The sequence below is a fragment of the Cetorhinus maximus genome, chromosome 17 (assembly GCF_964194155.1).
Source record: "Cetorhinus maximus chromosome 17, sCetMax3.hap1.1, whole genome shotgun sequence".
NCBI classification, from domain to species: Eukaryota; Metazoa; Chordata; class Chondrichthyes; order Lamniformes; family Cetorhinidae; genus Cetorhinus; species Cetorhinus maximus.
Window position 1 is genome coordinate 105,235,693 of NC_135895.1, and position 144,179 is coordinate 105,379,871.

Genomic DNA, 144,179 nt, shown 5'->3' on the forward strand with positions numbered 1-144,179 from the left:
GGAAGAGGTATTTACAGGAAAAGGAAATTTTGTTGCAACCAATCGAGGCGGCTGAATAGAAAGGAAGCTAGCTCACTCCTCCTCAGCCAGTTGTAACAAAGTTTTGGAGTCTTTTTTTTCTCCGTGGCAATACCTCAACCAGAGTCAACTTCAGGGCCCTTTTCTCCTGTAGTACAAATTGTTGTGATAGTTCAAAACTTGGCATACTTGTGTTTGTCCTGATAAGTGCAAAATGAAAAGCTTCAGCAAGGTCTCTCTCTTTTCAGCAATATTCAAGTTCTGTACTATAAAGGCCTAGGATATATCTATATGCAAACCCTACTGAATAATATGTAGCTGAGCTAATTCCACTCTTTTCTAAATAGCAACGTGTTTTCTATTTATGTATTATATATTATGAGAAATATTACGCCAGAAAGCAAATGTCTAACAATTTGACATTACGTTTTTAATTTTTTTATTAATTCACAATTAGATCACAAAATGCATTGCAGTGCCCAAGATCAATTTTATTTAATGGTTTCATTAAATTAAAATGATTGTAAACATAAGATAAAAGAACTAAGAAACCAAAAATGTAAATCTCTTTAATGGACTTGCCAGACTTGTCAACCAGTCCAAACAACCTTCATGCACCCAGAATCCAAGCATTGCCCAAAACTCTGACTCTATCATTAGCAAATGCAACAATGGATTTCTCTTTTATTAGCTAAATGGGAAAGCTTCCCCACATGATGTGAGGCACAGGTACCCTTGGTCTCATCTCAAGGTACTCTGGTTCCTATTTATTAAGGCAAGTACAATGCCAGAACCATGTTTTGACATTCTCGTTTCTCACTGTAATTTTTGCACTAAGACTTTAAACTTCTGTAAGAAAATCCAAATCATCCTCATGACTTTTGGTTCAAATTAGAATGCCTGAGATTTGGAAACCACCAGGTGTTTTCAAAAAAATATATACAAAAATGATATTTTACAAGATCTTTACCATTTATCAAACATAAATGGCAGTAAGACATACAAAATTAGTCACGATCACATAGGGTCACTTAAAGAAATGTCAACTCAAAATACCTTTTTAGACAAATTGACCTTTGAAATATTCCAAAATTGAAATTAATTGAAATTGGAATAACCTCACTCAACTCTCAACTTTGACCCATTGAGTCACAATAATCCTTAACGCTCAATGCAATTTGGTTCCAGATTTATTTAACTGTGATGCCTTAAATCTGTGATTGTTATCCCCCCATCTCTGCTGGTTGGTGTATTCTATTGTAGCCATTGCATCTGACCAGAGCTTCCCAATTTAAAAAAGATGCAGGTGCATCTGCAAAAGTTATAAACAAATGGGAAACACAATAGTGTCAAATCAGCACATGCACTTTTTAAATTCTGCTTTATGCTGGTCTCAAATCTTTATCCTATTGCACTTGAGGTAGAGAATCTAAAAATAGACACAAACATAGAAAAGTAAATTCTGATGAACTTGAATTTCAAATATAATTTTGCTTGACATTTCTAACTCAGTTTTTTATAAAGGGTGAACAGATTAAAATGTCCACGTTTTCCTCTCAGCAAAGCCACATGGTATAGTAACAGCACTGTATTTCATGTGGGAAAAATACAGCCCAGAGGAACCAGCCTCAACAACCGAATGCAAGGATGCCACCACTTAAAGCAACCATGTTTAAGGTGTCTACTTTAAAACCTGTAGGAATGTGAATTGGGAAAGAGAATTGGTGGTGGGAGTTGGCGGGGGTGGGGGTTGAATCCAAAACATGCCAAGATAGAAGAAAGGGTCCAATATATTGATGGGTTTAATGAAAGAGAAACCTTAATGAGTTACGCACCAGCCAGTAAGCACAGCAATTACTGCCCGATATAAAACAGATCACTTAGGATAACTGGCAATTTTGAAATTCATATTAATGCAAATGGATAATGATCACTTTTCTGGCTGATATAATTGACTGATGAGCTTAAATGTGGGTGTTTACTTTGTGAAGACAGTACCAAAAACTGAGGAGGAACAGAAAGGCCATCACATGGACTCCTCATCCTGGCACCACACTCAACGCTGGTTCACAGCGATAGTGAAAACAAGTAAATGTAATTGAATATACTCGAAATATTACCATGCTTTCATAAAGAAAACTCTTCTTGTTGGAACCTGAACTATTTCTGTCCTCTTGTAAAGAACAGCAGAAACAGCCATGAGCATGCATTACTCAAGGCACAGTCTGCCAAGTCCCCCTACATAAAACACTTCACTTGCTCTCATATTCTACACTGCAACCCATCGTAATATAGTTCTTCTAAAAATAAATTGCTTCAGTAAATATGTATTTGCTTCTAATATGTGATCACCTTCTCAAGGAGGGCAATAGATGCTGGCCTAGCCAGTGATGCCTACATCCCATAAAAGAATAAATTTTTTAAAATTACTAAAAGAAGTCAATGAATAAGCAGAGCCATCCCTTCGGGGAGTGATGCATTGCACTTTTTATCTCTGTTCAATCATAGCACGTGGGTATCAATGGCAAGGTCAGCACTTATTATCCATCCCTAGTTGCCCTTGAGAAGGTGGTGGTGAGCCACCTTCTTGAACTGCTGCAGTCCATGTGGTGTAGGTACACCCACAGTGCTGTTAGGGAGGGAGTTCCTGGATTTTGACCCAGAAACATTGAAGGAACGGGGGTATGTTTCCAAGTCAGGATGGTGTGTGACTTGGAAGGGAACTTGCAGGTGGTGGTGTTCCCATGTATTTGATGTCTTTGTCCTTCTAGGTGGTGGAGATTGAGAGTTTGGAAGGTGCTATTGAAGAACTCTTGGCGGGTTGATGTAGATGCCATCTTGTAGATGGCACATCTTGCAGACATGGTACTCCGGTAGTGGGTGGAGTGCAGATCAACTAGGCTGGGTGGTGTCAAGCTTCTTGAGTGTTGCTGGAGCTGCACTCATCCAGGCAAGTGGAAAGTATTCCTGACTTGTGCCTTGTAGATGGTGGACAGGCTTTGGAGAGTCAGGGGTGAGTTACAACTGCAGAATTCCCAGCCTCTAACCTGCTCTTATAGCCACAGTATTTGTGGTTAGTCCTGTTAAGTTCCTAGTCAGTGGTAACTTCTAGGATATTGATGGTGGTGGATTCAGTGATGGAAATACTGTTGGAGGTTGTGGTTAGGCTCTCTCTTGTTGGAGATGGTCAATGCCTGGAATTTGTGTGACACAAAAGTAACTTGCCACTTCTGTCAGCCCCAGTCTGAACGCTGTTCACCTCTTGCTGCATGTTCAATCTTGAACGCTCTCAAAAGAAGTAATAGGACCTTTCAGAAACTATATGCAATGAAAATCTAAACAAGGAAAGCGCACATATGGACTTCCTTCAAGATTTACAAAGTATTTGAATTTTTGTTCTGAAAATGAAGTCTTACCTGCGATGAAAATTCTCTTTGGTAAACAACGTTCAACTTGTGTAATACATTTTGGCCATGCTTTTTTTCCTGCCCACTCCATAGACTTTGTTGATCCTTGAGCTGACACTCCCAAATAACTACACTTTTGTCACAGATAAGAGTCAGAGAGAAATATATTTAAGCATAATGTCAGAGAACATTATTGTCCTGACAGAACAGACACATCATAATAAAATATAACATGTTTATCAGCAAAAAGAAAAACATGATGACATAATTAAATCTCTGTTACTGGCCAAGCAATTTTTTTTATATATCTCAGGAGACACATTACAAAACAAAACTATGGTTTTTGGCATGACTACTGCACAAACTTAGTAAAAGCCTTCTCTGTAATGCAGATTATGCTTTCTTTTCCTTCCAACGAATTTTTCCTGTCCAATCAGTAACAAATTTGGGAATATTTCCCTCTATGCACTTAGTTCCCTTGCTTTATATGCATGCTGACTTTGTTCACTAATGTTAGCGAACAAAAGATAGATCCCAAACATCCTCTTTCTCTACTGATTTACGTCAGCACTCCAGTGTTCGACCATGATGCATCATTGCTTAATTGCCCTGTTGCCCATAACAGCCACTTCATTGCTGTGTCCAATCCTTTCCTTCAATTGAAACTTTCACCTGCCAAACAACTTCTGCTTTGATCAAATAGATGGCCTGGATTGTTTAAGGATGTAACAGTTCACCTACTACATCAGCAAATGCAAATGTCCAACAGGGAACTGAAGAGGATGCAGTGGAGACATGATGCTTATGCACTGACAATGCAAAAGTACTCTTAAACATGACAGCACAGATAATTCGAACATCATATTCTATATTTCTGAGACATTAAAAGAGTTTACTTATTGTCCCACAGTACACATCCTCTCAACTTGAGAGGTGTCTGGTCCATATAAAAAGTTACACAGAGCCTCCTTTTTATCCAGGGTTAGGTTATAACCTTATGTCATTCCACGGTTGAAAGACAGGTTCATGAGTGACAACCTCAGTGGCAGGGCCAGCAAATGATCTTCAAGACAAAACTGAAGAAAATAGAAACGCAAGCAGTGATGGCATCACTTTACTGCTAAGTAAGAAATGCCATCAGCTCAGGTTACAAATCAGAAGGGATTTTTGGCACTTGGCAATCTCATGTGGATCAGCTGATACATTAAACAGCCAATAGCAATCCACATAGCACTTTTGTCGGTTGTCAAAGATGTACATCTTTGTATCACTGGCAGCAGAGAAGGCCAAGGATGTAGAGAACAGCCCACAGTACATGCTGTATTATCTGTGTACAACTCACTAAATAAACACAAAAACAACAAACAGGTGCTATGGAACCAGACAAAGAGCAATAGCAGGTGGACATTTTTCATGAAAGCATAATCAGGCCTCTGGTTCAGAATTCGGATTGTGTGATGACCTTTGACCTGGAAGCAGTAGAGTAAGGAAAATTCATAATTTCTTTAAAATGTCTGTGAATGTGTAATTGATTTTTAAAAATGTTTAAAAAAGGACTTATAAGAGTTTGCATCAATTGTAAAGGGGTCAGTTGTAATTTTCTTGAATAATAAGAAATACTAGCCCATGTGACCTGGCGACCCTTAATCTGGAAGTGCCAACTTAACATAGAAAGCCTTGTAGCTAGCAGACATAAAGGAGAGCAGGGGGAGAACAGAGAAGGTGCTTTTACAAGGAGCTGTATGTGTAATACAGTTAAAAAGGACAGGAAGCTGAAGACAGGGTTAGGGAAAGAGATTTTGAATTGGACGATTCTATGGCTATGCTACAGTTTTGCCTGAGCTGACCAGACTTTTTAACGAGATTGATTAAAGGAGACAGATAGAGGAGTCTCTGGAGAATCTGTGCCATCAAGACTGCCGTGAACCTAGTTAAGGAGGTTCCACAAGAGTATGCCGCTTGTGTACTGGGTGTTTCCAGGAGACTTGGATGGAGTGGAGCTATGCAGGTGACTCGAGGACCAAATCCATCGAGTGAAAAAAGTGACAGTTCTGGAGGCCAAGTTGGAAAGACTAAGATTGCACATGGTGCCACATTTGTGTGGGGAATGATACAGTGTGTATAATCGCGAGAGATAGAATAGCAGATACAACAAAGACTGTGTCGTTTATAGTTTATACCGACCATTGTTTGTACCGACCATTGTTTGTACCAACCATAAGTTGCCTGTTAATTCACGTTTCATTTATGTGGATTCTGATTTATGTCAAAGTGAAAGCCACAAAAAGTGGAATTGTGTTGGTAATCACGTAGTAAATTTTGTATAAATACATTTAAGGGGAAGCTAGACAGGCATATGAGGGAGAAGGGAATAGAGGGTTATGATGGTAGATTTAGATGAGGAAGGATGTTGGAAGTTCAAGTCCAGCATAAACACCAGAGTGGACTGGTTAGGCCAAATGCTTTGTTTCTGTGTCCCAGGTAATCCTGTGCATCAATGGTAGACTGATACCTCTGCATCACCTACTTCCAAAGAAGCATTTTGTGCCCCCTGGTCAAATCATCCACTGACACTCACTATAGAGGCTCACACAACACCATCTGAAACCTCTCCATCTTTTTGAAACTAACGGCATGGCTCAGCTTACACCAGGTAACATGCTTGGTGTTCTCATTGTGGCTACATGAATTTTGCGTGAGTACTTTCTTTGAAGCATTCATTGAAAACATCCCTGCATAATTACAATGTGTGCCAATAGGATATTATGTGGTCATCACTTGCAAAATAATTTTGAACACGCATGTGAATACAACAAATGCAGATCTGTCTTTCCTCGAAGGAAAACTCAGGCAGCGGCTGTAGACATTTAGATCATGCAAGCAATCTGAATTAATAAACATCAGGCTTAATATTAATAAAAAACAGGCTGTGGGCTGGAACAGGTTGCAGCAAGTGCAATATGATAAAATATAGCAAAGACTGGAGGTCTGGAAAATAGGTTTGTTTCTGATAGATTGGTAACAACAGGAACAGTACAAAGCTGACAAGCGGATATCAGCTAGCATCAAAAGGAAAAATCTTCTCCTATTTCTGTTATGATATTCCATTTAATTGATGGACAAGAATGTAAACAAAGATATTACTGAACAGAAGTAGATTTACTGAACAGATTATATGAGTTGCTTGACATGAATCCACTTTACTTAATTCCTGTTGAGGTCCAAGGTCTGCTAAGTTTATATTACAACCAAGATGGTTCGTGACCACCGTGACTTTGCACAGTTCAAAGTCACATTTCAGAGCAATTGTGGCTTCAAGCTTACACTGAGCCACGAATTTCAAAATTTAAACTCCCTGGTCTAAAAAAAGGAATTTTTAGCTCCCTTTTAACATTTAGAATGCACTTGTTCAGTTTATGTTATTTTATGCCAGTTGAACAGGATTCATTCCACAATATATACTTCAATGGGAGGTGGAGTAGGAATGGGTCCACTTGCATGCAATTCCTTATTTTTTGACTCACCATCTTTCATGAATGTTTCCCTAACACAATGAGTGGTGCAGTAATGAGCGTCAGACTGCACCCAGAGGCAGCTGCCGCACTGCAATCAGCAATATGATTTCAAATAGTCGTTTGGCAGTACAGAACTTGAGTATTACTGCAAAAAGAGACATGTCTAAGTTTTTTGTCTTGTGCTCATCAGGACACTTACAAGAATACCAATAAAAGGCAGAAAACAACAATTTATACTGTATGTGAAGAGAGTGCTGATTGGTTGGCAAGGGGTATTGCCACGGAGAATGCACCATTGATGGTGACTGACAGTTAACTGCCAAGTATTGTTTGAAATTTAAACCAGGCAACTTGACCCTGATTAGTTAAGGCATTGTCCTAAAGAATGCGTCAGCAAATGGCTGTCTCTTTTTTGTTTAGCTGAAACAGATGCAATGTATGTACATATTCCTCCTGTTGTTTTTCCCCTTCTATTGGTATTCTTGCGAGTGTCCTGAGGAGTGCAAGAAAAAAAGCTTAGACATGTCTCTTTTTTCAACATGATTCCAGCCAGGATGAGAGAGAAATGTGAGGTGGGTGGCTGGGAAGCAGGGGTCGGCAGGGGGGGTGAAGAGGCATGGTAGGGAAGGGGTGAGAAGCAGACTGCTATAACTGATATTAATGCCAACCTTGACAAGCTGTTGGAGGCCACCACCTTTTGAACCATACCCAACATGAATCAAGGCATTTAGGAGAAATGGGGAGAAAAGTGAAGAAGGCTGAGGGAGCAGGGTCTTTGCCAAGATGGAAGATCCTCCTTGTACTTTTTGTAATTATGTGTTAATGAGGAATCTCAGCATAAATATTCCTTTCAAAAGCAGAAGGAGGAAGCTCTTGAATCCCAGAGTGTGGGAGAGTAGAATTAACAGCAGGTGCTGTCGTGAACTCAATGTCCTTCAGTAATCAGGGCACTGCAGCCACATCGATTAATAAAACCTCTGCTCACAACGAGGTCAGTAGCATCACTGAACCAGACACTCAATAATTTTTTAAAGTATTTGTTCATGGGATATGCACTTCGCTGGCTAGGCCAGCATTTATTGCCCACCCCCAATTACCCTTGAGATGGCATCGGTGGGCTGTCTTCTTGAACCACTGCAGTCTACATGATGTAGGTACACCCACAATGCTGTTAGGGAGGGAGAGAGTACCAGGATTTTGACCCAATGACAGTGAAGGAATGGCGATATGTTTCCAAGTCAGGATGGTGAGTGGCTTGGAGGTTGTGGTGTTCCCATGTGTCTGCTGCCCTTGTCCTTCTAGATGGTAGTGATCCTGGGTTTGGAAGGTCCTGAGAAGTGCTATATAAATACAGTGGCTTGGAGGGGAACTTCCAGCGGGTGGTGTTCCCATGTATCTGCTGCCCTCGTCCTTCTTGATGGTAGTGGTCCTGGGTTTGGAAGGTGCTGTCTAAGCAGCCTTGATGAGTTCCAGCAGTGCATCTTGTAGATGGTACACACTACTGCCACTGTGCATTGGTGGTGGGGATAGTGAATGTTTGTGGATGTGGTGCCAATAAAGCGGGCTACTTTGTCCTGGAAGGTGTCAAGCTTCTTGAGTGTTGTGGGAGCTGCACTCATCCAGGCAAGTGGAGAGTATTCCATCACACTCCTGACTTGTGCCTTGTAGATGGTGGACAGGCTTTGGGGAGTCAGGAGGTAAGTTACTCACCACAGGATTCCTAGCCTCTGACCTGCTCTTGTAGCCATAGTATTTATATGGCTCGTCCAGTTCAGTTTCTGGTCAATGGTAATCTCCAGGATGTTGATAGTGGGGGATTCAGTGATGTTAATGCCATTGAATGTCAAGGAGTGATGGTTAGATTCTCTCTTGTTAGAGATGATCATTGCCTGGCACTTGTGTAGTGTGAAAGTGTTCCCTGCCACTTGTCATCCGAAGCCTGGATATTGTCCAGATCTTGCTGCATTTGGACATGGAATGCTTCAGTATCTGAGGGGTCACAAATGGTGCTGAACATTGTGCAATAGCAAATATCCCCACTTCTGATCTTATATGATGGAAGGAAAGTCTTTTGTGAAGCAGCTGAAGATGGTTGGGCCTAGGACACTATCCTGAGGAATCCCTGTAGTGATGCCCTGGAGCTGAGATGACTGACCTCCAACAACCACAACCATCTTTCTTTGTCTTAGGTATGACTCCAACCAGCGGAGAGTTTTCCCCCTGATTCCCATTGACCCCAGCTTTGCTAGGGCTCCTTGATGCCACGCTCGGTCAAATGTGGCGTTGATGTCAAGAGCAATCACTCTCACCTCACCTCTTTAATTTAGCCCTTTCATGCATGTCTGGATCAAGGCTGTAATGAGTTCAGGAGCTGAGTGGTCCTAGTGGAACCCAAACTGAGCATCAGAGAGCAGGTTATTGCTGAGTAACTGCTGCTTGATACTGCTGTTGATGGCCCCTTCCATCACTTTACTGATGATCGAGAGTAGACTGATGGGGCAGTAATTGGCTGTGTTCAATTTGTCCTGCTTTTTGTGTACAGGACATACCTGGGCAATTTTCCACACTGTCGGGTAGGTGCCAGTGTTGTAGCTGTACTGGAACAGCTTGGCTAGGTGTGCGGCAAGTTCTGGAACACAAGTCTTCAGTACTATGCTCTGAAGAAGGGTCATACAGACTCAAAACGTTAACTCTGTTCCTCTCTCCACAGATACTGCTACACCTGTTGAGTTTTTCCAGCATTTCCTGTTTTTGTCTTCAGTACTACTGCCGGAATGTTGTCAGGGCCCATAGCTTTTGCAGTATCCAGTGCCTTCAGCTGTTTCTTGATATCACATGGAGTGAACTGAATTGGCTGAAGACTGGCATCTGTGATGCTGGGGACCACAGAAGGGGGCCAAATTGGATCATTCACTTGGCACTTCTGGCTGAAGATTGTTGCAAATGTTTCAGCCTTAACTTCTGTATTGATGTGCTGGGCTCCTCCATCATTGAGGATGGGGATATTTGTGGAGCCTCCTCCGCCAGTGAGTTGTTTAATTGTCCACCATTCACAACTGGATGTGGCAGGACTGCAGAGCTTAGATGTGATCTGTTGGTTGTGGAATCGCTCAGCTCTGTCTATCACCTGCTGCTTATGCTGTTTGGCACGCATGTAGTCCTGTGTTGTAGCTTCACCAGGTTGACACCTCATTTTTAGGTGTGGCTGGTGCTGTTTCTGGCATGCCCTCCTGCACTCTTCATTGAACCAATGTGGCTTGGTGATAATGGTAGAGTTGGGAATATGCCAGGCCATGAGGTTACAGATTGTGTTCGAGTACAATTCTGCTGCTGCTGATGGCCCACAGCGCCTCATGGATGCCCAATCTTGAGTTGCTAGATCTGTTTGAAATCTATTCCATTTAGCACGGTGGTTGTGCCACACAACACGATGAGGGGAACCTCAATGTGAAGGCGGGACGTCGTTTCCACAAGGACTGTGCGGTGGTCACTCCTACCGAGACTGTCATGGACAGATGCATCTGCAGCAGGCAGATTGGTGAGGACAAGGTCAAGTATGTTTTTCCCTCTTGTTGGTCCCCTCATCACCTGCTGCAGGCCTAGTCTAGCAGCAATGTCCTTTAGGACTCAGCCAGCTTGGTCTGTATTTGTGTTATGGAGTCACTCTTGGTGTTGGACATTGTAGCCCCCCAACCCAGAGTACATTCTGTGCCCTTGCCACCCTCAGTACTTCCTCCAATTATTTAAACAAACATAGTCAACAGATATAATGAGAGAATAATAAAGCAATGCTAAAATTCATCATTATCTGGAAAGTTTTGTTTTTAAACTGAACATTATTCATGGTAGAATTTCCTAACTAAAAATAGCAGTGCTCCTGGACCAGATTTACATTTTCCAAATGAAACGCACAGTAAATATGGGAATGAGGCAGAAAATATGCCACTAAATGTGAATTGAGGTATACGGACGAGGCACTTTACAGCTTGGATCCTTGACCTGTGCTCAGTTAGCTCAACTAAACCACCATACTTATAAAGGCATTATCTCAGAGTCAGGGAGAGTGGGGGAAAAAGGTCAGCATCCATCGCTAGTTAATGATTTCAGTTGGAAATTATGAATGTGTGTGCACGTTATAGGGAAAATATATGGGAAAGAAAACAGCTAATTGAGTTTTCTGTAGAGTTTGAACTCCTGATCATTGACGTTTTCAGGTGAAAATACACAATAATCACAGATGGAGGTCATGCGGCTGCTTAATACTAGGCCAAGGTACAAAGACACCAACTGGTTCAAAAATAAACGTTTTAGTGTAATTATAGATCAACACACATTCATTGCCCCCACCCCCCCGCCCCGCAATATACTTAGGGGAATACAGGTAAGAGTGTGAGCTGATCACAATCTGACACCACTAGCACTAGAAGCACTGGGATTAAGAGATCAGTTTTTGAATATAACATAGCAAGCAAAATGTCTGGAAGGTCTAACTTTTCCCATTTACATACTAACAGCAATGTTCCTGAGAACATAAAGAATGCAAACATTAATTATCTAGCGTCGATTATTCAGGGATTAGCAGATCCAAACTTGGATTGAATAGAACATTCAGAAACAAATCATTTCCTAGTCCAAAAGTACACAATCTCTCTGATAAAACTGGAGACTATATCTTGATGTCTTCCTGTAGTACATGATGGTATAATGGGGGCTAACTTCCTGGATACTCAGGTAATCTTTTATGCAGCAATTTGCTGTGTCTGCATCCCAAGAAGTTCCAAGCAGTCTTTTGCAAGGTGGGCTTTAAAGTGGTGAGAGTCATACAGTATTGTATGTTCAATTGGTTGCCCAGGTAACAGCTAAATGTCAGCTTGGCCCAGTGATAGCACCCTAAACCTGGAAGACAAAAGTTGTTGATTGAAGCCCCATTTGAGAAATGGGAGCACTTAATCCATGGTGACACTTCAGTGCAAGCCTGAGGGAGTGCTGCACTGTCAAAAAGGAAAAAAAGACATGTATTTATAAAGTGTCTTTCGAAACCTCAGGAAGACTCAAATGGCTTTACAGCCAACAAAATGCTTTTGAAATGTTGTCATAATATAGGTAATTTGGGACCTGATTTATGCACAGCAAGGTCCCACATACAACAATAACAAAATGACCCCCTGATACTCTGTTTTAGCGAAGTTGGTTGAGGGATAAATATTGATCAGGATACTAGGGGGGAGCTCCCCAGCTTTTCTTCAAATAGTGCCATGGGATATTGCACACTCACTTAAGAGAGGGAAGATGGGGTCCTTGGTTTAATGCCTCATCTAAAGGACAGCACCTCTGACTCCCTCAGTACCACACTGGATTACCTGCTCAAGACTCTGGAGTGGAACTTGAACCCATGAGTTGCTGACTCAGGTGTGAGCGTATTACTGATCAAGCCAAGACTCACTGGCTTTGCTGTTGAAATGCCACCTGTCGGATCAGGTGTTAAATCTAGACTCTGCCTTCCCTTTCGGGTGGAGGGAAAAGTTCACCTGGTAATCCTGGAAGAGCAGGAGAGTTCTCCAAATGTGCTGGCCAATAATTACCTCTCAATCAACATCACCAAAAACAGAGTTAACATTTCGAGTCCGTATGACCCTTCTTCAGAGCTATAGTCAAACGGACTCAAAACGTTAACTCTGTCTTTCTCTCCACAGACGCTGTCAGACCTACTGAGTTTTTCCAGCATTTTTTGTCTTTATTTCAGATTTCCAATATCCACAGTATTTTGCTTTTATCACCAAAGACAGATTGTTTGGTCACTTACCTCATTATTGTTTGTACAACCTTGCTGTATGCAAATAAGGTATGCTGCCTTTTCTACATAACATTGACCACATTTCAAAAGGACATTATGGTTTATGAAGTGCTTTGAGAAGTCCCGAGGTTGCTTTTATAGATGCAAGTCTTTCTTCCTCCTTTAATAGCTACACTTCATTCAAATTAATGGAAGTTCAGTCACAACTTTAAGACTGTCAGCTCAGTAAGAGTGACACTCAGCTAGAAAATCCAAATCAATAAGTTCCTAAACTCATTTATTTTACATGTAAACACTGTTCAAACATAACCTCAATGTTGAATGGGCAAGAGCTGTCACCATAATAGATCAATACTAGTTAGTTGCACCTGTACTGCAAACAGTTTTAAACAATTCTTGGAAACTAGGCTAGATTTACATCAGACTATGAATCGTTATGCCTTAGGGTGTTTCCTGCATTAAAAGGCGCTATACAAATGCAAGGTCTTGCTTTTGGTTGAAATGTGGGTTATGTGCGTGACACATGTAGGAGTTCCAACAAAGCAACTCACATGTCCACTCAGATGTTCTATTCTTGTAAAAAAAACAACATCCACAGCAAAGAACAAATGAAGCTTTGTACAGTGAAACCAAATAGAGTGGGATCGTTTGCTATAAATCTGACCCACAAAACAGACAAACTGTCCTCTAGATCGGTGAGGTGTTCCTCATTTTGAACCATACATAAACATTAAAAAAAAAGCGTTGACTGGGCTTCTAGTTTCTAAAATGCAGTGGCCCAATTCAGAACTGATATCCTAAAGTGAATTTCAGGCTTGCTGGGTGTATAGTTTGTCCTGTCGGTTAACGCTAAGATCTTACTTCGCTTCACACTGACAATTCTCCGAAGGGATGGCTTCACAGCCCATTCATCATTCTCAACTCGAGGGTCGTACAGCAGTTACTGAAGGCTGACCATAAATTGCACAATTCCAGTCATGACCCCACTTCTCTGGGGTGTGTTAACAGTCTGGCTGTCATCAGGAAAGTAAATGAATGCGGCCAAAATATCTCTGGCTAACAACTGGGCTCCACTTTTACCCTCACGTGTACTGTCTGCAGTTACAAAGCTCGGCCGCTTCAGATCTCAATTCTTTCTGCCACAAGCAACCACAAGTTGACTGTAAACCTTAAACAACTATAGTGCACAGTGAATAAATGCAAGGAGCCAGATTGCAGCCCATTCGGTGTCAATCACTGATTGAAAACCTCACTCACTCACCCTGATCCTCCTCATTGCAGCAACGATCTCCACTCTGCTGTTTGGTCTGGGTACATCCAATGTCCCGATGTACTGTTTTAACAAAACAAAAAGGGAGGGGGTGGGGGGTGGGAATAAATGAGGAAAATCTTTATAAAGAATTAAGAGCTCCTTCGACACCAAGTCACAAAGCGGCTGCTTCGAGTGAAGTGCTGACAAAGTTACAAACCTTCGCCTCGAAGCTGATCCCATGCTGGAAAGCCTCCTCGTTGTGCAAAGGAATCCGCAAGTCGTGTCCGTCATCCACTAAGTTGTATTTGGTTTTACTTGGCATGTTGGTTTAACAATTGTAACCAGAAAACAGACCGGGCAAAAGCAGAGAGCCCCGAGCTAGCCTTGTTACCTGGGGAGTCTTACATTAAAACCCTGGTACAACTTTATATATAATCTATATATATATCTATATATATGATGCACTGTATATTACAGATAAACTAACTAGGGACACTTTAGTGACTGTTCTTGGGGCGGTTGCAGCCAGTCCCAATGCCACACTATGTACTGAAAACAGGCTGGGAATCGCTGAGCTGCTTCAGATGCTGAGGCTTTGCTGTGGATCGCTCTCCACACACAGACACAGACACACAGACACAGAGAGAGAGGGAGCCCTGCCCTGCCCTGCCCGGCCCTGCCCGGCGCTGCGGTGCTCGCTGTGAGTGAGCGGCTGCCTGTGCTGCCCTTGGCCGGCAGCTAGCTCTCAGCTGCCGGGGCTGCTCCAGCCTCTGCTCGCCTTTTCCTCTCCCTCCAGCAGCGCCATATCGACACTTCCCAATCAGCCGACACACAAAAAAAAGCCCAAACTCCCTCCCATTGGCCGGCGCCGGGAATTCCGCCCGATTTTTATTGGCGTAAAGTTACATCACTGCGCTCCGTGTGGTTGGAGAACTCAACAAGCTTCCTGGACTACCCCCCGGGGAGAGGAGAGGAGAGGAGGGGAGAGAGCAGCAATAACACCGGGAGAGGAATCCGAATCTGCCGGCGCTGAAACTCCAATCCCAGTGTCTGGAATGAATGTGTCCGATTGTAGCAATAACCCGGCTGTTTGTTCGAGAGGGCGGTGTGTGTACATTACAGTGTCACCCCTGTGCACCCAACTCACATGTTACTGTACAGAGCCATCCCATTAAAACAAACTACCCACTCTTAATTGTCTTATATACATTCCTCCCAAACACCTTGCAAATAGCCTCAAGGCTCTACTAAACCGAGTAAATAGCGCCTTTCTGATATTGAGGATGGTATAATATTGTGAAAATCTAATTGGGCTCCAGTGATTGCTGGTGGCCATACAGCAGGGAGATGTCCCGATGAACGTGCTGGGATACTATCAGGGAGACGGCAGTGGTAGGATGAGATGTCGCTCAACATTGCCCCTGCTGGTTGCTGAGAGACGGGAGCATTTGTGTTTGGGGCCAGTCACAACCGACCCTCGCCATCAGAGGACATTGCATGCAGGAAATTCAATTTTCCTGGTTGCCAGGGAAACCTCTTCCTGCTGACCCTCGTGCACTGTTTATATATCTACATTTTTAAAGCATTTTTTCCAATAGCTTAAAGGCTAACTGGACCATGTAGTGTGAGTTCACCCATGCAGAAAAGGACCTAGGTTTGAAGCCTACGCTAAGTTAAGTGACCTGAGTCAGGTCAGTAATCGCCCTTGGCATACCCAGAGGCAGGAGACACTTCTGATTGGTGTCTAGTGACATCTGCTTGAAAGGGTAACTGAGTTGAGAAGCAACATCACACTAAAAAACACAGATTATCTGGTCATTTTTCTCATTGCTATTTGTGGAATGATGCTGTGCAGAAATTGACTGGGCACTTTACAGCAATGACTACACTTCAAAAGTATTTAATTAGCTGTAAAGGGCTGCAGGATGTCCTGGGGTTGTGAAAGGCACTATTAATAAATTAATACAAAAAGGAACAAAATCCAATGAAAACTGTGCTTAACCTTACAGATAGTGCGCCAACCTTAAATGTACACATAAATTATCGGAGGTATACACAAGTTACCTAGTTGGCATGTTGCAATAATAATCTGCTTTGTAAATCATTTGCAAATTCACAATAACTTTCTGGCTAGCTACATCAAAAAGATGAATCTAATTTAAGAAGGCAAGAATCTGAAACTAGATAGCATCTTTCACAACATTGTGACTGTGATGTCTGTCACTTTAAGATCAGTTCAACTGAGTAGGTGTCACGTGATCTGTTCAACCAATGTGTGGCTAGCGCAGGGGAATAAATTCTAGGGAGGGGTTCCTTCGGAAAAGATGGCTGTCTGAGGGGCTGGCTTTTACAAGCAGCCACGGAAGCTCTCGTGTAAATAAAGTTAATTTTGTTTGACTAAGAGTCTCCCAGAGTGTGTTTCTACAGTGACATCCCAAAGGGATCCATAAGCAATGATTTGCAGCTGAGGTGTAGTCACTATTGTTACATAGACAAACATGTCAGCAATGGCACGGCAAGAAGCTACAAATAGCAAAAGATAGAGATGACTAGTTTGTTTTTAACGATGCTTGGTTGAGCACCGAATGTGAGCCAAGACGCTGGAAGATCTCATGCCCTTTGTTTAAACAGTGCTACAGTATCTTTCTACTGTCCTTGTTTAACACCTATTTCCAAAGGAAGCACTGTCTTGGACCCACATTCAAGAGTGTTGCCTCTGAGCAAGTTGACACAATTTGGTCGAACTTATCAGAAAATGGACTGGAAACCCAAGTTGTAATTCAATTTTCCATGTACGCTGGTATATACCAAATGGCCCACAAGGCTCAGTTGGAACGTGAAATCTGATTTGTAATAGAATTGTTTTCATTAAATGGTAAACTAATGAAACTGGTGATTAATTACATTTAAATAAGTAACACAGAAACAGTAAAATGAATGTAACTATTTAAAATTGTCTCTAAATAAAATTTCACAGATCTGCATAGTCTCAAACCTGGAAAATATTGTCCAGACTTAATGGACCATTGCTTACTTGCATTTGTAGGGGAAAATCATGCACACATTAATTGGAAATTGAGTCAGGCACAACTCTGAATGGCACCCGAGAATGCATTCATATTTCCTCATTATACAATGGTTGCTAAACATTAAAATGGAATGCTCAAGTTAAATAACCAATGGGTTATTTTAAAATTATATCAATCGACTGATAGCTTATTAAAATTATAATTACATTTGACATAACTGCCTGGATTTTTCCTGTGCACTGTAAGAGTTTGCCCACCAGATTCCAGCTAGCCCTTGGTTGTGAATAATTGGTCTACGTTGGTCAGTATTCCACACAGGTGTATGATCGTAGGCATATACAGGTTCAATACTAAGGTTTCTGTTCTTTCCATGCACCCATATGCAAATGGAACGTTCCACTTAGGTTGTTATGGGCTGCACCCCTCCTCACAGTATCTGTTTAATTCATTGCTCACATTATCTGGTTAATCCACCAGTCAAACAGTTTAAATGAAAAGAAGAAAGAAACATATTTATGTACAGCCTTCAGGATTTTAAGGGATGTCTGGGTGATTTGAATTTTTAAAGAATGCTAATATTTAAATATTTTATATCATGGACCTCTAGGGCAGAATATTCACCTTGGTGAAGCTGTGCAAATGTATCTTCAAGCTCCCTGCTGAAATAAATAAAGTCTATGGGTAGGATTTTACATCCCATGGGTGGGCGTGCGCCTGATGTAAAATCACGCCCGATGACGTCAGACGAGCGTCCCGGCATCATCGTACACTCGCGCGATATTTCAGTTGGTGGACGCGTGCCTGAGTCGGCAGCGTGTCCACCGACAATTAAGAGGTCTATTAATCAAATAATTGAAAGCCATTTTTTGCTGCTCGCCCAACCTTACGGTTAGCGGGCGGGTGAGTCGGCCAGGCAGCATCTGGATTTTTTATGAAACCTCATCCATGGGCGGGATGAGATTTCCAGCAGTTATTGAAAAAAAAATTTATACATCATTTTGAATATGTCTCTGTTCATGTGACTGAGTCACATGCGGGGACATGTTTCTCTCATTTTGAAAATCTTTATTTTTGTATCCACAATTCTTCAGCTCCCTGAGGCAGCTCTGTGCCCTCAGGGACTTTTCAATGCGTTCTCCCCTGCGCATGCACAGACTTCCACGCTAATCCTCCTCCCGCCCCCACCCCAGCAGTGCTGAGCTCCTCAGCACTCCCTTCATGCTGGCTGGCTGTTAATTGGCCAGCCAGTGTGAAATTGCAGTCGGGAGCCAATTGCAGGCGGTGGACCATTTCCCGGCCGCTCCCGGTCTGCCTGCTGTGCCCACCCAACAACCGGAAAATCCTGCCCTATGCTGCAGTGCAGGAAAAGATGAAGCTAACCTTGGCACAATGTGACAGGTCGTGTGGACGGGAGAAGACTATTTGAGTTTCTTTACAAAAACCTTTAACTCACATTCAGAAATATATGAGTTGTTGTGAATAATACTGACAGCAAACTGTCAAAGGCATCATGTTCACATGCGGCTGTCACTACTTTTCTCTCAGTGCCTTAAGATATCTTTCTCAGCAGCAGCACGATTCGATGATTCTGACTTCAACAGGGTCACTCGGACATAGGATAGGCTGTACTTTTATGTGGCACAGGTCTTCATCTTTTGATAAATAGATTCAAATCAAAGCCCCAGTGTGCATCAAACAGCCCTCCTTTCTTTAATTATTTATAATAATATGTTCCTGTAGCAGCTTGCCTAATAGCTTCACAAAATAAATTACTTTAGAGTCACAGCCACTGTTTGGCGTCAGTTATAGCTCAGAAGGTGGTATCTTTGCCTCTTATTCAGAAGGTTATGGGTTCAAGCCCCCACTCTAGAGACTTGGGTACATAATCCCGGCTGACAGTCCAGTGTAGCACTTGTTATTCTAAAGCCCCGCCTGCCCTTTCAGTTGGATGTAAAAGATGTAGTAAGTTTTGAAGAAGAGCCGAGAAGTTCTCCCCAATCTCCTGCCCAATGTTTATTCCTCAATCAAATCACAAAAGCAGTTTATCTGGACATTTATCCCCTGGCTGTTTGTGTGATCTGAATGTGTGCAAATTGGCTGCTGCCTATATTACAACGATGACAACATTTCAAAAATTAAAGCGATGATTGAAAAGCGCCTTGTGATACACTGAGACTGTGAAAGGTACTAGTTAAATGTAAGTTAAGGCAAATAAGGCAGTCATTGCGCACCAGCAGCGTTGCAAGAATAGCAATGGCACGATTGATCAGTTAATCTACTCTTTTGGGTGGTATGGGGTGAGGAAGTATTGTTGTCTCAGATGCTGAGGACGATGTGGAAGGAGAAGGTCTTGAACAGGCACAGAATTGATAATAGCAAAAAACTGCAGATGCTGGAAATCCAAAACAAAAACAAAAATATCTGGAAAAACTCAGCAAGTCTGGCAGCATCTGTGGAGAGGAACACAGTTAACGTTTCGAGTCCGAATGACCCTTTAACAGAACTAAGTAAAAATGAGAGGTGAAATATAAGCTGGTTTAAGGGGGGGTGGGGGTTGAAGGGTCATTCAGACTCGAAACGTTAACTGTGTTCCTCTCCGCAGATGCTGCCAGACTTGCTGAGTTTTTCCAGGTATTTTTGTTTTTGTACAGGATTGATAATGTCCACCTGAAATCATGGAATAGGCAGACCATTCAGCTTCTCATTGTGAAGGGTGGTAACCTTAAAATGTGACATTTTTTAAATACCAAAGTGACTCAGCAACTTTGATTATGCACTTAAATTCTCATGTTTAGGTCAAACCCACAACTTTCTGACCCAGAATCAAGAATGCTGTTTAAGTTAAATCGTAAAGGAAAAATACCAGATAAACATCGATTGCTGTTTTCTCTTTATAAATTGTTCTGTCTTTGAGAACAATGTTTTCATTGCACAGATGTTTCACTGAGGTGACAACTAACAAAGATGATTTATGTCTTAACAGTTTTAAATGTGGCTGACAGCTGTGCGATTTTTCCTGTTTGTGTATTATCAAAAAAATCTGAGGGAAAAGGATTGCTATGGAAAAAATGAAATCACATCTGAAAGTGCAGAATATACTAGCTATTTCAGTCATTTGAAAACGCCACATATAATGAATGATACAATCAGTTGTGAATTGTGTTCTCTCACATCAGTTTAACCAATCTCCAGCTAGTTATTTTTGATTATATTTTAAAGTTACTTCTGAGGTCAGCAAATCATATTTAACATGTGCAGCCATTTAAAAGAAATATATTTTTAACTACAATGATTAACTGTCACTCCTCATAAATGACATTTGGAACATGCAGACTTTATAATGAACCATAAATGACAGCATGCATTAGAACTTAAATGCTACTGTACGTGATTTGAACTTTACACAATGTGCCAAGGAAGAGCAAATTGTGTACAAATCCCAACATAAATTAGCATTTACCTGGGTGGCATGTTGTACAGAACGCAGCTACCTGAGAATGTGTTACATAGATTAGAATAGCATATAATGCATTATTGCAGAGAGGAAAGCAAGAAGCTTCAGTGATCTATCAATGACATCAAGATGTTTTAGTTGCTGGATTTGCACTCCAGCAACTATCATGCTTCTTAACAACCTGAACCAGTAGATTGCCCATGGTGCTGTTTGCTGGTGGTTATTTCTCAGATACTTCCTGTGGCAAATTGGTACAAACAGACAAATCATGGTAGTTGTAGCCTCTTCAGAATCTTGAAATCAATCACAAGGCAACTAGAGCTGTCTAAAAACAAGAAATGCTGAGAAGGTCTGGCAGCATCTGTGGGGAGAGAAACAAGAGTTTAATGTTTCAGATATGTGACCTTTCATTAGAGCTCCTCCTTTTCAACTTGCATGGGCACAAAGGGCCAAATAGCCTCCTTCTGTGCCATAAATCTTTCTATGTTTCTATGTTAATGTCTGTAGTTGGATGGACACATGCTAAACTTGTGTAACCCACAGATTTTCCATGCTATTACTCACTAAGCCAGTTGCAATGCTCTTTATAAGGACTGGTGTGTGAATAAATTGCTGTAACAATGCGGCTGTGACCCTTTACGGATGGATACACCATTTAATTTCTGTTAATTAAACTCTGGGTGAGATCAAAGTTTAATTGTTGACAAAATTAATACCTAGGCTTTCTCTCCTTTTATTATTAAGTCCGTCATGCTCTGGATCTTCTCTCTCCTGCCTCATTTTAAATATCTTCCCTGGATTTTTCATAATCCACACGGCTGACTTTTCTGTATCATTTTCTTTTGTGCTCTGAAATCTGCAGTTTGATTCTTGAAGTGTGATGGAGATGTGAAACAGACAGGGAATGCATGCATGGTTTTTATTTTAAGGCATGCCCCTGTAGTACTGTGTTAGCTGTCACTCAGTTGGTTGCACTCAGGCCCCTGAGGTAGAAAGCTATTGGTTCAAGTCACACTCCAGGGTCTGGGTTTCATGTTTGGCATGCACACCAAGTGGACAGGCCCAGAAGCGGACATATAATCTGCTCCCAGGCGAGATCACATTTCCAAAGCGATTTCACGCTAGGTGGCCAATTAAGAGCCGCCCAGTGTGAAACATGTCTGCTCAATGGTTGGAAGTACCTGTGGGCGCAGGTACCCAATGGTGACCCGGCGGGGGATTTAAAAGCAGCAGAGGCAGCTCCCTGAAGGCTGCCAGCGGACGCTTTTCGTTTGACAAAACATTGTTTTTGAGCTGCAGTGGCATCTGCACCTGCTGAGCCTGCCAAGCTAGAGGACAAGTCCTGAGAGCACTTGATCACTCCCTCCCACACCCCCACCATCAACCCCAGTTCTCGGATGAGTGCCTGGGAATCCCTATGGAGGAAATCAGTGCCAGGCGGGGCATCCTCAACCCCAGGGATGGCAAGAGGAGGCCACCGCACCTGACCAAGAAAGCATGGGCAGAGGGGGCAGCCCAGATCAGCGGCCATCAAGTTGTGAAGCACGCATGGGTGCAGTGCCACAAAAGATTCAACGATCTGCTGCGCTTGGCAAGGGTGAGTACGGAGTTGGCATGGATCTGTGTGGGAAAGATGGCTGGGCCATCCCCGCATGGTGCTCAGGAGTGTAAGAGTCTGAGTGCCAACTGTCAATGACATCGACACCGGTCAAGGCGGTGAGTTCTGGCTGCTTGGCCTGATTGCTTTGTGGGTTGAGGGCCACGACTCGGACATGCCCTGTAAGGTGTTCCTCAGCTGGGGTTGGCCAGGCTGCAGTGGTGCTGCAGGCAGAGAGTAGAATAATCAATGCTCCTCTGTCCTTTCAGGAGAAGAGGAGCCATAACCACACCGAGAGGTCAAAGACCCCCCCCTAACCTGTTCAAATTGACAAGGAATGAGATGGGTGCGTTAGAGATGGACTGCGATGCCCAGCTCATTCCACTGGTCGTGGAGAGGCAGGGGTCTCTGACAAAGGTAAGAGTGCAGTGCACAGATGCGAGAGTGTTGGAGTGTGTAAACATTGTTGTGTTGTCCCATCTGTAATGGAAATCTCAAACCTGGAGCCCCCATTGATCATTGAAAGACGATGGCACCATGATGCAGATCCCCATTGTCTCACCAGGGTGCCTGGCATGCACAGTGACAGTGTGATGACTAATACTAATGACATGTCATTTTTCTCCCCTAGAATCACCATCCAGCCAATGGGCACAAGGCCCCAATGATGCCAGAGGACCAGTGGCCGTCAGATGCACCAGCATCCACCTGCCCTCTGCACCAAGCACCAGCGCTGATACCAGCACCTCGGTGGGCATTAGATCATCAGCTACAATGCTGGTGCACAGCAGTGAGGGCACTTCACACTCACTTGAGAGCAAGCGGAGGCAAAGAGTGCCCAGGGTGCCGGCAGCCAGAGGACTGCCAGGGACAAAGATGATGCTGAGTCAAAGGCAGATGATGAGCCTCTGGAGTCGTCCATTAGGTGGCAGATGCTGGATGTCCAGCGGGATGTGTGGGGAGATCTGGCGGAGATTCCTGAGGGTTTGCGTGCCATGGTGTCTCTCATGGAGGAGTCCGTGCGGAGCGTGAGCACTGCATTGACCCTCATCGCCAAGCGTGCTCCCTCCTCCATTGAGAGAGTGGTAACTCTGATGGACAGGCAGCTCCAGGAACAGAATCAGTGGTTCCTGGGGTTGTGCTCGGACCTGCTAGCCCTTGCTCAGGCAATGACCTCAGAAGGTCTGTGCCAGTGTGGGAGGTGAATGAGGCACCTAGTATCCCAGCTAGATTCCTGTCGGTCAATGGCGAGCAGGAAGGTCCAGACCGATCTGACTATGGTGCACGAACCACTTGTCATCTCTGCGGGCTCCTCTCAGGGTGCTCTGGATGACAGCAGCAGCTCCTTCACCCCTCTGCCAGTGACTGTGGCATCTGCTGAGGCCGTGATGACTGAGGAGTGCCCAGTCATGGCACTGGACTGTCCCTCCCAGGAGGAGTCAGCACAGGCTCCACTGGCCAGAGGATGACTGCCAAGGTCATCAAGGCCAACAGGATAGCACAGCCAGTAGGCTGTCCCCAATGCTGCTGCCAGTGAGGGGTGGGGTGGTGTCACCAAAACTCTGTTACTCGGTATCACTCACAAACGTAAGTTTAAGGCACCATAAGCACAAGAGGGACTGTTCATGGGTGATCTTCTGTTCATGGGTGATCTTCTGTTCTGCCATGTTTTGTTAATTTGTTTAACAATTAACACCTTATATTGTTATGTTCATTTTCTGTGAGTGCCAACATGATATAAATTTTGCTTTTGTGTTAATGGCCTGAGTATGCTTCACTTGTTTTGTAGGTACAGGGCACGCCAGTACCTCATGCTGGACATGAGTGGCTCAAAACTTTATTGCACAGGCACTGAGTAGACTTTGGGTTCAAAGGAATGGGTCATTTCAAACATTGGGTAAGGAGGTGGCATCCCTGGCATGAGGTAGAAGCAGATCTTTGGCAGCCTAGCTGAAGAAGCGTTGAATCAAGGCATCCCTGGTGTCCCTGCCTCCCTGAAGGTTCCAGAGGTCTTCCTCCACGCCCTCACCATGTTCTTCCCTGGGCTCCTCTTCTGATTCACCACTGAACTCATCACCTGTGGCCTCAAGATCCTCTTCCTCCAGTGGGACCCCCCTTGCCAGTGGCAGATTGTGGAGAGCGCAGCATGCAAGGATTATCAGAGACACACTCTCTGGAGGGTATTGTAATGCTCCCCCTGAACGGTTCAGGCATCTGAATCTCATCTTCAGCAAACCTATGGTTCTCTCTATCACCACCCTTGTGGAGGTATGACTCCTATTACCTCTGCTCTGCTTCTGTTCTTGGGTGCCAGAGAGGCATCATAAATGACTTTTTCAACGATAGCACTTGTCACCCAGGAGCCATCCATCCAGTTGAGCTGGAGTCATGAGCAGCCTGTGAGTGTCTAGGGATGTAACTGTCATGGGAGCTGCCTGGGTACCTTGCACAGACTTGCAGAATCTGCATCTTGTGGTCATAAACTATCTGACATTCATGGAGTGGAAGCCCTTCCTGTTGACGAAGGCACCTGGCTCACCCACTGGCGCCTCGATGGCCACATGTGTGCAGTCGATGACACCCTGGATGTGGGAGAACCTAGCAATCACAGCGGGGCCTCTGGTTCACTCAGCCTGGCTGGCCTCGTCCGTATGGTGAAGAATAAAGGTCATTACCCACCTAAACAGAGCTTCTGTTACCAGCTTAATGCAACTGTGGACAGCTGATTGGGAGACTCCACACCGATCCCCCACTGACCCCTGGAAAGAGCTGAAGGCGTAGAAGTTGAGGACCACTGTGACCTTCACAGCCACTGGCATGGGGTGTCCATCCACACAGTCGGAGCTGATCTCAGGCCCAATCTTCTGACAGATGGAGGTCACAGTCTCCCTGGAGAGATGGAGCCTCCTTCGGCATTGCACCTCAGACATATTGAGGTAGCTGCATCACCGCCTTTAAACCCTGGCAGCAGGATAGCAGTGTCTTCTGCCTTGGACTACCTGCAGCCCCTGTGTCTGCACCTCTCCTCCCACAGGTCACTCCCTTGGACACTGCCTACAGACACCCGGCCTCCTCTCCCTTCTGCCTCTCTCTTCCTCCCCAGAGGAGGTGTCACTAGTGGAGACCACAATCCCCATCACCAGAGAAAATGAAGGCTGTCCGGTGATCGGAAGGGTCCACATGGTATAAATCCCCCAGGGGCCTTGGAGACACTAATGAATCCTGAAATGAAGGCTAGCAATGCAAGGACTGAAGCTCAAAACAGAAATGAAGGTGTCAAGTTTCACTAAGCAACCAGTGGCAAACTATGTCCTAAACTCCTCACTATTCACAGCGGCAATGCTCCAGAGCCTTTTTATCCCGCCCTTAGATGACAATTCGTTAAAAACGGGCTGCCTGCCTGCCAGTTTTGCCAGTGCGATGAGCGCGAAATCGCATGGGCAACATGAAATCGAGTCCAATTGGCTTTTTAATGGCCTTAATAGGCTCTTTAATTGCTGATGGGCACGGTTCTGACTCCTGTGTGCACCTGCCAACCTCAATATTGCTCACATGTGCGATGACGTTGGGACACACGCCCGATGTCATCTCGTGTAATTTCATATGCTTTCAGGTTGGGTACACGCCTACCGTGGAATGTAAATTTCAGGCCCAGGACCTGAACACAAAAATCAAAGTTGCCATTCCAGTTGGAGAAGCCATCTTTTGGATGAGACACCATAATTACAATATGACACGTTTAGACTGACAGCTTCAGTTATAAACATGAATATAAGAGCTGAACTCCAGAGGTGAGGTGAGAGTGACTGCCCTTGACGTCAAGGCAGCATTTGACCAAGTGTGACATCAATGGGCCCTAGTAAAACTGGAGTCAATGGGAATCAGGAGGAAAACTCTCCGCTGGTTGGAGTCATATCTAGCACAAAGGAAGATGGTCATGGTTGTTGGAGGTCAATCATCTCAGTCCCAGGTCATTGCTGCAGGAGTTCCTGAGGGTAGTGTCCCAGGCCCAACCATCTTCAGCTGCTTTATCAATGACCACCCTTCCATCATAAGGTCAGAAGTGGGGATGTTCGTTAACTATTGCACAATGTTCAGCACCATTCGCAACTCCTCAGCTACTAAAGCAGTTATGTTCAAATGCAGCTAGGCCTGGACAATGTTCAGGCTTGGACTGGTATGTGATAAGTAACATTTGTGCCACACAAGCGTCAGGCAATGACCATCTCCAACAAGACAGAATCTAACAATCCACATTCAATGGCTTGGCTATCACTGTATCTGCCACTATCAATATCCTGGGGGTTACTATTGACCAGAAACTGAACTGGACTTGCCATATAAATACTGTGGCTACAAGAGCAGGTCAGAGGCTGAGAATTCTGCAGAGGGTAACTCACCTCCTGACTCCCCAAAGCCTGTCCACCATCTACAAAGCACAAGTCAAGAGTGTGATAGAATAATCTCCACTTTCCTGGATGAGTGCAACTCCAACAACACTCAAGAAGCTTGACACCATCCAGGACAAAACAGCCCGCTTGATTGGCACCATATCCACCACCTTCAAAATCCACTCCCTCCACCACCAATGCACAGTGGCAGCAGTGTGTACCATCTACAAGTTGCACTGCAGCAACTCACCAAGGTTCCTTTGACAGCACCTTCCAAGCCCATGACTCCTGCCTCCTAGAAAGACAAGGGCAGCAGATACATGGGAACACCACCACCTGCAAGTGCAAGTACCCCTCCAAGTCACACACCATCCTGGCTTGGAAATATCGCTGTTCCTTCACTGTCGCTGGGTCAAAATCCTTGAATTCCCTCCCTAACAGCACTGTGCGAGTACCTACACCATAGGGACTGCAGTGGTTCAAGAAGGCAGCTCACCACCACCTTCTCAAGGGCAACTAGGGATGGGCAATAAATGCTGGCCTAGCCAGTGACTCCCACCTCCCATGAAAAAAAGTTAACTGCAGGCTCTGTTTGCTGTGAATGTAAATGATCCCAGGGCGTTATTTTGAAGAAGAGCAAATTAGTTCTCCCCAGTGTCCTGGCCAATATTTATCTCTCAATCAACACCACACAAACAGATTAGCTGGTCATTATCACATTGCTGTTTGCGAGACCTTGCTGGGTGCAAATCAGCTGTTACATTACAACAGTGATTACACTCCAAAATCCTTCATTAGCAATAAAGTGCTTTGGGACATCCTGTGCATGTGAAAGGCACTATATATAATCACAAGTCTCTCCTCTTTCAGTGTACATGGGATATTAGGATCAATGTACTTATCAGGTGAAGTGGGGTTAGAAAGTTGAGCACACTTAAACCATGATGTGCTGATCTAATTCAATATTTATTTTAAACTTACACAGTATATTCATTCAGTTTTAATATATTCCTATTATAAATTCCTGTGTCCACATTTAGTGTGGAAACTGTCTAAACTTGTTACACTGTAATTATGGTGTCTTGGGCTCTGGTTCCTAATTTAGTTATGAAAATGAGGAACATTACATACAAGGCAATCAACTGAAATAATTTGCATACAATCAAATCAAAGGAGAAGAAATTGTGTAGGATTTTTAATTACAACTGAATGTGACAGATTGTGCGAGAGAGAGAATGTGAGATATGCATGCTAGATGTACTGTTTTTATCTATAGCCGTTACATTTCATCAAATTTGCCGTGGGTAGACAGTGGTATTGCGCTACTGCAGCACAATAAAGTTGGGATTTATTGTAGAGCACCTTTTGACAGGTAGTTTACTTTGCCCCAGTGTCCACTATTTGTGTGATAGACGTGTTAGTGACCGTCCGTGGGGAGCTCCCTCATCAAGGCCAATCCTGTCTGGCTGCAGCTGATGTCCACATACATGCACTTCTAATAAGCACTGGATACCAACCAGGAACCCTGGCTAATTTTCCCTTGCTTAACCTAAGGCATTAAGATTGGTTACAGCAACCTGACTATTATATTGACTAAGATGCTGGAAGGGCCTTGACAGGGTAGACACTAAGAAGTTGTTTCCCCTGGCTGGGGAATCTATAACACGGGGGCACAGTCTCAGGATAAGGAGTCTGTCATTTAGGACTGAGATGAGGAGAAATTTCTTCACTCAGAGGGTTGTGAATCTTTGGAATTCTCTATCCCAGAGGTTTGTGGATGCTCCATTGTTGAATATATTCAAGGATCTCAGAGAATCAAGGGATATGGGGATTGGGCAGGAAAGCGGAGTTGTGGTATATCAGTCATAATCGTATTGAATGGTGTTATCGAAATGAGTGGCTGAATGATCTGCGCTTTCTCCTATTTCTTATGTTCTTATGTTATATTCCTCACAGCTACCGTCACAGCCTGGAGAGTCACTGTGAGGCACTTCTCAAATTCTCGCTCAATAAGCCTATCTGTAAGAATTCTTTCTGATAACCTAAACAGGGCACAGATGTTCCAACAAGTCTTCGAACCAATAGAAACATCTTTCTTGAACAACAGTGCCCCCTTGTGCCTATTATCCTAACTACAAATTGTATCAATATGCTCATTTATATGACTACAAGTCAGCCTCCTGCGTTTATTCAATCAAAAGTACTCACAATTGAAGATTTAATTGTTTTCTATTAGATCATAATATGTGAAAATAAAATAAAACCTGGCGACACCTGAAGCTGATATAATATCACAGAATGGCCACAGCACAGAAGGAGGTAATTCAGCCCATCATGTTTGTGCTGGCTGTCAGCAAGAGCAATTCAGCTTGTTCCACCTCCCTGCCCTTTCCTGACAGCCATGCAATTTTTGTTTTCTTCAGGTGCTTATCCAATTGTTTTTTGAAAGCCATGATTGAATATACTGTCACCATAATCTCAGGAGGTGTATTCCAGATCCCAACCACTTGCTGTGCAATAATGTTTCTCCCCCCTATCTCTTTCCCCTCTCTGCATTTTGCACTATTACGATCCCAGTCTATATTAGGATAGTTCAAATCCCCTATTATTAATACTCAATAGCTTTTTGCCCCTCTCTGTAATTTCCTCGCAAATTTTGTTGCTCTAAATCTTTCCCACTAGTTGGTGACCTGTAGAATATTGTAATGATTTTCCTTTCCAATCCCCCTTTTGTCCAATAATTTATATAGGTTTTTCTTTTCCCACCTAAGTCCATTATTTTTAAATGTATTTCCATCCATTATTTTATCTCTACCTTTTAGCCTATTTCGATCCCTTCCCCCCACCCCACCCCCACTAGGGCTATCTGTACCTTGCTCGTCCTGCTTTCTACCCTTAATTAGCACATTCCTTAGATAATATCACCACCTTCAACACCTCTTTGTCCTTTTGTCTATGACATCTTTTGGTTATCTCCACCTATCACTGGCCCTCTATCCAGCTCTACCTGTCCCCCTTAAACCAGCTTATATTTCACCTCTCTTCTATTTTTCCTTAGTTCTGTTAAGTCATACGGACTCGAAACGTTAACTGTGTTCCTCTCCGCAGATGCTGTCAGACCTGCTGAGTTTTTCCAGGTATTTTTATTTTTGGTTTGTGATGATTCCTCTATTGAGACTTTGATTTTTGCAACACTGGAAATTTTTCAGATAGTACCTCTGTCGTGTTTAATGGGTTACAAGCTTTCCTGTTAGTTTATTTGTTGATATCTGAAACTATTTTAATGGCATTCCAGACTAAACATGGTGAATTGACCCAGGAAATCACTCATCAAGTTGGAGTCTGACCCCAAGACTATTTGCCAGTTAAAGCCACGACAAGCTAAAATGCTATATTCCATTCAAAATAATGTTCCTTCAATGATGTGTTCCTAGCCATGTGAATGCCCAAGCTTCATCATGACTCTTCACCACATTGACAAAGAAGTTGGAAGTCATGCCATGCTATTTGATTACCTACATCCATTGTGTCTTTTTGTGCTGTCTTTTGTGACAATATTGTACAGGAGTTGGAAAATCTGGGGCCTTAAATGTCAAATGTGCAGGTGGTCTCAGCATGTGCCCTGGTATATAACCACCCTTGAAACTGGTCTTAAATATACTAACGTGATCCAGAATTTCTACAACATAGATCACATTGCAAAGGTTGATCTTTGAGTCTAATAAGCTGCAAGGAGCAAGCGTAGACCTTCAAAAGGACATAGACAAGTTGGTGGAGTGGGCAGATAGGTGGCAGATGAAGTTCAATGTAGAGAAGTATGAGGTAATTAATTTTGTTAGGAAGACCATATAGAGGCAATATATAAGGGGGTACAACTCTAAAGGGCGTGCAGAAGCAGAGGGGCCTAGGTGTACATGTGTATAAGTCATTAAAGGTAACAGGACAGGTGGAGAAAGCAGTTAATAAAGCATACAGTATCCTGGGCTTTATTAATAGGGGCATACAAGAGCAAGGAGGTTATACTGAACTTGTAAAGGACACGAGCTAGGCCTCAGCAGGAGTTTTGTGTACATTTGTGGGTGTCACACTATAGGAAGGATGTGAATGTATTGGAGAGAAAGTGCAGAAGAAATTTACAAAAATGGTTCTAGGGATGAGAAACTTCAGTTATGAAGATAGATTGGAGAAGTTGGGACTGTTCTCCTTGAACAGGAGAAGGCTAAGAGGAGATTTGATAGAGGTGTTCAAAATCATGAGGGGGCTGGACAGAGTAGATAGGGAGAAACTATTCCTGCTCGTAAAAGGATCGAGAACAAGAGGGCACAGATTTAAAGTGATTTGCAAAAGAAGCAAACATGATGTGAGAAAAATCTTTTTCACGCAGTGAGTGGTTCGGGTCTGGAATGCACTGCCTGAAAATGTGGTGGGAGCAGGTTCAATCAAGGCATTCAAGAGGGCACTAGATGATTATTTGAATAGAAACAATTTGCAGGGTTAGGGGGAAAAGGCAGGAGAATGGCACTGAATCATAATACTCATTCTAAGAGCTGGAGCAGACACAATGGGCTGAATGGCCTCCTTCTGCACTGTAACAATTCTGTGATTTTGTGGTTCTGTCAGGTTGGCCCAGTGAAACCCTGACCACAGCATGCAGCTCACAATACCAAAACATTTGACAAAACTACAATACAAGCATCTATTCCCAGTTTGAATTACTGTTTTATGCACAGTCTTGTATCAACAATTATCCAAAATATAAATAACAAATGTATTTCATACTGCATTTCCTGTCTGGAGTTAAACAAAGTAGCTCCAATATCACCTCCATATGGCAAGAAGCATCTGTTGCCTTTTTTATTGCCTTATGAAGGCTTTTGCTTTGGTTTAAAATACAATGCAATGCACATTAGTCTTCAATGTGTAAACAATAAAGAATAAAATGTTACTTTAGCAATCGTTCTAGAGGTATTTCCAATTAAACATTTGAAGAACACTTGAATTTATTTCACTAAGATAAAAGCAAAATACTGTGGATACTGGAAATATGAAATAAAAACAGAAAGTGTTGGAAAAAGTCAGCAGGCCTGACAGCATTTGTCGAGAGAGAAACAGAGTTAACGTTTCAAGTCTGCATGAATCTTCTTTCGAATTTATTTGCTTGAATTTATTTTGTTGTGTTTCCAAAATGAATTGGAGTGCAATGATTTGCCATAATGAACCTCTAGTGCCAATATGTTCTTGCATGTTTTTACAGTCATTGGGTGTTTCAATTACAATCTATCTACTTTCAGAGTAATTCCAAAGCTGATTAGCAAGAAAGAAAAGACTTGCGTTTAAGTAGCAGCTTACATGACCTCAGGATGTCCCAAAGTGCTTTACAGCTAATAGTTTTACTTTTAAACTAGTTTGCTTCATGTCTGTTAACCAATCCTTTATCCATGCTAATATATCACCCCCAATCCATGAGGTCTTTTCTTGCCTGTTAACCTTTTGTGTGGCACCTTATTGAATGCCTTTTGGAAATCCAGGGATTAGTATCCTTCTACTGGTTCCCCTTTATCTACCATACTAGTTACTCGAAAAAATAATAAATTTGTCAAATGCTTTCCCTTTCGTAAAGCCATGTTGACTTTGTCTGATCATACTGTGATTTTCTAAGTGCACTGTTGAGTCTTCCTTAATATAAGATTCCAGCACTTTCCTGATGACTCATGTCAGGCTAACTGGCCTGTTGTTCCGTTTCCTTTCCCTCCTTTTTTAAACAGCGGAGTTACATTTGTAACTTCCAATCCACTGGGACCATTCCAGAAATTAGGAAATTTTGGAAAATCATATCTTTGCATCTCTCTCCTTTAGAACCCTAGGATGTAGGCCATCAGGTCTTGGGGATTTGTCAGATTTTAGTCTCTTAAGAATCTCCAGTACTTTTTCTCTGCTGATATTAATTACCTTAATTCCTCACTCTTAGCACCTATGTTGCTACGTATTTCTGGCATGTAATTGTGTCTTCTACCATTAAGACATAAAATATTTGTTCAATGTCTGCTATTTTCTTATTGCACACAATAATTTTCCTTTTCTCTGCTTCTGAGGGACCATACTATCCTTAACTTCCTGAGTCAGGTAGGGATAGATCTGTCTTGCTGAGTTTTTGATTATCCGCAGAATGTATTTTTGTTGAACATTTTGAATTGTTTCTTTAGAAGTTTCCCGCTGTTTATTTGCCATCATACCTTTTAGTGTGTTTACCCAATCAACCTTAGCCAGTTTTCCCCTCATACCTACGTAATTGGCTTTGTTTAATTCTATGGTTTTTCTTTGTAATTGGAATATGTCGCTTTCAAACTTAACATGGAACTCAATCACTCATTCCCAGTGGATCTTTTACTATGAGATTACTAATTAACCTTGCACAATAGTAAATCTAAAGTAGCTTTATCCCTAGTTGGTTCCATAATGTATTGCTCCAGAAAATTGTCACAAAAACATTCTACAAACTTATCTTCTAGATCATCCTTGACAATTTGATTTTCCCAGTCTACATAAAGATTAAAGTCCCCCACAATTATAACATTGCCTTTGTTGCACGCTCCAATAATTTCTTGGTTAATGCTCTGTCCAAACAGTATATCCACTGTTGTGACCTAAAAACTATCCTCATCAGTGTTTTCTGACTCTTGCTATTCCTAATCTCCATCCATACTGGTACCACTTCATCATCTTCTGAGTCAAGGTCCTTCCTTACTAATATCTTTATGTCGTTCTTAACTATCAGGGCTACCCATCTTCATTTGTCTTTTTGACTGTCTTTGCAAAATATTAACTAGTTTCCAAGCATCTGGAATGGAAAGGTCATCTCAGTAATGGTACCATGAAACTGTCATCGATTGTTGTTAAAAACCCATGTGGTTACTAATGTACTTTAGGGATGAAAATCTGCTGTCTTTACCTTGTTTGGTCTACATGAGACTTCAGAACCACATCAATATGGTTGACTCTTAACAACTTCTGAAGCCATTCAGTTGTATCAAACCGTGCGAACTGTGGGTGTACCTGCACCAGTTGGACTGCAGCAGTTCAAACAGGTGGCTCCTCGCCTCTCAAGGGCAATTAGGGATGGGCAACAAAAGCTGGCCTTGCTAGTGACGCCCATATCCCATGAAAGAATAAATTTAAAAAAATTATTTCCCAAACTTGATCACGATATATCTATGGTCTAAACTATTTATCTCCATTTGTGCCTCTAGTTCATCTACCTTATTGCAGATGCTTCGCGCATTCAGATAAAGAACCTCTAGTTTCATTTTTTTTTACTAATATTCCTTGCATGGACCTAACTTGCTGATGCACAATCACTTTTAAACTTTCTGTCCATTTCTGCTTGTCTTTATCCTCATCACCACACTGTTCTGTTGCCTTGGCTTTTCTCTTTGGATCCCGCAATATCCCTTCACCTTTACTCTCATCCCCACCTCTGTTAGCTTAAAGCCTTATCCACAGCCCTCGTTTTATGATTCAACAGGGCACTGGTCCGAGCCCAGTTTAAGTGGAGCCCATCCCAATGAAGCAGCTCTCTCTTTCCTGAGTACTGGTGCTAGAGACCCATGAATTGAAATCCTTTTATTCCACCCCACTCTTTGAGCCACAAGTTTAATTCTCTAATCTGCTTGACCCTTAGCCAACTAGCATTTGGCTCAGGTAACAATCCAGATGTGATATGCCTTTGAAATTCTGTGTTTTAATTTGGACCTTAACTCCTCAAATGCTCTCAGCAGAACATAATATCTAGTTCTCCCTATGTCATTGGCTCTTACGTAGACCACAATAACTAGATTATCCCCACCCCCCCCATCCAACTTTGCCTCCAGCAATGAGGACATGTCCTTATCTCGGTCTCCTGGCAGTGGCTGCAGAGAACAGTATCCACCCTCCTAGTTATACTGCCCCCTATCATTACCATATTCATTTTTGCTCCTTCCCATTTGAATGGCATTCAGCACCATGTGCCATGGTCAGTTTGTTCATCCACTCTGCAACCCTTCTCTTCATGCACACAAGTAGCAAGCACATCATACCTGTTGGTCAAAGTCAAGGGCTGAGGCTCCTCTATCACCACCTGCTGGATCCCCACACCCACCTGACTCACAGTCACACCCTCCTGTCCCTGACAATTGACCAACTCTAAAGTTCTGCCTAACCTAAGGGACGTGACTGCCTCCTGGAACAAAGTGTCCAGATAACTCTCCCTCTACCTGATGCTCCATAGTGTCTGCAATTCATACTCCAGCTCAGTGACTCTGAGCCGAAGTTGCTCATCTGGAGATACTGCAGTTATGGTTGTCTGGGAATTTCATTTCATTATTTGTTCTTCCATGGGATGTAGGCAAGACCAGCATTTATTGCACACCACTAATTGTCTTTGAGAAGGTTGTGGTGAACCACCTTCTTGAACCGCTGCAGCCCATGTGGTGTAGGTACATTCACAATGCTGTTAGGGTGGGAGTTCCAGCGACAGTGAAGAAATGGTGATATCAAGGGCGGCTTTACAATGAAACACACCATGTCATGGCACGGGGGGCCCCAAAATGAATGAGTTTCAAAACATTCCGTCCTTCTAATTCTTGGAACTAAACAGAATTTCCTCCTCCTGAGCCTGGCTCTGAGGTGTGGGCTAAAGAATGCAAGATCTCTGAGTGTCAAATTAAACCGAAATTGCAGGCTTTCCAGCGCAGCGATGACTGGCTGACTGACAGCTCTGCTGTTTGAAAAAAATGTGAGTGAAGCTATTCATCCAATGATAGGCTGATTCCTCCCTGTACTTGCTGCTGATAGGCTCACTCATGATGGTTTTGTAAAGAAAAATTGTAGAAAAAAATCTATCTAAATTGTCATGCCAACAAGGCATGAAGAAAAACAAATCTTAAAAATCTGTTTCTCTTCATCGTCTCTTCTTTAAATTCTGTTTTTCAAAATGGACAATTGCTGGACTGATAAATTGGCTGCAACTGGTCACTCTAAAGTCTGGCTCCAAAGTGACCTGCTTAAAACACAATGGGCTGAATTTTACACTCTTTGGGCGGGTGCGCACCTGACCCGATCGGGTGTAAAATCACGTGTGATGACGTTGGGCGAGCGTCCCTATGTCATCGTGCATTCTCGCGATCTTTCAGTCGGCAGCATGCCCATTAACAATTAAGAGGCCTATTAAGTTGCTAAGCTATTCAGCTATTAAGTTATTAAGACCCTTAAGCAATTAATTAACTTGTAATTTTTGGCTGCCTATTCAACTGTTTGGTTGGCTGGCTGGTGAATAGGCCTGGCTGCCTTTGCACTTTTTACAAAACCTCATCCACAGGCGGGATGAGGTTTCCAACGGTAAATTAAAAAAACAGGAAAAATTTTCAACTTCATTTTAAATATGTCCCTCTTCATGTGACTAAGTCACATGTGGGGACGCGTTTATATCATTTTTTAAATCTTTATTTTTGTTTCTCCAATTCTTCAGCTCCTGAGGCAGCTCTGTGCCCTCAGGGAGCTTTTAGTATGCGCTCGTGCCGCTAACCGGCCAGACAGCATGAATTTGCGGTGGGGGGCTGATCGTGGGCAGTGGAGCTTTTCCTGGCCACTCCTGAGCCCGCCCACCAGATGACCTCAGAATTCAGCCCAATGGGTTTTAGCAAGGGGGCCTTGTTAGCTGAATAGCTTCACCTGAAACTGGCCTTTCACATGACCAAGATTTGAGCTGTTTGAATTGCTTTAACTATACAGCTTTCAAATTCCATCTTTAGTCTCTGTTTTAACCTCTGAAGAGAAGCAGGACTGCACACAATAATTGCCTGCCTCTGACCACCATCTCTCTCCAAGACTGGTCTCCAGAAAGGATCCTGTTTTTTGCCTACGAAGTGGATTAATTCCCAAAAAACAAGAATGCTTTTCTGCATCTACAACTGCTTCAACCAAGTACCTAGGACAAGGACCCAGAATTTTGCCGCACAAAACCACCTGGACTCTACTCACCTGAATTTATGCCAGTACTTTTTTTGACTTCTTCAGAGGACTTATCTTTTATTTTTTGAATTATATAAATATATAGTGAATGGCAGTCTATGTCTCTTGTTGATTGGCGTATTTGCTCCTGCAGAGGCTTTTTGCCAATGAATCCTAATTGTGATGGATGAATCTTTAAAAAAGTAGTTGCTAGGCAATGTTTTTACTAGCTGTACAGGTCATTTACAGCACTTAATTAAAATTATCTAACAAAGGACTTGACTAATCAAAATGCATAGACACATAGTTTTCATTTCCTTATAGATCATAAAAGGGCCGTATATAATAAACTGTGAAAACATAAGTATATTCCCAGATTCCTGTAGTACCAGTTTTCTGCAGCAATTTGGCCTTGCTGCCTTGAAGTCCCCCATCCAGAGTACATTCTGTGCCCTTGCCACCCTCAGTGCTTCTTGCAAGTGGTGCTCAACATGGAGGAGCACTGATTCATCTGAGGAGAGGGGTGGGAGTGTGGTGGTAGGCGGTGACCAGCAGGAGGATTCCTTGCCTATGTTTGACTTGATGCCATGAGATATCATGGGGTCCGGAGTCAATGTTGAGGACTCCCAGGGCAACCTCCTCCCAATTGTATACCACTGTGCTGCCACCTCTGGCAGTTCTGTCCTGCTGGTATTAGAGGACATACCCAGGGATGGTGATGGTAGCATCTGGGACATTGTCTGTGAGGTACGATTAGTGAACATGACTATATCAGGTTGTTGCTTGACTAGTCTGTGGGACAGTGTTATGGATAATTTTCATCGTATTTTCTGGTTTATTGTAAAGTAGGTTTATGGGGGGTTGTGGTTTCCTGTCTGTGTGAGATTTAATTACGTTTCATACCAAGCAGAGTGCATGTTGAAGTTATCAAAAGATGTAAGGTGTAGAAGTGCCTTTAAGATGCTAAGTAGGCAAACATGGTTGGGGTTTAAGCATGTAAGGTGTGAAGGGAATTTGCATTTTTAGATAGATGAAGGCGGGTTTGAATTCCAAAGAGGTTAATAAGAACATTGGCAACATGAAAAGATTTATGTTACGAGGAAAGGGTAAGTTCCAAAGACACACGGAAACAATATAATTTACATATTAAAAGGAGAAAAAATTTTTTAAAGGAGAATGTGTGTCAGAAGAAGGCATTGTGAGATCCAACAGAAGTGTATGAAATAGCCTTAATGAAGCCTCCAGCATTTGTACATAAGCCTGCTGTCTACAGAAACTGAAGCTGGAGAAAGCCGTTTTGAATTCCACACTCCAGGGTGTTGTGTTAATTTTCTGGATCTGTTTAAAATCTAAAATCTTTTTGGACCATTGCCTCAAAGGGGGTGTAACTGGGAATCAGGTTAATTAGGGAGTTTTGGAGTTATTATAGTAGTGATTTGTAGTTCTATGTATGTGCTTGAAATCTTCTCTTTTGTTAATAAATATTTTAATTTAGTTTTTCAAAAAATCACTACATGTCTTGGTGGACTTATTATTTCTGAATTCAGTGCATGCATTTTGAAGTAAATACAAATTGTAAAGCTGTTGTGATAGCACGATCAAGTTTTCCTCGTGGATTTGATCTGCCTGGTACACATCATTTGCCGCATCATAACAGACATCTCTCCCAATTTTAGCACAAGGCCCCAGATATCAGTAAGGACTACAAAGCATTCCACAAATTCCCATGTGTTGCAGTCATGGTACACCACCATCCCTGCTATGGCTGCCTAACATTATTGATCTCATTAGTCAACCAGTTATTAATTTACAAAACTAAGCACCTTGTTCATCCTGCTTTCTACCCTTAATGTCACCTATTAGCACATTCCTTAGATAATATCACCAGCTTTAACACCTCTTTGTCCTTTTGTCTATGACATCTTTTGGCTATCTCTATCACTGGCCCTCTATCCAGCTCTACCTGTCCCACCCCACCTTAAACCAGCTTATATTTCACCTCTCTTCTAGTTTTCCTTAGTTCTGTTGAAGAGTCATACGGACTCGAAACGTTAACTGTTCCTCTCCGCAGATGCTATCAGACCTGCTGAGTTTTTCCAGGTATTTTTATTTTTGTTTTGGATTTCCAGCTTTTATCTTAATACCACATACAGTGTTTTATTTTTTCCAGAATCACTCTCCCAATCTTTTTAGTGCTTAACACCCAGGGAGTGGGACGAATGGTGAATGTTGTGGGATGAGATGGGGCTAAGTTCCTGGTATCAATAGTCTCAGTAAAATGCGTTTTCAGTAACTCTGAGCTTGAAGTGAGTGTAGCACATTTCCACAGTAACAGTGCAATGAAATGTCCCAGACATGGGTAAAAGGCGCTTATTACAACATCAACTGGCCAACATCTCAGTGAAAGGGAAGAGCCTGCAGCTCGCCCACATTCTTCGCGCGCTGCACGGGAGCGCGCCTCTTCACCACGCGCGTTCCAGGTTTTACTGTAACTTTCCCCGGGCGCTGTTCTCGTGCTCAGAAGGCTGCTGTCAATCAATCAATCATCCCCGGGCCGGAGCTGTCAATCAATCAATCATCCCCGGGCCCGAGCTGTCAATCAATCATCCCCGGGCCGGAGCTGTCAATCAATCAATCATCCCCGGGCCGGAGCTGTCAATCAATCAATCATCCCCGGGCCCGAGCTGTCAATCAATCAATCATCCCCGGGCCCGAGCTGTCAATCAATCATCCCCGGGCCGGAGCTGTCAATCAATCAATCATCCCCGGGCCCGAGCTGTCAATCAATCAATCATCCCCGGGCCGGAGCTGTCAATCAATCAATCATCCCCGGGCCCGAGCTGTCAATCAATCATCCCCGGGCCCGAGCTGTCAATCAATCATCCCCGGGCCGGAGCTGTCAATCAATCAATCATCCCCGGGCCGGAGCTGTCAATCAATCAATCATCCCCGGGCCCGAGCTGTCAATCAATCAATCATCCCCGGGCCGGAGCTGTCAATCAATCAATCATCCCCGGGCCCGAGCTGTCAATCAATCATCCCCGGGCCCGAGCTGTCAATCAATCATCCCCGGGCCCGAGCTGTCAATCAATCATCCCCGGGCCCGAGCTGTCAATCAATCATCCCCGGGCCCGAGCTGTCAATCAATCATCCCCGGGCCCGAGCTGTCAATCAATCATCCCCGGGCCGGAGCTGTCAATCAATCATCCCCGGGCCCGAGCTGTCAATCAGAAGCCCTGGTGCCTGCCCCTGGGAGGAGGAGCCACTTTCCTGCAGTGATCACACTGAAGGGTTTGTTCCCCACGAATGGTTCGGGGGTTGTGGGTATTTGATGTGTTTGGTTTTGCTTTCGGTAACTATTACCCTCTGGCGAGCTGGGATAGTTTTAGCGGTGGTTTGTGCGGGTTTGCCTGCAGTGTCCTGGGGCGCAGGGAGCAGCCAGGAAGCTCTTTGTGCTGCTCCCAGTGTGGTGGGTGCCATTGCTTTGCAGAACGATAAGACTTTCCAACTCAGGCTCAGTTCTCAGATTCATCAGGACTCTTTTTTAAACATACAAAGACTTAAGCCTACATATTGATAAATACTCAGCTGCAAGTCAGGCAGTATCTGTGAGAGAGAAGCAGAGTTAGTGTCTTAGCACAATGCCCAAAAACTTTAACCATTTACTTTATTTTCAGATTTCCTGCACTGCTGAACTTTGCTTTTGACTATGGTACTTAGTGTATTGGCCTGAATAAAGTAGATGGAGGAGTTGAGATGGGCCAGACCTTCTGAAGACTAAGAACAGAACCTTCAGGATTTGCTTGAATCTTTGAGCTGGATTTCTCAGTTAGCGGCAATTTGACTTTGAAGGAATTAAGCTGCCTACAAAAATCCAGCAACCTTGTGGTCTGGATTTCCCCTTTCGCAACCTCTCACTGAATCCAGGACCAAGCCAAGGGAATTGCCAGGCACCCAGCAACAGTGATGTCGTCAAACAAGGTAAGCAGCCAATCACATTGAAGAATTCTAACACGGTAAAGCAGGTAGTAAAATGCACCAATAGTCCTTCACTTCTTAATTATCATTTCCCATAAAGTAAAATAAATGACTTGAACATACACATGAGATTAAGGTGGAAGATGAAATATCTTAAACAAACTGTAAAAAGTTAATTGAAAAAATGGATATTTTTATTACAATGGAAATCTGACATTCCATAAATATAAAATTAAAATTTTCAGGGACAGTGAGGCAGTTCATTAGTAACTATGAACTTAATATGCTGTTAAACCAAGTTAGAACTCATTCAACATGGTGTAACATTTTCAAAGGTTTTTACAGTCAGACTAATAGCGTAAAAGTGCAAGTTCTCATTTGTTTCATGAGTTTTACCTGATTACAGTCTTTGTAGAGTTCAACAGTGCTCCCCCTGAGAAAATGTAAAGTCACTGCCAGCAACTGCTGAATTCCTGTCTTTAGCTGGGCATGTGCAGACTGCAATCAGCTTCAGCGGAGTATTGACGGTGGACAGTGACAGTTTCACCGTCATGTCTAACACATAACCCAGGGCTTTATTTTCAAAGTTTTTCCTAATGTTGGAAAGTCAAGTCAGGGAAATAACTCATAGTCCACACTTGTGTCACCATCGGTTATCTGCCAAATAGCTGGGCTGGAAGTGCTGGGAAAATATTCCATGAAGTGATGACAAGAGCCCGGGTGCCAGATGGTTCTGGGATTGTAGCTTGTAGATGGGAAATAAATGTCTTTATAATTGCGTAATCAGATCATGAATCCCTCATGATAGCTATGAGAGGGACCGTATATCAGAGGTCATCAGTCTTTTGGAAATTCAAAAAAATAGAATTAGTACAACTAACAACGTTTGGAGGTTTCTCTGGTGAGTTGGGTGTGTGATGTGTTGAAACCCTTCACTGAGCTTTCCCAGATAGAATGATGTGGAAAGGCTGTACCAGTACCAGCGAGGGTACTCTTAAGGCACAGAGGCAAAAGAACATTCTTATTACAGACAACAAATATTGCAGATCCTGGAAATCTGGAATAAAAAAAACACAAAATGCTCAGTGAGTCAGGCAACGCCTTTCGAGCGAGAAGCAGAGTTAACATTTCAGAATGGCCTGGTGAAAAGTTCCCGGCCTGAAATGTTAAATCTTAAGGCAGAGTTGAGGTAGCTTCACTTGGCAGCTCCCTCCCCCTGAGGTGCTCACTCCTGATAATGGGCCCTCCTATGAGAAGGAATCCCATTCCTTCCTTCCATAAGTTATTATTTTGCTGTCCTGTGTCCAACAGTGCCAATCAACACTCATTGGAATGTGAAATAGCATGGGGGCTGCTGGAGTCGGCGGGAATGTGTTCCCCACCAACTCTTTGGATAGTGGGGGCCATGTCCTGCCATCCTGGAAATTCTGGCCCAAGTTTGGAAATAGTAGCAGAGAAGATGAGGTAAATTCAGGTTTAATGTTGGATTATACCAAGTCAAGAGGTAGATGTGTTTAGGGGTGGATGATACAAAGCTTTAAAATCTTGTGGACTGTAGGAAAGCTGAAGGAGATAGGGTTTCCACAATATTCCACAAACATTTAGAAAAGATTAACTTTGAGCAAAGGAATTTTGTGTTCAATCTTGATTTCAATACAGTGAAGATACAGAGCGAAGCAAATATGTAGGATGGTGTACTGGAGAAAAACGGGGTTCACTATGGCAATAACTAGTAGCATTGATAAAATTGAGCACGGATATAACAGGGTGGCAGAGGGTGCAAAAGGCAGGAAGGTTGTACTGTAGGTTCTCAGGTTATTTGTCCGCTGTTCAGAATAATAATGATGAGAAGTTATATAGCAGAGTAGGCGAAGCAAAAGGAAACTGGTATTTCTACTACTGAGGGCACTAACTTGGCAAAACAGTATAGAAAACCATTTGAAGAAATCAAAGCTCGTCATTTCTGACTAGGTGCAACAATGTAGCAGTTATTGAATGGTTAGATGAATGTGCTTAGTATACAGTGATCGTTATCTTTTTATATCATTAAGAACTTTGCATGTCCCTTATAAAGGTTCACATGATGTGGCGCACAGAGATTATATTGGACAAAGTAAGAAAAATCCTGCAGCAGAAAGGGTATACAGATATTGAATGCATCGGCCAAGGTGGATTCAGTATTGTATATAAGGTAGGTGAAGTTATTTTGTTTGTAGCTATAGCCCTTGTTTTGTTACAATTTCTGTTGCAACCATTTTAAATGGCAGGAGGGTTTGTACCCGGAGAACACTGATTTGAGATAATTAGCAAATGAAACAGGGGCAAAGATGAGCAGCGTTTGTTTTATGCATTTGTTTTACTGTCTGAATGGATGATGGAAGCAGATTTAATAGTAACTTTCAAAAGGGAGTTGAATAAATGCTTGCACGGTTATGGGGAAAGAGTGCGACAGATTGGATAGCTGGCACAGGCACAATGGGCTGAATGGCCTCCTTTTGTGCTACATGATTTCAGAGTAATCACAGAAACAAATCTGATATAAAAGTTACTGCTGAATGAGCATAAAGATAAACATGGACGGTGCTGTATTATAAATGGACATCGCAAACTGGGGGTAAGATTTTAATTCACTCAAAGCCCATTCACTTACACAGAGTTAAGGTCTACATCTTCAGTTTTATACATATCAAAATGGTGCAAATATAAAAATGTGTGTATGTATCTGTGTCACTGTCACTATACTGTAAATGCAGCCTAAGGTCAGGCTCGGGGCCTGAGCTGGTGCCAGAGCAGAGTAAGACACTCTGGAAAGAGAGTCTCAATGCACTTAGCTGCAGAGTCAGAATGGATCTTTACACTATGCAGCTTTAGCGCTAGTGTGATGTTACATAGAACTACAGACATATTACAGCACAGAAATAGAACACTCAGCCCAAGCGGTCACACCAGTGTTTATGCTCCCCCTGAATCTCCTACAATCCTGCACATCTCACCCTATTAGCCTAACCTTCTATTCCTTTCTCTTTCATGTACTTATCTAGATTCTCCTTAAATACATCTAGGAAACTGCTCTGCACCCACACTAAACTTGCTTTCAAAATGTGCCTATGTTGGGCAGGATTTTGCCCTCGGCGGGGTTGCTCGGCGGGGGCGGGGGTGCTCGGCGGGGGCGGGGTCGCTCGGCGGGGGCACTCGGCGGGGGGCGCTCGGCGGGGGCGGGGTCGCTCAGCGGGGGCGGGGGCACTCGGCGGGGGGGCGCTCGGCGGGGGCGCTCGGCGGGGGTGGAAGGGAAGCTGACTGTTGCCCATAATCTGCTCCACACTGCGATTTTACGCGGGTGGGCCAGTTAAGGACCACCCAGCATGGAGTGTGAGTGTCAGCGCTGGGCGCCGCCTGTGCGGGCGGGGGGAGGAGGCCGAGTGGGCCTGTCATGGGCCATGCGTGAGAAAGATCACTTCAATCTCCGAGACATGGAGCTGCCTTAGGGAGCTGAAGCGCTGTTTAAAAAGATAATAAAAGAAATTAAAAATATCATAAAACATGTCCCCGCATGTGACTCTGTCACATGAACAGGGATATGTTTTTAATTCAAGTGTTAAATTTTTATTCTATTTTTATTTGCTTCAGGAAACCTCATCCCGCCCGTGGATGAGTTTTGCTAAAAAATATAAAGGCCTCTTGGCCTTTGCGCCTGCCTGCTAACCGTTAGGTTGAACGGGCAAGTGAAAAATTCAGTACAACTGTTAACTTAATGGCCTTTATAGGCCTTTTAATTGTCGGCGGGTGCGCTTCCGGCTCCGGTACCCACCCACCGATCTAACTATCTCCGAGTACGCTGATGTCGGCATGCTCGGGCGATGTCAACGCGCTTTATTTCACCCTCCGCTGTGTCTGGCGCGCACCCGCATGCCAAGTGTAATTTTCTGCCCATGTAGATACTGCCCAAGGCTCCTACATATTGTTTGGGTTCAATGTTCTGCTTGACCCTCTTGAACAGCTTGGTGGCTTTATTTTTTCTTCTGTGGTTTTTATTCTTAATAATTGTTGCTTAAAATGAGAATTGGTAAAATTCTGAAAATCATTCTGACCCTGTAAGATGTGATTAAAAACAGTACGAATCCTCAACTACTTAAATGATGTTTCCTGCTCGAATAACAGGTGGTACTTCAGAGAAGGACACTTCAGCTGACCTCTCGGTCACTTGAGGCTCGGTTAATGCAATTTTCAGCTGGGCCTGTAAGTCCTGGAGGCTGCTTAAATATGACAATTCGAATTCTACAGCAGGATCCCCGTTTGCTATGTTCCGGTGCAGTGTGTGAAGCGTGGTTTGTGCACACTCAGGCCATTTATGGACACAGCTCAACCAGCTGTTCTGTTTGGCATCCACAGCCCACCAGCTACATTGAATGACATTCTGAGTGGGGAAACTGGGCGGCCAGAAGTTGTGCTTCATATTGAAGCCATTGACGTAAGTAGGAAAAGGGTTGAGGTTTTCCAGGCAGACCTTCGAACTAAAGAAGAGTTCCTCACAGGCGGTAATCAGGGAGACCTCTGAGTGCATGTTCACAAATTTTGACGGTGGTAGGGTGTGCAGCTAAGGCTTTTAAGAAAGCTCATGGAATGCATGGCCTTTGCAAGTAGGGTCTTTGAATACAAAAATAAGGAAGTCAGGCTAAACCTTTACAAATCACTGTTTAGGCCTCAGCTGGAGTTTTGTGTTCAGTTCTGGGCCCACACTTTAAGAAGATGGCAAGGCCTTGAAGAGGGTACAGAAGAGGTTTACTGGAAAGATACCAGGGTACAGGGCTTGACTTCACTTATGTGGTGAGATTGGAGAAGCTGGGATTGACCTCATTCACAGCAGCGAATGTTAAGGGGAGACCGAATAGAGGTGTTCAAAATTCTGAGGGAATCTGATTGAACAAGTAGGGAGAAATGGTTTCCTCTGACAGCGGGTCAGTAAGCAAAGGCTTTAAATGATTGGCAAAAGAACCAGAAGGGTAATGAGCAGAATTTTATTTTCACACAGAGGGTTGTGATTACCTGGAACATTTGGCCTGTAGAGGAATGGAATAGGATTCCATAGGAACTTCAAAAGGCAATTACACTTGAGGAAGAAGAACGTTTAGGGCTATGGGGAACATACTGGGCTGTGGGACTAAGCTGGACAGCTCTTTGAAAGAGCTGGCATAGGCATGATAGCCTGAATGACCTCCTGTGCTATTAGAATCTGAGATTTAAAAGAGGCTTGAACCTGGAAATGGTTCAGTCTTCCTGGGTTGCTCATTCTGCCAGTTTCGCTGCCACTTTGGGTGGAAGTTGAAACACCCGCCCCCTTGATTTTGTTTTAAGTTTTAGTAATAACAATGAAGAAAGTTGCGCATTCTTTTTCTGTTTTTCTGACCCCAGTTTTTCTCCCTGTTCCCTCTGGTTCACAGGTAGTTGCGTACAAACAATAAGAACCTGCTGCTCCTGAACTTTTTATACCATTCACAACTTGATCAATACGTTTGGCACTCTTCACCAACATTTCTGACTCCCAATGTGTCTAGGACCTGTAAGGCTCACAGGATTTCCCAATAATTAACAGAAAATTCTCAAAACGTTTGCATCAATGAGCTTCAAAATGCCAATGCTTCAATGTGACCATTATTACAAATCACATAAAGGGAGTGGCTTTGTTTTTGCATCTGCACAACAGCCACAAAAATAGACCCCAAGCTGACTAAATCTATGGTGCAAAATTAACAGTATGATCAGCAGCTTCATTTCCTTCCCATGTGTGACCTGGAATGATTTAAAGACGATGAGCTTGGGTTCAAATGGTAGCTACAGGCAATTTTTGGCATCATCTGACCTCTTGCACTTGATCACTACCTTTTAATTGCTCCTAAGTATCTGTCCTTCTGTAAATAAACTCCAGCAATTAGAGTACTTTTTCTTAGGTATTCCGCAGTCTTGAGGAGAAAGCCTATGCAGTGAAGTGCATCCACCTTCCACACAGCAAGAGGTGTGCTGAAAGCACCTTCCTGACCGAGGTGAAGATTCTTTCGAAGCTAAATCACAGGAACGTTGTGCACTATCACGATGCTTGGATTGAAGAACTGGAGCATCCTATGAATATTGAATGGACAGAGCAAGCTCAACCTGACCCTTGTGACAGTTCATATGACCCCATCTTGGCAACAGCACCGCCACCGTGTGACAACTCCGTCGAGTGGTTAGACAGCGACCCAAATGATTGCCAAGGTCAGTGTTGTCATCACAATCCTATTTATTGCATGTCTGTAATTCCTGGAATGATTTCCTTCACCTTTCTGCCTAAGTATCTGCCCTCTCAGGTGGACGCAGAGGTTCCCAGGGTACTATTGGAAGAAGAGCAGGGGCGTTATCTCTGGCATCCTTGCCAGTATTTACCTCTCAACAACCATTGCCGAAACAGATTATCTGATCAGTTGTTTCATTGCCGCTAACAGGACCTAGCTGTCCATAAATGAGCTGCCACATTTCCTACATTGTAACAGGAACTGCAGCCCAAAAATGATTAACTGCTTGTGAAGTGTTTTGGGATATCACAATGTCATGAAACACACTACATAAATACAGATGTTCAGCAACACATTTGTATTCATTAGAATGTCATGTCAACAAAAGAAGCAATTAGTTTCCCACTTCTCACAGCTCGTGTGTCTTTCAATATGGTGTCATAAAAATTGCGAATGGAATTTGTACTCAAAAATCACACCCAGACCTGATTCTAAAGTATTATAAATCCAGTACTTGTAGAAAAAATATGCTTGGTGAATGATTGCAACACTGAAAATATTTGATTAATATCTTTATCAACCACGCAGAAAAATAGCAGTTTACACCTGAAACTCAATAGTGTTTATTGAGAGCTTTAGGAAACCGGTTTTGGTTGTCGTATGTCTGCATGGCTGCAATTTTTTCACAGGTCTTTTGTAGAAGCTGCTTGAAATCTAGAAAGTGTGTGTGTCCTTTTGAGGTAAGTTAGTTGGAGCCTGAGTTTTTAAAAAATTTATAATAAAAACATGAAAGCTTCTCTTCATCCTGTCTGTGCTGATGGGGCTGAAAGCCTCTGCCCTTGCCCCAACACCTGAGAAGGGGAGGCCTGCAGCTCAAGGCCTGAGGCTTTCAAGCCTACATTAAAGAGACAAAACCTATGGGGTGGGTGGCGGATTTTCAACAACCACCTCCCTGCCTGTTTCGCACCAGGAAGATGGAGGAGGGACGGGCAGAGGAAAATCAGGGAGGGCCTCAACCATTTTTTGGCTGCCCAAAGCCCGCCGGATGCATTTTTCGCGATAGTCTGCAAGTGGGCACCCAGCATTTCCAGCTGTCCTGGTTTAAATTTGCAGGTCGGGGTTCTATGCTGTTGTATAATGCCAATTTTAATTTGGAAGTTCAAACAGGGAGAGCAAGTGCTCGTCAAACTGCACCTTTTGAGTGAGCGGTGAGCCCATTCAGGAGCCCTTAAACCCCCTCTTCCTTGATTTTTTGTGGAGGCAGGAGGTGTGCTCGCCTGAGCTACAAAGGAAATACTGTGGCCCATTCCTGACCCTTGCTCTGTGCCCACTGGATTGGATTGCTCCCCAGCGCCCCAACCCCAGGTCCGACCATATTAGAACTGACCAATTTTCCCTCCTTCTACAATTTGTGAGCCTATCTGGTGTTTGCAGCTCATCAGCAGCGTTCAAATGAGATCTCAACCTGAAAATAGTTTCAGCCTCCTGATAAAAGCAAAATACTGCGGATGTTGGAGACCTGAAATAGAAACAGAAAGTGCTGGAAGAACTCAGCAGGCTGCTCATCCTTTATCAATTTGTGATTCACACTGACCGTTGTGAAATCAAACTCTTGTATTTTTTCAGACACTGGTTCTGACGTAGACAATCAATCATCCATATCTCCAGCTACAAGATGTAGACGTCCAACTGGTTTTGCCGAGGGATCGGAGGTGGCAAGTATTGTGGCTGAACGCTGCAGTGAAATTCAGACAACTGTAGTAAGTGTTGCATCCAAATTCTGCAGTCATCCATGACAATGTTAGAAATGCAGGTCCCTTTAATCGCAAACCAAGACCAGCCTCACAGTGAATTGAGAGCAATGCTCATTGAAGCCTGTACTTAAGAGCTAGGTTTTTCCCTAGTAAGTGGGTTTTGTTTCTGGACAGGGAAAGGATCCAGAAGGGAAGAGTGGAACAATAAAACAGTTGTGGGTCACAGAATGTCTTCTGCTGCCAGATTTGGTAAATGGAGATCCACCTATTAGACAATCCGTTGGTGATTGATGATCAACATAGGGACACAAGGATGTCTCCATCTTGTGACACCCTCTGAAAAGGTTAGATTTAAATCAAAAAAATCTCTGCCTATAGCTGTGAGGCCACCCCTGTCCTCCACAAGATAGCTGGCAGCATTGAGGGCTGCGGCTCAGGTGAGGGATTTAAAACAGGAGGTCTCGTGGCTCGTCCCCAGACCAACTGCAGGTAAGGCTTCCAGGCACCTGTCAGGCCTGTCTCTCGGTGGGAGGGGGCAGGGTGCCGGGCCAGCATCGTTCCCAATCAGCCCACAAATGGGCATTTAATCATGCAGATTGGCGACCTGCCAATGCTGGGCAGGCAGTGGTGACCTGCCTCTGGAAAATTGCCTGGAAGCATTTAGAAAATTCCTCCTGGTCCCGTCTGGAAGCCCGCCACCGTGGTATCCGGAAGATTCCGCCCAGTGCGTCCAATTCCGGGCACTTCATTTTAGGATATCAACACTTTGGTGAGGGTGCAGAAGAGATTCACTAGAACGCTGCCAGGAATGAAGGACTTCAGTTCTGTGGAGAGACTCGAGAAGCTGGGATTGTTCTCTCTCAAGCAAAGAATTTTTTTTCTTCGCTCTTTCATGGGGTGTGGGCATCGCTGGCAAGGCCAGCATTTGTTGCCTATCCCTAATTGCCCTTGATCTAAGTGGCTTACTCAGTCATTATAGAGGGCAGTTACAAATGAACCACATTGCTGTGGATCTGGAGTCACATGTAGGCCAGACCAGGTAAGGATGGCAGATTTCCTTCCCTAAAGGACATTAGTGAACCAGATGGGTTTTTATGACAATTGATGTTAGGTCTGGGGTTAGCTTTCAATTCCAGGTTTTATTAATTGAATTTAAATTTCACCAGCCGCTGTGGTGGGATTTGAACCCGCCCCCTGGGCATTAGCCAGGGTCTCTGGATGACTCGTCCAGTGGCATTACCGCTATGCCATCACCTCCCTTAAATTTAATAGTTTTCAAAATGACAAAGGTGTTTTGACAGCATTGATGGGGGGAAACTGTTGCACTGGGTCGATAACTATAGAGCACAAAATTATGGTAATTGACAATGGAACCACAGGGGAAAACAGGAGAATTGCTTTTACACAGTGAGTTGCTATGATCTGGGATGCACTGCCTGAAAGGGTGAAGAAAGTAGATTCAAAGTAGATTTGGAAAAGGAATTGGATTAATACATGCAGGGGAAACATTTGCAGAACTATGGGGAATGAGCGGGGGAATACAACTAATTGGCTAGCTCTTTAAAAAGCCAGCATGGGCTTGATGGACCAAACGGTCTCCTATGCTGTATCTTTCTAAATTCTAGCTTCTTTCCCAGTCTTGTGTTTGATTAGCTGCTGCCTATCATAGACAAAGTAGAAAAACGATACCAATACCAGAGAGTGAGAACTTCTGCTCGTGCGCAGAGATCTCTGCCAGAAAGTGTAGATTTAGGGATCTCTTATGATAACAGAACCAGAAATGGATGGAGTTGTTCTGTCAATCAGTTAGCTTTTTGGCACTTGATACTTAGACTCACACATGAAGAATACCAACTGAGCTAAAGTTCCAGAAGGCTGCAGGCAAATGTAGAATGGGGCATTGGAATGAAGAAGCAAAATTGGATGGGGAATACTGTAGCAAGTTAATCACACCACATTGATGTTGTTGAGTAGTATACCATTAAGTGAGTTAACATGATTAACTGACCTCAGTTGAAATGCGTGAGAACTCTGTCTGAAGTTGCTAATCCTTCATTGATCATTACGAGCTGCGCAGTTAGCCAATAGAAAATAAAACAGGAAATGTGAATTGAATAGAAGAATTGCTGTGATTTTAGAATCAAAGCTGTCGCTACATTTCTTGGCGAATTACAAGACAAGTTCATGTCTGGGGTCAATGTGATGTGGATTTAACTGTTTGGTCAAAGTCAAATTTGATGCACGATCTGCTATACATGAGGCAAATTAATGGAAATTGATCTGTCACACAAATGAACACTATGTTTAATTAAGTTGACTGATTTACTTAAAAAGTAGGAAATTTGGACTAGTGAAGTAAAGCTGGTTAAGTGTGCAATTCAGTGCAATATGCTTTAGTTTGCAAACTAGTTGCACCAGTTTTTTTAAACCAGACATTCGTATAACCTGCAAGATGTGTTTGGGAAAATGATTTGGGGGGTGTTTTGATGAAATTTTACTACAAAAAATGAAGGATTTCAATCAAGCAAAGTCCAATTGAATGGACAACATTATCTGCAATTCTTAGTGGCTCCTTTGAATTGCCTGGCGAGGGTGGGAATGGCTGACTGAAATTCCTTGTTGTACTGTATGCAGAACTGTTTAAAAACACGCTCCGGGGATTTCTTTCCTGGTTAATGATGCTCTGTCTTATTTTACCAGAACTCTCTAAAGCACTCTGATGAAGAACATTTAAAGAAGCTTAGGTTTCTTTTTATTAAGGTAAGGAGCAACAAAATTAACCTAGTGTTTCTCTTGATTTTCTTTCTATGCGCAAGGCTTTATGGAGAAATTTTGCAAGACTTTGACAGCCAATAGCTGAATGTTGTCTAAATACTTTCTGCTATACCTGTTCCTTCTATAGTTTCAGCCATGTAATTTGTACTTTGGCATTTTGTATATAAACAGAATTTGTAAAGGTATCCCATCCATGCATTCAAATGAAAATATGATTTTGATTTTTTCCTGAACATTTTTCATCGGTGCCTGATTCAGATGGATTTTTGCAAGATGACACTCGAAAAGTGGATAGAAAATCACTGCCACACGTGCTTCAACTTCAAATGCTGTTCGAAGATCATTAAGGAGATGCTTCAAGGTTTGAGTTACATCCACAGTCAGGTATGTTGACTCAATATTATACTGTAAACCACGTTAACATTTTATTTTAAAATGCTGTGAAAGGAATGGTAGCTGTGGGTTCCTGTTGACAATTCCTTGGCAATGTTCCAGGCATACAGAGAAAGATGCCAAGTGAACTGCAGGTCTTTTTCAAGAGCAGTAGAAAGGAGTTAACCTAAGCCCTTTCTCACACACTTGTAGTAAATGCTTGCAGAGCATCTTTGGCAGAATCCATTCAGTGCTACATAATGGTGAATGGTGGAGAGGAAGTGGAGTCTTTTTTTTGAAGTTAAGGTGCCATATCTACAGCTCCACACAGTATTCCAGATGTGGCGTGCTCAGGGCTTGGTATAGCTGTAGCAAAACTTCCTCATCTTAAATTCTAGCCTTCTAGATATAAAGGCTAATATTCCATTAGCCTTTTTGATTTTTTGATCAATGCATTTTACTGACCTGCCCACATGGATTGTTTTGGACCATCCACTGTTCCTAGCCTTTCACCATTTTAAAAAACATTTGGATCTATCCGAAAACTGATGGCCTCACACTTTGCTGCATTAAAATCCAGCTGCCAAGTTTATGCCTGCGTACTTTATCTATGTCACATTGTAATTTTATATAATACGTATTCTGCCACCAATCTGTGTGTCATCAGCAAACTTGGGTATATAGGTCTCTATAGTTTTATCCAAAGCATTAAATATAGCACAGATCTTGTGGTAAACCATTAGTCATCCCCTTCCAATCTCAGTACCCATTATCCTGACTCTCTGTTTTCTATTACCTAGCCAGTTTCCTAACCAGGTCAATAATTTCCTTCCATTGCATGAACTTTAATTTTAGCTAACAGTCTCTTATGTGGAACTTTATCGAATGCCTTCTGGAAGTCCATATAAACTACAACCATAGACATTCCCCTGCCTGTTACTTAAGTTACTTGCTTAAAACATTCAATTAGGTTTGGTAGACATAACCTTTACAAATCCATATTGGTTCTCACTAATCAGTTGACCTTTCTCTAAGTGCTCTTACACTCTCCTTGTTGCAATTAAGCAAGGAGGAAATGAATGACTCCCCTCTTTTCGCTCTCCTCGATAGACCGCAAAAGGCTTTTTTTTTAGGATATTTTGCCAATTCTGTGAGGGTTTAACTGTTTATATGCTGTGATCATAAAAGGCTCAATCAGACAGGTTTTCTTGAGTCTTCAGAAAGAAAATAGGATAGTTTTTATTATACTTAACCCGGTCTAAGTAAAAATAATTTAAAAAAACGCTTCAACCTTCACATGCACACACACTCGAAGTTCACACACGCACAAATAGATTACAGAGTGGGGAGGATAGATTAAGTAATTATAGTCCAATAAAATTAAAGGAATATATGGCTGTTGAAGGTTGGTGATTCGGCTAGCTTCAGTCTGAACTCGTTGGTCCTGCTGCTTTTGCTTAGTAGTCTTACAGCTTTCAGCGCAAGGCGATTTAAAGCTGTAGATGGACGATTTATCTGTTCTTCTGGAGGCAATAGCATTGGGTTGAGTTCTTTTTGAGATCTCTGACGGCAGCACTTGGATAATCAAAATCAGCAGACAGGGTTCAACTTGCAAGTTGGATGGAGAGAGAGAGGGGCGAGGAACCAATTCATGTTCCTTCAGCGTCTCAGTTGCTTGTCCTGTTCTACAGAGAAAGCAGGTGTTTAAACATACAAAGGGTTGGCTTGTCACATGACATTCTATCTCCAACTGCCCAGTGACCCAAACATGGTTGTGGCTAGTTTATTCCTGTTACCTTGATTAAATCATGGCTGGGAATTCCTCTCTCAGCCAGGATCCCATTGTCCAACTGATTATGTTTAATGCTTTGTCTCCACCCAGTTGAGTATCCAGGTGATTGTCTGGATGCTTTGCTAAGGGAATAGGTGATGGCCCCCATTCATCTCTTTCAAGGCAATTGTTCCAGGTGTGGCTTTGCAGATAGCTTGTCTCCACCTCAATAGCTTTGGAAGGTAGAAGGTACAGTGATGCAAATGTGCAGTCATATTTGACTGTGAGCCCAAGTCACTAGAATGTGGTTTTAGTCTTTTAAAAAAAAAAGCAGTCAGGCTTTTTTATTCATTCAAGCGATGTGGACGTTGCTGGTTAGGCCAGCATTTATTGCCCATCCCTAATTGCCCTTGAGGAGGTGGCGGTGAGTTGCCTTCTTGAACTGCTGCAGTCCATCAGCCAGTGAATTCAAATCTTTTTTGATATAAAGCATAGTTTCACAGCAGTCCTTAATTCCAGGTACCAATAACTTCCTGACAACAGATTTTAGCCAACTGCAGTATAGTTTCCTGATTGGGGTGTCTCATCTTTCTTAAATATTGGAGTTATATTTGTGATTTTCTAATGTAAAGGGAGAATTCCTGAATCAAGAGAACCTTGACAGATTATGACTTAAGTATTTGTACTTTTCACCCTTCTTCAAAAACTCTAAGGTGGATATGATCATGTCCTGGGGATTTGTTAGTCTTTATTGCCTTTACTTTTTCTGGTATAGTTCTGCTTACCTTAACTTTAGTGAGTTCTAATCTTTATTCATTATTAATTTCCTGGAATGTCATGTCTATTATCCGCTTGCCCTACTGTGAAGACTGATATAAAGTAATTAATACAAATCTATCATTCCCATATTTTCATTTGTAATATATACTAGTGCCATTGAAGCAAATGGTTGGGATTTTTCTTGTAAGAGTGGGCCCTTGCCTGCCATTTATGTCATGCAAATGTAACCTTATACTTGTCAGCCCACCTTGAATGTTACCCTGGCCCAGCTGTGGGCCGGAATGGATTGCTCCATTATTGGGGAAGTTGTGAATGGAGCTGAACACTGAAATCATCAGCCAGTGCTCCTGTCCTGCCTTCTGACAGGAGGTTGGTTGGACCAAGAACATCACCATGTGGAATGCCAACATTTGGGGTGTGGCGATGAGCCTCCAACAGCAAGAACCATCTTCCTGTTTGAAAGGTATAAATCTACCCAGTGACCTTAGTTTTGCTCAGGTTCCTTGATTCCATCCTCAAACACCGCTTTAACGCCAAGGTCAGTGACATTGGCATTTAACTCTTGCCCCCATGCCTTGATCAAATCTGTACTGAGATTGGGAGTGGAGTGCTTCTGCCAACCTGAGTGGCCACCGGTGAGCAGGTTATTGATGAGTAGGTGTTTCTCGGTAAGTGGGAGTGACCTGAGAAGTTTTCAGTCGATTTCAAAGTTTCTGAGAGCAAAATTCAGTAATTTAAAGGAAGAGAAATGAATGACACATCAAAGTAGGAATTTGATGCTTCAAAGTTATGAATTATATCATTTGAATAATGCAACTTTGGGTAGAAAACATAAGATGAAGGTAGATCAAGAAGATCTCTTCAAAGTAAAACGTGTAGGACAGAGAGACATGGGCTGGAATTTTACACACCAGCACACTGATCCCCCCCCCACCGCCAAACTAGAAGTGGGCTGGGAGGTCAGGGTCAGGTAAACTCAGGTGGGATGGTGCCATGCAGCCTTCCTGCTGCTGCTGGCAACTTACAAGCGATGGGGTAGGTGGCAGACGGCCTACCCACTTGCCCAACTTTCGGCTACAAGAGCAGGTCAGAGGCTAGGAATTTTGCAGCGAGTAACTTACCTCCAGACTCCCCAAAGCCTGTCCACCATCTACAAGGCACAAGTCAGGAGCGTGATGGAATACTCTGCACTTGCCTGGATGAGTGCAGCTCCTACAACACTCAAGAAGCTTGACACCATCCAGGACAAAGCAGCCCACTTGATTGGCACCCCTTCCACAAACATTCACTCCCTCCACCACCGACACACAGTAACAGCAGTGTGTACCATCTACAAGATGCACAGCCGGAACTCACCAAGGCTCCTTTGACAGCATCTTCCAAACCCAAGACCACCTCCATCTAGAAGGACAAGGGCAGCAAGTAGATGGGAACACCACCACCTGGAAGTTCCCCTCCAGTCACTCACCATCCTGACTTGGAAATATATCACCGTTCCTTCACTGTCACTGGGTCAAAATCCTGGAACTCCCTCCCTAACAGCACTGTGGGTGTACCTACACTACATGGACTGCAGCGGTTCAAGAAAGCAGCTAACCACCATGTTCTCAAGGGAAATTAGGAATGGGCAATAAATGCTGGTCAAGCCAACGATGCTCACATCTCATGAATGAATAAAAGGAAACCTGAGGCCTTTGGGTCTTTTCCCAGCACTGCTGATATTTTACAATGAACACTTCACCTCCTGGGGAAAGTCTGGTGGCTCCCTGCAGGCTTGGGTGTGGCGGTCCCTCCTGGCTGGGCACCCTGTGGCCTACAAGGGCCGCTTCCGTTGGGAGACCCATCCCTGCATTTGCAAACAACATGCCCCCCAACCTCCAGCGCCTGCCTGATTGGTCCCAGTGAGCCCCAATAAAACTTAGCTGCACTCCAGGCATCCACCATCTTGGCTGGTCTGGAACTGCTGTAGTCCCAGCTGTGGCCTCTCCTCCCAGTGGCGCTGCTGGCACTGAAGAACTGCCAGCCCTCTGATTGGTCTGGCAATCCAGACCAATGGAGACGGGACATCCTGCTTTAGAAGGGCGGAGGCCATGACTGCAGGCAATTAATTGCCTGAGGACCATAAAATCTGGTAGTAGATTGCAAAAGGACCATAAAATCTGGTCTTGGATTGGATTGCCCTGACCTCCTGGCTGGTGAGTGGGTGCTCCATGACCATGGATTCATAACAGTTAAGGAAGCAAATTTAGGAACATTTCGGCACATCTCCAAGTGATCAGCACATAGGCCAGATTTCTATGTAGGAAATTGGAAACAAAAACCCAGGAACCATCAACAAAATAATTGGATGCTGTGATTGGAGTCCTATAGGAGTCTTTTTGGAAAGATGAGGAAAACTGGGTTGAATGATATTCCTCTCCTGTATTCTTGTTATGCACTGTATTGGATTCTTGCTGTGATGGAGTGCTCTATGCTGCTGCACTACACTGTGAAGTATCAATTCCAATATAGCCAGTTTGAGTGTTTGCTTTGGCTCTGTGCTGACACTCTTGCCGCTGAGATCAAAGGTCATGAGTTGGAGCCTCACTCCAGAGACTGACCTAATTTAGGCTGACACTTCAGTGCAGTTATGATTACAGCAAGGGAATTCTACCAATGAGGTGTCTTATCATTCATTCCTCAACCAGCCACCGGTCATATATCTAGTCATTTACCTCAATGCTATAGTGGGATCTTGCTGTGTGCAAAATGGCTGCCATATTTGTCTACATAAAAACAGTGACTATACTTCCAAAGTGCTGTGTTATCGGTGAAGTATTTTGGGATGCCCTAAGGCTCTGCAAGGTTCACGTCCGTTCATTCCAAATATAAATCAAAATAACAGTCTTCATTTCAAAATTCTTTTGGAGTTCTGATCGAGAGAGCTTGTGTTGGTAGAGTAAACAGTGCCTTCAGTAGTATTCTGGTGATGGAACATAACAGGTATTTTCTTATTTCAAAAGGATGTTATACATCGCGACCTGAAGCCGGGAAACATCTTTATTGACCAAGATGGAAGTGTGAAAATTGGAGATTTTGGTTTGTCCAGATTCTGTACATCTCAGGTAATGTGTTTTGGCGTTTCTATATATTTAAAAGGATTTACCTTTGCCACTCATTTGACTTGACTTTCTGTTGTGTTCTTTTTAGAAATTGTGGAACCTTTAGAGTACATTTTGCTGTTGTAGTTAAGAGTGCAGCCTTTGAGCTATAAGCACCTTTATTGAACCATAGTTCACTGATGCTCCCATTTTACTGCAGGTCTTGTATCAGTGCGATGCTGTTACAGTGATACAAGACAAACTGTATAAAACCAACAAGCACTCATCTGTACAGTGTTTGGCATTACCTCTGCAAGCTGTTGGAAAGGTGGCTGTGAAACACATTGGGCGGAATTGACCCTCACAAAGTGCGGTGACGGGTGGGAGAAAGGAGGTTTTACCCGCCAGCGGCAATGGTGACTTCTCACGCCGCATCGTCCCAATCCAGCCTCATTAATCATGCATTCCCGGGAAATACGCCACTTTGATTGCAGGGGGGCTCATGTTCACCTGCCACCTCACAGCCTCATCACCCCAGGCGCTATATTTAAAGTGCAGCCGCACATACACCTCTCAGTGCTTCAAGCCCAGGATTGCTGCAAAGAAGACATGGCCCCGAAAGGCAAGAAGACTGCAGCCCCTCCCCCGCTTTAATGACGCATCCCTCGAGCGCCTTTTGGACGCTGTGGAGGCTCACCGTGATGTTCTCTACTCACACTCTGGCTGCGGGAGGGGCAGCAACATCACTAATCCAGCATGGGAGGTGGTGGCAGTGGTGGTCAGTGCCAATGCCCTGCAAAAAAAGACAGCCACCCAGTGCCAAAAAAGGATGAATGATCTCCTCCGTTCTGCCAGGGTAAGTTACTCTTTTCATCACTCTCAACTCACACACTCACAAACCCATCACACACCCACAGGACCCTCACTCACTGCCAGTGCAAAGGACATCACTATTCACTCTTTCACACACATTGTCATTGTCCACATCCCGTCAATGGGACCACTCAACATCCACACGGGCCAGGCAAACTTATCATCTGGCCTGGCAGCGTCCTGTTAATACTCTCTCCATCTCTATTCAAGCAGGACAAGCTGGCACACAACAGGAGGGAGAGTTCGTAGACCGGTGGAGGAATGCCTGAAATCAAGGCCCTCACGGACTTTCTAAACATAGCAGTCCAGCTGGCCGGCGATGACCGGGGTTGGTCCTGTGCTGACGGTGAGGTTGGTGCTGCTCTACCAAGTGAGGATCCAGCAGTGCAACATCCATCAGACAACCATGCTGTGAGTGATGTGTCCTGTTTCACAGGCCACTGCCATGCACTCATTATCTCCCCTTGCTTTCACAGGCACATCTGGGAAACAGCTGACAGAGTTCATGACCCAGGGCCTCCAAACAAACCTGAAGAAACCTCTGAAGAGGAACCTGAAGGCACCTTCATTGAAGTCCTATCACAGTGCTCACCCACACCCTCCACCAGCGCAGAGACACACACCTCGGTGGGACCTAGCTTTAGAGTAGCCTCGGGATCACAATCTGGTGAGCACATCGCACTATCTGATCCACTGCAGGCGGAGGCAGGGATTTCCCAGGTCCCCGGCACTCGGAGGACTGCTGGAAACCAGAGCATTGCTGAGTCCGAGTCAGATGATGAGCCTCTGGACTTGGTCATGTCACAGTTGCTGGAGCTACAAAGGCAAGCTCAGGAACATCAGGAAGGGATGTCCGCTGCACTCCTCAGATTGCAAGGCAGATGGAGGAGTCCGTCTACCTTCAGGCTGAAGTGATAGCGCCGACATTGCAACACACCGAGGTCAACTGGTAGGATGGCAGTCGCCATGGAGACCTTGGTCCAGGACATCAGTCCTGCACTGCACTGCACAGGCTGAACTCCATCACTGATGCCATAGTTGGCCTCCAACTGTGTGTATGCAAGAGGGGTGCAGGGCAGCTCGATCTGACTCCAGCCACCCCTTCTCCTCAAGGAGTCAGCGAGGGGCCCTCGGGCACCCATAGGGAGGAGGATCAGCAGGTGCACACCCCGGGGGCATCTACCCAGGTGACTCTGGGAGTGTCCGGCCCATCCAAATCCCCTCTTCCTGTGACCTCCACAGCTCCAGCTCCACAGGCTGAGGAGGGTGTCACTGCCACACAGCAGGATCCCGAGAGCAGGCCGGGGCCCTCCAGGTCTCGGCCCTCCAGAGGACGCCCGTCAAGGTCATCACAGACAGGGCGTAGCAGTCAGCAGTCTGCCTCCACCTCTGCTGTGGATGTCTGGGGAGAACCAAGACATAGCGGCAGGGTTAGAAATATTAAGAAGATGTAGTTGTACTGTCTGGGCATGGGTGTTAATCATTTGTACGTAATGTTCACTATTATAAATAAACTCCCAAGTATGTCTCCCTGCCTATGGCTCCTTGTTCTGATGAGCAGTGTTCTTGTCACTCAGATGTGAAACCTTTCTGCACAAGATAAAGGCAGGTGTCTCAGTCCAGGGCCTCTTCCCTGTGCAGCCTTCAGACCACAGTGATGGTCCAGCCTCACACTCCCTGGGCATATTAGTGATGCCTGTACCTCAATGTTGCTGGTCATTGCTGCCAGAATGTCCTGGGCAGAGGTGGAGGTGGAGGCAGCCTGCTGACTGCTACGCCCTGTCTGTGATGACCTTGACGGGCGTCCTCTAGAGGGCTGAGACCTGGAGGGCCCCAGTCTGCTTTCGGGGTCCTGCTGTGTGACAGTGACACCCTCCTGGGCCTGTGGAGCTGGAGCTGTAGGGGTCACAGGAAGAGGGGATTTGGATAGGCGGGACAATCCAGAGTCACCTGATTGGATAGTCCCGGGGTGTGGACACAGAGTCCATCATTCTCTCTGTGTGCTCCCAGCACTTTTAAGGTGGGGCTGGCCCTTATTTCATCAGCATCCGCAACCAGTGACGCTGTGCTCCTGAAGGAGTCAGGTGTTGGCTCACAAAAGATCAGGTGCATTTAAAGTTTCACAGCTGCGTCTCCACAATATGACCCTGATCACAGAGCGCAAGCGAGCTGACCTCGGCCAGACAGGAGTCAGACTTTCACAGAGGCTATGCGAAGATCTATGGAGTGTCCTCACTGTATGTCGTCATCATCCTCCTGGAATTGAGCGACTATTAGGGCCTCTGCTGGTTCTCCATGACAGGAGCGTTCTCACAGAGGGAATGTGCGCTGCCATCAGCCAGACTGGAGTCAAATTTTCACACATGCAATGTGAGGATCGATGGTGTCACCTCACTGACTGTTGTCATCATCCTCCACGAATCTCGCAGCTGTGAGGGCCTCCTGAGCGCGCCTACCTCGTCTGGCCAGTGCGAGGAACTCATCCCCATCAGCTGTGAGGGCCTCCTGAGCATGCCTGCCTCGTCTGGCCAGTGCGAGGGCCTCATCGCCATCATTGTCACCTTCGAGGAGCTTGTCACCCTCATCCCTGTCGACGTCCTCCTTATCGAAGGAGATGTCCAGCTCTTTCATCCTCCTCAGCCAGCTCCTCTCCCTGTGGCAGTGCCAGGTTGTAAAGGGTGCAGCAGGCGATGACGATGCGTGACACCCTCTGTGGACTGTATTGCAGCACCAGACACTGGAACCTCATCCTCAGCATCCCGATGGTCTGCTCCACCAAGTTGTGAGTTGCAGCATGAGCATTGTTATACCTTCACTCTGCTGCAGTCTGAGGCTGCCACATGGGTGTCATCAGCCACGTCCTCTACAGGTAGCCCTTGTCCCCGAGCAGTCATACCTGTAGACTCTGTAGATCCTGGAAGACATAAGGGATCTGAGACCAACTGAGAATATAGGAGTCATGGATGCTCCCTGGGAACTGTACACAGACCTGAAGGATGCGCTTGTGGTGGTCACTATCAACTGAACATTCAACGAGTGGAAGCCCTTGGGGTTGACATAGTTGACTGCTTATTGCCAAGGAGATCTGAGCACCACCTGAGTGCAGTCAATGGTACCCTGCACATGTGGGAAACCTGAGACCTGGGCAAATCTCAACGCTTTTGAATCCTCGCTTTCCTGGTCCCAGGCGAAATGCACAAAGTTGTGTGCCCTCGCAAAGGTGGCATCCGTGATCTCATGGATGGATTTGTGGGTGGAGGCTTGTGATATCTCACAGAGGTCACCTGTGGAGTCCTGAAAGGAGCCACTGCTGTATAAATTGAGCACCGTAGTCACTTTCACGGCCCCTGGCAGGTGGGTGCCCTCCATGTCCCCGTGGCGCCAAATCCTGCGGTAGCTGGCAGATGTGACTGACCAGTTCCCTAGAAATGTGCAGTCGTCAGCGACATCAGTTGCTGATCATCTGCAGGAATGAAAGGCGGCGTCTATAGACCCTGGATTTAGCTAGGTGCCGACCAACGATGGCTCGCTGTGGCTCTTGGGCAGCGTGTGCGGGAGCCCCAGTCGCCCCTTTTCCCTGAGGCTACTGCTCCTCCCTCTGCCCAGCAAGTGCCTCTGTTACTCTCTTCTCCTTCGTCTCCCCTCTCTGTAGCCATGAGGCATACAGCTAGTTCACAGGCTCCATGCTCCTGATGTACTCCTCCTGCAGGATGAAAGAGAGAGACACGTGGGTTAGCTTGGTTGTGCTAAAAACCTCTTTTGGTTAAGTCTGAAGGCCCCTTAACGCATCCTGGGGAGTGCTGGCCACCACTTGGAGGGCCAGAGTTTAGTGCGCTGCATGTCTGCCCGATACCCCAACCACCTCTGCCCCAATCCACCTGACCGATTGGCAGCAGCAGTGCCCATGGACAGTACACTGTGCTCTCAGCTCAGGCACAGTCATTCTCCTAACCCGCACTGCAAGGCTGCACTGTTAGCTTGAACCATGGGGGAGGTGGGTCCAAACCGGGATGCTGACATTGCAAGGGGCTGTGATGCCTCCACCAGTGACCGCTCCATGGCCAGTTTTAGCGAGGAGATTGTACAACGTGCCCAGTCATCCAACTTTTATGCACTGCGTTAAAACGCTCATTTGCAGTTTGTGCCTGAGGGGTGAAAAGCTTTGGAGCACTTGGTGGTAATTTCATGTCTCTGCATTGCTTGAGAGGGCAGATAAATACTGGCCCAGCCAGTGAAGCCCGCATCCTGTAAATGAATTTTAAAAAATTAAGCTGGAGGCCTGACTCCACACATGTCAATGTGACTGCACCTGAACTGTCTCAGCTGCAGAGGAATGGTCACTTTATACAAGGTTTCCCTAATGCATGGCCGCTTGTCTCCACACACTCCCCCCTCCATGTGTGTGCTTGTGCACTACCATCAACCACAGGGCACCCCTCTTTCCCCCCCACCCAACTCATCCCAAACGCAGTACAGCTCTCGACCCCCCCAACCCGCCTCAAATGGAGTACAGCCCTTGCCTCACCCAACTTGCCTGAATGCAGTGTAGCCCTTGCCACCGCCCTCCCCGAGCCCTTGCCTGAATGCGTGGCGCCTCAAACTTAAAGTCCATCAGGCGACCTTTGCGATTGCTGCACAACGCTACTGTTCCCCTCAAAGTGTAGTCCGCTAAGTGCGCGCCTTATATATGCTGCTGTGAAACATGTCCGCTCGGATGACCCGTCGGTGGGTGGATGATTCCGGCAGGCTGGGTTAATGATATGCAGATGGATGACAATGAGGCTCCCAACATCTGATGGCAGGAAAGGTGGCCCGCCATTGACGGGCAGAGTGGATGATTGCAATCTGGATTCACGACATTGTCAAACCAAATTTTGGCCTTCTTGCCAAACAGGTCTGATGCCAGCGGGCACAGAAAATTCTGTCCATCGGTTGGAGTAGCTTTATTGTTGCATTTAGGAACTCAAATTTCACAGAATTGAGTTATCTTTTTTCTTGTAACTCAGTTTTCACTGATTGAAAAGAACTGGTTAAGCTTTCAGCTGCTTGAGTGACTGGGATTTCAGGAGCACTCAGAAATCTGCCTTCCTTACCTGGTCTGACCTATACATGACTCCAGAGCCACAGCAGTGTGGTTGACTCTTTAGTACCCTCTGAATTGGCCCAGCAAGCCACTCAGTTGTATCAAACTGCTACAAAGTGTAAAAGGAATGACCACCCTGACGGATCACCTGAACTCAGCTTGGAAACGACAATGGCAAACCCAGCCCTGTCGACCCTGCAAACTCCTCCTTACTTAGATCTGGGGGCTTGTGTCAAAATTGGGAGCGTTGTCTCACAGACTAGTCCCAGAAACCATCATCACCATCCCTGGGTATGTCCTGTCCCACCGGCAGGACAGACCCAGCAGAGGTGGCGGCACAGTGGTGTACAGTTGGGAGGGAGTTGTCCTGGGGTTCCGTGACATTGACTCCAGACCACTGAGGTCTCATGGCATCAAATGAAACATGGGCAAGGAAACCTCCTGCTGATTACTATGTACCAGCTCCAGCCCCCACACTCTGACCTCCTCAGCTGATGAATCAGTGCTCCTGCATGTTGAACACCACTTGGAGGAAGCATTGAGGATGGCAAGGGTGCAGAATGTGCTCTGGGTGGGGGATTCAATGTCCATCACCGAGAGTGATGGTAGCACCACTGTGGATTGAGCTGGCTGAGGCCTAAAGGACAGAGCTGCTAGACTGGCCTGTGACAGTTGATGAGGGAACCAACAAGAGGGAAAAACATACTTGATCTTGTCCTAACCAATTTACCTGTCACTGATGCATCTGTCCAAGACAGTATCGGTAGGAGTGACCACCACATAGTCTTTCTAGAGACGAAGTCTTGTCTTAACATTCAGGATATCCTCCATCATGTTGTGTGGCACGACCACCGTGCTAAATGGGACAGATTTCAAACAGATCTAGCAACTCAAAACTGGGCCTCCATGAGGCGCTGTGGGCCATCAGCAGCAGTGGAATTGTATTAAACCACAACCTATAACCTCATGGCCCAGCATATCTCCACTCTATCATTACCATCAAGCCGGGGAATCAACCCTGGTTCAGTGAAGAGTGCAGGAGGCCATGCCAAGAGTGGCACAAGGCATACCGAAAAATGAAGTGTTAACCTGGTGAAGCTACGACACTCCTGTGTGCCAAACAGCGGGAGCAGTATGCGATAGACAAAATTAAGTGATCTAAGCTCTGCACTCTTGCCACAAACAGCCGTGAATGGTAGTGGACAATTAAACAACTCACCGGAGGATGAGGCTCCACAAATATCCCCATCCTCAATGATGGGGGGGAACCCAGCACATCAGTGCAAAAGCTGAAGCATTTGCAACAATCTTTAGCCAGAAGTGTCGAGTGGATGAGCCATCTCGGCCTCCTCTGGAGGACCCAGCATCACAGATGCCAGTCTTCAGCCAATTCAATTCACTCCATAAAATATCAAGAAACAGCTGAAGGCACTGGATACTGCAAAGGCTATGGGCCCTGACAACATTCCAGTAATAGTATTGAAGACTTGTGCTCCAGAACTAACTGCGCCCTTAGCCAAGCTGTTCCAGTACAGCTACAACACTGACTTCAATTCCCCAAAAAAAGTAGAACAAATCCAACCCGGCCTATTACTGCCCCATCAGCCTACTTTCGATCATCAGCAAAGTGATGGTAGGTCTCATTGACAGTACTATTAAACTGTACTTCCTCAGCAATAACATGCTCACTGAAGAAGAAGAGTCATACATACTCAAAACTTTAACTCTGTTTCTCCACAGATGCTGCTAGGCCTGCTGAGTTTTACTGGCATTTTCTGTTTTTATACCTGCTGACTGACGCTCAGTTTGAGCTCTGCTAGCGCCACTCAGATCCTGACCTCCTTACAGCCTTTGTTCAAACATGGACGAAAGAGCTGAACTCAAGAGGTGAGATGAGAGTGACCACTGTTGACATTAAGGCAGCTTTTGACCAAGTGTGGCATCAAGGAGCCCGAGCAAAACTGGAGTCAACGGGAATCGGGGGAAAACTCTCCACTGGTTGGAGTCATACCGAGCACAAAGGAAAATGGTTGTGGCTATTGGAGGTCAGTCATCTCAGTCGCAGGACACCACTGCAGGAGTTCCTCAGGGTAGTGTCCTGCCCCAACCATTTTCAGCTGCTTCATCAACAACCTTCCTTCCATCATAAGGTCAGAACTGGGGATGTTCACCGATGATTGCACAATGTTCAGCACCATTCATGACTCCTCAGATACTGAAGCAGCCGATGTCCAAATGCTGCAAGACCTGGACAACATTCAGGTTCCTGCTCACAAATGGCAAGTAACATTCGCGCCACACAAGTGCCAGGCAGTGACCATCTCCAACAAGAGAGATTTTAACCATCTCCCTTTGACATTCAATGACATTACCGTTATCAACATTCTGGGGGTTACCATTGATCCAGAAACTAATACTGGACTTGTCATATAATTACTGTGGCTGCAAAAGCAAGTCAGAGGCTGGGAATTCTACCACAAGTATCTCACTTCCTGACTCCCAAAGCCTGCCCTCCATCTATAAGGCACAAGTCAGGAGTGTGATGGAATACTCCCCACTTGCCTGGATGAGTGCAGTTCCCACAACACTCAAGAAGCTTGACACCGTCCAGGACAAAGCAGCCCGTTGGATTGGCACCACATCCACAAACATTCCACTCCCTTCACCCCCGATGCACAGTAGCAGCAGTGTGTACCATCTACAAGATGCACTACAGCAACTCACCAAGGCTCCTTAGGCAGCACCTTCCAAACCCGTGACTTCCACCATCTAGAAGGACAAGGGCAGCAGATACATGGGAACACCACCACCTGCAAATTCCTCTCCAAGTCACTCACCATCTTGACTTGGAAATATATCGCTGTTCCTTCACTGTGGCTGGGTCAAAATCCTTGAACTCCCTCCCTAACAGCACTGTGGGTATACTACACCACATGGACTGCAGCAGTTCAAGAAGGCGGCTCACCATCACCTTCTCAAGGGCAATTAATGATGGGCAACAAATGCTTGCCTAGCCAACCATGTATCCATCCTGTGAACAAATACATAAAACAAACTACTCAGTCATTAAACAATGATGTATTTAAGCAATATCAATAAAACTGCCTACAGTTATCCTTGTTAAGAATATGGTCAGTGTTACACTGGGTGCTGTGGTATTATTGAGGTATCACACCCCACAGTCTGTAGTCATGTTGAGTCATTTATATAAGAGTCCATCTACTAAATAGTACAACGTACACAATCTGCAGTTTAGTCAAGAACACATTTATCACTGAACTGTTCAATCTGTGCTGAAGCAGAGATCTGGAGAACATAAGTGAAGTTCATTGAAAGAAAAGCTTGCTTATTTCTGTGCTATTTTGTTCCTGCCTGGTCATAATTGTTGATTAGGATGCATTGTGTTCCACATTTCAGGGATGCGCAGAACACAAAACTTTCACCTCTAAGAACAAAAAGGATGTACAAGTGGAGTTGAGTGCAGGTGATGTTTCAATTGTTTTGTTGTCCATTTGTTTGCCAAAATAAGTAGCTCCCAGGGATTGTGTGCAAAAAAAAAGTCCTGGAAACATATAGTCATGGACACAGTCTTACATTTAGAAATGAAAATCAGTTAGTACTTGTCTGCAAAAAAAGGGAAAAGACTACTGATGCTGTATAAAATAGTCACATTTTGTTTTGACTTGTATGTTAGCTTTTGTGCAAGTAGTACACCAAGCTATATTTAAGAGAAAAATAATATTTACTGAACTATTTTGTATTTTTCACATACAATATAAAGGTTGGTTCACTTGGATTGTCCTAAAAGTATAATAATTTTCACAATATCTTTCTGGTTTATTGTGAAGTAGGTTTTTGGGGGTAAGTATAGTTGGGTCTAGTCTGTGTGTGATTTAATTACATTTGGTGTCAAGTAGGCCACAAGCTTTAACTCATTAAAAGAAGCTAGGTGCTTGACATGCTAATGAGTAAACATGGATGCTGGCTTAGCATGTAAGGTGTGAAGGGAATTTGTATTTTAGAAAGATGAAGGGAGAAACATATGTAAAGGAGAATGAGGCCATGGGTCAGGGGAGGCGCCTGTGAGATCTAACAGAAGTGTATGAAATAGCCTTAATGAAACTTCCAGTATTTGCGCATAAGTCTGCTGTCTACCGAAACTGAAGCTAGAGAAAAGCTATTTGGAATTCCACTGCCCAGGGTATTGTGTTAATTTGCTGGATCTGTTTAAAATCTAAAATCTATTTCTGGACTGTTGCCTTAAAGGGGGTGTAACTGGGAGTCTGGTTAATTAGGAATTTTAGGAGTTATTATAGTAGAAATTTGTAGTCTTATGTATGTGCTTGACATCTTTTATTTTGTTAATAAACATTTTAATTGATTTTTTAAAAAATCTTTTAAAATCTTGGTGGACTTATTACTTCTGAATTCAGTGCACACATCTTGAAATAAATACAAATTGCAAAACCGTTGTGATAGTGTGATCAAGGCTTCCTTGTGGATTTGGCCCACCTGGCACACATCATCTGCAGCATCATAACAGGATTAAAAAGCTATACACAGCATGTTTCATTGATCACATTCAATTTATTTCTATTTAAAAGATATTTTAGATACCACACAGTCCAAATATGTATCACTTGTATGTTTTTCCCAGAACCAAGCTCTACTTAATTGCAATCCTTAATGATGTTGCTTTCTTTATTAGACAATGAGAAACTCACAGCAAACATTGGAACATATGGATACCTGGCTCCAGAAGTTAGGACAAGCCATCGCAAGACCATGTATGACTCGGTATGTACTTTTTAACTGTATGCTCCATCTACATTGTTTCATTGATGTGTTCTGTTGCAAAGGTCACAGGCCAGAATTTTGCCTTTGACGGGCGGGCTACCGATTGCCGCCACCGAAACCGGCCAAATAGGGCCCGGCCAGCGGGTTAGCGACTCCCGTGGAGAACGGGAATATAGTCGCGGAGGCGGGCGTGCTCAGACTGTTGGTTCCAATGGGGAACCGGTATTCTGTATAAAGAGTGGCCAGGCAGCCTACTTGAGGCAGTGCACCAGGGCCACTTGGGGAGAGAGGGAGGCAGCTGTGGTTCCACAGCAGCATGAGCAGGAGGAGGGGGGCAGGCTGCAGGAGAGGCCAGCGGGGGTGCCACTGTGCCCCCCGATTCTCCGATGCCTGCCTTGCTGTCCTCCTGCAAGAGATTTCCAGCCCTCGGGATGTATTGTATCTGGATGATGGGAGGATGAGGGCCCCCCCATGTCACCAGCCAGGCGTGGGAGGAGGTTGGTGACGCTGTCAGCGCCCATCATGATGTGTGGCGCACTGGCACCCAGTGCTGCAAGAGACTCAATGATTTGTCACGCTCTGGAAGGGTGAGTACCATGTCGGCCTTGGCCATTTGACCCAGAAGATAGCCTTAGCCTTTGATGTGCGGGTAGCCTCGATGTGAACTGCTGACAATCAAACACACAACTTTAAAACACTTTCTGCAATTAAAACTTTGTGGAAAACATGAACTGATCCTGAATCCACATATCCCGCCAATGCATGACTTTTATTTTAAAATCTCCTACCCGCCTGTCTGTTGGGCCCGTGCCCCGACCCGAAGTTCGCACGGGCCCCTCAAAATCCTGGACAATTGGCAAGTTAAGTGCCTTAATGAGGCCTTTAATTAATGGTGGGCGAGCGTCCCGCTGCTGTGCGTGCCCGCCGACCGAAATATTGCAATGCCACGCGCTGACGTCGGGCTACGCCACCCGCACCTCAGCCAGAAAATTCTGCCCACAATGGGGACTAAAGTTAAAATCCCTGTCTTGATGTGTCAATTAAAAAAAATTTCTTAGTTTCGCTTTCTGAGTTCTGCAAAGTTTCGATTGGGCAGGGAGCGGGGTAATTTTAGGCTAACCTGCCTGGTAGGAAACTGACATGATTTTATCTGCAACCTGTTTTATGGCCACGCCTGCTTTTCACCCCCTTTATTAGGAAGAATAATCAGGCGGGCTGATAAATAGACAGCTGAGATGATTCCTGCAGTTTCCTGCCAGGCGGGTTGGTTTAAAATTGCTGCCAAAGTGTCACAGTTGTAGCAACCTTTTGAAGACTCTGGCTGTGACCTTATTTTCTGTGGTCCAGTTGACTGCCTTTTCCTATCATACATCAGAATTTTTACCTTGTGAACCTTGTAAAACCTGGTAAAAGACAGCACCTCAGACTTGCTCTCCAACAGAAATCTCCCCTTCCTGGCCAGCCTAACCTGGGTCGAGAGCTTGCTCTGTATAATAGTTAGGCCAACATTACTGAATCTGGCAGGGTTGGCCCACATGACCTGGACCAGCACAAAGCCTGTTGCCCTCCGACCCTGTGCTTTCACTGCCAGGACTGCGTGACTTGATCCTGTGGAATGATTTGATCATGTTCTGATGCTTGGTATTGACATTCATGCTACATGAAACCTTAAAATGAAATGACTGAGGGGGATTAATGTGAAGATAATGTGTGCTTCCTACCTGTAGAAGGCTGATATGTACAGTTTTGGAATGGTAATCCTGGACATGCTGTTTCAGTGTACTGCACAAGAGCGCCAGAAATGGAGGGACCAGATTGGACAATGTGTAAGAATTTTACTTCACCCCTAAGTGGTTAAATGATTCTTGTAAATAAAAGATGTTTAATTTTGTTCATCACCTTTGGGAAGGCATTGGCACCCTGACACCCTTTGTCCTTTGTGGATTCAGGTCATTTTTTGTGGTGCACAGTGTATATTTAAAGGCTTCTGATTTTTTTTAAGGTAAAGCTGTAACAACAGAAGTTGCTATGGTCCATAACATCCGAGCTCCAGGCCATTGTACCCGGGGGTGGGGGGAGGGGGTACCACAGAGATGCAGTGGGACCCCTCCCCGAAGTCCCCAAGTAAGGATTCCACGCCAATTGCCCAGGAAGTTCAAACTTCTGTTAGGCAATTGTCCTGCACTGGGAAGCATCCGATACTCTGATTTAAATCCCAAACTTCGGATGGTTCTGACTGTGTTACATCAATAGTTACCCAGAAAATGTTAGTAGAATTAAAATCACTTCTAACTTCTGGGAAACTATAGTACTGACACCTCCCAACCCCCCACAGGACTCACCCACACCCCCTAACCCTCCACAGGACCCTCTGACTAGCCCCCCACCCCCATTAAAATTGTGCCACCCCCACCCCAACAATGGCCCCACCCCCCCTGAACCCGCACGGGAACTTCCAACTATACCCTCACCCACCCAGACTGGCCTGCTTCGCCACGCCCCGGACTACCCTCACCGACCACCCCCTCCCTGACCACCTGACCCACCCCCACCCCCCCCCCCACTGACCACCTCCATTGAACATCCCCTCCACTGACCATCACCCCCACCATTATCACCCGAATTACACCAACTGACCAAGCCCCAATGACCATCCAAAGTCCCCTACTGATCACTTGCCCCACTGACCACCCAACCCCCCCCAATGACCACCCCACCACCGACCATCATCCCCATTGACCACCTGAACCCATCCACTGACCACCTGACCACTCATCCCACTACCTCCCCCAGCCCATCCTGCCCACTTACCTTACATGCTTACCTCCCCCCTGGCTTCTCAAAGTGGCTGAACCTTTAAACCCACCTGCTTTATGGCAGCCTAGTGCTGTGAAGAAAGGGATGGGGGTTTGCGAGGGGGATCAAGGGGTGGTGGGGGGGTGTGATTGCTTGGGAGGGTTTTCGTGGGGGTTGGGGGTGGGATAGTCAGGGGGTTCGGTGTAGGGTCAGGTGTTTGGGTTGTCAGTACCCCGATTCGGCTGCCCTCAACACAAGGCGTCAGGAAACTGCGGCATTGCACCTTTCTCACCTGGGCCAAGTCAGAAGGTCAAGGCAAGAAAGGTGCAGCTGTATCTCCGGATAAGTAACTGGGAGCAGAGCGGCAATTCGACTATGATTGCCACTGCACGGAAGTTAAAATATCTTATTATTAAAATTACTGACTTCATTTTTGAAAACAAATGAAAACAAGCTTTCTATGTCTCCATTATTTTGCAGAATTCTCAATGTTACATACATGAACTTTTTGTCGACAAAACAAAAGCCTTCCTTTTGCGCCCAGAATTCTTGAGCTTGGTGAGTGACTGGGCCATTTAAGGTTCAGCTTGAGTAACAGGTTCTCTTTAACGTGTGAATGATGCAACTTTGCAGTCTTTCAGTTGAGACATTACACTGCAGACCTGCCTACCATCTCACCTAGACATGAAAGACCGTATTGCACTAGGGGAAGAAGAATGTGCTGTTCTCACACTGCCTGATCAACATTCATCCCACAAACAACAGTTACAAAATGCTACATTGGAATTAGCAAATTACAGGCCCTTAGCTTAATTTTGGTTAGAGGTAAATTGATACGAGGGATCTTAGAGGTACTGTATGACTGACCACCTTAACAGTGGAGGGCTTATCAAAGGCTCTCAACGTAGAAAGGTCCTTGGGTGGAATTTTCCACTCCCGCTGGTGACGGGCATGTTTGGCGGTGTGAGTGGACAATGTGGTGATAAGGCCAAAAATCAGTTGTAATTTGTCCTGAAACCAGTTTGCGATTGTCTGCTCCGTCTGTCGATGATGGGCCACATTTCCCACCACCACAAGCCGGGAACCTAATTTCAATACTTCAGCATCTCGTTGTAAGCATGCTCGCTGGAATCATCCCCCACCACTGGGTCATCCGGCACATTGGCGTATTTCACAACCGTACATGAGCAACATGCACCTGGCAGGCTACACTTCACTTTGGACTTTGAGGTTTTTTTACCTACCTGGCTTCGGGCAGCACTCGCTGTCATCAGCGCCAGGCTTCGCAGGCAGCACCACATCACTTTGAGGGGGGGCTCACGGTCAGGTCTCTACCTACCAGATCAGCCATAAGGCAGGGGTGGCTTTTCAATGGCTGCAGGGCTAGGGCTTGATTGGGGAAGGGGGAGAAGTGGCCTCAGGCAAGGGAAGAGGCTGCAGGGCGAGGGCTGGACTGGGGAAGTGGGGGCTATCCCAGGGTGTGTGTGGGCCACATGTTGTTCTGTGCAAGTGGCCTCAAGAGGGTGAGGGCTGAGGAGATATTCTCCAGAGGAGATGAGGCCAGATGGAGATGTGAGGGTGTGTGAGAGATATCCCTTGAGTGAGGCAGTGAGTGAGATGGCAGTGAATGTGTGATGGCCTTGTGAGTGTGTGAGTTTAGAGTGACGAGATGGTTGCTTTACCCTGGTGGCACGGATGAGATCATTCATCCCCAATCTGCACTGGATGGCCAACCTCTCTGTGCAGCGTTGGTACTGACCACATCTTCCACCACCTCCAAGCCAGAGTGGTGAGATTGCTGGGCATCCTGCGGCCAAAGCAGGGGTAGAGGACATCACAGTGGGCCTCCAAAAGGCATTCCAGTGAAGGGCCACTGACCTCTTCTTGGCTTTCAGGGTGATGTCTTCACTGGAACAGCCCTGAGCTGCAAGCATTGAGAACTGTGTGTACGGCTGCAGTTTAGATGTGGCACCCGGTGTGAGGAAACAGTGAGGTAACGGTGTGACAGGAGAGTCAGAGGCTGCCCACCAGCGAGATGGCGTGTTTCCTGTGGCTGCAGAATTAATGAAGTGGGAAGTGAACGATATGGTGTGGAAACCTGCCATTGTGGCCGGCGGGTAAAACCTCGTTTTTCATGCCCACTACTGTACTTAGTGAAATTCTGGGACGATTCTGTCTCTTGCCTCACTAACCTGAGAATTTTTTAAAGAATTGCTAGTTTGGCGGATGCAGATAGCCCAGCTGACATTGTAAGCCTTGATTTTCAATAGGCCTTTGGCAAGATGTGACATAATAGGTTACTTAGTAAGACTGAGTCACTTTGATTAGTGGCCATTTGATGAGTTAGATACGGAATTGGATGAATGCTCATCGGCAGAAGTTAGTTATTAATTGTAGTGCTTCTGCATGGGGACCAGTTACTCAGGTAGATCCACAAGGATTGCTGCTAAAGTTCATAATCTGTATTAATGACCTGGAAGACACTGAGGGAACAGTCAGCATGTCTGTGGATGATGCAAAGGCTTATATGAGTCTTAGGACTTTAGATGAGTAAAATAGATAACAAGCAGGTCCAGGTCCGATGGGGGAATCGACTTGCATCTACAGATGTCACTTAATACTGATAAATATAGTGTTACACATATTGGTGGGATAAATCAAATTTGTCTGCACCGTGTAGGGGTTGCAAGTTTAGGGTTGTTTAGCAGGCAAAGAACTTTGGTATTATGGTATCTGAATCTCTGAAGCAGTACTGTGAGGCTATTGAAATTGTGAATATAGTACCAGGGCAATTGTATACAAAACAATGTTTCACTGTTTTCGTAAGCCCATGTTTAGGCCTGATTTAAATACTGCATCCTGTTTTGTTCTCCTCTCATAGTGGGTGATGCAGAGGGCCCTGGAAAAGATTCAGATAAAAAGCCACTAAATTGATGCGTAGTTTACAAGTCCATAGTTACCGCGATAGGGTTGGAGAAATTGGGGCTTTTACTTTGGAAAATCATCAACTTTGATTCAGGTTTTTAAAGTAACTAAAGGATACATGCCTAGGCTATTTGAGGTAGCTAGGTTAGGGAGGACCAGAGAATGTCAATATAGAATGGAGCAGCACAGAAATGCGTTAGATGTCAGGGATACTTCATTTCATAGAGAGTTGTGGACCTATGGAATAAGTTGCTGGCAGTTTCAATGAGTGTGGAATCACTACAAACATGCATAAGGAATCTGGGCAAATTCCTGAGTGCGGCCAGCATCACCAATATGGAAGGTGGTTGGGATATGGGGGGGCGGATCTCCCACATCATGGGCAGAAATTTGCCCTTGGCGGGCAGGCTCGGCAGGGCAGATGGGGGCAGTCGGGGAGCTGACGGCCGCCCGCGATCAGCACTGCGCCGCGATTTCACGCTGGTGTGCCAATTCAGGCCCGCCCAGTGTGAAACACGAGCAGCAGCACTGAGCTCTGCCTGTGCAGGTTGGGGGTGGGGGGAGGAGGACCAGCGGGCTGAGCGTGAACTTTGCGCATGCGCGCGAGAGAGTGCACTTCATCTCTCTGAGGCACAGAGCTGTCTCAGGGAGATGAAGAGATATTGTAAAAACTAATGAAGACAATAACAATGTGATAAAACATGCCCCCTCATGATACTCTGTCACATGAGCAGGGACATGTTATTAATGAAAAATTAAAGTTTTTATTTTATTTTTATTTGCTTTTGGAAACCTCGTCCTGCCCGTGGATGAGGTTTCCAAAAAAGTGCAAAGGCCGCTTGGCCTTTCTCGCCTGCCCGCGATGGTTGGATGGGTAGCGAAAATTTTAATTTAATTGATTACTTACTTAACAGGCCTTTGAATTTTGAAGCTATTAGAAATTATCTTCAGGAGCTCCAAAGGTGCATATTTATATAAATAAAAGCTTGTGGAAAATATTAGATTCATTTGTCAGTTGGTTCTCTCCATGTCTCACCCTCCATCAAGCTTGATGGCTTATCAGAATTGTGTGGGACAGCAGCTAATCTTGGATCATAATCTTGTTCTATGTACAAGTATAGTCAGTTATAATTCGAAGTGAAACAATTAGATTTCTTTATTTTGATCTGGAATGTACAGTGAAAAGAAAGATCTTGCATTTTTATAAGAGCTTTCCCGACCTCAGGAGGTTCCAAAGCTAGTGAAGTACTTTGGAAGTGTAATCAATGTTGTAGTGTAGGAAACGTGGATATTAATTTACACACAGCAAGCTCCCACAAACAGAAAAATGTGATAATTACCAGATAATCTGTTTCAGTGACATTGAGAGATAAATATTGGGCAGGCCGCCAGGGAGGTCTCTCTTGCTGTTCTTTGAAAGAATGCCTTGGTTGTGTGTTGATTTTGAATGGGGTTACCTGATTCCTTGATTTGAGTTTCCAATGTACTTTGAAGCACAAGTTAAATACCAGCGATAAATATGTTTATCTTTAAAGTTGCAGACATGTCGAGAATTGTTGCAGGATGATCCCCAGAAGAGGCCCAGTGCTGAGGAGATCCTTCACAGCAAGGATATGGGCCTTCTACCTGAGGAGAGGAGGAGACTGGAAGAAATACTTAATCAAACACTCTCATCACCAGATAAAGACACACACAGAGAAACCATCAAGTTGATTTTTGAACGTCTTGTTGGAAAAGTCTCTAAGGATCAAGAATCTGCTTACTATCATGCACTTAATGAGGTACCCTCAGTAACTTAAGCGAGGAATACTAACAATACAATAGTGAAAAGTGAAGATTTTTTATTTCTTCTTGAATTATAGAAATTACGGTATAGAAGACGAGCATTTGGCCCATCATGTTGGAGTTGGTGCTAACTCATCTTCTATGGCTGTCCAATCCCATTTCCTCCCCTTTGCTTGTAATGCACTTTTATTTTATCCAGTTTAAAGGATGAAAGTCTAAACAGAACTTGATTGAGAGCTTTAAAATAAGGGTCAGTTCTAACCTACTCGGTCCTCAGGAAACTGACAGAATTGGGGGCAAAGCAGGTCTTACCTCCAGCCTGCTTTTACTCTCCATTGAAGTCATTATCAGGCAGGGTGCAATCCAGCATTTTGCCTGATCCCATGGATTTCCTGCCTGTCGAATTAGGTTAAAATTACCCCCCATCACTTGAAATTGATGGTAAACCCCAGCTATTGTAACAGCACCTGAGAAAGCCCTCAATCTGCATATTAGAACAGATAGAATTGCATGAAATCATAATATTGACACAGTTCTTTGCAGTGGGTCGATTTTTAATGGGAACAGCAACAGTGAGACTTGCTGTTAGGGTGAAATTGAGAATAGAAATATTTCTGCAGCAAACCACTGATTGTGTCCCATTTCTCACTTCAGATCATGGACCTGGCCTTTACCATGTCATCATCCAGGTCATGGCGAAATGTTGAACGAGAACTCAGGCGGACATTTCAAAAGCATGGTATGTGGTCTTATACAGCTATTGATCCAGTCAAAATGGCAGCATCTTTGGACAAAGTGTTTGACGATATTTTTTTTGGGGGGTGGTGGCTTCAGTGACTTTACGTGAAAGTGATTCAACAGTGCATTTAGATGCAACTTCTGTTATCAGGTTGTGTAATTGCAAAGAAGGAAAGTTTTACCAAGCACTTATTCGTGAAGACATTGGCCTCTATTTTGTAAGTTTGAGGTGTGGCCTTTCATCCTTGCAGGATCAGTAATGAGTAAAGGCAATGTTTACTGTCAGTGCTTGTTGTTCAGACTGAATGCTCAGCTCTCTGAAAAAACTATTTCTATCATTTTTAAATGTATTTCCATCCATTGTTTTATCTCCACCTTTTAGTCTGTTTCGATCCCTCCCCCCTCCCCCACCCCCACTAGGACTATCTGTACCTTGCTCATCCTGCTTTCTACCCTTAATGTCACCGATTATCACATTCCTTAGATAATATCACCACCATCAACACCCCTTTGTCCTTTTGTCTATGACATCTTTGGCAATCTCTTCTTTGCCTCCACCTATCACTGGCCCTCTATCCAGCTCTACCTGTCCCACCCCCCTCTACCAGTTTATATTTCACCTCATTTCTCTATTTCTTTAGTTCTGATGAAGAGTCATTCGGACTCGAAACGTTAACTGTGTTCCTCTCCGCAGATGCTCTCAGACCTGCTGAGTTTTTCCAGCTATTTTTGTTTTTGTTTCTGAAAAAACTTGTTATAAATTAAAAATTAACAGAAAAAGCAGACAGCGAGGATATATTACTGGGGTAATTAAATACAAAGTGACAATACTGTGCTATAAAACCTTGATTAGAGCTGATTCAGAATACCATATCCCAGTATTGATTCTCTGGGAAAATTTCAGAGGAGGGCCACCAGATTGATAGCTTGAATACAGGTCCTTAGTTATTCCAGTAAAGCTTAGAGACCTGGGAAGGGGGTGGACATAACTTTAGGAAAGCAAAGACCTTGAGGAGATTTGATGAATCTCTTCAGGATAATGCAAAGATTAGAGTATTGCTGAAAAACAGATGTTGAAGCTTTTCATCTTGCACTCATCAGGACACTTTGTAAAAATACCAATACAAGGGGAAAATAACAATTTATACTGCATGGGCAGGATTTTCCCATTGTTGGGTGGGCCTGGGAGTGGCCGCAAAATGATCCGCTGCCCACAACTGGGCCCCGACCACGATTTCCCGCTGGCTGGCCGATTGACTGCCCGCCAGCGGGAAATGCGCGTTGAGAGTATCCAGCGCTGTCGGAGTGGGGGCGGGGGGAGTGCAAGGGATGAAGTTTGCGCAGCTCCCTGAAGGCACAGAGCTGCCTCAGGGAACTGGAGAATTTTAAATACAAAAATAAAGATTTGAAACATAAGGGAAAGGTCCCCACATGTGACTCAGACACATGAAGAGGGACATGTTAAAAATTTTTAAAAATTTATTATTTTTTTATTCACTGTTAGAAACCTTATCCCACCTGTGGATGAGGTTTCGCAAAAAATGCATCTGGCCTATTCGCCCGCCTGCCAACTGTAAGGTTGGACGGGCAGCTAAAAATTCAACATAATTACTCGTTTAAGGGCCTTAATAGGCCTCTTAATTGTCAACGGACACGCTGCCAACTCTTGTACATGCCCACTGACTGAAATATCGTGCGAGCATACGATGACGTCTGGACACTCACCCAACATCCTTGCGCGCTATTTCACATGCCGGGCATGCGCCTGCACGCTGAGCTGAAAACCCTGGCCTATGTGAAGAGAGTGCCGATTGGTTGGCAAGTGGCGTTGTCATGGAGAACGCACCAACGATGGTGACTGACAGTTAACTGCTAAGCATTGTTTGAAATTTAAACCAGGCAGTTTTACCCTGATTGGTCAAGGCATTGCCCTGAGGAATGAGTCAGCGAATGGCTGTCACTGCTTTTATGCGTCCCTGTGCGCATGTGTGCGTGCGTGACACTGATGCCAATTATTCAAATATGGCCCTGGAGCTAGAATGAGGCGGGGCCATTCTCCCTTCAAAACTGCCGGGTGCTCCCGTCTGCCTGGGATGCTCCATTCACTGTGCTGCAAGCCCCAATCTCCTACCCCTTACCTCCATTTCAAATTAATCTTTCTCACTGCAAATTCACTCATTTCAAGTAGTGCAGCTGAAAATCACTGTGATTTATGCAGGCAGTTATAGGAGTGGTCCTACTTTGTGAAGCTAGACCGCTTGATAAATGTTTTATATTGATTAAAATAACAAACTCTCAGCTAGGTAAGTGAAAAGATTAACAGTACTGGTGCATTCTGCAGGAACGGGGAGGGTCACCTGCTTTGCTTTCTATCTTTCACTTCAAAACTGAACAGTAACCCTCCCAGAGAAAAGGTGTGTACTGCATAGATATGCAGGAAGCCATGGATGTTATCTTTCTTCCTTGTGAAAAACACAGCCAAAAGCGAGCTTGTGTGTTATACTCCTTGTCTCTTCTTGCAACGTAGCTGTCCCAAATAGTTAGCGATAAGCTGAGACACTGTTGACTTATTTAGCCCTATTAATATTTTCTACTTTAAGAAGTTTTAGTATGTTAGGATGTCTACATTTTATCTTACTAACGTTTGCCGTTCGGATCCAAGGTGGGGAAATTGGTCAATTAAGGCAAATCAGCATGTTGCTATGGGAACTTAAGTCCTACATGACACTCACTTGCGAGCAGATGTATTTGATGGACAGGATAAGACCATCAAGCCTGCCCTACGCTAAAGACCTCAAGAGTGTGGACAACCGGAAAGGCCATTGAATTAATCTGGCTGGACCCAATGTGCAATAAAAATCATATCATGATATCCTTCTATAGATTTTTACTCCAATTACTTACCTAACTCTCTTTTTAACCAACTGATTATAATCAGTCCCCTGATGACCCCCTTGGCAATCCTTCCTTCATCTGCTTAAAGTAGTCATATCTAAATCTGTCTTTTCACCCACTTCAGCAAAGTTTGCAGCTGTTTATTCTGTTGCTATGGATCACCCCGCTATCGTTTTACAATTAGGAACTGTCCATGTAATCAATTTGCTTTCTCAGTTGTGCGGTAATGAGCAGTGGTGCTGGTGGTGGAAGTACATTATATTTTCTTCTGCTCTAGGTGGTGTTCCTGTGGATATTCCCGAGATTATTCCGTTCAGCGTGGGAACGTCCTGTCGCTGTGACATCACAACAATGCTAAGCAGCGATGGGTATATTTATGAAATGACCCTAGATCATAAGGTATAGCTGCATAAAATTTAATATTGTGCAATAATATTGTAATACCCTGCATTAAAAGACAGAAGAATTTGCATTTATATAGTGGCTTTCATGACCTCGGGATGTTCCAAAGTATTTTTCAGCTTGGAGTACTTCTGAAGTGTAGTCACCATTACTCTGCGGGAAACATGGCAGCCAATTTATCCACAGCAAGCTTTCTACAAACAACATCATGGCCAGAATCTTCCGGTCGGCGTGTGGGGGTGGGCCCCGCTCACTGACGCGTAAAATGATGCGCGGTGACGTTGGGCGTGTGTCCCGACATCACCGCGTGTCCTTCAGATCTTGAGTTTGGCGGGTGCGCAGTGGAGTTGGCTGCGCATCTGCCGAACTGTCAAAGGCCTATTAAGGCCATTTATAAACTAACTAAAGTTATTAACTGAGCTGCCCGTCCAACCTTAAGGTTGGCGGCAGGCGAAGAGCCCAGGCAGCCTTCGCATTTATCATGAAACCATTCATGAAACCATTATCATGAAATCATTTATCATGGGTGGGATGAGGTTTCATGAGGGGTTTATAAATTAAATGATTTTTAAATTAAAGTTCATTGACATGTCCCAGCTCGTGTGACACTGTCACATGAGGGGACATGTCATAAATTTTTTTCTTTCTCTTTATTAAAATTTTTGAAAATCAAACTAATCTCCCTGAGGCAGCTCCGTGCCTCTTCCGCACGCAGGCGCAAAAGAGCGCAAGCCCCGACTCAGCCTACTCCCCCCCCCCCACCACACCCCCACCCGCACAGGGAGCGCTGAGCGCTTCCGGGTGCACGGCACACTGGGTGGGCCTTAATTGGCCCGCCCACGCAAAATGGCGGCATGCAGCTGATCACGGGTGGCGATCGGCTGCGCGCCCCCTGGCACCCGCTCCTTCTCAGCCCCCTTGACAGGGAGAAAATCCTCCCCCATGACAATAAGCAGATAATCTATTTTTTTAGTGGTGTTAGTTGAGGGATAAATATTTGGCCAGGGCATTCTGCACTTGACCTGTTCTTGCACAAAGTAATTGGATAAATAGTACAAAATCCTGTTTGGTTACCATTCTGTTTGACTGTTCACATCTCTCTCTGTTTACAGATACCCTTCGTGCGTTTTGTCCATAAAAACAAAGTCAGTGAAATTAGAAGGTAAGAGGAGGCCATGTGACCATGTTTTGCAGGAGTAGAGTTGCCCTTTGCTATGTTATTCCTTTGAAAGAAAATAATGACCAGAAACAAGTGGTTCTGCAAGAAATTTTTAGTTTGTTCTTTTTGCAAAATGTTCGTGATTAGATACGTTGGTTACTATGATGCAAAAAGCTTTTAAATGCCTTTTATTTGCCATCTCTGTCAATTATTGTCCAAATGTTTCAATCAATGAGAAAATGGTCTTGAGGTGGCTGAGGGAGCATTTTGAGTCTGTGCTCTGTGCTAGCTGTCTTGCTTTGAGAAGTCCTTACCTTTCCTGCCTTTAGTGGATCGAGTAGTGTCCTCAGCAATGACCAAAGACCCCATTGATGCAGACCCTCATTTTAAAAGGGGGATGGGGATTCAGTGCACTCGAGCTCCCAAGTGGGCGGCACACTAGAAGAGACCAAGGTCATGGAGGCTTGGCCAATTTTAATGGAAGGGCTCCATTGGCATAAACTTTACAGGGTCCTGCTCAGGCTCCCTGGTTGGTGGGCATGAGTGGAATTTTAGCAGCAAGAGGGCACAGCCAAAGACCTGTGGACCTGAGGACAATTTGGGGGTCCCAAGGCCATCGGAGATAAGGGGAGGCCGTAGTTGTGGAGGCTAAAGAACTCCTTACAGGGCCTTGGGGGAGCATTCCCGTGTCTGCTGCTCCACAAGGAGTTCTAACCGAAATATTTTTCAAACACTGATCTTGGCTCCTTGTGGCCAGTTGGCTTTCCCTGCCGGGTTGCAGACTGCAGAGTTACCTCTGATTTCAGTTCAATATCATTTTAACTGTTAACCGGGCCCCTGCCTGCCTTTATTCGAAGCCTTGTTGAAAACCTTATTTGCCATCGTAAAACTGATGGTGGCTGGGAACATGGTGAGTTGGAGCTGGGATTTAACTCCTCGCACACACCATTCTTGCCCAGCAAGAGGCGTTTAAAATACTAGCCATAATTTCTAGATCAAGGAGTTATCTGGTCCTTATTCCTTCATTTTGGCAATAAAAATGATTGCAGTGAGTTACTTCCCAGATGGATGTTAAACATAGGGTGGGATTTTCCACACCTGCCCGCTGCCGGGATCTTCCAATGGACTTCTGGCTGGGGCGCCACCTCACCCGAGACGGAGCTGGAAGATCCCGGCCATACTTGTATGAAAATGCAGATTGCTTTGAAAGCTCATTGATGAGAAAAGCTAGGTCTGAACTGTGCCACGTCCTAAGCATGTACTTATCATTTGGTCCTAAAGATACTGCATGAAGAAAAGGTTTCTCCCAAATGGGCTTCCTTATCAAATACACTGCGCATTTGATATCGTCGATGTTGAGCTGGACTCCGTCTTCTCCGTTGCAGAGTTAATTCAAATTGTGTCAGAGATTGTGAACAGATATCCTTCAGCTGGGGTAAGAATGTGATTTGGATATCAATTAATTGGAATTTAAAATTATTCACTGTCCATTGAATATTATTTCATTGTTCCTTCAACATTATTTCACTGTCTACTGCTTTCGTATTGTGTGGGCATTTTGGATAAATTACTTGGATTAACAAAGTTTCCATCTGCACTAGATTTTCTAGTAGTCCTCTGTTCATTATGCTATTTTCTGCTTGCCCGTTCTGACATCATTAAAAGAACTGTGCATCATGATATACGTCTTTATATGATGTATAACAAAACAGTGCCGAATGCCACCTTCCATTGGCAGCCTGCACTTAAGGCAAACCAGTATCACGAGGTCAAGTCTAAAGTGGTGAAATGCAGTGCCTCTGTGAAAGCAATACTGAAAGGTCATCAGTGACGAGATGCTATCTTGCTGCTGTGATAATTTCCTGCTGATATAATTCTTCAACTCTATAGAGGGTGTGAAGCACCAGACAAAGCTGCTAAACTAGTTCAACAAACCTTGGAGCTGGGAGATTGGACTTGCTTTGTACAATATCAGTAGCAAAGATATCAATGTGTTTATTGTACAATTACAAATGGTGAAATGTCATACAATGCGTTTGATGGCTTACTGAAACACAGAACAAAGGAACTTCACGCAAACATGTGCATTAGCAGTATGCACAGCATGATTTCAACCCCATATAGTGGAAAATTGCTTCCAAATATAATTTGGAGTTTTCCTGGTCATGTACAGTTTGTTGTGACATGGAAAATATTTACTTCGTATACGGAGAGAATTCCAGGGATTTGTGGTTGATTCTACCACACTATTGATGTCTAGTTACAGCCGCTGGAATGTAATTTCACTAATGTGGACTGCTAACCTTTGTCTGAAATGTAACAAGTGTTGCAACACTTTGGAGGGAAACGATTGCCAAGAAGCACAGCTTCTATCTGGCTGAAACTGTTCTGATGATAGCCGACTGCTCAGTGATGTAGGGATCCGAAATTGTTTGCTAGCCCATTTTCTGCTACCACAGGAAGCATTATGAAGTTAAATTATTAAATGTTAAATCACCAGCAGGAAAAAGTAAACTCCACAGCCTTTCATATGCCTTTACTTGGGAAAGATTCAAAATGGTAAAAAATAAACATACACCAAATCATGGAATCACACAACACTGTAAGAAACCACTTGGTCTGTTGTACCTTTCCAATTCATTGAGTAATGCATTACACTTTAGGTTAAATAGTCCAAAGAGATTTGCGTTTGATTTCTATGTGCCAATTTAATGCATTCTAATGAGGGAAAACAGTAATCCATGTATGATGGCTGGAGTACAAAGGGTTTATGTTATGTTACTGTTATATAAAGCACTGGTTAAACTCATTTAATGCATTGATTTCTGTGCGCTGCACCTCAGGAAGGATATATTGGCCTTGGAGAGGCGCAGTGAGCATTCACCAGAATGATTCCAGGGCTAAAAGGTATTTATTATAGATTAGGCCTGCATTCCCTTGAGTTTGAAAGATGAATTGAGCTGTTTAAGATGATTAAATGAGTTAATAAAGTCGACAGGAAGAAACTGTTTCCTCCGGTGGAAGAATCAAGAAAAAATAAATATAAAATATAAAAGCGAGGTACTTTAAATGCCTTTAATATTTTATCTGAGACATTCTAAGACTATACTTTTATCTTTTTCATAACCAGAGTTATCATCTCTAATATATTTTTTATCTTAACAGAAACGATACAGGAACCTGATTGTTAGTCACACACTGTTAGAACAAACTCTCTTCGCAAATGGAAATCCAGAATGTGGCTCAAAGGATCACTGTGCAAAGGTAGTTTTTTTAATATTTGAACATGATATTGGGAATAATCCACTAAGGCCCTCAAGTCTGTTCCACCATTCAATTAGATAATGGTTGATCTGTGCCTCGGCTACATTTAGCCGCTATTGTTCTATATCCCTTGGTAACCTTACTTAATAAAAATCCATCAATCAGTCTTGAAAATTTCAATTGACCCAGTGTCCTGTGGGGAGCAATTTCCAGACTTGCTGTACCCTTTGTGTGAAAAAGTGCTTCCTGATTTCGTTCCAGATTGGCCTAACTCTGATTTTAAGATGATGCCCTCTTGTTCCGGATTTTGGCACCAGGATACTTCCCCCATGTGCTACATTGCAAGGTCTTTAGGATTCTGTGGCGTATTGAGGCAGTTCCAAGCCTCTGCAACTCTGCAGCATATTTGAACACGGTTGAATGACTTCTCGTTCCTCATTTGTTACATATTTTTAAGAATGATAGTAAATCAGAGATAATGGAAAGGCTTTTCTTTGAGAATCGCTGTGAACTTTCTCCCCGGCCCCGCACACGTGCCAGTCTGAAACCAGCTGCTCGGAGGTGGGCAAGGGTGGTCTGACATAGACCATTCCTTCCTCTTTCAACAGCCCTTCATCAGGACTGTTTAGAACTATGTAGCTAATACATCAGCATTGACATTTTATACTGGACATAAAATTGACTTCAACCTGTGCATTGACACAACTTTTCTCTTGTGTTAATTCCATTTCTTTAGTCTTGCTCTGGCAGGTTCTCATTCAATGCCATATCCCAACAACTGGAAAGATTCTTGCAGATGAACCAATGCTTTGATGAGAGTATCACCCGGTGTTGGGAATCACTGACAACTCTACAGAAGTTATTTGTGGATTCTGCTTTCACTGTAAAGGTGAGGAGAAAGAGTATTACATTAAGGTAGATGTCTAAAGCTTATTACCCTCTTATTATACTCACCAAGGTGGTTGGTTCTTAAGTGGCTCAGCAAACCACTCAATTGTATCAAACTACTACAAAGGGTACCTTCAGGGCAGCTCGGGGCGGCTAATAAATGGCGGCATTGCCAGCGATGGCCACTTCCCGAGAATGTTTTTTTAAAAAGTAGCCTGGTGAATGGGTTTTTGTTACTGCATGGCTTCTTATTTGCAGTTTACCCAGCTGTAGAACTCTTGCTGTGCAACTTTTAGGAACATACGAAATAGGAACAAAAGTAGGTCATTCGGCCCCTGAGCCAGCTCCGCCATTCAGTAAGATCATGGCTGATCTGTTTGTGTTTTGAGTTCTACATTCCCATCTAGCCCCCAATAACCTTTGATCCCCTTGCCTAATAAGAATCGACCTACCTCTGCCTTAAAAATATTCAGTGATCCCGCCTCCACCACCTCCTGAGGCAGAGAGTTCCAAAGTTGCACAACCCTCTGAGAAAAAATTTCTCCTCATCTCTGTCCTAAAAGGGCGATCCCTAAATTTAAAAACAGTGCCCCCTAGTTCTAGACTCAGCCACAAGAGGACACATCCTTTCCACGTCTACCTTTTAGGGACCATTCAGGATCTTATATATTTCAATCAAGTCATCCCTCACTCTTCTAAACTCCAGTGGAAACAAGCCCAGCCTGTCCAACCTATCCACATAAGCCAATCTGCTCATTCTAAGTACCAATCTAGTAAACCTTCTCTGAACCACCTCCAATGTGTTTATATCCTTCCTTAAATAAGGAGACCAAAACTGCACACAGTATTTGAGATGCGGTTTCACCAATGCCCTGTATAACTGAAGCATAACATTCTTACTTTTATGTTCAATTCCTCTTGTAATAAAGGATAGCATTCCATTAGCCGCCTTAGTCACTTGCTGTACCTGCATACTAACTTTTTGTGACTCATGCACGAGAACAACCAGATCCCTCTGCACCTCGGAATTCTGCAGTCGTTCTCTGTTTAAGTAATATTCTGCTTTTTTATTCTTCCTGCCAAAGTGAACAACTTCACATTTTCCCACATTATACACCACCTGCCAGATTTTTCCCACTCACTCAACTTATCTATACCTGTCTGCAAAATCCTTATATTTTCTTCACAACATACTTTCCTACCTATCTTTGTGTTGTCTGCAAATTTAGGTACACTGTCTTCTGCTTCACACTGTGAAAAAAATTACAAACTGACCAAAAATGGAGTTTTAATTGTTTGATGTGCTATCCATTTACCTGGTCACTGATGCATGATCGCTGTACATAGAATGAAAGAACTATATACTGTAGTCAGCCGACGAGTAAAGCAAGTCAAGTCTGATACCTGGACAGGGGGGTGCGACTGTATTCTGGGGTTTTTAAAATTTATCTTCCAATAACATAAAATACCAGTAAATCAGATTGTGACATGTGCTTTCCTCATAATCTCAGTTTGTACATTTTGCATTTGTATGTGTATTTCTACATTGCTGGTAGGAGTGATCATAATCGAGGGTATAGAGGAGATTCCCAAGAATGTTGCCAGGAATAGAAATTTTTAGTGATGAGCAAAGATTGTCAATTACTAGGAAGCCTAGGTTAAAATAATTGGTAGTAGGTTTAGAAGGGAGTTGAGGAGAATTAGTTCATCTGGAGGTGATGAGTGTCTGGAACTCGCTGCCTGTTATGATGGTAGAGGCAGAAACCCTCATGATATTTAAGAAACACTTGCACGTACACTTGAAGTGCCATGACCTACTGAGAGCTAAAAATTGGGATTCGGCTGAATAGCTCTTTTTCTGCTGCCACAGATACAATGGGCTGAATGGCCTCCTTCTGTATCATAAATGTTCTATGTTTCTATATTTTTATTTCTACAAGTCGGAATTATATGAAAGAATCCAGTGGCGAAAGTTGAAATGAACTTGCACCTAAAAAAAAGGAGCTTTTAAAATGCCTTGTGTGCCCAACGAATAGAATTTATTTATTTTGTATCTGTAATCTCCGCCTGGCTGAGGTCCAGGTGACTATCGGGCTGTTGCTTCTCAGGCTGAAAGTCCCCATGCCTTCAGGCTGAGGTCTCACGTGTGAGCCCTCGACCGATTAGTTAGTTTTCACATGTCAATCATAAAGAGAAAAAAATAGATTCTAGCTCCTTTTCATTATCATGAGAGTTTAATACTTATAGTCCAAGTCCATTTTTTAAAAAGTGAGGGGTGAGTTAGCTGCTTAATGTCTTACAGCCTCACATTGTCTCCAACACCATGTGATGTTCCTTCCCTAGACATGCCACTCCCCTCTCACTTGGTGCCCAGAGCCTCCCCCCTGCAAGAGGTGTGCACTCCTGCCTTCAGCTCACCCCTGCACCCTTTCTCTTCAACCCTCATCCCAAAGGGTGGCTTCTGCCCCTTTTCTGTTCACTTCCCAATGTTTGCTCTTTTTATTGTGAGCAATATCAAGGGAAAGTGAACTAATAAAGGAACAACTTCTTTTAAACTGGTTGACATAAACAGATCAATTAATTAAACTGTTAAATCTGTCACTTGTTAAACATACATGCCCCGCGATTTGTTTGGATAAATAAGTTCAACATTCGTCTCTCACTTCCTTGCCTCCTAATTTATGCTTTCTTGTGTAGAGTTTCTCGGCACTGAGCTCTAGTTTCACCAGAGGCTCAGTGAGTGCAGCTCAAGGTAACTCCATCTACTTATAGAGAAGCATCCCTTTGTGTAGGAGCTGGGATTGTTCCACTGCATCTGCTTTCCTGCTGTTGGCAAGCTCCAGTTCTTAGGGGGCACACAAATCCTTTTCCTCGTTTTCTGTAGCACAGCTGGTCTCTCTTCTGCCAGCTCAAAGCCATCAAGACCTCACCCAGCCCAAGAAATCCTCATGGGATTGTAACATTATTGAACTGGGCAATAAATAGGCAATTACTGGACAGGTTCATGGCTAGAAGACATTTACCACCACAGTTAATTAAAAAGGAAACGCATCACTAGGGTCCAGTTGTCTTCTTGAAACAGGAGGTTCTTAACCTAACATCATTTGGAAATAGAAACCAAGGTGATGGAAGAATCATAAATATACTAATTTATAACCCTGTGAGTCAGAAAGTTGTGGGTTCAAGTCCCCCTCCAGGCACTTGAGCACAAAAATCTATGCTGACACTCCAGTGCACGACTGGCTGTACTGTTGGTGCAGTCATGTTTTGGATGAGATGTTATAATGAGACCCTGTCTGCCCTCTCAGGTTTCGACAAAAAGCAGGGTAGTTATACCCAGCGTCCTGGCCAATACCTGTCTCTCAAAGAACATCACTAAAACAGATTATCTGCTCAGTACCATGTTGTTGTTTGTGGGACCTTGCTGTGCACAAATTTGTTGCCTCAATTCCTACATTCCAACTTTGACTACACTTCAAAAGTACTTCTTTAACTGTAAAATGTTTTTGGAATGTCCTAAGGTTGTGAAAGGTGCTATATAAATGCGTCTTTCTTTCTTTAATTCATGCGTGAGTAGTACCAACAGATGGTGTCTATAAAACTCATCGAGTTGAAACGTTCCATTTGTAAGCTTCCCATAAGTGGACTCGCTAGTTTATTAAATTTCTCCTTCATCCATTGAAGAGCTGTGGCCCTGAAACAGAGCTCTGAATGGAAAGCTCAAGCTGCTCCCACAAATGAAACTTTAGTGAGCGGTTTGTTAAGCAAACTTAAGTAAAGCCAGTAAATTAGAGCAAAGAGAACAACTTGAAGAAGCGAAAGGGCGATTTGCAATGATCCACAGTGAAGTCTGTCCTTGCTGAGAGGATTGTTTCTATGATGGAAGCTGTGAGCTAGGAAACCAGCCTGATGGTGAAAGGATTCATGTTGACAGACACAGCGGAGGTGCTGGAAAACCTCCTCGTTCCAGTGGACTTTTTGATGTTGCTCAGGGCACCTCACCGGGGTGCAAGAGTTCAGCAGAGAAACATTTTTTTCAACTGTTCTGCTTGGAAGTTTTGCCAAAGCATTATCTAGGTTTATTTGTTTTTTCTCTCTAATCAAGCAAGAAGTTGCAAAATTTGCTGCACAACATTAAATATGAGTTTTGATTTTCTGTACTGTCACAGCTGGGCGGCTGGGTTAGCTCATGTGTCCAGAAAGCTCGGTTTGTGGATTGGAATGATGCCAGTTGTACCAGGTTCAATCCCCATTGCCAGCCCAGGTTGACCTGGGGCCTGCCTCCTCACCCTGCCCTGTAGCAAAATAACAGCATAAGCCATGGCTCAGCAACCCTTGAATAGTTAGGGATGCGACCTTGAGGAAAAAGAAAAATGTAACTCCTGATATCGTTCCATAGTTTGATCCTGTGCAACAGTGAGGAGCATGACTATAGAGGGTAAAAATTCTTCAGTGACACTATGGTATTCTATTTGAAATGTAAAACTGGTAGACTCTTGCAAACACACGATGAATCTCCACAGTGCTGGTTGTCATGTAAACTTTACAACTGAGCACCGAGGTGCTAGAATTGGACTGTAATTTGTTTGCACAGTTCTACCATGTTTATGAATTAAAGCTTTTGTCTGCAGGTCATTTTAATAGGCAGCTGAACTGCATTTCCTAAATTTGGAACAAAGTTCATAAAACCAGTGAATTTAAAATTGCCATGGAAATACTACAATTTACGATATACATCATGCCAAATTCAAATGGCATGGTGGAATTTCCAACTAGTGAAATACTTCTCTGTGCAACTACTCTAAAAGAGAATCCATAGGATAGGAAAGTGAGCTTGTTTCGAATCAGCACTATCTTACATTACAATTAATTAAAAAATGAGACCATGTACCTTTAAACTTGAAGTTACATTAAAAAGAACAATCACGTCAGTTTTCAAGGTACAAATGAAGCTTTTTGCCTGAAGTGTGCACTAATGCTGGTAATTTATCCATGAGCATTATAACATAATTCTGAGACTTTATGAAGCCATCAGACAATATTCCGTTTATGTTTTGCTATGCTAAGGGAAATCCTTTCTCACTGAAAATGTGCTTACATTGCTGTTCTTGTGTGCCTGAGGGGGTCACACACTTTACTTGTCCTTATCTTACTGCACCCCACAACACTACCAAACTGTACCAAGTGCCAGAAAACCAGGCAGGAAATGAGAACAGTACTGGTACATTCAGACTGCTGTTGGAGAGAAGGTCCCAAGGCTCAAAAATCATCTGTGGGGAAAGGGAAGCGAGCGAGAACGGTTGATCTTTGGGCTACCACCTCCAGATCCCACCTGGTCAGTTGGCACCACAGTGCAAGTGCTTAGGTGCTGTTATGATATGACAGGTGGTATTTGCCAAATCCACAAGGGAAACTTGGCCATGCTATCACAACAATTGTGCAATTTGTATTTATTACGAGAAGGCTGGTGCACTGAAGTCAGAAGTAATTAGTTCACTACCACCTTTAATGATTTTAAAGATTAAATTAAAACATTTATTAACAAAACAAGAAAAAACTTAAACACACAAAAGATTACAGTTACACAGTTATAACAGTTCCTAAAATTTCTACTTAACTAAACTCCCAACAACACACCCCCTTTAAGGCAACAGTCCAAATAGATTCCAAATTTATAAAGTTACCCAGCAATTTTACCACAACCGCCCACTGGGCGATGGACTTCCAAAGGCTTTTAACACAACTTTAGTGACTGGAACAGCAAACTTCCGCAGGGTGGCTCGAAGCTTTTCCCCAAGTCTGTTTCACACTGTCACTTTTCAAGATCTCACATGGCCGCACCTCACACATCCTTCCATCCTTCTTTGAATGTATTTTATCCCTTTTGATTTGTAACTTCCATTGTTTCCACTTGTCTTTAGAAGTTACTTTTCCCAGAATATAAAAATCTTTCATGTTCTCATTATGGCCAGCACTTTTGGGAAAAATCAACGTAATAAACTTGCCCTATTTATCTTGCCAATTGTAAACATTTTCCATCTCCCTATGAGAATCAAACACTTCTCCACTTACCTAAAATGCAAAATTTATTCACACAGTACCTGCTGACCTCACCCTAGCTTATCTCCATTTCAAATGATGATTTTGCACGTCACTTTGATAATTTAAACCCTGTCTAGTTTAATTAAATTAGCCACACACACACACACACAAGCCTGCTTTAAAATATCTCTCAATAATATTAGGCAAAGTATGATAGTTTCTTGACAGTACCTATGGTCCTACTCACAGGGAAGTGGGGCAAGAGAGCAGGAAGATGAGAAGGGCAGGAACAGCCCCGCTTGCCTTGTTTAAGGAGCTAGCTGTGGGCCTGCACATATCCCAGCACGTGCCAGGAAGTGACTTCAATGGGGTGAAACATTGGTGGAATGGATCTTTGTCTTTTTTACATCACTGCACCTAGGAAATTGGTGTTGTTTAGGTGTAACAAAGAGTGCAATCATTCCAAATCACATAACCTGCAGCTTGGAGCTACTTTTCATTAAAGTTAGATGGGACCATAGAGTGTACTGACTATCCTCTCTCTTTTTGTTTTACTGTAGGTTGGAAGTTTGCGTGGTACAGAAGAAATAAATTTGAAGCATTACGAAGGATTACTGTTTGCTTTGTACGGTGCAGGTGCATCTGACTTTCTGGCCTTTGGAGGGCAGTATACAAAACTAGTAAGATGTTTAAGAACTGTTTCTGGGAAAAAGGATAGGCACCTTGATAGTTTGCTTTGATTTTGTGTGTTTAATTTTTAAATTAAAGTTGAGCCCTTTGTACTTTTAGAACTGCAGTTCCACATTTCAAATAACCTTGCATATCCAGTGCCTGATGCTCATGTACTCCCAACTTAGCCAAAATGTAGAGGCAAAATATTGATTAAAAATGGCAACATTTGATTCTGCAAAGGCTATTGGCCCTGACAATATTCCGGCAATAGTACTGAAGACTTGTGCTCCAGAACTTGCCGTGCCCCTAGCCAAGCTGTTCCAATACAGCTACAACACTGGCACCTACCCGGCTATGTGGAAAATTGCCCAGGTTTGTTCTGTACACAAAAAGCAGGACAAATCCAACCCGACCAGTTATCGCCCCATCAGTCTACTCTCGCTCATCAGTAAAGTGATGGAAGGGGTCATCAACAGTGCTATCAAGTGGCACTTGCTTAGCAATAACCTGCTCACTGATGCTCAGTTTAGGTTCTGCCAGGGTCACTCAGCTTCTGACCTCATTACAGCTTTGGTTCAAACATGGACAAAAGAGTTGAACTCCCAAGGTGAGGTGTGAGTGACACCAAGGCAGCATTTGACCGAGTGTGGCATCAAGGAGCCCAAGCAAAGCTGGAGTCAATGAGAATCAGGGGATCTCCGCTGGTTGGAGTCATACCCAGCACAAAGGAAGATGGTTATGGTTGTTGGAGGTCAGTCATCTCAGCTCCAGGACATCACTGCAGGAGTTCCTCAGGGTAGTGTCCTCTGCCCAACCATCTTCAGCTGCTTCATCAATGACCTTCCTTCCATCATAAGGTCAGAAGTGGGGATGTTCGCTGATGATTGCACAATGTTCAGCACCATTCACGACTCCTCAGATACAGAAGCAGTCCATGTCCAAATGCAGCAAGACCTGGACAATATCCAGGCTTGGGCTGACAAGTGGCAAGTAACATTCACGCCACACAAGTGTCAGGCAATGACCATCTTCAACAAGAGAGAATCTAACCATTGCCCCTTGACATTCAATGGCATAACCATCTCTGAATCCCTGACATCAATATCCTGGGGGTTACCATTGACCAGAAACTGAACTGGACATGCCATGCAAATATTGTGGTTACAAGAACAGGTCAGAGGCTCGGAATCCTGTGGCGAGTAACTCACCTCCTGACTCCCCAAAGCCTGTCCACCATCTACAAGGCACAAGTCAGGAGTGTGTTGGAATATTCTCCACTTGCCTGGATAAGTGCAGCTCCCACAACACTCAAGAAGCTCAACACCATCCAGAACAAAGCAGCCTGTTTGATTTGCCCCCCTTCCACAAAAATTCACTCCCTCTACCACCGATGAACAGTGGCAGCATTGTGTACAATCTACGAGATGTACTGCACAAACTCTGCAAGGCTCCTTAGACAGCACCATCCAAATCCACAACCTCTACCACCTAGAAGGACAAGGGCGGCAGATAGATGCGAACACCACCACCTGGAAGTTCCCCTCCAAGAAACACACTAGGCAGAATTTTCTGCCTGTCGGATGGGCGGGCCCGACCCAATCTCCGGCGGGCAGGGAGCCGATCCCCACCGGAGAAGCGGCCCCGCCGCCATTTTACATGGGCGGGCCATTTAAGGCCCACCCAGCGTGACGTCCGGCGGTAAGCGCTATGCGCTCCCTGTGCGGGCAGGGGGGGAGGGGATTCCCCAAAAGCGAGAGTGCACTCTTTCGCGAATGCGCACGAAAGAGCGCACATCTCCCTGAGGCTAAGTGCTGCCTCAGGGAGATCGCTTACTCTTTTAAAAATATTAAAAATAGAGAAAAAAAAATTCCCTAACATGTCCCCCTCATGTGACAATGTCACACGAGATGGGACATGTTCATAAATTACAGTAAAACTTTATTGAACTTTTTAGAACACTGCATGAAACCTCATCCCACCGGTGGATGAGGTTTCATGTTTTTTCTATTCCCCGCTGGGGCTCCTGGCCGACCCACTGACCTTAAGGTTGGACGGGCAGGTCCTTTAATTGTTTAAATGATCCTGTCAATGGCCTCAATTGGCCATTGACAGGTCGGCGGGCCCACAGCTGATGTTGCTGTGCCCCTGCCTTCCTGAAAATTTAAATGGGGCAGGATGACGTCGGGGGTTCCGCCAGATCTCATCCCGCGTCGTTTTATGCGTCAGCGAGTGGCCCCGCCCCCTGCTCACCGACGGCAAAATTTTGCTTACCATCCTGATTTGGAAATATATCACCGTTCCTTCTTTGTCACTGGGTCAAAATCCTGGAACTCCCTCCCTAACAGCACTGTGGGTGTACCTACACCACAGGGACTGGAGCGGTTCAAGAAGGCAGCTCACCACCACCTTCTCAAGGGCAATTAGGAATGGGCAATAAATGCTGGCCCAGCCAGTGAAGCCCACATCCCGTAAATGAATTTTAAAAAAAAGTTTCATACGTGTTTAACTCTGTTCTAAGCTAGTGAGGGGAAATGGTGCCAGAACTTTGAGGGATAAATTCTGAGGAAAGATTGCATAAGCCTGTCTTGCATTCCCTTAAGTATAGAAAGCTAATAGAATTTTAGCCTTTATATCAAGGGGACTGGCTTAAAATGCTGGGCGAATTTATACAAATTAAGGATTACAATTATGTAAAGCTCTGGTTGGACTGCACTTGAAGGAAACTTGCATTCATTTCTGGGCACCGCACCTCAGGAAGAACATATTGACCTTAAACGTGCAGATTCACCAAAATGACACCAGGGTTAAATTATTGAGGACGGGTTGCATTGACTAGGCTTGTGATCCCTTGAGTATAAAAGATTAAGCGTGACCTAACTGACACATTTAAGATAATTAAAGAAGTTGATAAGGCAGTCACAGACAAGCTGTTTCCTCAGGCGGCAAATAAAGAGTGAAGCAAGATTAGAGCCAGCACATTGTGGATGAAAATCAGGGCAGTGTTTTTTCACACAAAGGGTTGTAGAGATCTGGAATTCTCTCCTTCAGAAGTCTGCGGTTGCTGAGACAATTATTTACAAAACTGAGATTGATAGATCTTTAGTAGGTAAGGTATCAAGAGATATGGTACAAAGGCAGATAAATAAAGGAAAGGCACAGATCAGCCATGATCTCTCAATGGCTGAGTAGGCTGAAAGGGGTTGAATGGCCTGTTCCTAATGTTCCTATAAAATACACCAGTTTAACTGTGCAGAGCAACATTGAAATTTGAGTTTAATTCTTCAGGGTAGACCTGTAATTTTTCTTTGAGCTTAATGAACAGAAGGTTTTGAAGTATTGCTGAGCAGCAGATCTGAATAGTTCACTCCACTCACATCAGTGGCTAACCCAGGCAGCAACATAACTGCAATAGATTGCACGTGAATGAGTGCCTCAGGTGACTGTCACTCAAATGGATACTCGCTACCTTTTGTGCTTCTAGAGCGGCTAGTTTATTTTTTCTCTTTATGGCCGGCACAGATACGATGGGCTGAATGGCCTCTTTCTGGACCGTAACTTTTCTATGGTTTCTACATCTTGCTCCTCTGTCGCTAAGTTAAAAACCTGAAAGTCCCCTTTGAGCAGCAGTGTGCCGACACCACTGCAGGGGTTCCAGAATGAGGCTAACCACCACCTTCCCATGGACAATTAGGGATGGGCAATAAATGCTGGCGTTGCCAGTGACACCATCCCATGAAGGGAGTAAAAAATAGCTCAAAGGTGTTTGGGAATCATTAAAGCAGCAGTTTAAAATATTCAAAGTGGAGTAATAATTAATCAGTTATTGTCAGGTCTGGAGAATTAAACGAGTATAATTATCTCTGCTAAAATTTTATACAGAATGATTCTTTGAACAAGAATGTCACGGTCTGATTTACTTGTCTGTCACAATGCTGTAGCTCCGAAGTTTTGATGCTTCTTTTGGAGAGTTGCCTGAGCTGTCCGCTGCTGGCCTAAACGTCGATCTCCAGAAACTCGTAGAAGCAGATGCAAAGACAAAGGTAAAAGGCAGACAAGAGACGAGAATCCCGGAACCTGAGAAAATGCAAGCTATGTTGAAAAAAAATGTTGGCTATTTTGGGCAGTGTTCCTATGGATGATAAGTCAGTCCGAAGACTTGATACAACATTCAGAGTCTCCAATTCCCTTTTTTCGTTTCGCTTTGCCTAATGTTATATCTGAAGATTGAACCTTAATCTGATTGTCCAAAATTTCTATGACTTGATTGTCAATTAATGAGATATTACATTTGGTAATGCTTGATCTTGGCTACATGTCCTAAACATAATACAGATTGATGACTAATGTAATTAGGTTTAACCACGGATTATGTTCTGCTATGAAAAACACCAGCAAGAATTGCATAAATTTATTGCAGAGGTACAGATATGTTTTTCTTATGTCATCCACAGAAACCTGAAAGGATGATGGACAAAATTTGTATTCATTGCATTCCTGACACAAGTGCGGAAGTCTGTTTTAAGTTGGCAAGAAGGTTTTGGGAAGCAGGCATACACGTTAGATTGATGACCAGACTTAATGAGGTAATACATGGAAATCACTTGACATTCTGAACACAGAGAACTAACAGTGACAGCTAAATCGAGCCATTGCATTTCAAATTGTAAGACAGTTTCTTATTTTTAATATCTGCTTATAAAACGTGATGGATACAAATTCTGTTTGCTGCAACAGATAGTCACCAGACAATACTTGTCGGACAGAATTTTTCACTTGTTAGGCGGGTGCGTGCCCAATCCGAACGAGAGGGAAATAGTGTGTGATGGCGTCAGGCGAGCGTCCTGATGTCACCGTGCACTCTTGTGATATTTTGCTTGGCGGGTGCGCGCGAGAGGCGGCAGTGCACTCGCCGACAATTAAGAGGCCTGTTAAGGCCCTTAATCAATTCATTAAATCTGATTTTCCGCTGCCCGTCCAACCGTTTGGTTGGCGGGCGGGCAAAAGGGGATTTTCATCCACGGGCGGAATGAGGTTTCCATCAGCAATTAAAAATAAAATAAAACTGTTGAAATCTCATTCACATGAGATCTAATGTGGCTCTGTCACATGTGGCAACATGTTTTCAACATTTTTTGAGGTCTTTATTTATGTTTTTAAAAATCTTCAGCTCCCTGGGGCAGTTCTGTTCCTTCAGGGAGATTTCGGTGCGTGCACCTGCACACATGTGCAAACTTCCACTCTCACCCTCCTCCCCCCACCCCCACCCAGGCAGTGTTATGGCTCCCAGTGGGTGAGTCACGTTGGCAGGCCAGTAATTGGTCAGCCAGCATGAAATTGCAGTCGGGGCCCAGTCGCGGGTCAATTTCGCGATGGCTCCCAGGCCCGCCCGCTGCACACGCCCGATGAGGTAAAAATCCTGCCCATAGTCTCTCATACTCTAGGGACTCGGCATTATTCATAGAAAATACATTTTAATTGCAAATGCAAGTGGGAATTTGTTAGATCTCCAGAAGCGCAAAACGAGGACATTCAGCCCATTATTTCTATGCTGACTATCCACTCGGGCAGTCAACAGCAGTCCAAATGTCATAGTCACTGCCCCTTGGCGTGTGGGCTCGGCGCGGTGGGCCGGGAAGCCGACTGCCGTCCGTGATCGGCGCCGCACGGCGATTTTACAAGGGCGGGTCAATGAAGGCCTGTCCAGCGTGAGACGTGAGTGGCAGTGCTCAGCACTGCCCATGCAGGTGGGAGGAGGAGGGCGAGCAGGCCGAGTGTGAATTATGTGCATGCGCGCGAGTGGGCGCTACATAATCTCCCAGAGGCACAGAGCTGCCTCAAGGAGATGAAGCGCTGTTTGAAAAAAATAATAAAGAAAATAAAAATGTCATAAAACACGTCCCCTCATGTGACCCTGTCACGTGTTTTTAATTCAAGTGTAAAATTTTTATTTGATTTTTATTTGCTTTAGGAAACCTCATCCCGTCTGTGGATGAGGTTTTCCTAAATAGTGCAAAGGCCGCTTGGCCTTTTCGCCTGCCCACTAACCGGAAGGTTGGACAGGCAGCATAAATTTGAATTTAATTCCTTTTATTAATGGCCTTAACAAGCCTTTTAACTGTCAGTGGGCGCGCTGCTGACTCCGGCACGCACCCACCGAATGAAATATCGCAGGACTGCGCGATGATGTTGGGACGCTCGCCTGACCTCATCGCGCGTCATTTTACGCTCGACCGGGTTGGGCGCACGCCCGCCCGCCCAGCTGAATATTCTGCCCATAATCTGTCATCATTGACCAGCATCTTTCCATAATTTAAATGCTTGTATGCTTTTCCCTTAGAATTTACAACAATTTTTGCCTCAGTTACTCCCTATAGAAAGATAGTCTGTGAAACTCTGCACAAAGAGCTTTCTCCTAACCTCTCATCTCAGTCTCTTACTGACTGTTTCAAATTGCTTTCTTCCCTTCATTGACCTCCCCTTCCTGACAGCTAGGGAAATATCCTTCCCCCGCTCACTCTATCAAATCCTTCATTATTTTAAAAACCACGAATAATTCACTTCATGGCCTCTCTGCTTCCCTGTAAATTGTCCCAGTATCTCAATTCTCCCCTCCTAATTATATCTTCTCATCCTGATCAATCAATGTCCTTTTCTAGAATAGCACAGCCAAAAGTACACATAGTACTCTGACTAAGCTTTGCTTTGTACAAATTTATCATTACTTCTTTGTTTTTGATCTCTAATTCTCTATTTAGAAAACCCAAATTGCTATTGGCCTTTACGTTGCTTTCTGTACCTGTACTTTCACTTTTGAATAATACGTGTTAGAATCCTCGGTAACTCTGTTCACCCACATCCTTTAGTACTTATTAAGTATGTACTCACTTTTTTCTATCCTTCTCATTTGTATGTTGCTGCTGCTTGGAGCTACTCCTTCCTGTTGTCTGCTGTCGTGCTATGTTGCGCCATCCTCACATCCACTGTAACTCAGCTGCAAGCGCTCTGTGATATCTGTCACCCAACTACACCTAGATCGACCCCTCTTTGTGCTGCCCTCCACTTTGCCCTCTAGAGAGATCTCTGTAGCTTTTCAGCTCTGATCAAATGGCCGGAATACTGAGTTTTTCTTTCTGAATGCCCCTTTTTAGAGTCCTTTTTGCTCTTGGCATTTCAAGTACCTCTTCATTTGTTTTATGGTCTGTATATGGAATTTTTAGCATATGTCTTAGCGTCACATTTCCAAGGCCTCTATTTTCTTCCACAGATCTTCACTTATTGTCCATGTTTCTGAGGCATGCAGGAAAGTGGACAGAATGTAGCATCTTATGCCTTTTTTCCTCATTACAAGCTTGAATTCTCTTGTTGTTAACACATCCTTCACCTTCACAAAATTACTTCTGGCTATCTCCATCCTTCTAGCTTCTGCATCACATCTGACAGCTCCTGTTACTATTTGTCCTAAATGGACAAACTTATCTATTTGCTTGTATAATTTGTATCACCCCACAATTTTCCACCAAATTGCACATCCCATCTTCTGATTACCCATTCTGCTAACTGGCCTAAAATGCTTCTAGCTGTTTGTGAAAATCCCGGCTATTGTGTTGTCACTAAATTTCTGTTATGCCCAAGTCCAAATCGACTATACTAATTGATTGTCTATGATGTTGAACACAAGGATTCAAATCAAAGCATAGTCTTCAGGAGAAGTGTGGATAAAAGGCAGGGGATAATTGGACCAGTATGTGCAGAAGTGATTCAGTCCTCATTGTAAATGCATACATTTTATTCCTATTGTAATATAATACTTAGATTTCACAAAGTATTGTAAAGTTAGTTTCAGCGCAGAACTTTTTCTACTTTACAGACCGAGAAGGTGAAAGGGACAAAACTGAGGTCCCACTGCTAGCAGTGAGGTGCAATTACAATGTGACAAGTTGACATAGGCAGTTTCCATTATAAAGAGACATGGGGCAGAATTGTCCCAGATTTGCACTCGCGGTAACAGGCAGGATAAAGAACGTTTTTCCCGCTGGCTGAAATGGTGGGTTTTTGTGCCTTATCCCCCCAATCCCACCTCATTAATCATGAGTTCCCGGAAAATACGCCATTTCGATGGCAGGCGGGCTCTCATTTGCCCGCCACGCCATCATCTCACCACTTCATCATGCTGGGCGCCGTATTTAAAGTGCAGCTTCTCAGTGCTTCCAGCCCAGGGCTGCTGCACAGAAGACGTGGCCCGAAAGGCAAGAAGACTGCAGCCCCCCCATTCAGTGGCGCATCCCTTGAGCAACTTTTGGACACTGTGGAGGCCCGTCGTGATGTCCTTTACACACTCGGGCTGCAAGAAGACCAGCAACATCACCAACCCAGTTTGGGAGGTGGTGGCAGTGGTGCTCAGTGCCAGTGCCCTGCAGAGGAGGACAGCCACCCAGTGCCACAAGAGGATGATTGATGCCCTCTGTTCCGCCAGGGTAAGTCACTCTTCACATCACTCTCAACTCACACACTCACAAACCCATCACGAATGGCCCATGGCCCACATTCCTTGCTGGTTCAAGGGACATCACTGTTCACTCTCTCACACTCACCTTCATTGTCTTCATCCCGTTCATGGGACCACTCACCACCCACACATGCCAGGCCTACTTATCATCTGGCCTGGCAGGTGTCCCACTTACACTCTCCCCATCCGTATTCGTGCAGGACAAGCTGGCACACAACAGGAGAGAGAGGTCACAGACTGGTGGAGGAATGCCTGAAATCAAGGTGCTCACAGATCTTGAAAATAATTGTCCAGCAGGCCGGAGGAGACCTGGACCGGTCCTGTGCTGACAGTGAGGTTGGCACTGTTCTACCATGTGAGGATCCAGCAGTGCAACGTCCATCAGACGACCATGCTGTGAGTGATGTGTCCTCTTACACAGGCCACTACCATGCACTAATTATCTACCCGTCCTTTCGTAGGCACACCTGGGTGACAGCTGAAGGATTCCACAATCTAGGGCCTCCAGTTAAGCCCCAAAGAAACCTCTGAAGAGGAACCTGAAGGCACCTTCAATGAAGACCCATCACAACGCTCACTGACACCCTCCACCAATGCAGAGAGACACACCTCGGTGGGACCTAGCTTTAGAGTAGCCTCGGGACCACAATCTGGTGAGCACATCGCACTGTCTGATCCACCTCAGGCGGAGGCGGGGATTTCCCAGGTCCCCGACACTCGGAGGGCTGCTGGAGGCCAGAGATCTGCTGAGTCCGAGTCAGATGATGAGCCTCTGGACTCGGCGGTATCTCAGTTGCTGGAGCTGCAAAGACAAACTCGGGAACATCAGGAAGGGATGTCCACTGCACTAATCAGATTGCAAGGCACGATGGAGGAGTCCTTCCGCATTCAGTCTGAGGTGGTAGTGCTGGCATTGCCAACTCACCGAGGTCAACACTGGCAGGATGGTGGCTGCCATGGAGACCTTGGTCCAGGATGTCACTCCTGCACTGCTGCGCGGGCTCAACTTCACCTCTGACGTCATGGTTGGCCTCCGACAGTGTGTATGTGAGGGGGGTGTGGGGCAGCTTGATCTCACTCCAGCTACCCCTTCTCCTCAAGCAGTCAGCCAGGGGCCATCGGGCACCCATAGGGAGGAGAATCAGCAGCTCGACACCCAGAGCCATCCACCCAGGTGACCCCGGGAGTGTCTGGCCCATTCGTACCCCCTCTTCCAGTGACCCCAGCAGCTCCAGCTCCACAGGTCGAGGAGAGTGTCACTGCCACACAGCAGGACCCCTGAAAGCAGGTCGGGGCCCTCCAGAGGACGCTGTCCAAGGTCATCACTGACAGGGTGTCACAGTCAGCAGGCTGCTTCTACCTCCATTGTGGATGTCCGGGGAGCAGCAAGACGGAGTGGCGAGGTTAGGAAGGTTAAGAAGATGTAGTTGCACAGACTGGGCATGGGTGTTAATCAGCTGTACATACTGTTCACTATTGTAAATAAACTCCCAAGAATGTCTCCCTGCCGATGGCTACTTATCCTGATGAGCAATGTTCATGTGACAACCTGCACAAGATAAAGGCAGGTGTCTCAGTCCAGGGCCTCTTCCCTGTGTCTGTGCAGCCTTCAGACCAAAGTGATGGTCCAGCCTCACACTCCCTGGACACATTACTGATACCTGTACCTCGGCGGTGCTGGTCATTGCTGCCAGAATGTAGTGGGCAGGCACCACAGAGTTCCCTCATTCTCTCTGTGTGCTCTCAGCACCTTTAAGGTGGGGCTGGCCCCCATCTCTTCAGCATCTGTGACCAGGGATGCTGCACTTCTAAAGGGGACAGGTGCTGAAGGTGGACAAAGGATCAGATGCATTTAAAGTTTCACAGCTGCATCTCCATATGACCCTGATCACGGAGCGCAAGTGTGCTGCCCTTGGCCAGACAGGAACCAGACATTGTCAGAGGCTATGTGAAGATCTATGGAGTGTCCTGACCTTATGTCGTCATCATCCTCCTGCGATCGAGCGAGTATTAGGGCCTCCACTGCATCTCCATGACAGGAGCGTTCTCACTGAGGGTATGTGCACTGCCTTCAGCCAGACTGGAGTCAAACATTCATAGATGCAATGTGAGGATCCATGGGGTCTCCTCACTGCACGTCGTCATCATCCTCCACAAATCCTGCAGCTATGAGGGTTTCCCGAGCGCTCCTGCCTTTTTTGGCCAGTGCGATGGCCACATCACCTTCATCGTCGTCTTCAAGGACCTCCTCACCCTCATCCCCATCAGTGTCCTCCTCATCGGAGAGACGTGCAGCTCCTCCATCTCCTCCTCAGCCAGCTCCTCTCCCTGTTACAGCACCAGTTTGTAAAGGGTGCAGCAGGCGATGACGATGCGTGACACCCTCTGTGGACTGTATTGCAGCACCAGACGGTTCCAGGCACTGGAACCTCATTTTCCGCATCCTGGTGGTTTGGTCCACCAAGTTACAAGTTGCAGCATGAGCCTCATTAAACCTTCGCTCTGCTGCAGTCTGAGGCCACCACACGTGTGTCATCAGTCGCATGCTCTGTGGGTAGCCCTTGTCCCTGAGGAGCCAGCCCTGCAGCCTCTGTGGACCCTGGAAGACGTCAGGAATCTGAGACCTCCTGAGAATATAGGAGCTGTGGACACTCCCTGGAAACTGTGCGCAGACCTGCAGGATACATTTCCAGTGGTCACACATTCAGCGAATGGAATCCCTTGCGGTTGACATAGTTGACCCCTTGTTGCCACGGAGATCTGGGTGCCACATAAGTGCAGTCGATCGCACCCTGCACTTGTGGAGAACCTGAGATCTGGGCAATTCTGAGCACTCTTGCTTCCTGGTTTTCTTGGTCTTGGGTGAAATGCACAAAGTTCTGTGCCTTCACAAAGATAGTATCCGTGACCTCATGGATGCATCTGTGGGTGGAGGCTTGTGATATCCCACAGAGGTCACCTGTGAAGCCCTGAAAGGAGCCACTTGTGTAGAAATTGAGCGCCGTGGTCACTTTCATGGCCACTGGCAGTGGATGCCCTCCATGTCCCCGTGGTGCCAAGTCCTGTAGTAACTGGCAGAAATGACCAGCCAGTTCCTGAGACATGTGCAGTCTTTGGTGACACTGGTTCCCGGTCACCTGCAGGAATGAAAGGCGTGTCTATAGACCCTGGATCTAGCTAGGTGGTGAACAGTGACAGCTCACTGTGGCTCTTCAGTGGCGTGTGTGGGGACTCCAGCTGCCCCCTCTACCTGAGGGTGTTGCTCCTCCCTCTGCATAGCCAGGCACCTCCATCATACTCTTCCCCTCTGTCTCCGCTGTCTGTAAGCCTCAGGGCATACAGCTAGGTCACCAGGCTCCATGATCCTGATGTACTCCTCCTGCAGGATGAAAGAGAGAGACACGTGGGTTAGTGTGGATGTACTATAAACCTCTGTTGGTTAAGTCTGAAGGCCCCTTAACGCTTCCTGGAGAGTGCTGTCCACCACTTGGATGGCCAGAGTTTACTGTGCTGCATGTCTGTCTGAAATCCCAACCACCTCCGCCCCACTCCACCTGACCGATTGGCAGCAGCAGTGCCCATTGGACTGCACACTGTGCTGTCAGCTCAGGCACAGGCATTCTCCTAACCCGCACTGCAAGGCTGCACTGTTAGCTTGATCCATGAGGGAGGTGGGTCCAAACCAGGATGCTGACACTGCAAGGGGCTGTGATGCCTCCACCAGTGACTGCTCCATGGCCAGTTTTAGCGAGGAGATTGTACAACGTACCCAGTCGGCCAACTGTTCTGCCATCCACTAAAACACTCATTAGTTTACAGTCTGTGCCTGAGGGATGGAAAGTTCAGGAGCATTTAGTGGCATTTTGATGCCTCTGTGTTGCTTGAGTGGGCAGCTAAGCTAGAGGCCCAACTCCACGCAGGTCAATGTGACTGCACCTGAACTGTCTCAGCTGTGGAAGAATGGTCACTTTATACAAGGTTTCCCTAATGCATGGCCGCTTGCCTACCCCCACCCTGCATGTGCTTGTGCGCTACCATTAACCGCAGTGCAGTCCTTTCCCTCCCTCAAACCTGCTTCGGCCACAGTGCAGATCCCCCTCCAATCTCGCCTTGACTGCAGTGCTCCCCTCAGCTCACCTCAACCTTGAAGCACAACAGGTGACCCTGGCGAGCTCTGTGCAACCTTACAGTGTGCTCACCTCCGAGTCCCCCTCAAAGTGCAGCCCGCCAAGTGTGTGCCTTACGTGTGCTGTTGTGAAACGCATTGGCATGCTCGGATGGTCCAGTGTTGGGGGGAATGATTCCAGCGGGCTGGGCTTGGAATGATATGTAAATTTATTACAATGAGGTTCCCGACCTCTGACGGTTATAAACGTGGGCCGCCATTGACGAGCAGAGTAGACGTTTGCAAATTGGTTTCATGACATTGTGAAACTGGTTTTTGGCCTTCTCGCCATATTGTCCACTCACGCCCAACGCCAGCGGGCATGGAAAATTCCACTGATGGTTTTTATAATGGAAACTCTTGACAGAGCAGTGACAAAAACATGAGAGCTGGAGGTTTGTTTCTGGACATAGGAAGAACCATCAAACATAAGATTTTCAAATATAATGTAGATACATCGAGAGGTAAATCGACTGCCTGGCTTCGTCTTTTCCAACCTTTCTCCTATCTGATTGGCATCCTAACCTTTGGATTAACGCTTTAATCCTTTCTTTTATGTCTATCAATCATTATCGCTGGGTCAAAATCCTGAAACTCCCTCTCTAATAGCATTGTGGGTGCAGCGGTTCAAGAAGGCAGCTCACCACCACCTTCTCAAGGGCAATTAGGGATGGGCAATAAATGCTGGCCTAGCCAGTGATGCCCACATCCCATGAATGAATAAAAAGAAATCAACTTTCGATCTTTACTGCTAATTTCTCTTCAACCTTCCTGTATGAAGGCTCCCGTAATGTGCCTCATTTATCAGTCATAATTATAACATTGATATGTATATAAAGTAAATAAAACACTAATGAAGGTATATTCTATGTATTAGGGAAAAAAAGAGGCATTTAGTATGATCGAAAGCAAAAAAAGAAAGCCTTTTTCCAGATTATGCCACTAGGTGACAGTGTTTAGACAAAAGATAAACTACCAGTAGAAAACAAGTTTTGGAACACTGTTTTCCCCATTGCACTGAAGTTACTGACAGAACTGCATAATCTGGCCAATAAATTGTGGAAATATTGTGATTTTAATTTTGACTAATCCTCTGTGGCCACTTTTGCTTTGTGTCCAAGAAATGTGAGATGGGAATTTTCCACTGTAATTTTAGTATCTAATAACAGCTGGATGTTTGAACACCAAGTAATGAATCATTACTATCATCTCCCTAAATATTAAAGCCATTCTTTGGATCCCACAAATGGTCAATAACCAATCTTGATCAGCTCAGCTACTGGCCATTTGATCTTTTTCTGTCCAGACTGCACGCTGAGATCTGAGACCTTGCAGCTTGACATGGTTAATCATCTTTATTTCGGAGTCCGAGAATGTGATGTCAGGAAGCATGTAACACGTTGTCATTCAGCTCTTGAGAAAAGTGCTCTCCACAGCAACGCAGGTCTAACCGTGAAAGTACGGCAGGTTTTTGTTCTGATAAGGGCATTGCCTCTCCAGAACTTCTGCAACTTTTTACATGTGAATAGAATATGTGAAAAAATAGTCCTCTTGGTTATTTTAAATATTTTGTTGGTAAAGTTTCTGTCAGTTTGGGATTTTTGATTCCCAGGTATGTGATTTCCTCTCAAGTTGTTCACACAGTTATTTTAAACGATGCACCAGCCAAATCTCCTGTCATGCACTTTTTCAGTTTTCACCCTGGGTTATTCATCAATACATTCCTATCAGGTTTGAATTTTCACTTAATGCTGTTTAGCAAATTAACGAAAAGAATGAAAGACCATCGACCTGAAAGTTTAACTCTTTCCTTCTCCTCAGGTGTTGCCAAACCTACTGAGTATTTCCAGCATTTTACTGTTTTCATTTCAGAAAGAATCGAGTACTGCACTTTCACTGCCTTATACTTTTAAGTTTTGTTACTGGAAGAGAGGTGTAATGTACAGTGTTCATAACAGAGCGGAAGATGCTGTGACAGGAATGTTTTAAATAAGAAAATTCTCTCAAAATGGAGGGGGACAGTAAAAAGAATGTTTACATTGGACACCACAATTACCTTGATTTCATTGCACTTGCCCTTCAAAACTCGCATTTTATTGTACTTGGCCTTTGTAGTTCCAAGTTGTTTCAATAGCTTTTGGTCATTGCCTAAATATATGGCAAATTCTGACACTATTTTAATGAAGAGTCACTGATTTAGCACAAATGCATAACGTGTACATCCATTATTGTAATTAGAATATTCTGTAGGATGGGGGTAAAATTTGCATGTAAAGACAGCATTTTGTTGAAATTTAAACATCATCACTGCACTACTAGCAGGTTGTGTACTAATATTAGCTCTTAAAAATCTGGCCTTGTGTTTTACTTCTTTTTAGAAAAAGGTTGCAGCTGAAAGTCTTGAAAAGGGAAGGATATTTGTTCTACAACCAGAAAGTGAAACAGATTTAAAGGTAAGAACAGCAATCTCAACCAATTGTCCTGTCAGTGGAACTCAGTGAATATACGTAGGCCCAATGCAAACGAGTGGAAGGCCTGAAAATGCATAGTCTCTGGAAACCTCGATGTATTACGGTCTCCATCACTTATACTGTGCACGTTCATAGTGTGCAACCGACAATTAGTGCTAACCATTTACCATCACCATAGAAATCAATTAGAAAGTCACTTGTTAAGCAAGTGGCTATTTTGGAAAGACGCAGCTGTTCAACAATCTCTCACAGATCATTCGGGTACGATTACCTTCATTTCCAATCCTCTGTATTTGATTTTGACTTTTGGGTAGTGAGCCGGTCGGCAATCCTTTCCATTGATGTTGATTGCCTGTGATTTTTAGGCCCCAGTCCCACTTACATTTTCTGGACAAGCTTCAGGGGGAAACTGGAACTTGACCCAGTGTCTCAGAATCAGCAAAGCAAATCAGGCCGGAGCTGCCAGTGATACTATAAATGCGCACAGTAAGAGTGATAGAGACTGTAATACGTTTAGGTTAGGTAAGTCATGGGAAGGTGGGATGCAGGCACAATTGCAAAGGGTATGCGGGCATCCTTGAGGGTGACAGTGATCCAGATTATTTTTGTGGGCTCCAGAGGGCCTGCTCCGCTGCCATTTCTGACACCAAAATGGCCTCTGCAGTCTCTGACCAGTTTCTGGCAAAAATAGCAATCGGGTCCCTCTTTGCGTTAATAGACCCCAATTTCCTTATCCAAAGCTGCCAGTAGCAATGGGGCAGAAACCTCAGAATAGAATTTCAACCACGTAGGCGAATCCAAATGTTGTTCAAAACGCAGCATTGAGAAATATATTTTCTTGTTTATCAGAATTATTTAGGCCATTAAGTTAACCTCTCAGAAGCCTGAGGAAAATTGTAACCAAATCTTGCCCATATGGCGAAATATGCACTGGCAGGTTCCAACTAGTGTTAGCCTGCAGAAATCTGTATTGGGGACATAGCTTTACATTATGTTCATAAATGAATTGGATGAAAGACTAGAGAGTTGTAGATCTATGTTTGCTGAGTTAGCAAGTTACTAAGTAAGGTGGTGCAAAGGTAGTGGACAGGTATAAAATTATAATTAGAAAGGCTGATGAAATGTTGGCCTTTATTTCAAGAGGGCTAGAATACAAAGGGGAGTAAATAATGTTACAGCTGTACAGAGCTCTGGTTAGAGCCCTTCTGGAACACTGCATTCACTGGGCACTGCATCTCAAGCAGGTTATGTTAAATGGAGTGGGTACAGAACACATTCACTAGAACGATACCAGGGATAAAACAGTTATATTATGAGGACAGGTTACATAGTCTGCATTTGTATTCCCGAAGGGAGAAGATTAAAGGGTGATCTAACTGGTATTTAAGATGATTAAATGATTTGATAAAGTAGATAGACTAAAAGTATTTCATCAGGTGGGAGAGCCCAGAACAAGGGACGATAACCTTAAGTTAGAGCCAGAAGGCAGAATTTAGCCCTTGATGGGCGTGTGGGCCCCACCGGCTCGGCGGTGGGCAGACAGCCGACCCCCGCCACTGAAACGGGGCCCGCCGCCATTTTGAGTGGGCGGGCCAATTAAGGCCCACCCAGCGGCCTGCCCAACGGGAAGCGCTATGCACTTCCTGTGCCGGCGGGGAGGGATTCCCCATCTGTCAAAGTGCGCTCTTTCACACATGCGCACGAAAGAGCGCACGTCTCCCTGAGGCAATGTCCTGTCTCAGGGATTTAGTGAAAGGTAAGTAAAGTTAAAAAAATAGAGACATTTTAAAAATATTAACGTGTCCCCCTCGTGACAATGAGACGAGACGAGACATGTTAATAATAAACTCATAAAATTTATTAAGTTTTTACAAAACGGACATGAAACTTCATCCCGCAATTGGATGAAGCTTCATGAATAATCTGGAGCCCACTGGGGCTCCTGGCCTGCCCACCAGCCTTAAGCTTGGGCGGGCAGGGCATTTAACTATCTTAATGAGCCTGTCAATGGCCTCAATTGGCCATCGACAGGTCGGCGGGCGGACAGCTGATTTCGCTGTCTGCCCACCTTCCTGAAGATTTAAATGGACTGGGATGACATCGGAGATCCCTCCCGACGTCATCCCGCATCATTTTCTCCTCGGCGAGTGGGCCCCGCTCCCAAATTGCGGAGGGGATTATCCTGGCCAGAGTTACAACAAGTGAATTGTAACAAATACATTCCTACAGGTATTAGGTAACTGCAGCAAACTTCATGAAGTGTTCTGCATTCCTGGCATTTACCCTCTGTTTATCCCTAGGTGTTGCTGTATGACAGAGGAAATGTTTCGATCATAAATAACATTGAGAAGTTTTTGCAATGTGTGAAAAAGTCTGCAAAACTGGCTCCATCAAGGTAAAGTGTTAAGAGAACATGCCTTTTGGTATAAGTATGTACAATTTTGAGCGTGGTACTTTTCATTGATGAAGCGAGCAACGTTTCTATCAAAGCGAACCAAATTTATAAGCCACTAGTAATGTACAATATTGAATAATGCAGGAGAATTACCCTGCATGTCCGGAAATAAGAACTCCTGCTAGTTCCAGTTAGTTAAAAGGTTCTGGGGTTTATGACCCTTTTTGCATGGAAGGTATATTAAAAATGTTACCTTTAAATTAAATCCAGGGATTACGATTGCCATAGAAATAAGAGGATTGGGAAGAAGAGATGTGTTTTAAAGCTCAATGAACAAGATTGTGGGATTTTGCATCCCACATTGAACTGGGGCGGTAAGAGTCAGTTGACACATCCCAGGCGAGATGGTATTGTTTATTTTGGGAATAGCATCGGGGTACAGTGTTGTGCGTTAGCTGGTAATTGTGGATTGCCAGGCAAATTTAAGAAAATCAGATGGCAACTTTTCCACTCTTTCATTAAATTGTCTGGGCGTTTGGTAAACTATTGATGTCTATTTGTGCTTTGATCCCTGCATTAGTTTCCATTAATGTGGAAGGAGGTTGCTTTTATTCCCCATATTTTTTTTAATGAGACTTTTCTCCAGTATTTTTACCTGCTGCTTCAGTTGAAGTTGTAGCAAAGCAAATGCTGCGGATGGGAACTCCCTGGGCAACGTTCTGACCCAGAAGTGAGGGAGAAGGAAAGAAACCCAAGCCCCTTTTTTTTCTGAGTCTGTGTTTGCGAAGACCCACTCCTTCACAATCAGTGTGTGTGGCTGCTCCCATCCTCGCTTTACCATTAAAAAGCACTTCCTGTGTTTCATTTCAATCAGGTTCGCTGTAATTATGCTCCTTTCAACCTGCAGTAGCATCATGTCTTTCCAGCTTTTCTTTTTGTTAACAGCTTTGCCAGCACTATTGTCATCATATTCCAGTTTTAGTGCATTCACTGAACTTACCATGGCAACTGGTATAATGAGCTGTACACTCTAGATAAAAACGTTTGAAAGCAAATGAGGGAATAAAAAGGTGTCATGATACATAATTGCATGGATTTCAGTAAACAATTTTTATTTACCTCAGCTTCAGATGCAGCACAGTTGGAATAGCTTATTACTATGCCTCACTTTGAATGCACATGACATTTAGACGTGTGATTCAACAAGATGTGGGTTTGAGTTCCGTCTATATTTTAAATTTCAAAAGGGAATTTGTGATGCTGCCCAACAACTTTGAACAACAAAGGTTTTGAGGAAAATACACATGTGCGCACATCCCCTGAAAGCCATCTACTTAATCGTAGTATTGACTATTGGGGCTCAGAAAGGTTTGCAAATTCACGCACCAAACAGACAATTTGCATTTTCAATAAGGTAGGGAGGAATTTAATGCCACACCCCCTGAAAGCGGGGCTCTGAGGCAGGGTGGCTGTCTGATGGGGCAGGAGAGTGCAAGGTGGGGGCTTGCCCACTGAAAGGCCTTGTCCCACTGTCGCTAGTATTCAGTCAGTGGTGTGTGTGAAGGATTAGGCATGCGGGAAGACTGATAAGCAAAGGGGGAGTCCTCCTTCATAGGTGCTCAGTGCCTAATCGATGCACACAGCATAGGGAAGGGGGTGCCTGCTGACAGCCACCCCCTGCCATTTCCTTCATCCCCCTCCCCCCTTTTCTGTGACCTCCCCCTTTCCCTGCAACCCTCATCCGGCCCTCAGTCACCTTTCTCCAGGGGTCTAAGGCCCAAGTGCATTACCGGCAACAAATGCAATTCCAGGTGACGGCCCCTGATTGGTTGGCAGCTCTCGCGAGTGAGATTTCTTCCTTTCTGAGGGAAGCCCTGGAATTAAATGCCCCCCACCCCCCGTGGAGTTGGGAGCCTTGGCAGCAGGGTTCCCACTGTCAATTAGGAACTTATTTCCCTCAGGGCTCCCCAGAGATCGGGGGGGTTGGCAGAGGTATCGTCAGTTTTGGTGGTGTCTCCCACCACCCCCATTAAATTCCACCAATGTTTTTTATTTCTGAAACTGTTAACCACAGAAAATATTGTTTAGATTTTTCTGCTTTTCCAACAAACAGGTGCTCACCCAAGAGAAAAATGTGTCCCAAGAGGCGGTTGAATATACCAAGGCAACATTGTGCACTGCGAAAGTATTGAGAATGACACATTGCCTGATGGTAACCATGCAACTCTACTCATGATCAAGATACGAAATTGTTAATATTTGCATCTTTTTGGTAATATCTTGTGGTCTTGCTTTTTTGTGCCTGTAAATGCTATAATTAAAGGGAAAGTTATCTGAAACTGTGGCAACATCCTAAATGTTGAATGTACCAGTCTTCACCATCACTACTTTTCTCACATATTTTGCGCTTTAACAAGTCTTGTTCAGATTCTCACAAAAGCATTTATATTGCACAAAGTTCCACCATGGTGACCCCTCGAACGCAGACCTTTACCGTAACATATTCAATACTGACATGTCTGTGTGTTTCAAACAAGTATGATAATTTATTTCCTTTATCAGAATTCTACTGACATTATATACAGGATACTAATGTCACATATGTGATGTAAGATTTTTAGAATATTGTACTAAGATTATAATGCTGTTAATGTTTTATATATCACTGTGTTAAAATGTTTATTAAATAATCATTAAAACATTTACGGAGTAGCAATTTATGTTTCCCTTGACAATTTTCTCCTCCCCTCATCTCTTTCCTGAAGGCATCAGCTCTTTGCTGGGTACAGTTTCACCGTGGCCATTTTGGATATATGAGTCTAAGTTGTGAGTATCAACAGGTTATTTGCAATTGGTGGGAGTCACAGCCAGGCCTGATTCTGTGCTCATTCTTGATGCCTGTGTATTTCAGCAGAGAACACTGGAGCAATTAGGAATGGGAATCACTGACAATTTGCCTAGTTCCAGTCCAGGGTTGGGGGGGACAGTTCTTAAGTCCCTTTGGACTGCCCTGGCTGAGATCAGCTAACTCGGCACAGACTGAGAATCAGGTCCGTGACCTTCCTGGTCTACATGGTCCAATTACGTGCCTAATGAGTTGCTGAACCATCGGGAGAGCCTGCATGTGATACTTGAAGACAATTTAGTAGATATGCTACAAAATTCAGATTCAGTCCATGTTGAAGTATTAAATTTAAAATTTTGGCAAGATATTAGACAAACTGACATCATTTGGGTCAAGAAAGTAGGAAACAAATGAGTGTGTTAGTCGGAATCTGCATTGTTTCACAACTTGCTGCATGGTGTTGCTTCCATTTCAGGTAACCATCTCTCTCTCAGTCATTTTCAGCTGCATCGCCCTAGTTTGAATAATGTGGACACTAAATACTTGTCTTGGGGCAGCCATCATAATTTCACATAGCATACTTTTTCTTATTCCACATATGGATTGGAAGTTACATTGACACCCTTGTCGTATTTTAGCTAATAAACAATTTCACAGGTAGGAAGTAGGAAAGGTTGTGGGTCAGAGAGGAGGGGAGCAGGAATGACGAGCATTTTGAAGCAGCTACAGACACAATCTAATCCTACAATCAGATTAGAAACTTCTTTCCTCTAGTCTTTATTTCCAAATACCTACTAATCTTTCTGTTTGTTTATAATTACAATACTACAATTCCCATTCATTGCCTGAACACTGCATAGACAATCAATCTGCTGGAGTGGGGCATCTCATGGCCTATACTGCTAGACATCTTCCTGTACTCCAGTTTAGAATCTTTTTTTCTCTGTGTCTTCCTAAAAGCGTGAGCTGACGATGGTGTGGCGAAGGTGACTTACATCTGCTAGCTTAATGAATGGCAGGGCCAACAATCTATCTCCCTAACGAAAGAGATTTAAGGATTAAGAAATAAACGGGAGTGACGGAGAAGGGAAAAGAGTGAATTAGTGTCATATCTAGTACAAAAGGGAAAAAAGACAGGAAAAGAAAGATTAAGTTAAGAGAGGAAATAAGACAAAGAAAAAGTAAGATTTAAAAAATGATTAAATTTTAAATGACAGATTTTTAAAGTCTCCAACAATAATTCACTACCTGAAGGAATGAGACTTTATGGTTTCAATTGTTTGCTTTCTGGGCTAGAGAGTTTTATTGGCAGTAACAATTATCACATTCCTAAAAGGTTACCTACATTCTTAATTTCTAGACGCAACTTTCTGTGATGAGTTTAATAGGCAATTGAAGTGAAAATCCAGCAATTTCTTAAAAATAACGGTGAGGCTAAGTGTGAGATACTGTTTGTGCAAAGCAGACGATGGAATGCATAAATCAACCAGCAGGTTGTGGAGAACACACTCTTAATCCTCTGTACTTGGTGGTCAATTTGCCAATAATAATAGCTGGTGTTGATGAGACACCATTATGGCGATGACCTTTGACCTGGAATACAGTAAGGAAAATTTATAATTTCTGGAATCTGTATTTCTTTTTAAGAATGTTTGAAAAGGACGTTTAAGATTTTTAATTGTGAAGGAAATTTGATTGTAAATTATACTATTGGTTAATAAGAAATACTGGTCCATGTGGCCAGACAACCATTGACCTGGAAGCAGTACCAACAGGAAGGAAGTTAAGAAACAAGCTGTGTGGTCGACAGACACAAAGGAGAGCTGCAGACACAAAGGAGAGCTACAAGCAGAGGAGCTGGGAGATGAAGCTAATCAGCGCACAGGTGCAAACACAGAGAAACCAGACAGATGGAAAGAGGAAGACAGAATTCTTGTGAGGATAAGAAGCAAATCACTTTTAGGAAGAGGTCAGTTTTTCTGTTTGTCAGATAAGGAGTTGAGCTCTTGAAGGTATTGTGTGAGCTGGCTAAAGCATCTAAAACTTGGAAAGTGGTATGAAAAGTATGGAGATGCTGCTGGGTGTTTTTCCAGAAGTTGGTTGGTTGTAAAGGAACTCTGGAAAGCTACACCATTAGGACTGTTGTGACCCGAGAAAGAGAGGGTTCATAGACGTGTGCCTTGCTGATGATAATTGTACCCATGAAACTCGAAGGTGAAAGCTATTGTTGGATAGGACTCCTGCATGAATAAAGAGCAGAATCTTGTGGAATGCATAGCTACGTAGTGCCACATTTCTATGCGTATGCTTGTGGTTGTGTAAGACATGTCTTTGTTATATCACCTATTTAAAATAAAATTTACATTTTACATTTACATTTTTATTTGAAGTGTCATTTGCATCCTCCAGTGTTACCTCTTTCATAGGATTCAGTGTGTGGAACTGTGGCACACCACTGCCAGTCTGGGATGTCTCACAATGATTATGTGCTCTCTTCACCTACAGGATGCATTGCATTGGAGAAGTGTGGCACCGATGGAGACGCCTATTCAGACCATGCTGGCCCTCTGCCCACCCTGCCGCTGTATTTTCCAAGGCAATGACAGTGGCTTAGGTATTCTTGATATTAAGAGAAAAAGAAACAAGTGTTAGGAATCAGGAATTAACTCAACCAATATCAGTAGTAAGGAAAAAGTTTGCCTGAATGCTAATGGCTGTCATTTGCATTTTAAAATCGCCCTCCATCATGAGGTCCTGCCTGGAGGTCGTGCTGAACCTGCCTCCAAGCCAATTAGGGCCTTTCCCTTGAAAAATTGTGTTACGTCACAAATGCTGACATTATGCATGTTCAGGATGTGGAAATGATCGAGCCGTAGGATTCCTGAGCCTGGATTGAAAATCCAGCTCCTGGTCTCTCTCTATTCCCCAAGTGCAATGTGTGCCCTATCATTTTGGATCATTTATAAAGCAGAATGACCAATAGGGAACCTGGAACAAATCCTCTTGGAAATTCACCTTTGAGATCTAGGTATCACCAGATGATGCATTCATTAGGATCTTTGTGCTGTCTTTTACTAGGGGTCAGTGTTCAGCACAGCCAGCTGGTTTGCCATTGCAGGTAAGTAGTTTAATAATTTAGAATGCAAAATTTAAAGAAGGCCTGAAAGGCTTTCGTGGAAGAAAAAATATCTAGTTGCGATCACACATGGATTGTCTGGTTACACTATGGCATTATGCCATCTTTATAATTACATAGTGGGCAGTATGGGCCAACTCAGACATAAGATGCCTCAACAACTTACAGGAATGGACAACAGTGCTGTATCCAGGAAAACATCTCAAATTTCTAACATCCTCAAAGAATTCCAGTAGAGAAAACTGCCTGTAAATCATCCTACATGTGGCCTTAAGGTACTTCAGGCAAACTTTTTCCTTACTACTGATATTGGTTGAGTTAATTCCTGATTCCTAACACTTGTTCCTTTTTCTCTTAATATCAAGAATACCTAAGCCACTGTCAAGAATCATGTGACTGAACTATAGTGCATGTACTTAATAGAACTTCCAAAACTATTAACCAGTGTCTTAGCTGTTTCTTCACTTACCTTCTTGTGGATCTTGTATCCCAAGTAGTTAAAATGTTCTGTAAGTACTTTATCTTTTCTTAGTACTATTGACTTGTAGATTTCTAAGCCACGTTGGTAAATATACGGATTTTAGTATTGGTGGGCTTGTCTTCAGCAAGTACTTGGATGGAAAAGTACGCATTAACCATTCAAAGCATACAAGAGAGCAAACAAAATGACCTTGAACCTTTCCTCATTTTTACACAATGTCAAGATGCTTGCTTGCACTGGAGAAGCACGTGTCACTAACATGAGGCACACTCCCTCCCCAAATTAAATGTCTTCTTTAGATGATAAAAACGTGTGTTTTAACATTCAGCAGCACATGTATAGCTCGAAGCATCTGTTCCTTGATGATGGATAAGGAGACCAATTACTGCCGACATTTATCTAGATGCTATCCACAGTAAAGTGCAGCCTTGCACGTAGCGACTCTAATCTGTTAAATTGTATTACTCTATCTATGTTCAGTTCCTTCTTTTGATTTTTAGAAGGACATTTATTCTGTTTATTCCAAGGCATGTTGAGTTCAAGCAGAATTTTAGTTAGTTTGTGGCTAATTTTACATAGAATGCAATGTAATGTGGAACAAAGTAATTTACACCAATTAAGATCATACTCATTGGGTGGAATTTTGCAGTCCTGCCAGTGGGAGGTTTCGTGGTGGGTGAGAGCAGGAAATTCAGAGAGATGCCAAAAGTCGGACTCCCGATGGCAGGGAATCAGTTTGGAATGTTCCCCACACCACTCTCGTGACGGGCTGACGGCGGGCTGGGTTTCCCGCTGATCCTGTCGGGAACGCCATTTGCCTGTCATGAATACTTATTAAAAACGCTACTCGCCGGAATCACGTTCCTCCTCCCACTTCAGTGCCACGCCAGTGGGAAGTTGGACTGGTCTAAATCACAACAGGATATGTGACATGCAGCTGCCCACTCTCACTGTGCTTTTGACTTCGAGGTGACTGCAACAGTCATGGGCTACCTGCAACAGCACTGCCCCGGATTCTCAGCAATGTCGATGTCACGCCACACTGGGTGGGGTGGAGGGCTGGACTGCTCAGGGCAGGCCCTCTGTACTTCGGGAAGACAGCACTGAGTGCTGCGGGTCTCAGGCAGAGCTGCACTCTGAAACAGAGACCAGCACTGCGACCGGGGTGGGGGATATTTGAGACATTTGAGGGTCAATGGGGTATAGGGTTGTTGTGGGGGAGAAGGATGACAGAGAGATGAGGGACAATGGGGTATGGTGGGGGGGAAGCGATGGCAGGCAGAGGAGAGACCGAGGGTAGGGGAGCTGGAGCCCGACATGGAACACTAGAATGCAGACATAGAAAGGGGTGGATGGGAATCGAACTGTATCAGTGGGAAGGGATGTATGCAGACTCCGGAATAAGAGGCGGTGTTGAGTTAGTGTGGCACAAGAGGGATGGGTTGCACAAAGACTCATGGAGTCAGGAAGATGATGGTGGGGAAGGGAGACTATGTTGTGATCAGTCATGAGAGAACAGGAGAGCTCATTGAAAGACTGTCATAGTCCCTGGTCTGGGGCCAAGAGGTCGGAGTGAGAGATTAAAGGCAGTCCTGAGGCTTTGTGGACCTCATGGTCAAGATGAGAGATTAAAGGTAGTCCTGGGGCTTTGTCGACCTCATGGTCAAGATGAGAGATTAAAGGCAATCCTGGGGCTTTGTGGACCTCATGGTCAAGATGAGAGATTAAAGGCAATCCTGGGGCTTTGTGGACCTCATGGTCAAGATGAGAGATTAAAGGTAGTCCTGGGGCTTTGCAGGCCATGTTATAGGGCTATGCATGGTATGCACACTGTAGTCCTGCTCCAGGGAGGGGCAAGGCCTGTGAGCTCAATTGGGATAAGGCACAGATGGTGTGCAGGATGTGTTCATTATCTTACAGTCGGTGGTGATGGTCTGTAAATGGGGAAAACGTAATGGGGGTGGGGTGGGGGGGTACTTGAAAATCTCCTTGGGTGTTCTCCCCTATGTCATTGTACACACAGCCTCGGGATGGGGAGGTTCACATGGGGCACGGGAACATCGACAGTGATGAGTTCGGGAGTGGGGAGGGCTGGAAGGTCCACCACAGTGACAGCGGGATCCAGGGTTACAGGGGGAGGCTGGAGAATCACCAGAGGGAGCTCTACCTGCACATCATGAGGTTCCGGGAAGGTTGGAGGGACCCGGACACTGAGAGGGGGAGGGTCAAAGCTGCTCTCAATAAAAATGCAGCATCACCATCTTGAAACCCCGAAGTTATTGTGCAGTTTAAAATTGAAACTGGGAAAGAATCTGCATGGGAGGGGTCTGAGATAATGTGGGAGGAGCCCAGAGCTGGACTCAGGGCCGTTTCAGGGGGCACTCTCAAACTGCTCAAGTCACAACATTGAAATAGAATCAGAGCTAAGAGAAAAGAGGAAGACTTCCCTGAGAAGGTGCAATCGGACCCCATGTGTTTTGGTGCACTTTAAAGAGAGACTGAAAGAGACATTGGCTTCACAATACAGTTACTCCATTTGAGCATTAACAGAGAGGTATGTGAGAATGGAAAATACAGGCAACTGTAAGGAAGCACAGCTGCTGCATATCTGCCAGACCATCAATAAAAGCCTCTAATGTGCTTCCTCCGATTGGCATGGATAGCAGGCCGAACAGCATCAGTCATTGCTGAAGTGCAAGTTGAGCTTAATCAGTAAACCGGATCGGGGGATGCAGGTACCTTTGGTAGGTGGCACATTTTATGAATGTGTCCAAACCTCTGTGGGATTGAGATGTCAAGTTTCAGGGTTGGCATCGTGGTCACCTGGATCTGTGGGTGTATACCTCAGCTGCATCAGGGAAACGCTAGTTGTGCAGACGCAGCTCTAGGGCATGACAGTTTCTGTTTGCAAGTGCGATGTCTACTATATTTACCCAGTATTCATTAATCTGTTGCATCTATCTGTCCACAGGGGGAAGGAGGATTGAATAATGAAGCCCATGCTCAATGCTGCCTTCTTGATGGCAGTGATCCAATTGAGGAGGAGAAGGGCCCTGTGCCACCTAGCACAGCTTCGAGAGGAGGCATAGCCTGAGGTCCATGGTCCAGGGGAGCCCCAGTAAGACCTGGAGGATGAGATTAGACTTGTCTGCTCTTGTCAAGAGATGCGGAGGATCATATCTGCCACACTCTGCAGGAGTATCTAATATCCCATGGACTGGGAGGACAATCTCCTCCCAATGCTCATCATTATGTGAAGGTCACACTTGACACTAGCCAGGCTGCTCGAATATTTGGGTTTGCAGCTATCTCACGCTTCCCTAGAATACAGGCTGCAATCGACTGCACACATGTGGCTTTGAGGGCTCCACGACAGCAGTTCCTGGTGTTCATCAACAGGAAAAGGTTCCACTCCCTGAACGTTCAACTGGTGTGCGATCATTAGAAGCACATCATGCACATTTGTGCCAGGTGCCCTGGGAGTTCCCATGATTCATACATCCCGAGTCATTCCCAGGTGCCTCACATAGTCGAAGGGCCTTGGGGATAAGGGGTACCCACTCAAATGATGACTCATGACACCCATGCATCATCCTCAGACTGCTTTGGAGGAGAGATACAACTTGCCACATAGTTGGACACAATCCATCATCAAGCAGACCATTGGCGATCTGAAGATGCACTTCCGAGGTTTGGAGCGTTCAGGTGGGGCTCTGCAGTACTCTCCATGGAGGCTCTCCGGGATGAAGATGGTCTTCTGCACCTTTCACAACCTGGCACTTCAAAGGGGGATCCCTTGCCAGAGGGAGACATGGAGGAGGCTGAGAGGTCCTCAGACGCTGAAGAGCAGGAAGGACATGAATCTGAAGAGGGAGATGAGGGTCAGCTTCCATGTGAGGATGCCACCGAAGAAGCACAGTGTGGAAGACTTGCCCGTGCCACACTGATAGCCACAAAATTCCAGGAGGAGCAAGGTGCAGGCAACAGGACACGGCCACATTCCTTCTGTCCCTTAGAGCCATGGCAGTGAAAAGGCCTTTACAACAGTAACATCGAGAGCAAATTCAGCACTCGGACTTGCACTTTCAACCCTCATGATTCACCAGACCATGATCTCTGGAAAGATCAGTGGTGAACCCTGTATGTATGCGCTCTGGGAAGTGAAAGTTGACACAACGACTGCATCAAAGGACTCGTTGCGGTCGTCGCCACCTCAATGAGAAACTTCTGTCGGACACTGAGATGTGTGCATGGTTGGTGAGATCATCGTGGCTGCAGCTCTTGTGCTTTGGCACAAACAATGTACACAGACTTCTCATTTTGAGAAACAGTTACAGCTAATCCTCCAAGGCTACTGAGCATGCCTAACTCCATATTCTCTTGTAAGGAGTATGGGTTACTAATGCATTTTGCAGGCACTTCCAGTAAAGAGTTTGACCATCTCCCTTACATAACATAAGGGTTCAGTAACTATCATATCTCAGCTACACATCACATGAATGTGAGGTTCACAAAGATCACTGAGTGGGAGCTTGGCTCACCCTCGCAATAAGATCTCTGCCACTCAGTCAACTTCCTATTCAGGCTGCCATTGTTCCTTTTATTCCATGGACTTCAAATTTGCTGGCACGTGTATTATATGGTACTTTATCAAACACCTTTTGGAAGTCCATATACAGCACATCAGCTGCATTACCCTCATCAGTTCTTTCTGTTACTTCATCAAAAACTCAATCAAGTTAGTAAAACATGATTTGCCTTTAATAAATCTGCATTGGCTTTCTTTAATTAATCCACACTTGTCCAAGTGATTGTTAATTTTTTCCTTTCTAAAAGCTTTCTGTTCACTGAGGTTAAATTAATTGGCCTGGAGTTACTGTGTTTACCTTTACACCCATTTTTGAATAAGGGTATAACATTTGCAATTCTCTGTGCCCTGGCACCAGATCCATTTCTAAGGAGGATTGGAAGATCATGGCAAGTCCTTCCACAATTTTCACCCTTACTTCCCTCAACATCTTCAGATGCATTCCATCTTGTCCTGGTGACTTATCATCTTTAAGTATAGCCAGCATTTCTAATACCTCCTTTATCAATTTTTAGTCTACCCAGTACCTCAACTCCCTCCTCTTTCACTATGACTTTGGAGGCACCATCTTCCTTGATAAAGATAAATGCAAAGTGCTCATTTATTACCTCAGCCATGCCCTCTATCCCCATGCATAGACTCTCTTTTTGGTCCCTAATTGGCCCCTCCTCTCCCCTTAGTATCGCTTTACTACTTATATGTCTACAGAAGACTTTTGGATTCCTTTTCATGTTAGTTGTCAGTCTCTACACATACTCCCTCTTTGTCTCTTTTATTTCCTTTTCCACTTACTTCCTGAATTTTCTGTATTTCGTTCAGTTCTATTTATATTATCAGCCTGACATCTGTCATTTGCACCCTTTTTCTGCTTCTTTTACTCTCTATCTCTTTTGTCATTCAAGAAGCTCTGGGTTTATTTGCTCTACCTTTCTTCCTCATGGGAATATACCTCGACTCTACCTGAACCATCTTCTCGTTTAAGGCAGCCCTTTGCTCTGTTCCAGATTTACATGTCAATCTTTAATTCCAATTTACCTGGCCAGATCCATTCTCACCCCACTGAAATTGGCCCTCCGCCAATTAAATATTTTTACTCTAACTTGTTAACAGTGTGCCTCTGATCTTTACCCTTTATGCTATATCTCCTCCAGGTCTTTATCCTCATCATATTTACATCCTCCTCCATCTCCCCAACAAAGTCTCAGACTCCACAGGATTAGTCTCTGAGGTGCCTTGACCAATCTCCCTGATCTCAGTCAGATCTCCTTTTGAGGTTGAGGACATTCTATACTCTCCCTTCAGTAGGCATATGTTTTTCTCCTGGGTGGCTATAGAGCTGTGTCTTATTTCTTCTTTTTCGCCAGGATCTGAGTAGTAAGCCCAAGTTTCTATTGGCTTTTTCTCCAAGGATATTAAGGTGCTGCACTTTCTCCTTGTGATATTGTGGTCTGCCTCAATCCTGTACGATCTTGGTTGTGGAGTTCTTCTGACAATTGTGCCTTCTCCCTGTTGGTCTCACACCCATACTCTCTCCCTGGGTCTCAGCATGGGTGTTACATTTGCTCTGTGCCTGTGATTAAAGTTATGAGCCTGTTTGTTTCTCTGTTCTTCCTCATGCTATTTCGCGCTCTCGTGGTCCTTCATGGTGATATTGTGTCAGAGATGGAAGCTGTGTTCTCAATCTCCTTCCCACTAATAACTCTGATGGTGAGAACCCATTTTGTAGTGAGAGGTTCGGTGGCTCAGAAGAGCTAGATTTTTCTTCAGCAAATCCTTGGTGGTTCGTACACCCCTCTGAGCTTTTATGTTAGCCTGAGAATAACGAGGTGAGCTGGTTATGTGAACGAATCCATATTCCTTGGCAAAATTTTGGAATAACTCATTCACAAATTGCAGCCCCTTGTCTGACACAATGCCCGGAATGCCAAGTGTTGCATAAATTCTCTTCAATGATTGAATGACTACTTCCGCTGTGATGCTATGCAATCTGTTTTACTGCAATGCACCTTGAGTAGCAATCAGTGACAATAAGGAATGTTTTCCACTTAAAATCAAATAAGTCCACTCCCAGGCGCTCCCACAGGCTTGATGGAAAAGTAGAAGGTGATAGTGGTTCTTATTGCTCTTGGCTGATACTGCACATGTAAGACAATTAGAAATCATTTCTTCTATGGAACGAGTAATGCCTGGCCACTAGACAAATAGCTGTTCTCTCGCATGACATTTTGCTATCCCTAAGTGACCTTGCTGAAGTTTTTGAAGAATACGAAGCCAATATGCTCTCGGTATGACTATTCTCTAACTGAAGACTATAAGTCATCAATGGCTGTGAGGTTCTTGCACTATTCAAAGTATTGGCATAGTACTAGATTACAAGGGATGGAGTCTGGCCATCCTTCCAGACAATATTCTTTTACCTAGAGACATTTGTCATCTTGCTGCTGTGCTTGTTTTATTTCCAGCAACTTGTTTGCAGTAGCTGGTAAGTGGTCAGTAATTAGGGATGTATATGCTTCCACCTCCTCAGTGAAGTGTAAATCTGCTTGTTTGGTTCCTTCTGATGGTATCTGTGACAGTGTGTCTGCTGTCGTTTTATACTTCCCTTAAACATACTCTGTCTTGAAGTCATAGCTCATCAATCCTAATAAGAACTTTGGCTTCTGGGCAGCATCTTGGCAATTTCTTTCATGTGACTTATGGTCTGTTTCAATTTTAAACCGCAATCCCATATTGTAGTTTTTGTAAAAATTGTAATTTTTCACACGCCCATGTTTCTGCCAACACTTGTTTTTAGATTGTGGCATATCTCTGTTGTGTTTCTGATAATGACCTTGAGGCATAATAAACTGCTCTACTTTTGCTGTCTCTCTGCACTTGAAATAATACTGCCTCCGGAACTGTTGGCAATGCTTCTGCTGCTGCTACGGTCGGTATTTCTGGGTAGTAATGTGCAAAAATTTCAGAGGAAATTACAAGTGGTTTAATCTTTTCAAAAACATTTTTCTTGTCCATGTTCCAGCATCACTATTGATCCTGTCTCAACAGCTGTCTCAAAGGTTCATTGACCTCAGCCAAATTAGGTAGAAACCTGTCTACTTGGTTGACCATCCTGAGAAACCTCTGAAGTTCGGTAACATTCCTGGGTCGTGGAAACTCTCTGATTACTTTAATTTCTTGTGGGTCAACTGCGATTCCAGTGGGTTGTAATGTGTGACCTAGAAATCTGATCTAAGGTTTGGTGAACTCACACTTTTCATTCATTGTTAGGTCTGCATCTTGTAAGACTCTTAGGACTGTTCTAACTCTGCAGTCATGCTCTTCACTCATGAATCCATGTATATTTTGGATCATAACTCTTTAGCATAGCTAGAATTTCATTATGCAACAGTTCAATTATTTAATTAAAGCCTATTAAAAACATGAATTACAGAAAACTTTACTTACGTCTGACTGGGGGATGGTATATAGAGGGGCCACTGCTTTTCTTGATTTATATTTATAACCTAGACCTGGGTGTACAGGGCACAATTTCAAAATTTGAAGATGTTGCAAGACTTGCAAGTGTGTGAGGAGGATAGTGATGGACTTCAAGAGAATATATACAGGCTGGTGGAATGGGCAAACACATGGCAGATGAAGTTTAATGTAGAGAAGTGTGATGTGATACACATTGGTCAGAAGAACAGGGAGAGGTGACATAAGATAAAGGGTACAATTTTAAAGGAAATGCGGGAGCAGAGGGACCTGGGTGTATATGTGCATAAATCATTGAAGGTGGCAGGACAGGAATGGATTTAGATCTCCAGTTTGTCTGACCTTGACCATGTAGTCAGTCAGTCACACAACATTCACTCAGTGATCAGACAAATGTAGTATATGGAACTCAAAAATTACTTTAAATGCAAAGAGAGCCATAGTAATTTATTTTCCATCCCTAGTTGCCCTTGAGAAGGTGGTGGTGAGGTGCCTTCTTGAACCGCTGCAGTCCATGTGGTTTAGGGGGGTAACCCTCCATAGACAGTGAGTGCAGTTTGTCTACCTTAATACAGGACTCAGAACCTATGAAGCAAAGTGATAAACCCTTGTTCTTGTTGCAAAGCCTGATACAAACAAGATTTTCCTGCTAATCTCTCATTACTTTGATGGTAGTGTTAGGAGGGAAAGTGAAACAGTTCCATTGAACTATTATTATTCTTTCTGTCAATAGTCCAGTGAGTTATTTTTTAAATAAAAAAACAAAATGCTACCGATTAAAGTTGCCCGGGAACTCCCTGAATTCCTGGAAGTTCATTTTCTTTGCCCTGGTCAACCGACCATGCCCCTGTGAAACTTCTCCGATCAGGACGCTTGCAAAAACTTTTCATGGTCAGTCCCAGAGCACATGTATTCTTCAGACCAGAGTGTAAAATTGGTGTGTGGAAGTGGCGTGCAAAAAGTATAAGGACACCGGGTTAAACATTAGGTTAAGTTGTTGTATCCTCCTCCTGCCATCTGCTGACATTTGTACTCTTGATGCTCATTTTGAACGGTTGTACTTTCCAGTTGTTGTAGCTTTCCCTCAATTTAGATATTGCTCAATTAACACACTACTGCTGCACTAAAATGTGCCAAGACATTAGAACAAGTGCAAAGGGATTCCTTAAAGCATGACATGCTGTGAGAGAAGACATGGCAGTGGGCCCAGGAACTGTTTTCAACACTGATGCTCATTTGATTTATATTAACAAACTTTGTATGAATGACAAAGATTTCAGAACGATGTTTTCTTTTTCTTCCTTTGTTATGATTTTTGTTCATGTGGTTTATCAGGTTTGGGACCCTTTGTAACTTTTCTTGGGCCACCCGATTGTAAATTGAAATTGTGCAAAGTGGACGGTACTGGCAATTTTTGCAGATTCTTGGTTTAATAGTCTGAGCAAATTCAAAAGAATGTCTCAGTGACTCACCAGTAAATATACAGTCCAGTAGCCTGAAAAATAATTAACTACTGGGGTTTGCTCATCTGTAGTTTAAAATGTGTTTAAAAGGACGAGCTGATTCAAAAAGTCTTCCACTTCAAGTCTTTACCGTGCACACTTCCAGATCAAAAGAAACAATTCCATCTTTAAAAAGGATTCTGTCAATATCTTTGTGAAAATTACAGAAAACATCTAGTTTATCATTGTACTGTTGACATTTATGGCACCAAATATGATTCCTACTCCCCTTCCACCCCAACACCCCTCCAACCTCCTCCCCACTCCCCTCCCCCAACGGCCCCCTCCCCACTCCCCAACTCTCCCTCTCCAACAAACCTCCCCAATAGCAGCGCAGCAACGAATGAAATTGACCCGACAGACTGGTTTCAAACAATCGGAAGTTCTGACTATTTTTAAGCCGGTCTGTCAGGTCCTAAGTTCTGGTGCTCAGTGTGGATAATGAGAACTCCATTTGGAACACCGTGCCAGACCCCCCTACCCCCCTAAACCACATGGACTGCAGCGGTTCAAGAAGGCACCTCACCACCACCTTCTCAAGGGCAACTAGGGATGGAAAATAAATGCTGGCCCAGCCAGTGACACCCACATCCCCTGAAGGAATAAAAAAAAAGTTCTGCACTGTCTGCAAGTTTTGAAATTGTGTCGTGTACCTCCAAGTCGAAGTGATTAATGTATACCAGTAGTCCTAGTACTGAACCCTGGGGAGCACTACTGTATACCTCCCTTCAATTCAAAAGCAGCTATTCACTGCAACTCTCTATTTTCCATTCCTCAGCCAATTTTGTATGCATACTGCTATTGCCCTTTTTATCTGGCGGGCTTCATTTTTGCTAACAAGGCTAATATGTGTTATTTTATCAGATGTCTGCTGAAAGTCTTTCCTGTTTCTTTCACAGTCCTTAAATTCCATTGGTTAAGGAATGGCACTGTTGGTCTGGTCATTCCCTCAGGCCTCAGATGCCCATATGCCCCCTCTATGCCATCACCAGCCCGCAGCTTGTACATTACCAAGCTGAAGGACACAGAAAAAGTCTATCTAACGTCATGAGATGCATTGCTGCAGCATGATTGGACACATTATTTGCAATTGGGGTCCCTGCCTAGAAAGATTTGCAAACCATTGCTGAAAGCTGAGGAGGCTGTGGTTATTACATTTTGTTTGAAAAGAAAATCACGAAATGAAGTAAAATTAAGTAAAGTTATTGCAGCAGCTTTCTTGTAAGTGTAGGAGTTTAAAAAATCGAGAACACTGTAGCATTGGATGTGGGCAGATAATTGTTTGAAAGCATTGGGCAGGATCTTCCGGTCGGCGTGCGGGGGCGGGGCCCACTTGCTGACACGTAAATTGACGTTGGGTGGAACTCCCGACATCACCCTGCCTCATTTCCATTTTCAGGTCGGCGGGGGTGTTGCCAAGTCAGCTGCTCGCCCACCGACCTGTCAACGGCCTATTGAGGCCATTGAGAAACTAATTAAAGTCATTAATGGACCTGCCCTTCCAAGCTTAAGGTTGGTGGGCAGGCCTGGAGCCCGGGCGGGCTTCGGAAAAAGCATCAAACCTCATCCATGGGCAGGATGAGGTTTCATGAGGGTATTTAAATTTTTAATGAAGGTTTCAATAAAAGCTATGGACATGTCCCAACTCATGTGACAGTGTCGCTTGAGGGCACATGTCAGGGAAATTTTTCTATCATTTGTATTGCAAATTTTAATTTGGAGCCGATCTCCCTGAGGCAGCACTTAGCCTCAGGGAGATCTTTGCGCTCTTTAGCATGTATACGCGAAATAGCGCACCCCCAGCTGAGGGAACACCCCCCCACGCCTGCACAGGGAGCACATAGCGCTCCCGAGCGGACGTTATGCTGGGCTGGACGGGCCTTAATTGGCCTGCCCACGTAAAATGGCGGCACGCCCGCTCGCGCCCACGCCCGCGCCCACCCTTGTGCCCGCGCCCACGCCCGCTCCTGCACATCCCCCCCCCCCCACCGGTGGGGGGGGAACTTTTCCCATTACCTTCTGGGTAGAAATTACAAAAGTACTTGAATTAATCATTGATTTAGTTCTTGTGATTTCTACCTAGTTACAGCCAGAAGGAAAAAACAGTTCGGAGCAGTGCTCTTATTTCTCAGTTTTTACTGTTTTCCATTCTGGAAGGGGAAAATAAAGGATACAAAGGCAAAACGCATCTGGGGAAAAAAAATCTCAAAGTGCATCTCGGTATTTGACCCGTCGTATTAGAATAATGACAGATGGCTTCAAATATCTTTTCTGACCGTTTGTAAGCATTTCCCACCGTTTAGCTGCAGCAACTCGGAGGTGCAGCCCCCATATTCTGTGAACATAGCCCTGTTATCAGTCGTAAAGCAATAGGCTGAATCAATGGACTCAAATCAAACTAAGTACCCTCCTGCTGCGATCCCCATGGCTAGAATTTCAGTTTGAAGGAGGATTCTCAGAGTTCTGAGTCCCGCAGAGCTGTGTAGTGTGGGCATCGATGCCAGTCACTGCCCCACAAAAACTGCCCCACATAAAAGGCATTAGAACAAAAGAAGAAATCGGATTTATTTGACATGATTCATTTCATAATATTAAAAATGTAAACATGTTTAAAAAGTACAATAATTTTGATAAATCATTTGATATATAATGAATCATTTAAAAAGTATGATAAATTATGCTTAAAAGATCATGGGTTTTACTTTTTAACAAGATTTATCAGACTTTTAAATGGTTTCATGTTGACCTTTTAACAGGATTTACCTGATTTGTTTAAAAAGGGACTTACATTAAAAAAATGAAGAGGTCAGGTAAATCTTGTTGAAAAAGTGATTTATGTTAAAACATTGAAAACGTACGATAAATCTTCTTAAAACATTTAAAAAGCCAGATCAATGTTCTTAAAAAAATCATTTACTTGAATTAATTTTAACATCTAAAGATCTTCTCTGGTGTGGCCCTCCTCATTAAGTATTCGTGAAATGAGAGGAAGCCCCCTCACACCTGCAAATACCAGGCCTAAAATCTTTGAGGTGTAAATAATTTGTAACTAGTGGGGAATTTGCACAAATTCATGTTGGTTCCATACCTGTAATCAGGAGTAGTGAACCCTTGGTACTAGTGTTGATTGGTCCAACGCAACCTTTGGATTTGCGCAGTAGAATCCACATGTGCACACTCTGGAATGCTCCTAGGCCTCTTTGATGGCCTATAATGACAAACGATTAACACCTCGCCATTATGGGTACTGCATAACCTTGGCCAATATGTCAACTTTTACCCATTAAATAATAGGACCAATTCCAGTTATTGTTAAACGACATCAGTCATATTCCATTTTTAAGACATATATATATTATATACATATAGGGCAGCGATGCTTTGGGGCAATTCTTCCAGAACAGTTTGGGAAATTCCACTTTAGAATGACAGCTCTGAGGTAAACTTTGATTCGGGGTCATGCTGCACAATAGATTAATGTATTTTGGCACATTGGGACTCAATTTTAATTCCAGACAGGAACGCAGCCTAACAAATGGTCTATTCAAACAGTTTTAACTCATTATTATGCTGCCAGAAAAACTCTTGACCAAAATGGTGGAGTAGTAGGAGCTAAATGTCTGCCCACCAGGGACCAGGAGGAATGGTTCCCTCCACTCATTTACCTTGAGTTACTTCACAGTTGGTGAAATTTACAGATTGTGCGAATATCAATTTATCTTAAGGTGTCATCTACACATACTTAACTTTAACTCATCAGACACTCATGAAACCAAAGGGAGGTTTTGAGCTGGAACCTCTAGAGGGCGACATATCATGCAGTGAATTCAACTAAATGAAATCATGGGGAGGATTTTCTCCCTGTTGGGTGGGCCGGTCAAGACCGGCCGTGGGTGGGCATGGAGCCAATTGCTGCCTGTGATTGGCTGCGTGCCGCCATTTTACGTGTCAATTTTTACAGGCCAATTAAGGCCCGCCCAGTGTGACACACGCCTGGTAGCGCTGCCTGTGCAGGTGGTGAGAGGAGGGAGCCTGTGCTCTTTTGCGTATGCGTGTGGAAGAGCGCAGAAATCTCCCTGAGGTATGCAGCTGCCTCAGGGAGATTAACTTCAGATTTAAAGTTTAAAATAAAGAAAGTTGAAAATCATTTACACACGTGCCCTCATGTGACAGGGTCACATGAGCTGGGACATGTTTATGAAATGTTAAAAAAAAATTTATTAATGTAATAAACCCTTCATGAAACCTCATCCTGCCCGTGGATGAGGTTTCATGAAGAATGTGAAGGCCGCCTGGGCACTTCGCCTGCCCCCCAACCTTAAGGTTGGATGGGCAGCCCTATCAGATTAGTTAATTACTTTGTTAATGGCCTTAACAGGCGTTTGACAGTTTGGCGGGCGCGCAGCCGACTCTGGTGTGCGCCCACTGAATGAAAGGTCGGAATGTCATTTTACACTGCCCCGCACGCCGAACAGAAGATTCTGCCCCATGAGTCTGGGTGGCCCAGAATTTCGGGAAAGCTTGGCTTAGGGGAGGCAAGGTGCAAATGGTGAGGTCCCCTCTTTCTAATAGACACTTTTTTTGCTGTTGAATGAAGTATAATGGCCACAGATTTTGTCAAGTGACTTAAATTCAAGGCCACACACACACTCATTGATCCAGTGCAGTCTTTGTTCAATTATATTCACCACCCTCAGCTCTCTTTCACATATTCTTGCTGTTTAAAGTAAAGAAAATCTTGAGTTAGTGGATGTAATCGTAAGGAATGGAAATGCCACAATAATTGTGGATTACGAAATGTAGAAAGCAGATATCCCTGCTGCCAATGAGTCACCAGATTTCAATGTGCATTCAATAGAAATTCAGCCATTGCTTCAAACTAGGCTTTTAATTCTAAGTCCCTTCACACCTGCAAATACCAGGCCTAAAATCTTTGAGGTGTAAATAATTTGTAGCTAGTGGGGCATTTGCACAAATTCACATTGGTTCCATACCTGTAATCAGGAGTAGTGAACCCTTGGTACTAGTGTTGAATGGTCCAACGCAACCTTTGGATTTGCGCAGTAGAATGCACATGTGCACACTCTGGAATATTCCTAGGCCTCTTTGATGTGAATGGGAATTGTTCTGATCAAAATGATTGCACTTTTGAAACATGTTTAAATTTTTAATATTGTGAAATGAATTGTGTCAAATAAATCCGATTTTCTCCTTTGTTCCAATGCCTTTTTTACTGCAGCAACCCATAGTTTTTGTGGGGCAGGGACTGGCATCGATGCCCACAGCCGCCTGCCTTTTTCACCCACACTACACAGCTTTGCTGGGGCTCAGAATTCTGAGGATCCTCCTTCAAACTGAAATTCTAGCCATGGGGATCGCAGCAGGAGGCTACTTAGTTTGATTTGAGTCCATTGATTCAGCCTATTGCTTTACTGCTGATAACAGGGCTATATTCACAGAATATAATGGTAAACGATAAACACGTCATCATTATGGGTACTGCGTTCCTGCCTTATACAATCCCTGCGTCTAAAAGGATTGACTTAGGGCACACCTGATGTTGGATCATTAAGCCTAGGAGTTACCAATACCAGCAGCGGCCCTCAGGTAAGCTTTTAAAGATACTCATGGACTGATCATGGTTTTCTACAAAGCAAGCAGCGAATCTTCCGTTTGATTTCCCCCAGTGTAGAGGAGGCGGCATCATGAGCGGCGAATAAAGTTTACTGAATTGAAAGAAATACAAGTAAATCATTGTTTCACCTGGAAGGAATGTTGGGGCCCTGGACAGTGGGTTGGAAGGAGGTGAAAGGGCAGGTGTGACTTCTCCTGGGCTTGCATGGGAAGATGATGTGGGAAGGGGAGCAAGTGTGGGGGTTTTGGACGAGTGCAGAAAGGGGAGGTGAAGGGAAGGTGTGTTTTGTGGTGGCATCAACATGGAAGAGACAGAAATGGTCATTTTATATTTTAAACACTTACCTTGTGGGTTGCAGTCTGCAGTAGTCCCTTAAGGATTGACTATCGGGCCATATGTAGTCCCGGCTTTCCTGAATGTAGCTGGTTTCAGCTTCCTCAGGACAAACAAATCTTGTAGAATGGTCATCAAACAATGGGGGTTAGACCATTTCTTTTTATATATCTAGCCACTTTGATTCACTGCACTTAACACTGGGCAGAATTTTCTGCCTGCCAGGCGGGCGGGCCCAACCCAATCTCTGGCGGGCGGGGAGCCGATCCTCACTGGGGAAGCGGCCCCGCCGCCATTTTAAGTAGGTGGGCCAATTAAGGCCTACCCAGCGTGACACCCAGTGGGAAGCGCTATGTGCTCCCTGTGCGGGCGGGGGGGGTGGGGGGGGGGATTCCCCAAATGCGAGAGTGCACTCTTTCACTCAGGGAGATTGGTTACATTTCTAAAAATATGAAAATTAGAAAAAAGAACTCCCTAACATGTCCCCCTCATATGACAATGTCACACGAGATGGGACATGTTCATAATTTACATTTATTAAACTTTTTAAATCCCTACATGAATCCTCATCTTGCTTGTGGATGAGGTTTGATGTTTTTTCTACTTCCCGCTGGGGCTCCTGGCCGACCCACCAACCTTAAGGTTGGACGGGCAGGTCCTTTAATTGTTTCAATGATCCTGTCAATGGCCTCAATTGGCCATTGACAGGTCGGTGGGCCCACAGCTGATGTTGCTGCGCCCCCGCCTTCCTGAAAATTTAAATGAGGCGGGATGACATCAGGGGTTCCGCCAGACATCATCCCGCGTCATTTTAAGCATTGGCGAGCGGGCCCCGCCCCCTGCTCGCCGACTGCAAAATCCAGCCCACTAAGTAGTGGCTTTGAACACAGCAAAGGCAATGGGCTACTGGAGTGCTGGCTGCTTCCCTAGCCAAGGTCTTCCACATAGCTATGACATTTACATGCCAAAGTGCAATATTGTGATTGGAAGGGTGGTGCAGAGGAGGTTAGTGTCTGTAGAAGCACATAGGGCTACAGGAAGGTTCAGAGTTTAGTGGGCTGAGGCCACAGGAGAATTGGTAAATGAAGACATGGAAGTTGGCAAGGTAGGACAGGGGTGATATGAGTGCTTAGGAATAGGTGGGATCAATGTGTGAAATCTCAGCGATGATGTGGCTCTAGCAGAAGATGTGTGGAGTAGGTAAGAATGGAACTGCATGAAGTTAGTGCAGTAACAGTGGTCCACAGAAGTGGAGAAAATGGAGGTGGATGACATGGTCAAGCTTGTCAAATATTGCACCGATGTCAAAAAGATATTTAGGGCATCTCATTCTCAATCACAAAAGATGTTGTTTGTGACCTTTAGTGAAGTGGTTCTGTGCTATGAGCAAGTCTAAATGGAATAATGAGATTCACAATGAAAATAATGGGACCGATTGTACAGAACTGAGTGACAACTACTAGTGGACTTTAGAGAGGCCAGCGAGGTTAAGATTGAACAGGAATTGGAGAGGACTCCAGGCTTTTAAAGGAGAGGTTTTAATAAAAATTCAATGGCCAAAGAACTAAGGGAGGACTTTGTAGCTTCCAAATCCCACCTCCAAAAAATGGATCTGTTACTGTTTCCTAAAGCTGGCTTTAAAAGCTACTAGACTTTCCTTGAGTTACCAACTATGTTCTTTGCACAGTGACTAATTAATAGAGATTTCACGTGGGATTCACAGGAAAATGACGCAGATGTCAGCAGTAAATTAAGTGGCATGAGCAATGGAATGTTCAAGACATGACAACCAAATTCACTGACAGTTTTCCAAAATAGCAATTAAGGAGGCAATAGCTGCTGACTGGAATACGTGTTCTATAATTTTTCATTATTATTAATGAAACTACTTTTGATTTACCAGCTTTCAAAGAACGGCATTTATAGTGCACTTTGCAAATGTTCTATTTTTTAAAACTAGTATGAATCTTCACAATGATGCAGGGATAATTGTAAGTTACCAAAGCAGAATGGAAGGCAGAAAGGCTGTGATTCATGAAGACAAATTTCCTCACTAACCAGACAGTCAATGGTTTTGTTGACTTGCTTTTCACAATCCTTGTTTAATTGAACAGATTACAAGCATTTCTGTTGATGTTTTATTATTCCCATTGATTCTGCTTTTGAAAGTATCTGTATTTTTCTGATTGCATTTCCACTGAAACTTGCTCTGAGTCATAGTTACTGAAATGAAGATTCATGTGCCACCAAACCTAGCTGGACTCTCTTCCTGAGATGTTCTCACATCAGAGCGTTCAATGCTGGGAACACTCAGCAGGTCGTTATCCGTGGAGAGAGAAACAGTTCCAGGTCGATGACTGTTCATCAGAACTTTTGCCTTATTTAGTCATATTATCACTTTGACACTGAAAACTCTCTATGGAAATTTCTTTACTGCAACCTAAAACTGGCAGGAAGACAAAAACAAAATACTGCAGATGCTGGAAATTTGAAACAAAAACAGAAAATGCTGGAAGAACTCAGCAGGTCTGGCAGCATCTGTGGAGATAGAAACAGAGTTTAATGTTTCGAGTCCGTATGGAACATGAAATGTTAACTCTGCTTCTCTCTCCACAGATGCTGCCAGACCTGCTGAGTTCTTCCAGCATTTTCTGTTTTTGCTGTATAAAAGTGGCAGTGTCTTCTCCTTCTTAAGGCCACAGTCAGAACAGCCCTGGCCCTATTGAATGGTGGAGCAGCCTCAAGGAGCTAAATGGCCTTTTCCTGCTCCTGTTTCTTATATTCATGGGGGAGAATTGTCCCCATGTTGGGCATGCTGAGCGGGAGTGGGCGCAGGCGGGCGCAGTCCTGATTGCCGCCCGTGATTGGGTCCAGGCTACCATTTTACGTGGGCGGGCCAATTAAGGATAATTCCCGAGGATAGCAGGAGTGGGCAGGCGGCGGTGGGAGTGCAATGACCACCGGGTCCAATGGAGGCCCAGTGGCCTGTTTAAATGAAACGCTGGCAGCCTTGGCAAGGCTGCTCACAAAGGCAAGTAGAAGGGCTTCTGGTGAGCAGGCCAGGCCGGAGGGTAGGGCAGTGGGACAGGCCAGGCTGGAGGGTAGGGCAGTGGGATAGGCCAGGCCGGAGGGTAGGGCAGTGGGACAGGCCAGGCTGGAGGGTAGGGCAGTGGGACAGGCCAGGCCGGAGGGTAGGGCAGTGGGACAGGCCAGGCCGGAGGGTAGGGCAGTGGGACAGGCCAGTCCGGAGGGTAGGGCAGTGGGACAGGCCGGAGGGTAGGGCAGTGGGACAGGCCAGGCCGGAGGGTAGGGCAGTGGGACAGGCCAGGCCGGAGGGTAGGGCAGTGGGACAGGCCAGGCTGGAGGGTAGGGCAGTGGAATAGGCCAGGCCGGAGGGTAGGGCAGTGGGACAGGCCAGGCTGGAGGGTAGGGCAGTGGGACAGGCCAGGCCGGAGGGTAGGGCAGTGGGACAGGCCAGGTCGGAGGGTAGGGCAGTGGGACAGGCCAGGCTGGAGGGTAGGGCAGTGGAATAGGCCAGGCCGGAGGGTAGGGCAGTGGGACAGGCCAGGCCGGAGGGTAGGGCAGTGGAATAGGCCAGGCCGGAGGGTAGGGCAGTGGGACAGGCCAGGCCGGAGGGTAGGGCAGTGGGATAGGCCAGGCCGGAGGGTAGGGCAGTGGGACAGACCAGGCTGGAGGGTAGGGCAGGGGGACAGGCCAGGGGGCAGTGGGACAGGCCAGTCCGGAGGGTAGGGCAGTGGGACAGGCCAGGCCGGGGGGTAGGGCAGTGGGACAGGCCAGGCTAGAGGGTAGGGCAGCGGGGCAGTGTGCCGCTCGGTTTTCGGATGAGTGCCTAGCTGCCCTCCTGGAGGAGGTGAGAGCCTGATGGGAAGTCCTGCTTCCCTGGGACAGGAGGAGGAGGCCCCCCCCCACCTGACCAAACGTGCCTGGGAGGAGGTGGCTGAGACAATGAGCTCCCAGGATGTGGTGCGACGCACGTGGGTCCAGTGCCACAAGGGATACAATGACTTCCTGCGCTTGGGAAGGTGAGTAACATGTAGGCAAAGGTCACTTTATGCAGCCGTCAGCCTTTCCCCCTAAAGGCCCCCGAACAACTCTGAGTGCAGTTACAGCATTGAACCCTTCACAGCATGTTTCCCTCGCTGGGTGGGCCAGCAGATATTGCCCAAGCCTAGTTCACCCTGAGAGGGTAGTGCTGAGCTGGGTTCTGCACCCGCTGCATGTGTTAGACTGACACCCAGAGAACTGTGCTGAGGGCAAATTCAAGGATCTGCACCTAGGCGCAGTGCTGGAACTGTGAAACATGTCAGAGTCAGGGTGCTGACAGACTGGGAGGGGAACCTCCAGGTGGCGGGGCACCGATCCACCTGCTGCCCTTGGCGTGCCACGTGCTTGTGCCTCCTTGCTTTGCAGGGTTAGACCGTGTGGTGCCAAATGTGATGGAGGCAGCATGTGGGCAAGGGGCCGGGGGGAGGTCAGCCCTGGCTTCTTTCCGTGAGTGTGCGGCAGCTGTGGGGTGACTATTCACTGGAGCCCTGCAATGTCCCACTCTGGCTGGGGTGGCAGGGATGCGATGGGAATCCAGGTACAGACTGGACTAATCAAAGCTCTTCTCTCCTTTTCAGGAGAAGACTACACACAATGCTGCCGAGCGGATACGGACTGGCGGAGGCCAGGCCCAGTCGGCCATCATCACCAGATACGAGCAGGAGGTGATGGATCTGGAGAGGTGCCACGTGCCCAGGTCCACCGGTGGCGGTGAGGCTGGGGTGCCAAGGGGAGATAAGATTGCCAAGCATTGAGGTCACCATGTGTGTCCCAGCAGCCACGACACTGCTGAATGCTCAGTGATTGAAGTTTGCAACATGGGTTGACCATTGATTATGGAAGGATGAGCGTATACTGATCCGGGGACAGGCATGCACATTGACATTGTCTCCACTTGAACTAATCAAATGTCCTTGTTCTTCCTTTCAGCATCAGGGTAGTGCTGGGAGGAGGAGGCAGACGGGCCCCCTCTCACACCTGAGGCCCCTGAACACTTTGATTCACCAGCGTCACACCATCTCTGCCAGGCAGGCACCAGCGCAGATATTAGCACCTCAGTGGGAATTAGATCATCGGCTAGTGTCCCGGGGCACAGTGGTGAGGGCACTTCACACTTGCTTGAGGTGCGGGCAGAAACAGAGAGTTCCCATGGCACTGACAGTCGGAGGGCTGCTGGGTACCAGGCACATGCTCGGTTGGTGGCTGATGATGAGCCTCTGGAGTTGTCCCTGAGGCAGCAGACGCTGGAAGTGCAGCCGGGTATGCGGGAGGGTCTGGTGGTGATACATGAGGCTATCTGTGGCATGGTGCCCGTGCTGGAGGAGTCCACGCGGATGTAATGAGCCTCGTGGCCGAGCGCCATGCTTCCTCCATGGAGAGGGTGGTGACTCTCGTGGAGAGGCTCCTCCAGGAGACTCATCAGGGCTTCCTGGGGACGCGCTCTGACCAGCAAGCCCTCACATCGGCATTGGCCTCAGCTGGTCAGTGCCAGTGTGGGAGATGGTCTGGGCACCACGTATCCCAGCTCGGTGCCCATCCATCTACAGTGAGCAGGGAGGTCTGAAGTGACCTCATGTTGGCACAGCATGTCATCTCTGTGGGCTCCTCTCAGGGCACTCCGGATGATGGCAGCAGCACCTCTGCCCTTCTGCCAGTGACCGTGGCATCTGATGAGGTTGTGGCGACTGGGGAGATGCCAGCCATGGCACTGGCCACTCCCTCCCAGGCGGGGCCAGCACAGGCTCCATGGACCAGAGGACAGTCGCCAAGGTCATCGAGGCCAACAGGACAGCAGAGTCAGCAGCTGTCTCAGATACCACTGCCAGCGAGAGAGGAGCAACAAGACATAGCACCCGGAAACGTAAACTTAAGGCACCTTAGGCACACCACGGGTTTCTCACTGGTGCTTTTATGTTGCCCCCGCTATTAGTTCATGACCACTTGGTCTGATGTGCAACAACCTTGTAATTTTTTTTCTGAACTTCATTTTGTTAAATCATTAAATTTTGATATGTAAGCATGGCTCAGGTGACTCCTTTCTTCTGCAGGTGGATGGTTACCCATGATGTTACAAGTGATTTGTGTGACACTCAGCTTTATTGACAAGGCTCATAGTTAATGTTCCTATCCAGGCAGATTTTGCACTTAGGTATTGAGTGTGGAGCCTGCAGCCTGGCTTGTGTTGAAGGTCCATCTGTGGTGTACTAGCTGAAGGTTCATTGGATTAAAGCCTCCCAGGTGTCCCTGCCTCCCTGGAGTATGCCCGGGTCAGTGTCTACCCCCTCAGCATTTCCCTGTGTGTGCTCATCTTCGGACTCACTGCTGGACTCACCGTGTGCTGTTGGAGCCACTGCATCTACATCTTCATCATCCACTGTGTCCCCCCTTTCCAGCGCCAGATTGTGGAGAGTGCAGCATGCTGCCACTATCACCGAGACACGATCTGGAGGGTACTGGAGTGCGCCCCCTGACCGGTCCAGGCATCAGAAGCGCATCTTGAGAAGACCGATGGTTCTCTCCACCACAGCCCTTGTGGTGCCGTGGCTCCTATTGTACCGCTGCTCAGCTTCTGTTCTTGGATGGCAGAGAGGCGTCATGAGCCACCTTCTGAGGGGATAGCCCTTGTCACCCAGCAGCCACCCATCCAGCCGGGCTGGAGCACTGAAGAGCCCCGGCACCTGGGAGTGTCTGAGGATGTAGGCGTCGTGGGAGCTGCCTGGGTACCTTGCACAGACTTGTAGAATCAGCATCCTGTGATCACACACTATCTGCACGTTCATGGAGTGAATCCCTTCCTGTTGACGAAGGCACCGGGCTCACCTGCTGGCGCCTTGATGGCCACATATGTACAGTCTATAGCACCCTGGACACGGGGGAAGCCAGCAATGGCCGCAAAGTGTCTGGCTCACTGTGTCTGGCTTGCCTGGTCCCAGCGGAAGTGGATGAAAGTCAATGCCCGTCTGAACAGAGCGTCTGTGACCTGCTTGACACAAGTGTGGACAGCTGACTGGGAGACTCTGCAAAGATCACTCACCGAGCCCTGGAAAGAGCTGGAGGTATAGAAGTTGAGGGTAGCCGTGACCTTCAGCGCCACTGGCATTGGGTGTCCACCCACACAATTGACGCAGATCTCAGGGCCAATCATCTGACAGATGGAGATCACGGTCTCCCTTTGAGAGGCGAAGCCTCCTTCGGCATTGTACCTCAGACATATTGAGGTAGCTGCTTCGCCGCCTGTAAGCCCTGGCAGCAGGATAGTAGCGTCTTCTGCGGCCCCTTCCACCTTGGACCTCCTGTTGGCCCTGCACCCCTTGTGCCTGCGCCTCTCCTCCCAAAGGTGGCTCCCCTGGAGGCTGAATGTGCACTCCCGGCCTCCTTCCCCTTCTAGCCCTCCCTTCCTCCTCAGAGGAGCAGCCTCCAATAGATCCAGCTCCCGTTCCCAGGCTAAGGGAAGGCTTCCTGAAACCTGCAGGCCCCAGAAACAATCTTTACTGTAGAGTCCTGACCTGAAGGCTGTTTCTCCTGTCCAAGCAGCTGTGAAGAGTTTTGAAGCATTCCTGTTCACACAGGCAAGTATCAGTAACTTTAAAGATCTGACAGATACCACTCGTGACCCCATTCACCCCTCTTATCCTGCCCGTGGATGAAGTTTATACAAATGTCTCCTACCCGCCTGCCTGTTGTGCCCGTGCGACATCCTGAAGATCGCATGGGCCTCGAAAAATTGCAGACAATTGCTGCCACAAGGGTCTTAACTGGGTGATTAATTAATGGCGGACGTGCATCGGGCAACATTGTGCACCCGCCCACCTAAATATGGCGATGACGCGCGGTGACATCGGGGCACTTGCCCACCCCCGCACGCCAACGAGAAAATTCTGGCCATAAGTTTCAGAGATCCACAGAGTTTTGCAAGTGGGGAGATAATATTTAGATTTGAGAATTGTGAAGTAGTGTATATCATACTAAATAGCAGAGACAATAACAAAATATAGGGTATACTGTTCAACAGAATGAGTCAGGAAAAGGTTTGTGGGTGTTAATTAACTAACTATTGAAAGCATAATCACAGTATATAGCAGAGGTTAAAAGAAAAGAAATGAAGTACCATTGTACAAATTAGCAAATAACGCCAAAGAACTGACCCTTTGTAAAGGTCACTCGAGAAAACACCAGTGGAATACTGTGCATAGTTTTGTCTTTCCAGAGCTTGGTGTGGTTGTGAGGAAACCATAGCTTTGAACAGCAATTTCTTCACACTCAGATTGGCAGCTTACAGGGTAGGCTAACAATGGGCACAAAGAATACTGACCACGATAATATAAAAGCAAAATACTGCGGATGCTGGAAATCTGAAACAAAAACAAAAATAACTGGAAAAACTCAGCAGGTCCGACAGCATCTGCGGAGAGGAACACAGTTAACGTTTTGAGTCCATATGACTCTTCATCAGTACTAAGGAAATATAGAAAAGAGGTGAAATATAAGCTGGTTGAGGGGGGTGGGACAGGTAAAGCTGGGTAGAGGACCAGTGATAGGTGGAGGCAAAGAAGAGATTGCCAAAGATGTCATAGACAAAAGGACAAAGGGGTGTTGACGGTGGTGATATTAGCTAAGGAATGTGCTAATGGTGACATTAAGGGTAGAAAGCAGGACGAGCAAGTGACAGATAGCCCTAGTGGGGGTGGGGTGGGGGGAAGGGATTGAAATAGGCTAAAAGGTGGAGATAAAACAATGGGTGGACATAAAGAATACTGACCACTTTGTTTGAAGAGTTCAACCAAGAACTGGACAGATCGCTAATTGAGCAGATAGTAAAGGGAAAGAAGCATTGGGGTGAGGTTGAAAATGAGATTAAATTGGTTACCCCCAAGTGTCAATAAGTGACTTGTTAAAACATTGTTGTCTTCTTTACATGCTTCTCACACTCCCAATGTCTTTTTAAAGCAAAATTGTATTTGTAACTTTTTTTAAAAATTGTGTTTTGGATGTGAGTGTCACTGATAAGGTCAGCATTTATTGCCCATCCCTAATTACCCTTGAGAAGGTGGTGGTGAGCTGCCTTCTTGAACTGCTGCAATTTGTGGGATATATGTATACACACACACTGCTGATAGGGAGGGAGCTCGAGGATATTGATCCAGTGACACTGAAGGAACAGCAATAAAGTTCCAGTCAGGATGATCGTAACTTGGAGGGGAACTTACTGGTGGTGTGTTCCCATGCACCTGCTGCCCTTGTCCTTCCAGGTTGTAGAGGTCTTGTGTAGTACAAATGTTATATGCCACTTTTTAGCTCCTGAGCCTGAATGTTGTGCAGTTTGTGTGCGTACAGGCACGGACTGCTTCGTTATCGGAGGAGCTGTGAATGGTACTGAACATTTTGCAATCATCAGCAAACATTCCACTTCTGAACTTATGATGGAGGGAATGTCATTGATGAAGCAGTTGAAGATGGTTGAACATTGGATACTGTCCTGAGGAACTAATGCAGCAATGTCCTGGGCTGAGATGACTGGCCCCCAACAACCAAAACTATCTTTCTTTGCTTGAGGCATGACTCCAACCAGCAGAGTTCTTCCCTGATTCCCATTGACTTCAATTTTATTAGGATCCCTTGATACCATACTTGGTCAAAAGCTGCCTTGCTGTCAAGGGTAGTCACTTTCACCTCATGTCTTGAATTCAGCTCTTTTGTCCATGTTTGGTCCAAGACATTAATGGAACCGAATATATATTCACAGGAAGTAAATTTCCTCACACCTGTCGGACCCACATATTTTTCCATTATACATTGATGTGTTGGATTTTAGGATAGATGCTGATATTTATTAAAGTTGCTTTTATCAATGGTCATGCCAAATTCTAGGAGCTCACAAACCAGTATTGGTATTGGCCATTTGCTGCTTTGCAATGATTGGAAGCATAATCATTTTAATTCGCTGTACAGGAGCTGGAAGGTAATTGAAGCTGATGCTTTATCTTCACTGAGGAAAATTGCATTCAGTTTTAAAAGGTTATTATCAGGGAAAATAATCCGAGATGTTGCAATTAGCATACATCCGGCAATGTTGTATCTGCCTGACATCTCTTCATAATGCTTTAGTTATCAGAGGAATTTACAGCTGGCTCCTTTGCATTTGTCACCCTTAGCAGGTTTGGAATTCACCTGCCATTTGCCTCTGGGTCTAAGTTCCTGGCCAACTAATCTGTAGGATGCTAGCCAAGCTGGAGTTTAGTGTGGTTTATTCTTTTTGCTATTTAACAAAAGAAGACGAGAAGATACCATTAGGAGGAATCAATGGGCTTGCTTTTGCTGCCTTGGTCTGACAATAACAGTGCAATAATGGGCTCAAAATTAGATTGGCAACCTTACTGGCCCATTAACACTGGTGATGCGGCTGGCTCCATTTTAAAAAGGCCCTACCTCTAGGTGTCCAAACCTCCACCTGATTCAGGTGATAGGCCCCCTTTAATATGGGAATCGGGGTCCCGTGACATAGATTGTAATTAAGAGTTTGCAGAATGCACTGTCCGACTTGTTCCACAGACATGGAACTGAAAGGGCTCTCGAGATTTAACTATAATCTGGGCCGCTGCTGCCTGGGATCCTCACACTTTGTGATTGTGACATATCCCCCTCTCTGTAACAACTTACCCGGTTAACTTAGTTGGCCTGATGGCTGGAGTTTGGTGCAAAGTGGTGCCAATAGCATGAGTTCAATCCCTGTACGGGCTGTGGTGGTTCATGGAAGCCTGCCTCCTTGCCTTGCTCCATCCTTGATGTGGATCGGTGCTCTCAAGCTCTCAAGGACCACTTCTGTCTCTCTCACCCCCTCTAACAGAAAGAGATGACCAACTTGCTCTCCTGGCAGTTGCACTGGCCCCAGCTTGAGACCTCAGTCCAACATGCTTCACCTGAGTGAGTGCCTGTTTGGCATCCTGCAGCTTGCCTGACAAATTTAAGTAAGGCTGAGGCCTGCAGGGGGGCATCTTTACCACAGGAATGGGCATTTGATCAGTGCTAGTTGGTTGCCCAAAAGTCAAGATAGGTCCCGCTGCTTTTTGTTTTTCATAGAGCAAGTGAAAGGGTCCTATTAAAACCGAACAATGTACACGATATTTATATGGGAAATGGCTGACATACACTTGATACTTGTTGTTAGTGACATGACTGAAATAAGGAGCTCACTGTACTGCAGACACAGTCATCTACACCATCATTTTAGGAGCAGTGTATCACAGCATTCTAAACTGTGGCCCTCGAGCAAGATATCGATCGGAACTGTGAGTAAGACTGAAGACCATACGCACACAAGCGACACTGAATAATTGATGGTAAGAATGAATTCCTCTTGTGCTAGTTGAGAGCTTCCCACCCACTCAACTGCCCTTCTAGAGGAAGGTGTAAAAAAGAGTAAATGCAATGTGAATGTCAAGGTTCAACCCTGCAGGAAAAACACCTTAAAAGGAGCTTCACGATCCCTCTGTAAATCAAAAGCAGAGGGGGAGCTTTTGAGTCCTGCTGTCAAACTTCAGTCAAAGCAGTTTTATAATTTGGTCCAGTTCATCTGTTTTAATGTCCTGCTGATGTACAGAGAGAAGCAGCAGCAGGAGGGGGAAATAACAGAAACAAAATGATCCAGACCCTTATTTTAGTTCTGGGTATAATTTTCATCACACTTACTCCCTGTCAGTGAGAAAGACATATACCCAGTCACACCAAATTCAGTCACCTTTGGCTGTGTTTGCAAATTTATCGAATTATACAAGCATCTAACAAAGATCAGATAAAGACCAGCTGGCCCATTGAGCCAGTCCTAGCCTGAAAGGAAGAAAGACTTGCATTTTTCCGACCTCAGGATGTCCCAAACGCTTTACAAAGTGGGAAATGTGGCAGCCAACGTGTGCACAGCAAGCTCTCACAAACAATAACAATGATTCTTACATCATAGAATAATGTAACATCTCACACCATCTCCCCGATTCCCTCGCCCACAGTCACACAATCTCCTCAGAGTGGTGAAAAATATCCAGGCTTTTCCCTTCAATTATCTGTTATTGATTTGATGCTAAATACAAATAGAATTTATTGTATACCAGGCACCTTCAGCATTCATGTGCTTGTACTTATCTGTATTATATCTACTAATTAACTATTATATATTGCAATGAAGCAAACATTAACATGGACAGCTACAACTCTGGGCTCCAAATAACCAAATGCTTGTACTAATTAATCTATGGGAGCTTTCAAGAGATTCTGTGGGGAAGTAACTTGCCTACTTAAAAGAAAAATAGCCTAACTCCCATTAACAGTGGCAAACAAGGTTGTAATGTTAGTTACAATGTTTACACATGCTGTGCTATATCAGAGCAACACTGCCTGAAAGATAATTTCCTTTTTGAGTTGCTTTTATGAGCCATGGCTCATATCAATGTGGAACACAAGCTGTGAAACAACTCACATAGCACTTGTGAATTCATGCACTAGGCTTCTTACATAATTCAGTACGTATAACAAAAATAATACAGTGCTTTTAGTGTAGAACGTCTCAGAAGATGTCGCAGGAGCATGAGGGAAACAGATCTAAAGGAAGAAATTCGGAACAGTGATGAAAAATGCAAACAAAGAAATAGGTTTCAATGAGGATCTGAGAGGTGGGTGGAAAGATGGAGGGAATTCCAGATTGTGGAATTCAGGCATCTGAATTGACATTTCCAGGTGAGGTGAAGGTAAGGGAGATGCACAAGGGCCAGAGTCAGAAGGCAACTACCCCTTGTTAAGCAGGCCTAATGTCTTCCTAAAAACTGGTGCGCTAAACGGGAATCATTTCCCAGAAGAAAACATGAAATCAGGGCGGGTTGCATTCCTGAGCTGTAATTTTTACATTAAAGACCTATTGACAGCCTTAAACTGAACTGGCCCAAAAATCCTTTTCCTAATTATCTCCTGCTCACCGCTCCCAACCTCCTGCTCCCAATGTCATACCTCCTGCTCCCAATTTCCCACCAACCGCTGGCTTCCATCTCCCACTGCTGAGA

General features: G+C 44.7%; 2 protein-coding genes across 6 annotated transcripts in view; one reads left to right on the top strand and one right to left on the bottom strand.

Annotated features, from left to right (window-relative positions):
- nos1apa (nitric oxide synthase 1 (neuronal) adaptor protein a) overlaps positions 1-14,894 on the bottom strand; it is a 410,966-nt gene extending 396,072 nt beyond the window's left edge. The window contains exons 1-2 of one of the 4 annotated variants that reach the window (XM_078561751.1): positions 14,204-14,872; positions 13,996-14,067 (exon numbers count right to left, since the gene is read on the bottom strand). In XM_078561751.1, coding sequence (XP_078417877.1) covers positions 13,996-14,067; positions 14,204-14,308 — 177 coding nt within the window. In that variant the 5' untranslated portion in view covers positions 14,309-14,872. Of the gene's footprint in view, positions 1-6,949; positions 6,972-13,995; positions 14,068-14,203 lie in introns of those variants that run through there. The other 3 variants (XM_078561752.1, XM_078561755.1, XM_078561753.1) reach the window with 3 other exon arrangements.
- A 25,123-nt stretch (positions 14,895-40,017) lies between these two features.
- LOC144692671 (eIF-2-alpha kinase GCN2-like) lies at positions 40,018-111,792 on the top strand. 2 transcript variants are annotated; one of them, XM_078561764.1, is made up of 24 exons: positions 40,018-40,425; positions 42,497-42,613; positions 46,368-46,671; positions 48,315-48,448; positions 51,143-51,202; positions 51,476-51,601; positions 57,143-57,244; positions 66,594-66,660; positions 67,885-67,973; positions 69,701-69,799; positions 71,250-71,327; positions 75,230-75,475; positions 76,134-76,218; positions 79,390-79,511; positions 80,627-80,676; positions 81,955-82,108; positions 83,839-83,937; positions 84,674-84,826; positions 91,428-91,547; positions 95,478-95,579; positions 95,991-96,122; positions 106,589-106,663; positions 108,982-109,076; positions 111,190-111,792. In XM_078561764.1, exons 1-24 carry the CDS (start codon positions 40,411-40,413, stop codon positions 111,266-111,268), a joined length of 2,703 nt encoding a protein of 900 aa, XP_078417890.1. In that variant the 5' UTR covers positions 40,018-40,410; the 3' UTR covers positions 111,269-111,792. The 2 variants fall into 2 exon arrangements, with proteins under 2 accessions (XP_078417890.1, XP_078417891.1); XM_078561765.1 differs by lacking the exon at positions 95,991-96,122.
- The last annotated feature ends 32,387 nt before the right edge of the window (positions 111,793-144,179 follow it).

Coding starts and splice junctions, on each gene's coding strand:
- LOC144692671 (XM_078561764.1), top strand. Junction 42,614..46,367: donor GATTCAGTATTGTATATAAG/GTAGGTGAAGTT, acceptor ACTTTTTCTTAG/GTATTCCGCAGTCTTGAGGA. Junction 57,245..66,593: donor CCAGATTCTGTACATCTCAG/GTAATGTGTTTT, acceptor TCCACATTTCAG/GGATGCGCAGAACACAAAAC.